Source organism: Mustelus asterias, chromosome 26 (genome assembly GCF_964213995.1).
Source record: "Mustelus asterias chromosome 26, sMusAst1.hap1.1, whole genome shotgun sequence".
Lineage (NCBI taxonomy): Eukaryota > Metazoa > Chordata > Chondrichthyes > Carcharhiniformes > Triakidae > Mustelus > Mustelus asterias.
The window spans coordinates 31,815,088-31,938,630 of NC_135826.1; the positions used below are offsets into that span (position 1 = coordinate 31,815,088).

General features: G+C 41.9%; 3 protein-coding genes and 1 pseudogene across 5 annotated transcripts; 2 read left to right on the top strand and 2 right to left on the bottom strand.

The window, feature by feature from the left end:
* Positions 1–33,269: 33,269 nt before the first annotated feature.
* On the bottom strand, positions 33,270–57,576 carry mob3a (MOB kinase activator 3A). The gene is made up of 4 exons (XM_078198400.1): positions 57,508–57,576; positions 40,554–41,109; positions 38,451–38,653; positions 33,270–34,607 (listed from the first exon to the last, which is right to left on the bottom strand). Exons 2-4 carry the CDS (start codon positions 40,969–40,971, stop codon positions 34,578–34,580), a joined length of 651 nt encoding a protein of 216 aa, XP_078054526.1. The 5' UTR covers positions 40,972–41,109; positions 57,508–57,576; the 3' UTR covers positions 33,270–34,577.
* Positions 57,577–60,763: 3,187 nt separating this feature from the next.
* fzr1a (fizzy/cell division cycle 20 related 1a) lies at positions 60,764–111,884 on the bottom strand. 3 transcript variants are annotated; one of them, XR_013495543.1, is made up of 15 exons: positions 111,642–111,884; positions 106,799–106,900; positions 98,995–99,120; positions 93,362–93,425; positions 87,565–87,692; positions 87,022–87,104; positions 84,711–84,894; positions 80,566–80,631; positions 79,186–79,288; positions 74,605–74,789; positions 73,197–73,430; positions 72,398–72,502; positions 70,256–70,348; positions 67,450–67,657; positions 60,764–62,487 (listed from the first exon to the last, which is right to left on the bottom strand). XR_013495543.1 is itself a non-coding variant. In XM_078198402.1 (14 exons), exons 2-14 carry the CDS (start codon positions 106,865–106,867, stop codon positions 67,616–67,618), a joined length of 1,482 nt encoding a protein of 493 aa, XP_078054528.1. In that variant the 5' UTR covers positions 106,868–106,900; positions 111,642–111,884; the 3' UTR covers positions 65,228–67,615. The 3 variants fall into 3 exon arrangements, 2 of the variants coding, with proteins under 2 accessions (XP_078054528.1, XP_078054529.1); XM_078198402.1 differs by lacking the exon at positions 60,764–62,487 and having other exon boundaries at positions 65,228–67,657; XM_078198403.1 differs by lacking the exon at positions 60,764–62,487 and having other exon boundaries at positions 65,228–67,657; positions 111,637–111,766.
* LOC144479742 (dynamin-like GTPase OPA1, mitochondrial pseudogene) lies at positions 95,761–97,462 on the top strand (annotated as a pseudogene).
* A 55-nt stretch (positions 111,885–111,939) lies between the features above and the next one.
* Positions 111,940–117,732, top strand: LOC144479743 (uncharacterized). The gene is made up of 2 exons (XM_078198776.1): positions 111,940–112,368; positions 116,152–117,732. Exons 1-2 carry the CDS (start codon positions 112,207–112,209, stop codon positions 117,265–117,267), a joined length of 1,278 nt encoding a protein of 425 aa, XP_078054902.1. The 5' UTR covers positions 111,940–112,206; the 3' UTR covers positions 117,268–117,732.
* The last annotated feature ends 5,811 nt before the right edge of the window (positions 117,733–123,543 follow it).

The window sequence follows — 123,543 nt, forward strand, 5'->3', positions numbered from 1 at the left end:
GCAAGTTTTTTACACGGAGGATAGTGCTGCCTGGGGAGGTGGTGGGAGCAGGTACAATAGCGACATTTAAGGGGCAACTAGACGAATACATGAATAGGATGGGAATGGAGGGATACGGACTCCGTAAGTGCATACGGTTTTAGTGTAGGCAGGCATCATGATCGGCGCAGGCTTGGAGGGCCGAAGGGCCTGTTCCTGTGCTGTAATTTTATTTGTTCTTTGACATTTTTGGAACTGTCATTAACTGCAAATGGTAAAAGCAAAAACGTTTATGCTTTGATTGGACACAGAGGGAACTCATGGCTCTCACAGTCAATGTTGTGTGTGCAATCAGCATGAACCCTCACTTCACTTGCCCTTGCTTTACCTGCGCATCACTTCAATCATACTGGCAGGAAAAAAGCTACACAGGTGGAAACCAGCTGAGTGTGGCAACTCTGCATGTAGTCAATAGTCAACAAAATGCCTCAGAACACGGATGGGCCGCATGTGACTCCCCGGCCACAGGTTGCTCACCACTGCGCTCCAGAGATTTAAATACACAGGTTGGAACTTTACGGCTGTTCACACCGGTGGGATCTTCTAGTCCCGCTGACGGTGTACCCCCGCCGTGGGTTTCCCGGTGGTGAGGGGTGCATTCAACAGAAAGCCCCATTGACAAGGGCGGGACCAGAAGATCCCACTGTCGGCCAATGATGGGCCGTCTCCCATGAACCATGTGGCAGGTTGTGTGGGAAATCCCGCCCACAATCTAGATTAACATTCCAATGCAGTTTGCTAGCTCGGTGCTATGTGTCCAACCAGACTTTAAGCTGAGGCCACTTCTGTCCTTCCAGGCTATAGTAAAAGATCCCATTGCACTATGCGAAGAGCAGGGGAGTTCTGGTTGGTGTTCTGGCCCAAGTTGTTCCCTCAATTAACATCACTAAAATAATACCAGATTATCTAGTCATTTACACTATGCTTCTTTTGAGAATTTACTGTGCACAATTTGGATCGCCTTGCTTCCTATATTACAGCAGTTTTCTGCACTTTTATAAGCACTTCGCTGGCAGTGAAACACTTTGGAATGTCCTGATGTCTCAACAGACGTTATATAAACACAACATCGTTCTCTCTTTCTTCAGTGCATTTTTCACTTCAGTTTGTATCTCGAATGTAACATGGAAAGAATTACAAAGCAGCTTATTTATGATCGATGACGTTTGGCTTGTTGAATAAATGTCTATTTCAATCAGTCTGTTTATTTGACTTTTCTCTGTGTCTGTTCGAAGTGTTTTCGCTGAGTTCTTGGAATGTGGAATATTTTACCATAACTGGCAATTAAGGCAGCACTATAATATGATTTAAAAAAAATATTGGAAAGATATTTAGAAAGGAAATATGAAGGAGGATTCAATGAAAGAGTAAGAAGATGGATTTTGTATAGACAGCTCTATCAAAATAGCACTGACGAGGACATGGTGGCCTTCTTCATGTTATAATTTCAGGAATAAAGTTAACGCATGTTTTTTATGTGCTCTCTTCTATTCTCGGTTTACCCTCCCAAGCCCAAGATCTTTTATTTGATTTGATTTCATAGAATCCCTACAGTGCAGAAGGAGGCCATTTGGCCCATTGATTCTGCACCGACCACAATACCACCCAGGCCCTATCCCCGTAACCCCACATATTTTCCCCGCTAATCCCCCTGACACTCAGGGGCAATTTAGCATGGCCAATCAACCTAACCCCCGCACATCTTTGGAGTGTGGGAGGAAATAAGAGCACCCGGAGGAAACCCATGCAGACATGGGCAGAACGTGCAGGCCTCCGCACAGACAGTGACCCGAGGCCAGAATTGAACCTGGGTCCGTGGCGTTGCAAGGAAGCAGTGCTAACCACTGTGCCACCGTGCCACCATGATTTATTATTGTCATGTGTATTGGGATGCAGTGAAAACTGTTGTTTCTTGCACGCTATACAGACAAAACATACGTTCATAGAGCTAGGGGGGAGAGAAAGGAGAGAGTGCAGAATATAGTGTTGCAGTCACAGATAGTGTGTTGAGAAAGATCAGCTTAATATATGGTAGGCCCATTCAAAAGTCTGGTGGGTAGCAGGGAAGAAGCTGTTAGTATGTGTTCTCAGACTTTTGTATCTTTTTCCTGACAGAAGAAGGCGAAAGAGAGTATGTCCCAGGTGGAGGGCTCCTTGATTATGCTGGCTGCTTTTCCAAGGCAGCAGGAAGTGTAGGCAGAGTCAATGGATGGGAGACTGGTTTTCATGATGGACTGGGCTACGTTATCAACACTTTGTATTTTCTTGCAGTCTTGACCAGAGCAGAAGCCATACCAAGCCATGATACATCTGGAAAGGGTGCTTTCTATGGTGTAAAAACTGGTGAGAGGTGTAGCGGACATACTGAATTTCCTTAGCCTCCTCAGAAAGTTGGTGGGCTTTCTTAACTATAACCTCAGCTTGGAAGGGCTAGGACAGGTTGTTGGTGATCTGGGCACCTAGAAACTTTGAAGCTCTCGACCATTTCTACTTCATTGCCATTGATATCGACAGGGGCATGTTCTCCATTACACTTCCTGAAGGTGATGACTATCTCCTTCATTTTACTGACATCGAGGGAGAGATTATTGTTGTCTCACTATTTCACTAGATTCTCTATCTCTTGGATTTTTTTTCTCTCTCTTGCCCAAACACCCTGTGTGTGGTTCCTGCATCTCCTATCTGAGGCGCACAGAGTAGAATAGTCATTCTGCAGCATGATGAGAAGACAATGTGATTGTATTAACATCAATAATAGCACAGAGCTGACTACATAGCAACATCACCTAAGTAGGACTATGATAAAGCGATGGTCATGTTGCTGAACTAGAAATAGAAAGAAGGTGAGTTTACATTTCTCTATGGCAGTTTTACTGCAATTACAGAGTTGAGACTTTGGGTGGCATTTTCGGGCCCTGCTGAAGGTAAATGGACTTTTAGCTGGGCTGCAGTGGGTCCCGCCACAAAGGGGCTGGAAAATCCCAGCCTTTAACTTCTGTTTTTCTCTCAAAAACCTGGAATAAAAAAAGTTGGTGGGCGTGATCTTATTGCCCATTCATGCCACGCTCCCACTGCAACGAAGACGGAGACTTTGGTGACAAACCAAATCTCCATTCTCTGCAGCAGGATGGGAAAATCCTGCTGGCATGAACGGTTGGACGATTCCGGTTGTGTCATTTAAATGGATGCTGCTGAATTGTTGCAAAAATCCAAACGTCCTTTACGGAGGGAAACTTGTCATCCTTACCAAGTCTGGCCTGTATGTGACTACAGTTCCACTTGACAGTAACTTTCTTCTGACTGCCTAAATCAGTGGTCCGGCAAACTTCCCAGTGGACCAAGAAGAAGGCCTTCCACTCAGGGCAACTGGGGATAGGTGATAATTGTCAATCTTGCCATGAAGACCTTCATCCTGAGGGTAGGGCAAAGGAAAATTGACCTTCAATTGTCAAGACAATGAATAAAGATTACTTGGCTCAGGTACTGCAGGTAGAGGGGGAAACTGTGAGTAGAAAGTTCAGACAAAATTAGGGTTATAATTAACCAGTGACTTTTGGCTCTTTCATTATTGCAGGTAAGTCTAACTAGCATGACTGCTTAACTGACCCAAGGGTTAACTCCATGTGTGGAAATAGGATAGCAAGAGCATGACAAGAAATATAAGATCAAGGCCAGAAGACACAAAATGAGAACTGGGTAATAGCAAAATACCACAGATGCTGGAAATCTGAAATAAAAACAGGAAATGCTGGATAAGCTCAGCAGATCTGACAGCATCTGTGGAGAGAGAAACACAGAAGGATAATATGGACTTGAAACATTTCACTTTCCACAGATGCTGCCAGATCTGCTGAGTTTATCCAACATTTTCTGTTTTTATTTTATGTAAGAACTGGGTTAGTGGAAGTGGAACTCAGGAGAGTGTTGAGCTAACATGCTACAGACCAAATCTAAGCCCCACAGCTTTGAGAGTGCGGTAGTAATGCAGGTCCCATCACGGTTTTTATACTGGGGGCTTTTCTTTGATGAAATGTTGAATAGTCTACACTATTACCACAGTGATATTGTCATCTTAGTACAAAAAGAAACAGAAATTCCCCTTCTGCCAGAGCTGGTTTCCAATCTGACTTGTGTAAAAACCAACATCAACACCGCAGACTATTTTCCTGACCTCAGCTCTCAGGAAAAACACGTTGCCTGGCAACAAAGGTTTGGAAAAAATGGAGGAGAAGGCCTTTGAGGCCAGATCTCCATCCCCCATGTTATGATCCAGGATCATATACCAGGGACTCCTCCAGAAGGATGGATCTGGGTCCATATCTGAAAATGGACACAGGACACAAGTTCCCAGAGAATTTAGATGGGAGGGGACACACCTGAATCCCTTATCTACCTTCCCTGTGCTTTTGCTGGAAGGAAATTCATTTCTGGCATGCCTGGGGTAACTGGCAGTGAGTGTTCCGTGTGGGATTTCCTCTATTTGGAGTTTGAGGGGATCAGACAGCAAGGTAAGGGAAAGGACAGGTTTTCTGATAAATCATAGAACATTCATCAAGTTATCTCTCATCAAACTGCAACTGGTCACAACCTCCAGTCCTTTAATTGTGAATAGGCTGAATCACTGCATCTTGAACTATGTCTTTCAATGAGTACATTTCTCAGCAGCTTCCTGATTAGTGTAGAGGTTAGTATCCCTGCCTGTCACACGGGAGATCGGGGTTCACCTCCCCAACGGGGAGCTGCCAAATTCCGTGACAGTGTGACGGCAGTGTCTGCTTTAGGCGCCAGAGTGTGGCGACTCGGGGATTTTCACAGTAACTTCATTGCAGTGTTACTATAAGCCTACTTGTGACTAATAAATAAATAAACACATTTTATGCTTCAGAGAACCAAAAGTAGGATCTTTGTGATATTAGTGAATGTACCACGACTTTATAAGAATCCTTCACTTTCTGCTGTAGTGGTGGCATTGTCCTATTTATTTAAAATTATTTAACTACCCCCAAGCATGTAGAAACATGTTAAACATTAATTCATAGCTCCAACAGTCATTTAAAATGTAACGTTTCTTCATGTATTTCGCAGCTGTAACCAATATCATCAACTCTGACCATTTGCAAAAACAGGTCAGATTTCACATGTATGCTGACAATATCTAGCTCTACCTCACCATTACCACTTTCGATCCCTCCACTGACTGATTTGTTACACTGCTTGTCGGACATCCAGTATAAGATGCTGAAAAGCTCCAATCTTGCCCGCGACTGGGATTCTCCGGTGCCGCTGCAGTGAATGAAGTTTTGGCTGAGCACCAAGTTCACCATTCTCCTTGGCAGGAGATGGGACGGGTACGGATTGGATCGGCGAATCCCACCTAGAAACTCCTTCTAATTAAATATGGGGAAAGCCAAAACCATTGTCTTGGAATCCTGCCACAAGTCTGTTCCTGGGCTACCATTCCATCCTCCTCCCTGATAACTGTTCAAGTCTATCCACACTTTAATAGCTGAATTTGATGCTGACTCTTCTAAATATTCTATCCTACCTGCACTTCCTCCTCCATCTGTATGCTTAGAATGAGCCTAATGACAATTTCCAACTTAAACTGTTCGAAAACTTTAAAACGGTGGAACGCCTTACCGCCCTGAATATTTTTTCTTCCTCCTGCATTATTCTGGATTTTAATAGCCATTTAATCATTACTTTCTGATTAATATTGCCTTCTCTTTTACTTTATTAAGCTTGGTGTTGTCCTGCAGTAAGGGCTTTCGTTTCTCAACTTTTAAAATAAATTCCACTGAGACTCTTTCATAACATGGAACAGTTTTAAAGGGCAGCAAAATTATGATGACCTACAAAACATCATTTCAAAACACCTCTTTACTGGAAAAACCTACAGGGATCTCAGCTCTCACAGAACACACCTTTGGCAGCCAGTGTGGGTTGCTCTGTTTGCGTTATGCAAGCCACAAATTCCTGGTGATGGTTCAAAGCGAATTCTGCATAGCAAACGGTGCATTTATGGTTCTGATTTCATGCTGAATGTAATAAATCTGCCTGTTAGTAGACCATTTCTTCGTCCAAAACAAATGCTTTCAATTTGAACTCGCTGTGTAAATGTTTCCAGGCAGTTTTCGTAGTAAAGAAGGGACTATATTATACAAGATGTTTCTAGCATTCCAACTTCAAGTCGTGATGTACGAAATAACAGCCCGAGGAATTGCTGGGTAAAATAATGTCAAGTTGATATGCCCAAAGTTATTAGTGCATAAGGTGGGCAACAACATGCAACAAGGAAGGGATATGACATGAGCTGTGAATCACTGCAAATTGCTCGATGATTTATGCTGCTCCGTCTTTAACCTTGCAAAAACAGGAATTCGCCGTCAACCTTTCTGCTAGCGGCCAAAATATTGTTGGATTTACACCATAAGTATTAACTAATCACACTGTATCAATCTAGGATTGTGATTCACATCACAATGACCTTACTGGTGATATTTTATGGTCCATGTGTACCACTCAACGTTAGCAATGTAGAAAAGTACAACTTGAAATTGTGGAATCTGACCCCTGCAGTTAGTAGCTAGTTTTACATTTTTATTTTACTTTTCTGTTTCTTTGTCTGGGCTGTCTTTATCCTATTTCCTTATTGCTTTTCCTGTGTCTGATTTGACCTTCATTCTGCCTATTCTGTCATAGAAATCATAGAAACCCCACAGTGCAGAAAGAGGCCATTTGGCCCATCGAGTCTGCACTGACCACAATCCCACCCAGGCCTTACCCCCATATCCCTACATATTTTACCTGCTAATCCCTCTGATCTACGCATCTCAGGACACTAAGGGGCAATTTTAGCATGGCCAATCAACCTAACCCACACATCTTTGGACTGTGGGAGGAAACCGGAGCACCTGGAAGAAACCCATGCAGACACGAGGAGAATGTGCAAACTCCACACAGACAATGACCCAAGCCGGGAATTGAACCCAGGCGCCTGAAGCTGTGAAGCAGCAGTGCTAACCACTGTGCTACCATGCCACCCATTTGCTGTGTTTCTTTCTCCACCCTTTAAGTTAATCGGTTAAAGAGGGTTACCAGCAGACATGGCGTCCAGGAGGTCTCAGATGCTGGGCGGAGTCAGTTCTGGTGAAAAAAACTGGCGGGGAAATCTCCAGCTCCACTGGCCAGTTTTCTCTCCGGCTCTTGTCCCTTTCACTGCATGGTTTGCACTGTCACTCTGGCGAGACGGAGACCTGGGTCACTGAGATCAGGTCACCCCGATCATTGAAACAAAAATTAATCTGCCCCCACCTCCACCACGGAGATATCTGCCTCCCCTCCCCCCTCTCCCCTCCCTCACACCTCTCCCCTCCCCGGCATCCCCATCTCCTCCCCTAATCAATACCAGCACTGCCTCACCATCCACCACCCCCGATCATCGGTGCCATCCCTATTGCTTTCTGTGTCTGCTCCCCCCCACCGCAAATAGATGTGTCCCTGCACATGAGGTTTTCCCCCTCGGGCCAGTCTCTGGCACTGCTCCTGGCACAGATTGGCACTGCCAAATGTCGATGGTAGTCATGATGTGGAGATGCCGGCGTTGGACTGGGGTAAACACAGTAAGAAGTCTCACAACACCAGGTTAAAGTCCAACAGGTTTATTTGGTAGCAAAAGCCACAAGCTTTCGGAGCGGTGCTCCTTCGTGAGGTGAGTGTTGGACTTTAACCTGGTGTTGTTAAACTTCTTACTGCCAAATGTGCCAGGGGGTGATGCAAGGGGGCAGTGACAGGGGGCATTACCAGGGGTCATTACCTGCCCATGTCCCTCTCCCCTGGGGAATGGGTTCACATCTGAGTGAACCTGTTGTAAACCTTGCCGAATCAGCGAGGTACAAAAATCTCACGGGGTTGGGGGGGAAAATCTGGCAAGCGGGGTGGTTAATTAGATTTAAATTTATTTAAATGCATTGAAATCAGGTTATCACCTATTATTGGCTAGAGTCTGATTACGTCGCCGGTGAGGGACAGCGAAACTCAGAGATCGCAACCTCACTGGTGAAATTCGTGAATTCCGGGTTTCACCAGACCCTGAGCCCCAGCTGATGATCTCTCGGATGGAGAGTAGTACGGGCTCAAGATCCTGCCCACTCTGTTGACATTGGTGCAGTTGCACCATTATCAAGTTACAGGTGCAGCAACATGGTGTATGAAGATAAAATGACCGGCAGGCCCAGGTGAACCATTGCTCATTGTGAGACCTCCCCTAATTTCTTGGCCAATATCAAATAATGTATGTCCTCTGCAACAGCTGGCTCCTTGCCTTACAGTTCTCCTGGTTCAGTTATTTACAAACCTATTTGTGCTGCAAGTTTTTTAAAGTAAATTTAGTGGAGCAAAGTATAAGTCAATAATGAACTAACGTTGGATGAGTTCCAAATGACAGGAAATACCTCATGACCATGTGCTGAGAACAGAAATGTTTACCTCACTCCTTTTGCAATCTTCTGGCACAGTTATCAAGATAGACGAGACAGATGATGAAATATTGATTTAACATTTCAATGCAAACACTGAATATAATAGAGAACCCGATGATGTTTATGAACAGGGAAAATAAATTTTATAACAAGTTCCACCAGTAAAAGAATTAAGTACTGACAAAAATCTGAGGGGGTTTAACAGTTCAGGAGTTAACTTGCCCGGTGGCGCAGTTAGCACTGCTGCCTCACTGCACCAGGGACTTGGGTTCAATTCCACAGCCTTGGGTGTGACTCAGAGTGGAGTTTGTACCTTCTCCCCGTATCTGCGCGTGTCTCCTTCAGGTGCTACAGTTACCTCCCAAAGTCCAAGGATGTGCGGGTTAGGTGGATTGGCCAGGCTAAATTGCTCCTTAATATCCCAAAATGTGTAGGTTAGATGGATTAGCTGTGGTAAATGTGTGGGGTTGTGGAGATAGGGTGGGAGAGAGGGGCTGGATATGCTACTCTGTCAGAGAGTTGGTACAGACTTGCTGGGCCGAATGGCCTCCTTCTGCACTGCACGGACTCTTCTATAGTCTGTAGAGTCAAGGGTATCTCTTGGTTTATCAGATATTTTTGCATTCTTGGCAGTGATGGCTAATATATAAAAAAACATTATCAAGAACTCTGACTCTCCCTTTCCCATCTCTGATTTCTCAGGCCTCCAATTCTCTCCCCCTCCTGGGACTGGTCCTCCTCCCAGCAAAACTGACAGAATCAGCTGTAAGCAATTGGACAAATTTGAAATCAGCCTTCTTTGAACAAGGAAGTGATTTGCTGCTGGCCAGAATTTCATTGGTCTAGTATTCCATGTCATGAGTAGGGGTTAGCGACATTTACAGCACTTTGGGCACATGCAGGGAAACACGATTTTTACAGTGAAAGTGAGCTGTCTACTTCAGGTTAGTGGGATGGGCAGGGCGGTAAGGTTGGAAAGTTGCTGTAGGTCCATAGTCTCCTGGTAAATATAATTTTCATAGCACAGCAATGACCTTTCGCCACTGGAGTGGGGTAGGTGTGGTAAGGAAGCTGGTCATTTAAGTTTGGAACTTCCTCCCCCCTTTGCTCATCCCCCATCTCACCAAAGCCTTTAGCAACCCCTTGTGTCCTACATTTCTGACACACAAATGACATGAATTGCACTGAATCTTGTAAGTTGGCCTTCATTGCAAAAGGAATTGAGTAAAGACATAGGGATGTTTCACTGCAATTGTACAGGGTGTTGGTGAAGCTACACCTGGAGTATTGTGTACAGTTTTGGTGTCCTTATCTGAGGAAGGATGTCCTTGCTATAGAGGGAATACAGCGAAGGTTTACCAGGCTGATTCCTGGGATGGCAGATCTCTCATATGAGGAGAGACTAAGGCGGTTAGGATTGTATTCATTGGAGTTTAGGAGAGTGAAGGAGATCTAATAGAAATGTATAAAATTCTAACAGGATTAGGGAGGGCAGATTCAGAAAGAATGTGTCTGATGATGGGGGAGTCTAAAACCAGGAGTCATAGTTTGAGGATAAGGGGTAAACCTTTTAGCACTGAGGTGAGGAGAAATTTCTTCACCCAGAGGGTGGTGAATCTGTAGAATTCACTACCACAGAAAGCAGTTGAGGCCAAAACATTGTCTGATTTCAAGAATAAATTAGATATAGGTCTTGGGGCTAAAGGGATCAAGGGACATGGGCAGAAGCGGGGATCAGGATATTGAATTTAATGATTAGCCATGATCATAATGAATGGCGAAGCAGGCTTGAAGGCCCAAGTGACCTACTCCTGTTTTGATTTTCTATGTTTTTATGTTTCTATATCCATAGTTTTGTATGTCATCATAACATGCTTCGTCATATGTATGTGAGCATATGGACCTGCCCCTAATGTCATTGGAAAATTTACCCATCAAGGATGTGGCAATACCTCGTCCAACCCATAATCGAACACTACCCATCTATGTGTATGGCACTTTCACAATAGAAATGGAGAGGAGATCACAGTACACGTGTGAGAACACGATTATGATTCATATTCAAAATTATGGCATCAATGCTGCCCCAGGCAGTGACATGATTCTGGTCTGCTCCCTTCACTTTTACTCCTGCCCTTTGGCACGTATCCTCTGACATCAGCAAGCGGTCGCAAAACGTAAGGGATCCACAGGACCAGTCGGAAATTAAAAACTTTTCCCTTATCCGCCTGCCTCCAGAATATCATTTCTATCCCCTACTCCCTATCGCACCTAACACAGGTTCAGCTATTCCTGCACAAACACAAGCACTGGGATTGCATTTTCAGTTTTTAGTGGCCAGAATCCCCAAGCATGTCGGAGGAGGCAGTAAAAATCAGGCCTGGTTTGACTCTTACTTGCTGCTAGGGTAGAAATGGCAATTACTAGGAGATGTAGGTTTAAGGTAAAAGGGGGAAAACTTAAAGGAGATGTGAGAGGCAAGTCTTTTACAGAGAGGGTGGTAAGTGTCTGGAATGCTTTGCCAGAGGAGCAGATACAATAGAAACATAGAAAATAGAAACAGGAATAGGCCTTTTGGCCCTTCAAGCCTGCCCCGCCATTCGTTTTGATCATGGCTGATCATCGAATTCAATATCCCGATGCCCCCCTTCCTCCCATCTCTCTTAATCCCTTTAGCCACAAGAGCTATAGCTCCAGTAGCAATATTTAAGAGGCATCATGACAGAAATAAAGGGATACAGACCACGTAGAGGCAAAAGCTCTTTGGTTTAGAAATGCAACATGTGTCAGCGCAGGCTTGGTGGGTTGAAGGGCCTGTTCCTGCGTTCTACTGTTCTTTGTTCTTTCTTTGTTCTCATTAGTGTTGCCAATTGGATGGAATTCTTGGGATCTGGCCAAATTTCATATGATCATGTGATGGATGTGTTATACCTGATTATGTGATTATGTAATCAAGTGACACATACCCACAATTTGGATATGCTATTGCATTTCGCATAGAGGTGGGTCATCTGTAATTAGGAGTCCATGTTTGAGAATTTATATTAGCAGATGTCACGCATAAAAACCAGGAGGCTGCTGACTGCTTGAGGAATTGTGTTAGATCAGGACTGTGTCACAAACCAAACCAAACCAAATGAAAGTCGATTTGGTTTTATGATCTAGCCATGAGATTTAATGGACACTATGCGGCTGCTTATGTTTAAATCTTGCTGAAAATCCTGCAGCTTTAAGTTATCTAGATGTTGAAAAATGTGCATTCCTCATGGATGGCTGGGAGTGTTATCAGGTGTTAGTCTGGGAGTGACTACCTCTAAGAAATTACCTCAACTCTTCTGAGTGTTTACTCCATCAATGATGTCGCAGGTCTGAATATTTCAGGCTGTCATATCTGATGTAATTTCTGTACAAGAGCCAGTCAGGTTCAACTGTGTCTTTGGATTATTTATTGACATTCTCAAAGGTCTGGATCTCAAGTAATTTGGTCTTGCTGAACAGAGGCATCTAACAGAGTGCTAAGAGACTGGACATGGATAGATAAAAGCTCACATATGAAGTTTTAAGTTATAGCTATGAGTCCATGTTCCCTGTCACTAAGAGGGTTGACAAAGTGCCATGGTCTTTGTTGTTTTCATATTTGAAAAGGATGAGAAACAACAAACTCTGTAGCAATCAACTGAAATCTATATTACGAGGGGAGACGGTAGCTTGAAGATATTGTCAGTGGACTAGTGACCATGACAATGCTCTGGGGACCCAGGTTCAAATCCCACCACAGCAGATGGTGAATTCAATAAAAATGATGATCATGAAACAATAATCAATTGTTGTAAAAACCCATCTGGTTCACTTTGGGGAATATCCTTACTTGGTCTGGCCTACATGTGACTCCCGATCCAATGCCCTATGAAATGACCTAGCAAGCAGGGCAGTTAGGAATGGGCAATAAATGCTGGCCCAGCCAGATGGGTTTCAGTCAAGGGTATCCCTCCAAGGGCACAAAGGAAAGTATAGCTTCCGGGGAGAAGCGCATGCCCGGTCAGTGCAAGGAGCAGTTGCCTGTGGGAGCCCTATGTGGGTTTCCAGTTATGTGTGGTGGGGAGAGAGGAGTGAACAATAATGGGGGAACTTGCAGGGGGATGTTCGGTTTGATTTGATTTGATTTATTAATGTCACATGTATTAGTATGCAGTGAAAAGTATTGTTTCTTGTGCGCTATACAGACAAAGCATATTGTACATAAAGTAGGAAAGGAGAGAGTACAGAATGTAGTGTTACAGTCATAGCTAGGGTGTAGAGAAAGATCAACTTAATATGAGGTGGATCCATTCAAACGTCTGATGGCAGCAGGGAAGAAGCTGGTGGTATGTGACCTCAAACTTTTCTTTTTCCTGATCGAAGAAGGTGGAAGAGAGTATGTCCGGGGTGCATGGGGTTCTTGATTATGCTGGCTGCTTTTCCAAGACAGTGGGAAGTGTAGACAGTGTCAATGGATGGGAGGCTGGTTTGAGTGATGGACTGGGCTTTGTTCATGACTCTTTGTAGTTTTTTGCAGTCTTGGACAGAGTAGGAGCCGTACCAAGCTGTGATACAACCAGAAAGGATGCTTTCTATGGCACATCTGTAAAAGTTGGTGAGAGTCGTAGCAGATATGTCAAATTTGGGGGGTGAACGCCGGTGGTACATCCGCGGTGGTGGGGGCAACTGCCAATGATTGTGCTGGGGTGAGGAGGAGTGCCCGATACCTCTGTGGTCAGGGGAAATATCCATTTCAGTGCTGATTGGGGTGCCGTTTAAAGATGGCCCCCCGATCTCTGTGGAGTATGTTGGAATAGGTCACCTGAAGAAGGCTAGTGAAAAAGGTTGGATCCCATGGGATAAAGGGGGAGGTGGCTAGATGGGTGGAGAACTGGCTTGGTCATAGAAGACAGAGGGTGGTAGTGGAAGGGTCTTTTTCCGGCTGGAGGCCTGTGACTAGTGGTGTACCGCAGGGCTCTGTATTGGGACCTCTGCTGTTTGTGATTTATATAAATGATCTGGAAGAAGGAGTAACTGGGGTGATCAGTAAGTTTGCGGACGACACAAAACTGGCAGGACTTGCAGATAGTGAGGAACATTGTCAGAGGCTACAGAAGGATATAGATAGGCTGGAAATTTGGGCAAGGAAATGGCAGATGGAGTTCAATCCTGATAAATGCGAAGTGATGCATTTTGGTGGGAATAATGTAGGGAGGAGCTACACGATAAATGGAAGAACCATAAAGGGTGTAGAGTCGCAGAGGGACCTGGGTGTGCAAGTCCACAGATCTTTGAAGGTGACGTCACAGGTGGAGAAGGTGGTGAAGAAGGCATATGGCATGCTTGCCTTTATAGGACGGGGCATAGAGTATAAAAGTTGGGGTCTGATGTTGCAGATGTATAGAACGTTGGTTCGGCCGCATTTGGAATACTGCGTCCAGTTCTGGTCGCCACACTACCAGAAGGACGTGGAGGCTTTGGAGAGAGTACAGAGGAGGTTTACCAGGATGTTGCCTGGTATGGAGGGGCTTGGTTATGAGGAGAGATTGGGGAAACTGGGGTTGTTCTCCTTGGAAAGACGGAGGATGAAGGGAGACTTAATAGAGGTGTATAAAATTATGAAAGGCATAGATAGGGTGAACGGTGGGAAGCTTTTCCCCGGGTCGGTGGTGACGTTCACGAGGGGTCATAGGTTCAAGGTGAAGGGGGGGAGGTTTAACACAGATATCAGAAGGACATATTTCACACAGAGGGTCGTGGGGGCCTGGAATGTGTTGCCGGGCAAGGTGGTGGAGGCGGACACACTGGGAACGTTTAAGACTTATCTAGACAGCTATATGACCGGAGTGGGAATGGAGGGATACAAAAGAGTGGTCTAGTTTGGACCAGGGAGCGGCGCGGGCTAATTGTTCCTTGTTTCTCGTTTCAAGGCTTCATTCTATGATCATCTTGCTGGTGCCAGTACAGAGCGAGACTGCGGATAGTTGGGAACCTGTCTCGGGGGCAGGGAATTCATATGGTGTTCGTGGAAGTGGAAATGACTAGGGTTGGGAAGCATTTTCCGATCAGGGCCATTGTGATCTCCTGGACTCGTTTAGATCGCCTCAGGGGGTCGGAGAGGAATTTCCCAGATTCTTTTTCCCCATATTGGCCCTGGGGTTTTCACTCTGGGTTTTCCCCTCTCCCTGGAGATCACATGGTCTGGAATGGGGGGGTGGGGGTGAGTTAATAGGTTGTGATGAACAAAGCATCGTAGCTGTGAGGGACAGCTCGGTGGATAGGATATTGGTATGTAGATAGGCTGGAAAATTGGGCGGGGATCCTGGATTCAGGATTCAATCCTGGACCGGGGAGCGGCGCGGGCTTGGAGGGCCGAAGGGCCTGTTCCTGTGCTGTGTTGTTCTTTGTTCTTGTTCTTTGAAGGGGCTTGGAGCTCCGAAAGCTTGCGTGGCTTTTGCTACCAAATAAACCTGTTGGACTTTAACCTGGTGTTGTTAAACTTCTTACTGTGCCTTCTTCCATGCAAGACATGCGGGTGCTTTTGAGATTAATCATGTATTTGTACATCTTAGTCCTGCCAGTGGGTGTCCTGTCCCAGCTTTCTTCAGTGTATACTGGCGATTGGCCATTGGAATGTACGTACACCTCTGCCTGCAGCTATAGCTGTGTGGGAAGTGAGCACAGTGTGGACTTGTTCAGCCTGAGCTTCCTTTGATCCGTCCATACATCAATTAGCTCATAGTGGGGATTTCCATTGGAAAACCCATGAGTGCCAGTAACAGTGCTTGGGGAAAAATGATTGCTGGAAAGCCTCATGTCAGCGCAAGGGCTGGCCAAAAGTATCAGTCTAAAAATACCTTACAAATACTTTGCATGTGTAACATTGTGCACTTTTAAATGTTCTACCTGACCTCTCCATCCTTAACATCCCGAGGTGAGGCAGTGATGTAGTGGTATTGTCACGGGACTAGTAATCCCGAGACACAGGGCAAGACCCACTGCAAGATTTGGGGGCCTGGGGTCAAATCCCACCACATCAGATGGTGAAATTTGGATTCAATAAAAATCTGGAATTAAAAGTCTAACAATGACCATGAAACCATTGTTGATTGTTGTAAAAATCCATCTGGTCACTAGTATCTTTTAGGGAAGGAGATCTGCCATCCTTATCCGGTCTGGCCTACATGTGACTCCAGGGCCACAGCAGTGTGGTTGACGCTCAAATGCCCTCTGAAATATTAAAGTATATTTATTAGTGTCACAAGTAGGCTTGCATTAACACTGCAATGAAGTTACTGTGAAAATCCCCTAGTCGCCACATTCCGGCACCTGTTCGGGTACACTCAGGGAGAATTTAGCATGGCCAATGCACCGAACCAGCATGTCTTTTTGGACTGTGGGAGGAGACTGGAGCATCCGGAGGAAACCCATGCAGACATGGGAAGAACATGCAGACTCCGCACAGGCACTGACCCAAGACGGTAATCAACCCATGTCCCTGGCACTGTGAGCCAGCAGTGTTAACCACTGTGCCACCGTGCTGCCCAATATGGGTACACCCACTGGCAGAACTAAGAAATGGAGGGCAGCTAGGTTTGGGCATTTATGGGATGTGCGTAGTCAGTGGTGCCCACATCCCATAAATGAAAAAGAACCTTGGACACCTAAATATCAATATCAATCTTGGTCCAGTGGTGTATAAAATTAGACAGGGTGTAAAATGGACTAGGTGGATTAGATTAAAACTGGGGCTATAGTTTGGTTGATATTATTTGCTCCAAAGTTGCGTCCCTGCTCCAGTGGGGAACTGCTGCCTGCTCCCCCATTCTCAACATTAATTTCAATGGTGCACTAATCAGGCAGAGGGCAGTCATTCCAATTTACTCTTTCTCCTACAGCTGGACTAAATACAACCTAAAGCTATCCCCCATACCTCCTCACATAGATGATACAACACATGTTTAGTGATTAATGCCTAACAAACCAAGATTAAGATTTTTAAAAATTTTAAATTATATTTAAAAAGGACTAGACAAAAGGGGCAGAAAAAATGGCCGCCTACGGTCGCCTGATTTATTTCTTGGATTGGAACCACTCCCCTGTCAAGAGGGAACCAAAGAACATTCCAGATTGATGTGAGTCGATGCCCTTCAAAGGGGTATTACCCAATTTGAATGGGTCATTCTAAAACAAAGATACTGACTGTGGCAAACCCTTAGAGGTGTTAATCATTAAACACAGGATGTGTGGTCAATATGAACACCACATTATTTGGAAAAGACCTTGAATCTGTGAAAAGTCACATGGAGACACCCATGGTTTCTATAGAGATTGTGATGTCTGTTCTCTTTAAGATATCACAGCAGAAGAAGAATCACTTGGCTTGAGGGACCAATGGGAACTGAGAGTAAGTGATCACCCCAGAGGGCGGAATCCTCTCTTGCAGAATCATCTAGATCCAGAATTTAGAAGCCATGCAGTAAACATGTAAAGTCTAGAGCTTTGCTCCAGGCAGCCATGGACTGAAGTCCCCTATACTTGATTTCTCTTTATCAATAAATCCCTTTTGTCCTGAACAAAGTCTTAAGTGCCTTGACATCACCCGAGGGCTGCCATACTGTTACAGTTTCTTTATCTGTTTAAAAGATCAGCTTAGACCTGTCCGCAGACAGTTCCAGCAAAGCCAGCAAAAGCATTAGTTTGACCAGTCTGTGAGCCAGACTCAGAAAAAAACTGCATCAGGCTGCCAGAATATGTAACCTGTATAGTTTAAAGTTTGCCTGAGAACAAACGCCCGAGCTATTCGACGACAAGAAATCTCACAACAGAAAAGCCAAATGAATTCCAAAAATGGAACAAAACAACTTTGCACTGATTTGGTTGCTGCAATGGTATACTTATAGGCCAGGATTCTCTCAGTCTGCTGTGCTGTTCGAGCAGTGCAGCGGGCCTGGAGACACCAGCAGGGGGCCTGTAGCGAGGTTCAGCCAGTCGCAATCGGCGCGGAGCTGATTATCATGTTGAAATGAGGATTTCAATATGATTAGTGGGCCTGAGACGATATTCTCCGGGCCCACTAGTGTCTCCCCCGCGCCCCCCCCCCGCCCCCATTGCCAGGAGTGGTTCGCTCCAGCGGCGTTTATGACTCCTCACCACTAATGGGGAACAGGCGCCATGACCCCCTCTGGAGGGAACAGAAGCCGTTGAGGCCATCTGGGAGGTCAGGGTAAGGAGGGTGCCCCTTGGGCAGTGCCAGCCTGGCACCCTGGCACTGCCCAAGGGGCAAACTAGCACTGCCCACTGGGCGGCATTGCCCACTGGGCACCTTGTAGTGCCAAGGGGCTGCAGCCAGGGTGCAAACTACTGAGAGCAAGGCCTATTGGGGTGATCAGTGGGGGGGGGGTCTTGCTGCCACTCTGCACTAGGACCGGTGGGAAAGGGTGGGAGGAGGGTGATCAGGCTGGCCATTGGGGTGGGGGGGATGTAGTCAGGGCTGTCGAGGAGGTGATCGGGACTGGTCATTGGGGTGGGGGGGTTCGAGACTGAAGGGGTGGGGGTCAGGGCTGGTCATCAGGGTGAGGAGGGGGGGGTTTGGAACTCTGTGGGGGATGGGGTTGGCCAGGTGGGATGCGGGGAGATCAGGGCTGGCCAGCGGGTGGGGTGGGACATAGGGATTGGCCCGGGGTGGTCAGGTGGGCTAGTGATCGGGGGGTGGGGGGGGTCGGGAAGGCCAGCGATCAGAGGCCTGTTATCGGGAGGCTGGCAATGGGGGGGGGGGGGGGGGGGGGCGTGGCTTGCAATGGGAGGGCCACTGCGCTGATCTCCGCTCTGACAGATCGGCGCATGCGCAGTGGCCCGCTCAGCACTATGCTGCCAGCCTCATGGGCAGGAATAGGCTTGCCAGAGTGAATGACCCTGAGGCGCTTTGCATTTCTCAGAGTGTCAAAGATTTGTTCTGGTAAGTACGCCCAAAAAACGGGCGGAAAATCTCCCGCTTTCCCATTTGTTGGTCACATAGATTTTTTGGGGGAGAATCCTGGCCATAATTTTAAACACTTAAGAATGTAATAACAAGAAAGGGCTATTCGTGGCACTCCATCTTCCAGGCCCTGTTTAATTTAGTTCTAGCTTCGGGGCTTGAGGAATTGCTGGCTGATAATTTATTGTCTTAAAGGGCAGTATAAAATTACCACAGCTAAAGGTGATTGAAATACTTACAACCAACCAAGATATAGCAGGAGTGGTCATCCCACACTATAAAAAAGTAATGGATAGTTGAAAGGGCCGTGGAAGGTTTCAGTATGAGCATTTTTCACCACTCTCAGCAAGTTCCAGAACAAGAGCTGACACATCTCAGCTCTCACAGACAAATCATTTGTGGTTAGTTTTCTGCGCCACCTCCCTAAACCACAATACTTGTTCCAACTGAGGGAAGTTAAAAATCCCAAACATGTCAGTTAGAAATTGCAACAACTAATTTGTCTTCCTCATCTGCTCAGGTTAAAAGTTCCCCACCCACCAGCTTTGTCTTGTCAACTGATCTCAGCCCCAGGGCCCAGTGCAACCTTAGAACAATGCACAGAAGGACAAGGATCTTGTGTTGTTTAAAAAATGTTGTAAACTGGACTGTGCAACTACAGTCCAATTCAGTTCTGATACCCAGCACAGTTTGGCAATTTCTTTACGCAAACAGGAAATTGAATGTACAAACTGATTTGGTTGAGTTTCTCACCACAATTGTCAACATAACTAATGGGCGGAATTTTACTGGCACGTCTGCCCGAGGTTCGTACGATCCAGCCCGAGGCCAACAGACAGTGACGTTCTCCCGAGCCTCTCCCACTCCTGGGATCGGGACAGGCGTGCCGGTAAAATTCTGGACAATGTATCAGCTCCCTCACAGAGCAAAGTAGCTGAGAGCTTTGAATTCATTGCAATCCATCAGTGGTGGACAATATTGGAGCGCAGAAAATTGGACAAAAATAATGAACTGCAGGCCTGTTTCCCATCTAACAAAAAAAACTATGTTGCTTTTTAAAAAGTCATTTAGTTGGACAGTTTTGTGAAGAAAAAGTTGTAAAAGGATAATAGAAAATTGAGGTGAATTGGTCTAGATATAGCAAAGGTCCTGAAAGCTGAATGGATTTATTTAGTGCTGTATTTTCTGCAAAGCTGTAGCATTTGAAGGAAATTCAGTGTGTGTGTGACAAAAAAGCCTTTCTGATCACAGCAGTATCTGCTATTTGCTTCCAATGCTCCAACCATGGCAAGTACGTAAGAAATCCTGCAATTAAATCATGTTGCCAAATTCCAGCAAAAAATTAAGGTGAGAGACATTGCCTCTCTTTCTTCACCCATGCAGCAGATCACTGATTTTGGTATTGTATTTCTGCTGTCACAATTGCTGCATTGGGGTTGACAGAGAGAATATCTTCTTAGTTCACCTCAAAGAGGGCAGGGGTTGGTGGTATTTCTGTGTTCCTTATCAGAGAGAGGAAAAAGCAATAGGAGTTCCCAGCCCTGATCACTAACACAGATTCCCTGCTGAATAGCAGATCGTGTGTGTGTGTATATTGTATATATATATGTATATAATATGTCTGGGTCAAAATCCTGGAACTCACTCCCTGCCTGTGCCTTCACCACACAGTCTGCAGCGGTTCAAGAAAGTGGCTGAGCGCCACCTTCTCAAGGATGTGTAACCGGGACGGCACTGTGGCATGATGGTTAGCACTGCTGCCTCACAGTGCCCGGGTTCAAATCTGGCCTCGGATCACTGTCTGTGTGGAGTTTACACGTTCTCCCCGTGTCTGTGTGGGTTTCCTCCCAGTGCTCTGGTTTCCCCCTACACTCCAAAGATTTGCGGGCTAGGTTGATTGGCCATGCTAAATTGCCCCTTAGTCTCAGGGAGGCTGGCAGAGTAAATACGTGGGGTTATGGGGATAAGGCCTGGGTGAGATTGTTGTCAGTGCAAACTTGATGGGCCGAATGGCCTCCTTCTGCATTATAGGGATTCTATGATTCTATTCTAGGATAAAACTGTCCTTAAGTGACATTCATATAGCATAAAAGAATTAAAGAAAGTCAGGTGAGGCAGGATTGAACTTGACTGGAATGGTGTGCCAACAATCTCTGTTTAGGCTTTGATAAGAAATATATCCAGCAAGAGTAATGGAACCATGGAGTTGTAGCCTGGCAAGGAGACAATTCAGGAGAAAATTCAGGTGTGGTTATGCCACTCGTCTGCATTACTATAGGGGAGGGGTTAAATGAAGGAACTCAAAATCAGGAATTGGGATTTGTCAGGTTCCTGCTGAAGACGGTCCACTAATATGCTCTCAATAGCAGATAGGAAAAGACAAGAAAATGCAGGTCTTGACAGCGATGCCCATATCCTGAAAATGATAGATTAAAAAAGACAATAATGTCAGTGTATTTGATATTGATTCAGATGAGCTGACATGCTCCGCTCCCTTTTCTGGATCTGGATCCTCAACCTGGTATCGGTTACCACTCTGAAGCATGAGCGATGCTTCAGTGCATACGAGCAACACATCATGTTTTGGGTGACAATTAAAACAAATCTGTGCCTGGAGTAGCAGCTGTTTAGCACGAAGGCTGTTGAGATCCTATTGCTTCTGACTGCGGCTTAGGCAGGTGAAGGTTGGCAGGTGTTACAGCTCATTGTGTGATGTGGGGCCTGGCAGGATTGTGGGTATTGTTATAATAACTGTGAAACACTGAATGGAAACATTTTTTGTTGGAGCTTAGCAAATCCTTTAAGAAGTGAATTACAGTAATAAAGCTTTCTATAAAAATAAAATTACCATTCCTTGCCAGGTGCTAGGCATTCATACAACAAGGGAGCAGGGGGTCACATAGGAGTCAGTTCCAATAACATAATGAAAAAAGGTTTGATTCTACAGGTTGGTCTTAAAGTGTGAAGGTTATTTACTGTTCCTGAATATGTCAGGCTCCCCGTTACTGGTTGCTAATCAGTGACCCCTGACGGACGTTGCAGGTGAACATCTTACGAAGATTGAATTTGATGCGATTGTGATGGTCGTCTGCAGTCAGGTAGTCAACCCATTGGGCGGAATTTTCCCCCCCAAAATTCTAAGTATCACCAAAGTCTGAAAACCGGAGTTTCACACCGGTGGAGGTGAGGGGTGGGGGGAGGGGGGGGGGGGGGGGGGGGGGGGGGGGTGGGGGGAGGGGAGGGGGGGGGGGTGGGGGGAGGGGAGGGGGGGTGGGTGGGGGGAGGGGAGGGTGGGTGGGGGGAGGGGAGGGTGGGTGGTGAGAGCCTAAGCTCACTTGCGAAGCCGGCTGCAGACTGCTAGCTATGAGCCCTGACCTCCCATATATTATGTACAAGTCTACACAGTATATGGAAGATTTGACAACCTCCCCCTCCCACTCCAACCCCCCTATGGAACCTCCCCCCCAATCGTCAACCCCCCCATGGATGCCCCGCCAATCGCTGGCCTTCTTATCACTACCGATCCCCCCAGTCTCTGCCCCCCTGATCACCGGTCTCCCGATCGCCGGTCACCTGATCGCCAGCTCGACACCCGATCACCAGCCCCAGCACCAGCCCCCACCCTCCGATGCAGAGTTCCCACCCCCATCAGGCTCTGCCTGAATAGGCCCTGCCCCTTAAACCCCATGCTCTTGACACTGCCTGGTGCCCGCTAGGCAGTGTCAAGGTGCCAGGACGGCACTGCCAAGCTGGCACTGCCCAAGGGGCACTGTCCACCTTTGCCCTGACCACCGGGGTTTCAATGGCTCCGGTCCCACTGGTGAGATCATCACATCTTATCGGTAGTGATAAGAAGGCCCTTGAATACCTGATATAAAATCACCTCAGATACTTCCTTTCCAGGTTGAAGAATCCAAGAGAACCTGCTCCTCTTCCCTTAGCCATGGAATCCTTTACATTCACCTGAGCCAGCAGACAGGGGATTGCAGTTTAATATTTAACTGCAGACTCAGCACCTCTGGCAGTACTGGACTGAAGCATTGGCTACGATCAAGGGCAGAATTTTCCATTCTCCAGACAGGCGGGTGGGAAAGTTGGTGTGTTGAAAGTTGATAGCCATTGGGCGGCAGAGTGGGTGAATATGCTCAATTTTCTACTTTTCAGCTTATGAATTGCACATCAGTGAGGATCTCGGTGAATTTAGTAGTGGGGTTGGGGGGAACGTTGTCCTCCCCGCCATTACCTTATGGAGTCTAAGGCCCTTGCACCTAACCTTAACCCAGACGCACATTTACTCATTGCAGACCAGTAACTCTTGAGTCCTTGTGACCACAGCTCATACTGGAGAAGCTGGCAGATGTGAGCAACCAGGATATAGGAAGATTCCTCCGGCACTGCCTTTTGGTCATCTCTAGATAAGGGCACTGCCAGCAATATACCAATGGTCAGGCCAGTGCTCGCTGTTGCACTGGTCCATGTTCATCAGCCTCTTGACCTTATGGAGGCTCCTCAGGCCCTTGTTCATGATGGCCCTGTGCCAACCAATCATGGGCCCTCCATCTCCTCATCTGGATGTGAACCATTACCAAGGCAGGGTTGCCTGCAGTCTGCATCATCGATGCCTCAGTGGATGTGTGAATGAATTGAATACATTTAGTGAGTGTGTTCTTTACAAGTTTCTCTCCATCTCAAAGTCAGCACACAAGTGTAAGCCCTTCGCCTGGTCTCTGGCCAGACATGGGATCCCAACCCCTTCCAAGTAAAGAATATCCTGTAAAACCAGAAATGGGTGTTCCTCCCGCTCATACATTACAAAGAACAAGAACAAAGAACAAAGAACAATACAGCACAGGAACAGGCCCTTCGGCCCTCCAAGCCCATGCCGCTCCATGACCATTCTTTTGTATCACTCCGTTCATATGGCTATCTAGATAAGTCTTAAACGTTCCCAGTGTGTCCGCCTCCACCACCTTGCCTGGCAGCGCATTCCAGGCCCCCACCACCCTCTGTGTAAAATATGTCCTTCTGATATCTGTGTTAAACCTCCCCCCCTTCACCTTGAACCTATGACCCCTCGTGAACGTCACCACCGACGTGTATAACCAGGGTGGCGCGAGCTCTGTGTATGAAGCCCCATGCGGACACTTTTCCACTTGTCTCCACTACACTCGAGACTCTAGCGAGACCAATGCCTCAGCAGCACAGAAGCACTAACCACATGATTCTTCGTCAGCCATGATCATTTACCTGGGAACATGGAGGTTCAGAGACGTGAGTTGGCTGCCATGCCCTTGGAGGCATCCACTTCCTCCCTCTCTTCATCCTTGTCTCTGATTGTGGCCAGTGGCACAGAATGAACGGTAGCTCCAGGTCTTGCTGGGATCTCAATGTTCAATGTTATGAGAGTCCCATGAGACAGGAACAAACCTGCTGCCATGTGGGCTTCATCATAAAGAGGAGAACACAACTGAACATCTTTGACATCCTGTTACCTGGGATGGCAGGTCTGTCATATGAGGAGAGACTAAGTCGGTTAGGATTACATTCACTGGAGTTTAGAAGAGTGAGAGGGGATCTCATAGAAACTTAGAAAATTCTACCAGGGTTAGACAGGGTAGACTGAGAAAGAATGTTCCAATGGTGGGGGAGTCCAGAACTAGGGGGTCATAGTTTCAGGATAAGGGATAAACCTTTTAGAAGTGAGGTGAGGAGCAATTTCTTCACCCAGAGGGTGGTGAATGTGTGGAATTCACTACCACAGAATGTAATTGAGGCCAAAACATTGTCTGATTTCAAGGAGAAATTAGATATAGCTCTTGGGGCTAAAGGGATCAAGGGATATGGGGGAAGGGGGATCAGGATATTGAATTTGATGATCAACCATGATCATAATGAATGGTGGAGCAGGCTCGAAGGGCTGAATGGCCTACTCCTGCTTCTAGTTTCTATGTTTCTACCTCATAATCATGAGGATGTCCCTTTAGTCAGCCACTCGCTGAACTCGAACTCCACCCACGTGGAAAGATCCTCCTCCCACCTCGAGGGATCTTGCTGACTGACTAACTGTGTGGTCAAGGTCAGTTTGAGAAAAATAGTGAGCAACACCTTTCAAACTCGCTCCACCAGCTTCTACCCTCCCCCTGTCTCCCACCAATGATTCCCCAGAGGCCCATCCAATATCACCATTCCTCTCCCTTCTGTCACCCTTGAGCCTTCCCCCATTACCCTGGACACTATCACAATCCAATTTCAATCCATTCCTCCTCTCAGAGCCGACACCTATTACCATCGCCATGCCCACCCTGACCCTGTACCCTCCTGTTATCCGAGCCACCTGCCTTGTCCCCCTCCTTGAGCTAACCAATAACACCTTCACCTACCAGACTCTCACCCTGGACTACTGCATCTCGCAGTCCCCCCTCTGACTGTGGCTATTCCCTCTTATCACCAATGCCCTGAGTGTACGCAGGACCCCATCATCGACACCACCGACCCCACCTTCTAAGACTCTCTGCACACCCCACCTCTCCACCCACCCCTCCAGACATTCTCCCCTCCCTTCCTCAGACATGTTCCCCAATGTTCCCCCATAAGCTTGCCTCCCCTGTCCAGCCTTCACTCCACCCTCCCACCCTCGCCCCCACCCCCTTCCAGCCTTCATCCCTGGTCCAGCCTTGTTTTTTTTTTTTGCTTCTGGCGCTCAAGTGAAGTTATGCAAGGTTCCCGAGAAAGCCACATCTATGTGGATATTAAAGTCCTGGAAGGGATGCAGCTCATCAGGCGCCCGCCACTCCTATACAGTCGTAAAACTGAAGGTTTTAAATTGTTATTGGCAGGGAACTTAACTTGAGAGCGAACTTGATTCCTTTTAATGAGCATGTATGAGAAGCTAACACATTCAAATGGAGTTCCCAACATCGTTCGTCGGGAAGTCATTTATCCCGTGTCGGGAAACAGATCTTTTGCTTCCCAGCAAACGATGTGCCCCACCCATCATGATTCCTGCTGCTGTTGGGAATGGGAAGTTCCACCTTATGTATTTAAGTTTTAAAGTGGGGCGTGATGGCAAACCTTCTGACTTTGAGAAAAGACACTGACCAAGATCTACCAAGACTCCCAAACTTCTTTCAACTGAATACAAGAGATACAAATGTAATCTGCTGGGAGGTTTTTTTGCCAGTTTTTAAATGCATTTCTTGATCAAATTAAAATTACAATGTCAGCATGAAGTGCATGCAATATTTACTATATAAATGTAAACTTCTGACCACATTAAGCATGAACATTATAGCCTAATGTGATACTGTCTGTCTGTAAGTCAAGCTAGAGTTACAAAAGTTCACTTATACCAATTAAGCCATGTACAAATTAAATAGCATCACTCCCATTCGTGCAAAATTCAGTTGCAAAATAACTAGAGGAATCCATTATACCTGGGTTCAGGTGGTTAGTTGATATTTAAAAATCATTGGTGATTCATGATTGGGGCGGCACAGTGGCACAGTGGTTAGCACTGCTGCCTCACAGTGCCAGGGACCCGGGTTTGATTCTGGCCTCAAATCATTGTCTGTGTGGAGCTTGTACATTCTCCCCCTGTCTGCGTGGGTTTCCTTCGGGTGCTTCGGTTTCCTCCCACAGTCCAAAGATGTGCGGGTTAGGTTGATTGGCCATGCTAAATTGCCGCTTAGTGTCAGGGGAACTAGTAGGGTAAATATGTGGGATAACAGGGATAGGGATTGTTGTCGGTGCAGGTTTGTTGGGCTGAATGGCCTCCTTCTGCACTGTAGGGATTCTATGATTAAGCATGATCAAGGAAATACTTATGAGTAAGGGTTGGATCTGCTGTTCCATCCTATATGCTGACTGCATTCACTTCCAACTGCCAATTTGTCTCCCACGATGCGAACTACAGAAATATTTAATGCAAAAGAACTGTTAAGGGGTCTTTACCAATTCATGTACCATTCTCCCCCTTATACTTCATCATGGTGTGCCTATATTCATGGCCAGCTAAGTCTCAAAAATAAAAGTTGGAACTGTGGAAATGCACAGTTTTAACTTTAATCATTTACTTTGCTGTAATGAGGGCTTTAGTCTGATGACAGGTTTATAGACTGACATTTACGATGCCAAACAAAAGTGACGGCAAGAGAACTGCACATCTATTGCCAGCTGCACTGACCAAAGACCAAAGGAACATTAGGCTGAGGATGAAAGGCTCCTGATCAGAGGAACAGAGCTGGAAGCTGGAGTTTCATAGGAAATATGGTACATATTTAGAAATTGAGAACCTCTAATACTGGGAAAACATTTCTGCCGGTACAATGAAACAAGAATTAATTTTAACTATCCAATATATTTGGAGGAGGCAGTGGCGTAGTGGTGTTGTTGCTGGACAAGTAATCCAGAGACCCAGGGTAATGCTCTGGGGACCCAGGGTTGAATCCCACCATGGCAGATGGTGGAACTTGAATTTCAATAAAATTCTGGAATTAAATGTCTAATGCTGACCATGAAACCATTGTCATTTGTTGTAAAAACCCAACTGGTTCACTAATGTCCTTTAGGGAAGGAAACCTATCTGGTCTGGCCTGCATGTGACTTCAGATAGAATCACTACAGTACAGAAGGAGTCTGCACCAACCACAATTCCACCCAGGCCCTACTCGCGTAACTCCACACATTTATCCTGCTAATCCCCCTGACACTAGGGTCAATTTAGCATGGTCAATCCACCTAACCCACACATCTTTGGATTGTGGGAGGAAACTGGAGCACCCGGAAGAAACCCAGGCAGACACAGGGAGAATATGCAAACTCCACACAGACATTGACTGAGGCTGGAATTGAACCTGGGTCCCTGGCGCTGTGAGGAAGCAGTGCCAACCACTGAGCCACCGTGCCGCCACAGCAATATGGTTGACTTTTAATGCCCCCAGGGATGGGCAATAAATGGTGGCCCAGCTAACGAAGCCTACATCCCATGAATGTATTTTTAAAAACTGTTTAATTAATAAAAATGTTCATTGTAGCTTCTCCACAGAGCTGATGGCATCTTCAGGCTCAATTTATCACCTTTCAGAGCAGCATTTGCAATGTAAATCATGTAGTCAAGTCTAGATCGTACCAATTTATCTCTGAATTGTTGAGGTTTAGAAGTACTGTGATGGATGTGACAGAGCCAAATCAGTGTTAGCCAAGGTTTAAATTGATAACCATCTTTAAACAACCATCAGGTGCCAGTGATCTATCAATAGTCTGCCAGATAAGATGAAAATCCTGATTATAGAATGGGAACATTTCACTTGGCAATGAATAAATGTGTGCATTTTATTATCTCATTAAAATCAACCTCAGTAATACAGCAGTTTGGAACCTTATATTACGTTAGCACATTTTTCTCCTTTGTTTATAAATTAAGAGTTCACCAACTGATTTAAAACTGCTTAGGCCTGAAAAAAATCCTTGAGACTTGTTCAGTTTTCGAAGCATAGGAGAGCATCACTAATCCAAACTTTGCTGATCCGTAGCTCAGTAATTACGGATCAGGCCAAAGCACATTCCATGCCTGGCTTGAACTTGTGTCAACAGCTGAAATGGGTGAACAGCATTGTGCACTACCACAAAAATATGTGAAGGAATCTGTGCAAAGAAATGCAGCCACAAAAGAGTTATGAAAGTCCACCAATAATAAATAAATGGCAGCAGAGAAATGCTATCTGAAAAATTATGTTTTATACATGGAAGAAACACTGCATGACACTGCTCATCTATAGTGTGTTCAGACGCTACCGTTTTGGATTAGCATAGTTCTGTTGTAACAGGTCTAAACAACTAGTCTTCCAGATGTTGATGGTTCGAGCAGTGAATTTGGCTGCTTGTTAAAAACAAGTAACCTAAAAAATGAAAGCTAGGGATAACGTGGAGTTTTTTTTTGGCAGTGTTTTTCTATTTTCTCCTCATTGTCAGAATGCCCTTGCACTACAAGGGGAGGGCTTCATTTTACCAGCCGTTTTGGGAACGGACCAGGATGCAGGAACGCTGGCAAAATGGTGCTGAGAGGAAACAGGTGATGCGCCTGTTGTCTTCCCACTGTCATGACATTTTGCCAGTGGTGGGAAAAATGGCAACTCACACAGCCCAATTGAACCACTAAGTGGTCAATTCAGTGTCTCTTCTCACCTCACTGGCATATTATCAGTGGTTGAGGGGGCTCTCCACCTTGGTGGTCTCCCAGCAGGTTCCTTTTTGGGTACTCTTCGGACCAGGGAGGGGCCACCATCAACAATGGCCACCTCGACGGCAACAATGCTGTCTGCCCTGCGTGATCCTTCCCAAGACCATCCTGGCTGACCCCGGAGTCTCCTGCCCCACACTGAGCTGACTTTTAGGATGCATAGTCTCATCCTGCAGCAGTGGTGCTGCTGGTTCTTTGATTAGGCAGGCAGCTGTTGGCAACAGACTACCATCCTTAAAAGGGACAGTAGTCCTAGCAGCAGCCACTTCATTGGATGTTGCCTTAAAATGGGGCCCTGGGACCCGCTGAGGTAAAGTTGCTCCCCCCAATTCTTTTGTCCCTGGCAGAGGTCACCTACATAAAATTCGGCCCAGAGTTGATGTGTTTTGCTTCATATCGCTGAAGTCTTGGAGGGTAAATCCAGAGTTAGGTTCTGAACTGACTGGAGTGAAGTCGATCATACTAGAACTCTTTGGACACCAGATCTCATGGTCATGAGCATATGCCATATTTTCACTATCTAAGGTAATGAGACTCCTCCATGGTAGTAGTTAATTTTCAGTGTTGGAGATGTTGCTGCCCAGTAATTACCAATTTTCACATCATTAAAAGGGTAGTGACAATTTTTAATTACTTGAGCTAAATATCTGGGGTGAGGTTAGTTTGTGTTGATTGCGCAAATTCAGAAACTTCATGACATTCGATGCATGTCATTAGTGAGGTAGCCAGTGAAATTCCATTTTAACACGAATAGTAAAACATTGCAGTGAAAACTAAAAATAGACAAAAGGTGTAGCTTATCACTTACGGGGTGGGAAGATGTGAAAGATGCAGGAGTGTATTTTCATCTACAGTAAATGCCAGTGCCTAAGGGTGAAATGTGCTAGGAGAGGGGCTGGGGGGGTGGGGGGGGGGGGGGGGGGGGGGTGGGTGTTGGTGGCAGAGAGTTCAAGAAACTGATCGTGATCTATTAACCAGAGACTAGAGATCAGGACCCTGTTGATGGGTCCCCTGGGGGACCTCTGACATGTCCCCCATCACGACCCCCACTGCAGCCCATCCCTGTGCACCCCCTCCCCCCTACCGTTGCATAGCCAACCCCTGCACACATCATCCCCATCGCTGCGCCCCCCCCTTGCCTACCTGTCAGAGCCCCACCCCCACTTAGGCCACACCATCACTCCTGCTAAACCTCCTTGGCACTGCCCCCAGCACACTGATGCCCAACCAGGCACTGCCAGGGTACCAGATGGGCACTCAAGCTGGCACTGCCCAGTCATCCCCCGACCACCCCTGGGCTTCAATGGCTCCAATCCCCCTAGCGTGGCCATGGCGTCTGGTCTCTGCTATTGTAAGAAGTCTCACAACACCAGGTTAAAGTCCAACAGGTTTATTTGGTAGCAAATACCATAAGCTTTCGGAGCAATGCTCCTTCGTCAGATGGAGTGGTCTCTGTTCTCAAACAGGGCACAGACACAGAAATCAAATTACAGAACACTGATTAGAATGCAAATCTCTACAGCCAGCCAGGTCTTAAATGTACAGACAATGTGGGGGGAGACAATCTGGTACCCTGGCAGTGCCTGGTTGGGCATCAGTGTGCTGGGGGCAGTGCCAAGGAGGTTTAGCAGGAGTGATGGTGTGGCCTAAGTGGGGGTGGGGCTCTGACAGGTAGGCAATGGGGGGGCGCAGCGATGGGGATGATGTGTGCAGGGGTTGGCTATGCAACGGTAGGGGGGAGGGGGTGCACAGGGATGGGCTGCAGTGGGGGTCGTGATGGGGGACATGTCAGAGGTCCCCCAGGGGACCCATCAACAGGGTCCTGATCTCTAGTCTCTGGTTAATAGATCACGTCTCCACGTCTCTGCTATTGCACAGCAGTTGTGATTCTCGCTGGCAAAGGTGGATGGGGGGAGAAGCATCCGGGAGTGCAAAAGCAGCTATCCCTGACTCCCTAATCATATGGAAATGAAGGCAATCATCTGCTAACAGGCTTTGCGCTCTTTCTGGGCATGAAGCCATTCTCGCCAGCAAAACAGGCCCAGGAAGATACCAAACCGATTCATGGATTTGTCCCTTGGCAATCTATCTTCCCAGCTTGGTGAGCCAGTAAGATAGCACCCTGGATCTTTGATTTGCATAGATTGGAAATTTCAATGTTTAATATGTTTTATAACATGAAATAAATATGAAATCTTGTAGATGTTATAGGGAAAAACAGATTGGTATTCTGCAAGGATAAATTCAAATGGGCTAAAGGGCAAATAACTGCTTCATCATCCAGCGCATTTCATGTGCCACCTGCTGGAAAAATAAGAAAGTACAACAGAATGCTGGATTGATAAGTTCTTTTTAAAGCGAAAGGGGCGAAACCACAAAGAGAATCACAGAATGTGACAATTTTGAAACAGGCCACTTGGCTTACTGAGGCAATGATAGATTTATTTTTCTTTGTGAGTCCTCTGGTTTTATCCCATTGTCCTTCTTGTTTCCATACAAGTTGTCCCACAGTAAGCAACACATTGATAAATTGCATTTTCTGTTTATGGATTTGAAGGCTTTTCTCCTGTTCTTTGAATTAGTTAATCCAACAGGGTTGCAGACAGCTAATGAGAACAAGGGTCTAATCTTTATCACCACCTGTTAGAAACGTAATGGTAGAGCAATGAAAACTGTAATATAGCACTTAAACACCTAATTTCTACCATAAATTATATCTTGACAATTTAGTAGCATTGAAATGGAGTCCCTTATTAATCCACGAAAATCAGGATCTCACAATGTCAATACAACTTTGTTGCAATTTTTTTACCAATGAGTTGAGTAAGTTAGCGAGATCTTGGTGTCCTTGTGCATCAGTCACTGAAAGCACACAGGTACAGCAGGCAGTAAAGAAGGAAAATGGTATGTATGTAGGCCTTTATAGCGAGAGGATGTGATTTTAGGAATAGGGATGTTTTATTGCAATTGCATAGGACATTGGTGAGGCCATACCTGGAGTATTGTGTGCAGTTTTGGTGTCCTTATCTGAGGAAGGGTGTCCTTGCAATAGAGGGAGTACAGCGAAGGTTTACCAGGCTGAATCCTGATGAGTTAGAGGGGATCTCATAGAAACTTATAAAATTCTAACAGGGTTAGACAGGGTAGATTCGGAAAGAATGGTGGGGGAGTCCAGAATAGAATCCCTACAGTACAGGCCCATCAAGTCTGCACCAACCACAAACCCACCCAGACCCCATCCCTACAACCCCATGCATTTACCCTAGCCAGTCTCCTTGACACTAAGAGCCAGTTTAGCATGGCCAATCCACCTAACCCGCACATCTTTGGACTGTGGGATGAAACCGGAGCACCCGGTGGAAACCCACTCAGACACGAAGGGAACATTCAAACTCCACACAGTGACCCAAGCTGGGAATCAAATCTGGGTCCCTGGCGCTGTGAGACAGCAGTGCTAACCACTGTGCCACCATGCCGTCCATAAGCTGTAAACCTTTTAGAACTGAGGTGAGGAGAAATTTCTTCACCCAGAGAGTGGTGAATCTGTGGAATTCACTACCACAGAAAGCAGTTGAAGCCAAAATGTTGTCTGATTTCAAGGAGAAATCAGATATAACTCTTGGGGCTAAAGGGATCAAGGGATATTGGGGAAGGAGGGATATTGAATTTTATGATTAGCCACGATCATAATGAATGGCAGAATAGGGTTGAAGAGCAGAATGGCCTACTCCTGCTTCTAGTTTCTATGTTTCTAGCTCTGCTGATTGTTTAAAGTTTATTTATTAGTGTCACAAGTTGGCTTATATTAACACTGCAATGAAGTTACTGTGAAAATCCTCTAGTCACCACACTCTGGCGCCTGTTCAGGTGCACGGAGGGAGAATTGAGCATGGCCAATGCACCTAACCAGCACTTCTTTCGGACTGTGGGAGGAAACTGGAGCACCCAGAGGAAACCCATACAGGCATGAGAAGAATGTGCAGACTCCACACAGATAGTGACCCAAGCCAGGAATTGAACCCTGATCCCTGGCAGTGAGGCAGCAGTGCTAACCACTGTGCAATGTGTAATGCAGACTGGTACTTGGTATTGAGTAATTTAGCCAGTGATACTTAAAGGGATCATTGGAGGCTGTTCAGCATCAAAGTACCATTAGCATTCCTCCATTTCCTGTACAAATTGCACTCCCCTGCCCAGATCTGGCCCTCCTGCAGATTCACTGTTTCTACCATCCTTGACTTAGCAACTGCGGTTCCACGCTTCCGATTGGTGACCTGCTTTCAGCATTCATTTAGCTCTGGTAGCTCATCCATTGTATTTAAACAAAGCCCATTTTGGATTTGGGGTTCCGACCACTTCATAAGTTAGTCAATGCAAGGAGTTATATAAGACACAGTGCTCCTGGAACTACAAGGGATACCAAAGCAGAAATGGTTTAAATGATCACATATATTGAACATAAGAACATAAGATTCCTATAAATGTATAAACCAAAAATTATCTTATACTTTGGTTTGGAGGAAATGTAGTTTATTGGAATGGTCCCTGGCTATTAACACAAAGCTGGTGAAAGCCTGGTGATCCTAACAGGTCTAAATAATCATCATAAAATGAATATTCTATGGTGCACTCATCCTCACAAAAGGAGTTCATTTTTCCAGGTTCAATTAAGAACAATTGCAAAAACCATCCCTTTAGAGAATATGCAACGGTAAGAATGAGGAAGGAAAAGTCAAGATGAGAATGTTTTAATAACATTGCACATTAATCTTATAAGCAAACAAACAATCTCAAAGAATTAAGTGCAAAGAAAATGATACAAATAATCCAGACAGTAAGAGATTAAAGCACATCATGTAATGTACAAAACCAAATAGATAAAATAAAAGATATAAAATATAACAAATTTAAAAAGAACTTCCTTACACCACAGATGTCCCCAGAAATTATTGAAAACTACATTGTATTATAGCATTCATGAACACTAAAGCTTTAAACAAGAAATACCAGTAAAAAAGTATATTATTCATTTTTAAATAGTTTTTTAAAAATCCACATTTTTTTCTGTTCAGTTGGAAGAACCAAATAAACAAATATTATATGTACCACATCAGGACTAAATTTACAGATTTCATTGTCCGTGAGCTAGCATTGCTGATTGTACTGTGAGAGTGTACCAAGGTAAGTCAATTCTTTTATCAAAAACTTTTGGGATTCCTGCTTTAAACCAATTATTCAGGAAATCCACAATAGTGAAATTTGTGAGGAATATTGCAAATTGCCTTTACAAAGGGTTTCTGGCACCAGCCAGACCTTGTTATCAGATCAGCAATATTTACGGTGCAAGTAAATATGGTGAAATATTAATTTCTGAAGGCATGGAAAAAAACATGCCTTATCTTGCCTCATCTCTCATACATTCAAATGCACTTTACTCATAATTAACTGCAAATATATCAATAAATCTTTATATCAAGCAAAATAATTATTATAGAAAAGTTATAATTCTGTTTGTTCCCCCCCCCCCCACACACAGCTACAGAATTATGTAACTTAAGAGTAGTTATAAAATCTAAACAATTAACTACTCCAGGTAGGTGCATCAATGCCATTTGGAATTTGCTGCAAACATTACAGTTCTGTGCGTGAATAGAAAATTCCATGTCAGGCAATTTTATCTTTCACATTTTGACATCAGTAAATAATTATTTGAAACAGGATAGAGTTTTTCTTTCAAGTGGATTTTTTTTTTGTATTAAGAGAATCCATTTCAATAACAATGTGGATGAAACAGCTTCTTCCATAACTGGTCAGGAGTTCCTTTTCAATGGCACATTTGCATAGTCATCTCCTTCTGTTAAAGAAACAGACAAAACAGTACATTAGTGGATGATGATGCTCTTGAAACATTTATGTAGACTTGTTGGAACACGTAACACTTTCCAGAGACAGGAGATGAGTCAAAGATTGCATCTTTTAAGGGAATAATATCCAAAAGCAAAGGAAGAGTCAGGGCTATGGGGAGAGAGTGATCAGTATGATTAGTTTTGGTTTGCCCTAGCAAACAGCTGGGACAGCCATAATAGGGATGAATGCCCTATAAACATCCATGGTTCTTTAGTAAAACAAAGATAAGATGTAGATTTTCAAAATTATTTGAGAACAGCATGAAACGCTTTTTCTGATTTGTGCTTCGAAACCACGTCAGAACAAAACCAAACAATTTTCAAGTGGGAATTTCCAGAGCTTTTGTTGACATTAATGGAAACTACTAACACACCCAGGAATTCTAGGTTTCTTTTTGCCACCTGATTTACTACAACGGCCTCAGCGTGCAAATTACCTGTAAAGGTGAAGTAGCAAAAGTCAAATCAATCAGAATATTTTCATAACAAAAATCTTTACCCAGGATTGCAAGGCTAAAGTATAATTTTCTTTTTGTAACACTAGTAATTGCCACTTCAAAAATATCCTGTGTCTCCAGAATAATAAGTCAAAATATAACCGAATGGTTTGCATTAATGTTTCTTCTCTTTCCCTATAAGCCAATTATACATTTAACCCAGCCTTCTTGGGAGCTGACATTGACTTTTGGAATGCATGATGATGCAAACACTTGTTAATTTTCAGAAACAGAAATGATCAGCTCAATTGGCTAGAGCACGGTGCTTAATAACACCGATGACGTGGGCTTCATCTGCATAGTGGCTGAGGTCATTCTTGAGTCCTGCCTCTTCTCCTATCCGCATTGTGATAACATGGCACAGGGATTTGTGGAGAACCATGATAATCTGTCCTTGGACAATGAGGACGTTACACGAAGAGAGAGAGAATTTGCTGAAAGGAGGTAGCTTTTTTGCAGACTGCAAGTAGATTTCACAGACCTACCAACTATCAATGAACAGGCAAAAGTTTCTCAAGGACAACTTGAGAGATCATCCTTTTCTGGACTTCAAACTCTAGAAGATGTCTGACCTGGTAGTTTGACTAGCAGATTGTAACTGCACTTCATAACTGGCTAATATAAGGCTCTAGAGTTTTAGTTTAAAGTTTATTTATTATTGTCACAAGTAGGCTTACATTAACACTGCAATGAAGTTACTGCGAAAATCCCCTAGTCGCCACACTCTGGCGCCCGTCCGGGTACATTGAGGGAGAATTTAGCATGGCCAATGCACCTAACCAGCATGTCTTTCGGACTCTAGGAGGAAACCGAAGCACCCGGACGAAACTCATGCAGGCACGGGGAGAACGTGCAAACTCCACACAGACAGTGACCCAAGCCAGGAATCAAACCCGGGTCCCTGGTGCTGTGAGGCAGCAGTGCTAACCACAGTGCCACCGTGCCGCCCCATGTATAATCATGTTAACAATAATATTTGGGTCACATAAACACAAGTGAAAACATCTGAACAGCTGGAAATTGTCTTGATAATGTAATAATTATATGGTAAAATTGCCACAAAATTATCCACAGTGCCTTCTGGTTGATAGGACTGTTACCACAATGGCTGTTAAAGAAGAGAACAGGAACAGAAGTACACAGGTAGAAAGGCTTAAAAACAGTGAATCAAAGTCAAATCCAGTTATAACCAAAAGAAATCAGGTGACAAAAAACACAGCCTGATACACTTTTTATCTTAAAGTCCACAACCGGCAAACAAGTGATGACACAAAGTGATCGGACAATAAGGGCTTATATTCAGTAACACTTAACAGAGCTTGGACAAGGATTACTTTAATCCACTGACTTAATGCTGAGTGACCATCTCACTGCTGGAACTTTAATTAACAAATTTTCATCATGTGGTCTATGAAACGTTCCCAGAGAAAAACAGAATTAGGCCTAGCCATCAATTTACCATCAACAAAATTTCTATTTAGCTGACTAGATAAATTTGTCATTTGGGATCTAGACAAAGAATGTAAGGAGTTATACGTATTGAAAATGTAATCAATTCCATTGCTAATTCAGTTCCTATAGAATTGTCATTTGCTATCTGACACCAGTGGAACCTCTAGTACAAAATATTACTAGTAAATTATGGCAAGATATATCTTTACCAGAAAGTATCATTTCTAACCTGAAAGTCAAATGTAACTTTGTGCTACCCTTTTGTTTGAGATACTGATCCATCTGCTGCAAATTCCAAGCATGTCCTTAATTTAAAACAGAATGATGGCTGTTGCTAATGTAATTTTTGAAGGCTCCACTTGCTGGATTCATAGTTATTAAACGTAGTTTTCAAATTATTGGGAGGTCTAATAAAAGATGAATGATGGACATGTTTACTTCATCTGGTTTGATGCTACATCAACTTAATGCTTCAAAGCAATTAAGTGAACAGGTTTGCAAGCAGGCAAAACCTCGAGAGGTTAGCAGCCTGCCCTTGCCCCAATTGAGGCCCAAGTGGCAAATAATTGGCCACAAAGGGCCATTTCCCGACAATACTTCTTTTGATTGTACATGGGTCTACACAGAATCTCAGGACATAAACAGACTATGCTGTCAAACTGCTCCATGCTGGTGTTTATACTCCATACAAGCCTCCGCATAACCCCACTTCAATTAATCCTATCATATAATCTTCTGTTTGTTTCTTCCTGTGTTTATCCGGCTTCCTCTTGAATGCATTTACCTCAACTACTCCTTATGGTAATGAGTTCTTTATTCTTGTGACTCTATGGGTAAAGAAATCCACCACCCGCCCCCCACCGACTTTCCTCCTGGAGTTATTAGTAACTAACTTATATTTATTGTTCCATGAATATGATGAGATTCTGTTTATCTGACTGGTGAGTTATTGTGTTGCAATGAGACCGGAAGCTGTTGACATTTGACCCGAGTGTGGCATCAAAGAGCCCTAGCAAAAGTGGAGTCCGACTAGGAGTTCAAACTTCTTTAAATGTTGAACAGCAATTTGTACTCTCATAGCACCTTTAACATAATAAAGCGTCCCGAGACATTTCGTGCAAGTGTTATCAAATAAATTTTGGGCAGCACGGTGACACAGTGGTTAACACTGCTGCCTCACAGCACCAGGGAACCCCCCCAGATTCAATTCCGGCCTTGGGTCACTGTCTGTGTGGAATTTGCACTTTCTCCCCGTGTCTGCGTGAACTTCCCCCAGGTGCTCCGGTTTCCTCCCACAGTCCAAAGATGTGCAGGTTAGGTTGATTGGCCATGCTAAGTTCTCCCTAGTGTCAGGGGGATTAGCAGGGTAAATGTGCAGGGAATAGGGCCTCGGTGGGATTGTGGTCGGTACAGACTCGATGGGCCGAATGGCCTCCTTCTGTGCTGTAGGGGTGCTATGAAAATTTGACACTGAGCCACGTAAGGATACATTATATCTGGTGCTTCACTAATGCAACCTTAATAAGTGCAGACAAAAACTCCATATGTTTAGACACTCGGTAGTTTAAACACCAGCCTAACCAAAAATGTTTAAACCTGTACATATATAAAGACATATCAAAAAATATAAACATTATGCTTAATTAATCAATTCAACTTCAGCTTCCTGCCAGCCTGCATAACATAGTCCCATTCTCCACAGGCATCATTGTATTACTCTCCCAATAAACTGCATCACACTGCATTTTTTTTTTAAAGTGGCTAACAGACCAGAAAGCACTGTTTTGTACAGAACCCTGTCAAACAAACTGTATTGGTAAATTTAGTAGTAAAGGAACATACCAGGGGTACTAATTCTTTGTTGTCTATTAAATTGAACTCCGTAACAAAGTAGTAAAAATGTTTGTAACAAGTATTAACGTGCGCTTCTGCACCCATAAAGCTGATCCGATCAAAGTGGTGTATGTACACATGGACAAAAACACGGAAAAGGCGAGAAAGTATCTTCTTGCAAACTTGCAGGAAATTCTTAGGAAAGGGGGTGCCTGAGAGAAAAGGAAAATATATAAATTAACGTTCTTGCTAGAGTTAAATGGTGTCAATAGCACAACATTTCTAGACAGTATAGACAGGAACTTTACAGTACATTTGAAGTTCATGGTGCAATTTGTGTATTTAGTGAATAAAGATTGGAAATAAAATTTGAAAACCTGCACTTCTTAGAGTAAATTTGCTTGTGCTACTCTGAAACAGGCCAATCTCTCACATCACATAAAACCGAACATTTGAGTCTTGCAGGATTCAAACCTTCAGATTTGAGGAGCATTTTGTTTTTAAAATGGGTAACAGCATAAATCCAACTTTGACAGAGTATTGGAAATCTGGAACTCCCTCCCCCCAAAAGGTTGTTGACATTAGGTCCATTAAAATTTGCAAAACCAGGATTGACAGATTGGACTCAAAACATTAACTTTGTTTCTCTCTCCACAGATACTGCCAGACCTGCTAAATAGATTTTTGTTAGGCAAGAATATTGAAGAGTACATAACCAAAATGGATAAATGGAATCAAGATACAGATCAGCCATGATCTAACTGAATGGTGGAAGAGGCCTGAGGCTGAGTGGCCTGCTCTTGTTTCCATGTTGACTGCTAATAGAGCTACTGTGCACTTTCAACAGTTTATGGTCTGCAAACTATTTACTGCAGCAGATTAACTTCTCCTTGTGTCTGCGTGGGTTTCCTCCGGGTGCTCCGGTTTCCTCCCACAGTCCAAAGATGTGCGGGTTAGGTTGATTGGCCGTGCTAAAATTGCCCCTTAGAGTCCTGAGATGCGTAGGTTAGAGGGATTACCGGGTAAATATGTAGGGATATGGGGGTAGGGCCTGGGTGGGATTGTGGTCGGTGCAGACTTGATGGGCCAAATGGCCTCTTTCTACACTGTAGGGGTTCTATGATTATATTCCAGTCTGATGAATACAAAGACAATAAAGTGGACCAAACTGTTTGGTCATACAGAGAAGCTGACTTGTCTAAAATTACATTGGATTAAACAGAAGGACACAGCAACCAAGAGATCAATATTGAAATGATGACAAATCGACCAATGTAAAAGTCATGGTGGCACAGTGGTTAGCACTGCTGCCTCAGAGCACCAGGGACCTGGTTTGATTCTGACCTTGGGTGACTGTCTGTGTGGAGCTTGCATGTTCTTCCCGTGTCTGCATGGGCTTCCTCCAGATGTTCCGGTTTCCTCCGGGTGCTCTAGTTCCCTCCCACAGTCCAAAGATGTGCAGGTTAGGTGGATTAGCCATGGTAAATGCATAGGGCTATGGGTATAGGGTGAGGCGGTTGGGCCTGGGTAAGGTCCCTGGGTGCTCTGGTTTCCTCCCCCAGTCCAAAGATGTGTGGGTTAGATTGATTGGCCATGGTAAATTGACCCTTAGTGTCACGGGGATTAACAGAGTAAATACATGGAGTTACGGGGATAGGGCCTGGGTGGGATTGTTGTCAGAGCAGGCAAGATGGACTGAATGGCCTCCTTCTGCACTGTAGGGATTCTATGATTATTCTTCTATGAAGACGCTCTTTCGGAGTCAGTGCAGATTCGATGAGCTCAGTTGCCTCTTTTTGCACTGTAGGGATTCTATGGTCCTATGTAAAATATTCTATCATCAGAAACTATTCCATCAATTCACATGTAACGGGTATTCTGTACAGCTGTACCGTCAATTTATATTTGAATGGAATCAATGATTTTACCAAAGTGATTATGTCGCTTGATTATCTGTCATTTACAAATTCTATACAAAAAAGTCATTTCTTTTGTCCTGTTGATACAGTTGTGGCTTAGTGAAATGGGCAAAATGACATTTTCCCAGGGAAAACAGACAAAGAATAAATGAAAGGCAAAATTGAATGACAACATTTAATTGTTTCAACTCACCAATATTGGTTGGAAATATGTTTTCATTATTCACTTGGGTTTCAATCCAATCCATAAGGAGACTCATATATTGTGGCGCTGGCAGTGCAGTAGGTTTTTTGTATTTATTCTCATCTTGCCATCTATATTCATATCGGGGTCCTCCTGACATGATAGGGCATGTGCTATTAGTACAAAATTCTGATACAGTTCCATAAATCAGATTAATGCGGTTGAAAAAATCTACCACGTGCACAGCTACCCAGTCATTGAGATCCTCATTTGAAGGGAGCTGTACAGCCAATTTCAAATCTAGACCAGCATTTAGTGATGCTTGTGCCCTTTTATGCAATTCAAACCTCTGAGTGCCTGGCTCAAATTTGCGTTTGGGGCGAAAAGTCTTGTCTTTGTTGAACACCTGTTTCAAGGCCACAGCCATATTTAAATCTCTGCAATGGTCTGTGAAAAGCAGCAAGAACGACAAGTCTTCACAGTAAATGGCTGGCGCTCCAGACAATTTATGTTGCTTGCTAAAATGTGTGTTGTAAAGTTGCTTGTATTCAACAAGTCTTCAATTCTGTGAAAAACATGGAAAAGAAAACTTGAGTCATACGATAATTTACTATCATCGTACAATTTTACATTGTTATTTACAAAACTGATCTATCCCAGTAAATAACACTTCAAGAATTTAGTTTGTAGTATTCCAAGTTGGTCTTAATTTTTCAAACCCTCCTATGGGCCCGATATAGGACATACAAATCATACTGAAGCACTTACCCTTATTATTAGGCAGTTGATATCAAGTTTAAAAATGATTTACTTTAAAAGAGTGATGAAGCTACTTCTAAATAAACCAAAGTAAAAAGAAATTAGCACTTGTTTCATTTTCACCTTCTAAATTTGAACAAAAGCAAACAAGTAGAACACTGCACCTTCAAAAGGAATTAAAGGGGATTTTTATCTTTACTGTTGGTACTTCCCATATGCTTTTAAGTTGGAGCATAACATTGCATGTTATGAATACATGCATGACAAATTACTTGAGAAGACAGGAAAAATTAAGTTGCTACACTGAACAAAGAACAATACAGCACAGGAACAGGCCCTTCAGCCCTCCAAGCCCGCGCCGCTCCCTGGTCCAAACTAGACCATTCTTCTGCATCCCTCCATTCCCACTCCATTCAGGTGGCTATCCAGATAAGTCTTAACCGTTCCCAGTGTGTCCGCCTCCACAACCTTGCCCGGCAGCGCATTCCAGGCCCCCACCACCCTCTGTGTAAAATACGTCCTTCTGATATCCGTGTTAAACCTCCCCCCCCCACCTCACCCTGAACCTATGACCCCTCGTGAACGTCACCACCGACCTGGGAAAAAGCTTCCCACCGTTCACCCTATCTATGCCTTTCATAATTTTATACACCTCTATTAGGTCACCCCTCATCCTCCGTCTTTCCAGTGAGAACAACCCCAGTTTACCCAATCTCTCCTCATAACTAAGCCCTTCCATACCAGGCAACATCCTGGTAAACCTCCTCTGCACTCTCTCTAAAGCCTCCACGTCCTTCTGGTAGTGTGGCGACCAGAACTGGGCGCAGTATTCCAAATGCGGCCGAACCAACGTTCTATACAACAGCAACATCAGACCCCAACTTTTATACTCTATGCCCCGTCCTATAAAGGCAAGCATGCCATATGCCTTATTCACTACCTTCTCCACCTGTGACATCACCTTCAAGGATCTGTGGACTTGCACACCCAGGTCCCTCTGCGTATCTACACCCTTTATGGTTCTGCCATTTATCGTATAGCTCCCCCCATGTTAGTTCTACCAAAATGCATCACTTTGCATTTATCTGGATTGAACTCCATCGGCCATTTCTTTGCCCAAATTTCCAGCCTATCTATATCCTTCTGTAGCCTCTGACAATGTTCCTCACTATCTGCAAGTCCAGCCATTTTCGTGTCGTCCGCAAACTTACTGATCACCCCAGTTACACCTTCTTCCAGATCGTTTATATAAATCACAAACAGCAGAGGTCCCAATACAGAGCCCTGCGGAACACCACTAGTCACAGGCATCCAGCCGGAAAAAGAACCTTCCACTACCACCCTCTGTCTTCTGTGACCAAGCCAGTTCTCCACCCATCTCGCCACTTCCCCCTTTATCCCATGAGATCCAACCTTTTGCACCAACCTACCATGAGGGACTTTGTCAAACGCTTTACTAAAGTCCATATAGACGACATCCACGGCCCTTCCCTCGTCAACCATTCCAGTCACTTCTTCAAAAAACTCCACCAGGTTAGTGAGGCAAGACCTCCCTCTCACAAAATCATGCTATCGTTAATGAGTTTATTCCTTTCTAAATGAGCATACATCCTATCTCTAAGAATCCTCTCCAACAACTTCCCTACCACGGACGTCAAGCTCACCGGCCTATAATTTCCCGGGTTATCCTTCCTACCCTTCTTAAATAACGGGACCACATTAGCTATCCTCCAATCCTCTGGGACCTCACCTGTGTCCAGTGACGAGACAAAGATTTGCGTCAGAGGCCCAGCGATTTCATCTCTCGTCTCCCTGAGCAGTCTTGGATAGATTCCATCAAGCCCTGGGGACTTGTCAGTCTTTATATTCCCTAAAAAACCTAACACCTCCTCCCTTGTAATGGAGATTTTCTCTAACGGGTCAACACTCCCCTCCGAGACACTCCCAGTCAGCACATCCCTCTCCTTTGTGAATACCGACGCAAAGTATTCATTTAGGATCTCCCCTACTTCTTTGGGCTCTAAGCATAATTCCCCACTTTTGTCCGAGAGGTCCGATGTTTTCCCTGACAACCCTTTTGCTCCTAACGTATGAATAAAATCCCTTGGGATTCTCCTTAATCCTGTCTGCCAAGGACATTTCGTGACCCCTTTTTGCTCTTCTAATTCCTCGTTTGAGTTCTTTCCTACTTTCTTTGTATTCCTCCAGAGCTCCCTCCGTTTTTAGCTGCCTGGACCGAACGTACGCCACTCTTTTCTTTATGACCAATCGCTCAATTTCCCTGGTTATCCACGGTTCTCGAATCCTACCTTTCCTATCCTTCTTTTTTACAGGCACTGGACTGTTGATTTTCCTTTTCTTTTCTCTTCTTTAACCCCATCTCTTCTGAATACAACGAGTTGCATTCATGGAATCCCTTGAGTGCAGAAGGAGGCCATTCGGCCCATCAAGCCTGCACTGACAACAATCCCACCCAGGCCCTATCCCCGTAACTCCACGTATTTACCCTGCTAATCCCCTTGATATTAATGGTCAATTTAGCATGGCCATTCAACCTAACCTCCACATCTTTGGAGTGTGGGAGGAAACCGGAGTACCCTGGAGGAAACGCACGCAGACACGGAGAACGTGTAAACTCCACACACTCAGCCGAGACCGGAATTGAATCCGTGTCCCTGGTGCTGTGTGGCAGCAATGCTAACCACTGTGCCACCGTGCTGCCCCAGAAATATTTAATGGTTCCACCCGGTTTCGAACGAGGGACCTTCGGCGTGTTAGAGGAACATGATAACCACCACACTACAGAAACAACTATAACCACTACAGTACAGAAACAACTATAACCACTACACTATAGAAACAACTTGGGCTAAAGTTCAGCTAACAAGCCAAGCTGAATTTATACAAGACATTAGGTCTCAGTCTGAGGTGAGCAATTTACGATACCCAATTCTCCTTATACAAGAGTAAGGAGATTGTATTGAACTTGTATAAGCCACTGGTTAGGTTGCTTTTGGAGTACTGCATCCAGTTCTGGGTGCTATACTTGAGGAAGGATCTGAAGGCATTGGAGAGAAAACAGAGGAGATTCACAAGAATGACTCCAGGAATAAGCTGTAGCTATAAGGTTAGATTATTCAGGCTGGGACTGTTTTCCTTGGAGAAAAGAAGATTGAGGGGAGACTTGATAAACTGCAAACATTCTTTTAGTTGAGATATTTCTGAATGTGCTTCCATAAGAAACAGTTTGCCTGCATTTTGTGCCTTTTTATTTTCAGCATATTAATTTTCAAAAAATTTCCACTAAATCATAAGCAAATTTTAAGGGTTTCACAAGGGTTACATGGCTCCAAATCTGAATCCATTGCAAAGTTCTGACCTGATGTTTTTTAAACCTTATCTTACGTTCAAACCAGTAGTCAACTTGTTCCTGACTGTCAATAACTTTTATCGGAATATCTCGGTTTTTGGCTAACATCAAAGAACTCGATTACAACATTCTAGAGGTAACAAATAGTAAAAAGGTAAAGCTGCCATAGTTCCAGACGACCATAGCCTGTTCCCCACTTTGAAGGGGAGAGCTGACTGGTGGCGATTTTAACTTGAGGATCACCACACCTCAGGCGAGGGGCAAGGCTGAGAAGACAGAGAGCCTTCATGAATAACCTCAGCTGGTACGGAAATTGAACACATGTTGGCAATGCTCTGCATCACAAACCAGCCGTTCAGCCAACTGAGCTGACTCCCTGACCACAAATAGTATTCTCACATTGGAAATGATACAAGCACCTACCTTTCTATGCCAATAAGTCACTTCCAGCATTGCCAAGTTTATTTCAACCAGTCAAATTTAATTTGAAAATTACTTCTTCATCCTTAGCACCTTCCTGAAGATTAATTATATACTTCTTTATGTTTCTAAGTAAAATCTGTAATCATTTAAATTAAAAAGATCTAGCAAACAGTTCATTCACGATACGGCTGTTTTTGTTAATAGTTTTCCTGGTTCCTTTATTTATACAGTCCAGATTTTCTTACCTCATGAGATGAGTATTGTGGAGAGTGAAGGCATGGAGAACCCACGTCTCATTTTAACACATTATTCTGGGGAAGTTAGGGAAATTCCCAGTTGGACTGTTTCCAAGAAGTGCTCAATTTCTTTTAAAAAGTTTACACTTCCTCATTTATTTGTTGCTAGTACAAAATACCCAGCCCAATCGCCAAGAGGAAATAGCACTTGAGTAACTGAACGCTTCGATTTACTGAATTATTTTAGAGTTGGGCTACATTAAAGAATGCTTTAATCTGAAGCTAGTTTAAACAACCAAATATTTTATCTTGATCTACAAGCAAAAATATCAAGAATCTTGCCATATTTAGCCACCTGCTTGGCTGAGGTACTGCTATGGGTTTTAGAGTCACACATGGACGACCACACAAGCTCGTAGAGACATCAATTTAATAGCGTCCCTCAGGGGTCAGTGCAAGCACCTTCTAAATCTGTATATTAATGATCTAGCTATGACCAGATCATAGAATCCTTACAGTGCAGAAGGAGGCCATTCAACTCATCGAACCTGCACCAACAACAATCCCATTCAGGCCTATCCCCTTAACCCCACACATTTATCCTGCTGGCTCTCCTGACACTAAGGAGCAATTTAGCATGGCCAATCAACCTAACCCACACATCTTTGGAAATTGTGGCAATCACGCCCTAGAAACCACACTAATGATACAAAACGTACAGCTGAGCAATGTTTGAAATGGCATCTTCAACCAAGAACCACAAAGACTGTGCACTATGTAAATTGCTAGTATCTCTCGTGAACTCATCCCGAATGGTCAACTTCTTAAATATGATGCTCGCTCTATTTATTTGGATATGATCCTCTACAAGAAAAATCTACTGAAAACTGCAGAGAAAGCTGATTCCAATTTGGAAGCACCCCTGGGGAAGCAAATGTCACTAACATACATTCATGCATGCTGCTATTCAGTTGTGGAATATTACACTCTCCATACACTAAGATGGTGGAGACTCATTAAGGCTGAGTTAAATTCTTGATGAGCAAGAGAGTCAAAGATTATCAAGGGTATACAGGAAAACAGAGTTGAGGCCACAATCAAATCAGTCATGGTCTTATCAAATGGTGGAGCAGGCTCAAACAGCTGAAGGCCTACTCCTGCTTCTAATTCTTCTGTTCTTGCAGGTTACTATGTACCTTGTTGGGGTCAGTTAGCTCAGTTCGATGGATGGCTGGTTTGTGATGCAGAGCAACGCCAAAAGCACAGGTTCAATTCCCATATCGGCTGAGGCTACTCGTGAAGGCCTGCCTTCTCAACCTTGCCTCTCACCTGAGGTGTGGTGGTCCTCAGGTTAAATCACCACCAGTCAGCTCTCCCACTCAAAAGGGGATAGCAGCCTATGGCCATCTGGGACTATGGCAATTTTATGTACCTTGTGTTAGACATACACACTGCTCCCGTAGTTGCCAGTTTTTGCAGGGACAAATACAAACCATGTCATTATTTCAACAATCTGGTGACCTACACACTTTGCATGTTGATACTGACAATGCTTTAAGATGACTGGAATAAAATGCTGAGTCTTTATGTTAAATAAATAAATCTTAACACAGAAAGGGCACTAGAGTGGAGGGGTTTTCTTTAAAATACCAATAAACTTTTCATGAATCATAAAAGAATTGGGGATTCCCCAGCTTTTGTAAAACATTGGCTTTCACTTCACACCCAATACAAGAAGTTTCCAATCTGAGCATCACAGAACCATGGAATTTCTATGGTGCAGAAGGTGTGTCTGCATCGGCTCTCCAATCAAGCATCATAACTTGGTGCCATTCCCCTGCCTTTTTCCCCGTTACTCTGCACATTGTTTCTATTCAAGTAATCATCTAATGCCCAATTGAATGCCTCGATTGAATCTGCCTCCACCACATTTCCGGACAGTGCATTCCAGGCCTGAACCAATTGTGTGAAAAAGATTTTTCCTTACATCACATCTGCTTCTTTCACAAATCACTTTATATCCGTGTCCTCTTGTTCTTGATCCTTTTCTGAGCTGGAACAGTTTCTCCCCATCTACTCTGTGTAGCCCCCTCATGATTTTGAACATTTCTATCAAATTTCCTCTTAGCCTTCTTCTCTCCAAGGAGAATAGTCCCAACTTCTCCAATCTATCTGAAAAAGTGAAGTTTCTCATCCCTGGGACCATTCTTCTAAACCTTTTCTACACTCTCTACAATGTGTTCACATCCTTCCTATAGTGTGGAGCCCAAAACTTTACATGGTATTCCAGCTGAGGTCTAACTAGTGTCTTGTATTTCAAGTTCAGCATAATTTCCTTGCTCTTGTATATTATAAAGCCCAGAATATTACATCCTTTATTAACTGCTGTCTCTACCTGTTCTGCCACCTTCAATGATCTCAGCACATATACACCCAGGTCCCTCTGCTCTTGCATATCCTTAAGAATTTTACCCCTTATTTTATATTGTCTCTCCATGTCCTACCAAAATGCATCACTTCACACTTCTCTGCATTGAACTTCCTCGGCCACCTTTCTGCCCACTCCACCAACTTGCCTATGTCTGTTTGAAGTTCGACATTGTCCTCTTCACAGTTTACAATAATTCCAATTTTTGTGTCATCTGTAAACTTTGAAATCATCCCCTGCACACCAAGATCTGGATCATTAATAAATCATTAATTTATAAAAGTAAGGGTCCCAATAATGTCCCCTGGGGAACACCACTACAAACCTTCCTCCAGTCCAAAAAATATCGATTGACCGTTAATCTCGGCCTTCTATTATTCAGCCAATTTTATATCCATGTTGCTACTGTCTCTTTTATTCCATGAGCTATAACTTTTCTTCCAAGTCTGTTGTGTGGGAACATAATCACACTGACTGCCTCAAACTGTGGTAAAGTACTTTCATCAAACACCAGCCAAGGGAGATTACAAAAACTACAAAGGTAATCTTAACCAGATGGTTTTCTTTCTCTATGGTTACAAAGTAACATTCAGCGGGTCAAAGGTGCATGTGTGGCATTTCAGAGATTGCTGTAGCAGGGAAAAAATAAAACCAGAGGGTGTGGGAAGAGGAAATATCATTTAAGATATATCATTATTGTACATATGCATATATAAGATAAGAAAACTATCTCCTTCAGGGTATAAAGATGTAAAGAAAGCGGGAGGAATGCTGGGCGCAAAGATCAGCTTAGGCTTACTTGGGTCAGATTTCCCTTCAGCTTTCCTTTAGTAAAGTAATATCACTAAGGATAGATCCAGCCCTACACCACTGCATTTCAAACAGAAATTGCACCATTCCTCCGGTGTTGCGATATCTACATTCGCGATTTCAATCCAAATACCCACGGTTAGTTTTAAACCAGAGATAGGCATTAGAAAGAAGGTACTTGCATTTATGCAGTGCCTTCCACAACCTCAGCATGTCCAAAATCACTTTACAGCCAATTAAATTGTTTTAAGAGTGTAATCACTGTTGTAGTTTAGTCAGTGCATATAGGGACAAACTGTGTAAAATCAGCAGTGGGAGCAAAAACTGAAGTCAGGATTGAGAGTTAATATTTAACTGTCAGTGCAGGAAGAGAGAAGCAGGTAAAAATGTGTTAAATTAATTAGAGAGCAACTATTTGTGCATTCTAACTAAATGAAGGCTAAAACTTTAGTGGAGATACAGCTTTTATAATGTTGATCGTCAAGCAATTGTTTGGCAGGAAGGTGGAAAATAAGAAACATAGAAAATAGAAGTGGGGGAGGCCATTCGGCCCTTTGAGCCTGCTCCGTCATTCATTTTGATCATGATATCTTAATCCCGTCTTAGTCTGTTAGTCTGAATGGGGAGGAATTTGTAAAATGCGTAAAGGAAGGTTCTTTGGAACAATATGTAGATAGGCCGACTAGAGAGGGGGCTATACTGGACCTAGTACTGGGGAATGAGCCCAGTCAGGTCTTCAAAGTTTCGGTAGGGGAACATGTGGCAAATAGTGACCACAATTCTGTTAGCTTTAGGATAATGATGGAAAAGGATGAGTGGTGTCCCAAGGGTAAGGTGTTGGATTGGGGGAAGGCTAACTTTAGTGGGATTAGGCAGAAATTGGCAGCTGTTGATTGGGAGAGGCTGTTTGAGGGTAAATCCACATCTGGCACGTGGGAGTCTTTTAAGGAACAGTTGTTAGGGTTGCAGGATAGGCATGTGCCTGTAAAAAAGGATAGGAAAGGTAGGATTCGAGAACCGTGGATAACCAGGGAAATTGAGGGATTGGTCATAAAGAAAAGAGAGATGTACGTTAGGTCCAGGCAGCTAAAAACGGAGGGAGTTCTGGAGGAATACAAAGAAAGTAGGAAAGAACTCAAACGAGGAATTAGAAGGGCAAAAAGGGTCACGGAATGTCCTTGGCAGACAGGATTAAGGAGAATCCCAAGGCATTTTATTCATACGTTAGGAACAAAAGGGTTGTCAGGGAAAAAATCGGACCTCTCAGGGACAAAAGTGGGGAATTATGCTTAGAGCCCAAAGAAGTAGGGGAGATCCTAAATGAATACTTTGCGTCGGTATTCACAAAAGAGAGGGATATGTTGACTGGGAGTGTCTCGGAGGGGAGTGTTGACCCGTTAGAGAAAATCTCCATTACAAGGGAGGTAGTGTTAGGTTTTTTAGGGAATATAAAGACTGACAAATCCCCAGGGCCTGATGGAATCTATCCAAGGCTGCTCAGGGAGACGAGAGATGAAATCGCTGGGCCTCTGACGCAAATCTTTGTCTCGTCACTGGACACAGGTGAGGTCCCAGAGGATTGGAGGATAGCTAATGTGGTCCCATTATTTAAGAAGAGTAGAAAGGATAACCCGGGAAATTATAGGCCGGTGAGCTTGATGTCCGTGGTAGGGAAGTTGTTGGAGAGGATTCTTAGAGATAAGATGTATGCGCATTTAGAAAGGAATAAACTCATTAACGATAGTCAGCATGGTTTTGTGAGAGGGAGGTCATGCCTCACTAACCTGGTGGAGTTTTCTGAAGAAGTGACTAGAATGGTTGACGAGGGAAGGGCCGTGGATGTCGTCTATATGGACTTTAGTAAAGCGTTTGACAAAGTCCCTCATGGTAGGTTGGTGCAAAAGGTTGGATCTCATGGGATAAAGGGGAAGGTGGCTAGATGGGGAGAGTTGGCTTGGTCACAGAAGACAGAGGGTGGTAGTGGAAGGTTCTTTTTCCGGCTGGATGCCTGTGACTAGTGGTGTTCCGCAGGGCTCTGTATTGGGACCTCTGCTGTTTGTGATTTATATAAACGATCTGGAAGAAGGTGTAACTGGGGTGATCAGTAAGTTTGCGGACGACACGAAAATGGCTGGACTTGCAGATAGTGAGGAACATTGTCAGAGGCTACAGAAGGAGGGGGGGGGGGGGGAGGGAGAGAGAGAGAGAGAGAGAGAGAGAGAGAGAGAGGTTTAACATGGATATCAGAAGGACGCATTTTACACAGAGGGTGGTTGGGGCCTGGAATGCGCTGCCGGGCAAGGTGGTGGAGGCGGACACACTGGGAACGTTTAAGACTTATCTAGATAGCCACATGAACGGTGTGGGAATGGAGGGATACAAAAGAATGGTCTAGTTTGGACCAGGGAGCGGCGCGGTCTTGGAGGGCCGAAGGGCCTGTTCCTGTGCTGTATTGTTCTTCGTTTGTCTTCCCCCCCCCCCCCCCCCATATCCCCTGATCCCTTTAACCGCAAAAGCTATATCTAATTTCTTCTTGAAATCACACATTTTCGCCTCAACTACTTTCTGTGGTGGTGAATTCCACAGTTTTACCACACTCCAGGTGAAGAAATATCTCCTCATCTCAGTCCTAAAAGATTTACCCAAATTATGACTCCTAGGTCTGGACTTCCCCACCATCCGGAACATTCTTTCTGAATCTACCCTGTCCAATCCTGTCAGAATTTTATAAGTTTCTACGAGATCCCCTTTCACTCTTCTAAACTCCAATTAATATAATCCTAACCAATTTAGTCTCTCCTCATATGACAGATCTGCCATCCCAAGAATCAGCCTGATAAACCGTCGCTGCAGTCCCTCAATAGCAAGAACATCCTTCCTCAGATAAGGAAACCAAAATGTACACAATGTTAATTTTAAAGATAGACTGCAATCTTAATGACAGACTGCCTTAAACAGGAATATAAATGATACGTGAACTGGACCATGTTGGAGAATTGAGTTAATGATCAACTATAATAGCCCTAATGAACTATAGTAACCGAGGGGATTGATTGACCAGGAGGTTGAGAAACAAAGAAAGAATAAACTGGAATACAAACAAGTTGTGTTCCACTCTAGATTTCTGGCTATCAAGTGGAATGCAAGGGCAGGCTGGCCAGAACAGACATCAATCATGGGTAATTAATGAACTTTAGTGCAGAGTATAGATGCTTTTACATCATCATAAGTTGGAATTGTATCTCATAAGAGAGTTAGGAGGAATTGACAGTCCAAAGATCTGTCTATGCATAAAATATCAGTTGGTGATAAGCAACCAGTGTTTTAAAAGGGGGCAAGTTACTGGGCTAAGTGAGATAGCAAGAGTGAAAGAAAACTGAATTGCTAAATCTTTGTGTTGTATGGACTGATCATCTGTGCAAAACAAATATTCTGTTCCCTACACTCATGACTTGTGCTTACTTGATTTCATGTTGCTATGGACCATAGAAGGAGATGGACTGATCATAGGCAAAAATATTTTGTTCCAACTCTATGCAACTCCTAATTTGTCCTGTAGATCATGGGTTAGAAGGACTCAGTTCACTCAACAAATCAATACTGAACGCACAATAAACTTGGATACTTTACAGTACCTGAACATTAAAAAGAACTTCCTTGCAACTTGCTACAACATTGTGGTAATACTGCAGTAAAAACGTCACAAAAGGTGGTCAATAACCTCTTACAGACATCATGGCTCTAATATATGCTGGAAATCTCCCAGTGTAAACAGCAGACAATGTCACTTCCAAGTTTCAAAAAGCATAAACAATATTTAAATGAACCAGGGAATAAAGTCAAGGATAGAGCTTGTCAATAATCAAAACAAGTTTACAAACATAATCACCTGATCCTTAGGTTAATGTCCCTGGTCTTTTATCAAAATTAGTGTTATAACACTAAGTAGTTGATTTATAAGCCTCTCTACCTGCTCATCTAATTTTCTTCTTTACTTTCTGAAAGGCAGCCACTCATGCTGAGGTATAGGCAACTCAAGAGCTCTGGTATCTTGACAAAATGGACACTGTTTTTGAGCCAAAATGGAAGGCAAAATCTGTCTTTACCCAACATCATACATGTGCATTTTCCAGCCAAAGTCTGGAGAGGGACCCAAACTGTTTTTATCCCCTTCCATGCGCAGGTACCCAGAAATCAAGTGCTTGCTCCTAACCACCCAACTGCTACAGCTTTATAATAAAACATTGCTGTGATTTTGATTTCTCTGCTGACAACAACCTCTGAGTATGCACAAGAACACAAAAGATGGGAGCAGGAGTATATCATACAGTTTGTGGAACCCGCTTCATCATTCAATACAATCATGACTGACTTTGGCTTTCAACTCCAATTTTTAACCCATTCCCCATACTGCTTGAGATTCTGAGACCAAAAATCTGTCTACCGCAGCCTTAAATATATTCAGCAGTGGAGGATCCACAACTCCCTAGGGCAGAGAATTCCAAAGATTCATAACCCATTGAGCAAAGACATTTCTCCTCATTTAAGTTCTAAACAAGAGCCCTCTCATCCTGAGGCTATGCCCTGTGCTTTAGATTCCAGTAAGAAGTCTCACAACACCAGGTTAAAGTCCAACAGGTTTATTTGGTAGCAAATACCATAAGCTTTCGGAGCAGAGACTTCTTACCATGTTCACCCCAGTCCAACGCCGACATCTCCACATCATGACTACTTTAGATTCCATACACAGTGAAGACAACCTGTGTCTACCCTTTCAAGCCCCTTCAGAATCTTGTATGCATATGTGCATTTAAAAGCAGAAATCCAGAAGTTTCTGTCAGTGACTCTGTGCTTCCCCAGTGGGCATGCTGCTGTAGACTGCAATCAATTAAAAATCATTGAACTAAGGAGAACGTCAGCTCAGTGTCAGAGTAAAAGCCCTTGAAAAGTTACATGCAGCTGAGTTTTTAATGGCATATCTAGTGTGTAAATGCTGCTAAGGAATCTCAATGGTCTTGAAAGAGTAATCTTATATGTGCTGAATTTCAAATTTCTCCATTATGGTCAAAAAATTCCATATATTTCAAAAAAAGTCTGTTTGTGGTATTTTAGCTTCTACCTTAATCCCATATGTATTTCACTACCTGTAAAATTTTAAAATTATAAGCAAAAGGGTTTCAGTGGTTTTCACTTCCTAATTTGCTGTCCGAGAATACAACAAAATGATTGGCTGCTCACCCAGCTTGATGATATCATTTCTGACCATGAAATTTAGCTGTTATTTCTGCACCACAATTCAGCAATTCTCATGAACATTAAAGTTCAATGTAGATTGAGAGAACAAAACTAAAACAGGTAATGACTAGTGTTATTTTTAAAGATCCTCAATGATAACAAATTTAGATGTTGTGCTTTAGAAGCTAAATAAATAAGCCTGTCTTCTTACAACCCTAAACAGCAGAACAAAGAACAGTACAGCAGAGGAACAGGCCCTTCAGCCTAACCAAGCCTGCATCAACACAAACTAAAGACCCTTTGTCTCTATGCGGTCCATATCCCTCTATTCCCTGCCTATCCACATATCTGTCAAGATGCCTCTTAAATGTTGCTATTGTATCTGCTTCTCTGGCAGCACATTCCAGGTACTTACCACCTCTTTGTAAAAAACATACCTCTCATCTTTAAACTTTCCCCCTTTTACCTTAAACCTACATCCCCTAGTAATTAACATTTCTACCCTGGGATCTACACAGAACCTTCAGATGTGCAACAGTATACTATTTCTCCATAGTCAATTATTCATTTTATCATGTATGCCAAGAAAAGGGGTAATGGTAGAGAAAATGAGAGCTCACTGCACAAATTTCCTACAGTATTAAGGAACATCTCTTAAACTTCAGAAGGTTTAACATTTTTGGTCAGACATTTTAGCTGTCAACAGTCTGTGGTTATGACACCTCTTGCCTTTAACACATCAAAAAATGTCATTATTTGTCTATATTTCTAATTACTTTTTTTTCCAAAGGAAGTAGCCATGTACTATGTATGGGCTTCTAATCTAAATCACCCAATTTATTGTGGGGCATTTTGGAATACACTGCCTGTCTGATTGACCTAAAACAAAATAGCACATTAACAGCTACTGCTCTGTATTTGGCTTCTAGAAATTGGCAAGTCATCCTATTTAAATAATTTCAGTTAATATATTTACCGGTCCTTTAGCTAAACTAGCTATTGAATTACTTACACACCCACATTGCACAAACTTCTTCAGCATTTAAAATTGTATTCATCAGAGTTTAGAAGAGAGGGGATCCCATAGAAATTGATAAAATCCTAATAGGATTAGACAGGGTGGATTCAGAAAGAACGTTCCCGATAGTGAGGGAGTCCAGACTAGGGGGTCACAGTTTGAGGATGGGGGCTAAATCTTTTAGGACTGAGGTGAGGAGATTTTTTTTCACCCCGAGAATGGTGAATATGTGGAATTCACTACAACATGAAATGAGTTGAGGCCAAAACATTGACTGGTTTCAAGAAGACATAGTTCTTGGGGCTAAAGGGATAAAGTGGGGGGGTGGGGGGGGGGGGGGCGGGTTATGAATGGAGAGCAGGCTCGAAGGGCCAAATGGCCTCCGCTTGTTTCTAAATCTGTAATGAGGCAAAAAAAAGTAAAAAGGCAGCAGGATTGGATGGTGCAGTGAGTTCATAATTGGTCTTTCACTTCTGGGACCCAGGTTTAAAGTAAACCCAGACTCCTGCAAAGAAGATATTCTCAATTGGCTGTGTAAATGCATTCAGTTACAATAAACACTCGGGTGACAAAACAATTAACTTGATGATAATAAGCTTTTCTATTACTGTAAACAGAAAATATTTTGAGAGTTTACCCTTAAAACATAAAAGTAGGGGAAAAGAGCGCCAATCAGCCAATTCATGTAAAATACCCACTTAAACAGTTTTCATTCATTTCTGTCTCATCATCAGCCCTCTGCTTGCTTTTAACCAGAAAAATGTTTTAAGACAGTCTTGGTTATTTTGGTTCAGTACATAAAGCTTCTCTGTATCTCGTGGGGTTTTAAAAACTAGGATCAATCCTTTTTAATAGATACAGATTTTGCCTCTCAAAGCAGAGCACTCATTTAGATCCATTGAAGACCATTTTATTTTCCTTCCAAACTTCTGTACCACGTATTATTGTGAATTTTCTGTGGGGGCTGATCAGAATAAGTCAGAGATTAGTACATGACGACACAATCTATTTTCTCCTGCTGGTTAAGTCAAAGCCACAAGGTCCATCTAGCTGGCGTAAACAGATGTGTGGTCGGTGGGGATGTAATTCATAGAAACCTAGAAATTAGAAGCAGGAGTAGGCCATTCGGCCCTTTGAACCTGATCATGGCTGATCTTCAAGTTCAATACCCTGATCTCACTTTCCCCCCATCCCTTGATCCCTTTAGTCCCAAGAGCTATATCTAATTTCTTCTCAAAATCACACAACATTTTGCCCTCAACTACTTTCTGCACCAGTGAATTCCACAGACTCACCACTCTCTGTGACCAGACAGCCTCAATTCAGGCAAACCAGTTCATTTGTAGATGACAGCTACTTAGTAAAATCTCTGCCTCGTAGTTAGGAGAAACAGCAGGAGATAATCGGTTCATTTTTTTTCCCTTAAAAAAATAATGGTTTCCCATCCATAACTATGGTGTCTGCACCCCAGACATACTCTCTTCCATCGGGAATAGATACAAAAGTCTGAGATCACGTAACAACCGACTCAAGAATAGCTTCTTCCTTGCTGCCATTAGACTTTTGAATGGACCTATCAGAACAGCGCTAGAGAGTGGCGACTAGGGGATTTTCACAGTAACTTCATTGCAGTGTTAATATAAGCCTGCTTGTGACACTAATAAATAAACTTTAAACTTAACCATATATTGAGTTGACCTTTCACTAGCTGTGACTGTAACACTATATTCTGCATCCTCTCCTTTCCTTATCACCTTTGTACTCTATGAATGGTATGCTTTTGTCTGTGCAGCACATGAGAAATAATACTTTTAACTGTATCCCAATACATGGATGGACTTCAACCCAGATAAATGTGTAGTGGTCCATTTTGGTAGGTCAAATGGGATGAAGGAGCACAATATAAAGGCAAAGACTCTTAGTACTGTACAGGATGTGACAATAATATGTCAAATCAAATGAAAGATGTTGTGCAATCTCAGGATGGAGGAAGGAATTTTGCTGGTGTGGCCCCGAGCAGCTTGGTGTGGAGTTCAGTGCCTCAGACAGGCAGTGTATGTGTTTGGGTGACAGGACTCAACCTGGGTGGCACAGTGTTAGCACTGCTGCCTCACAGTGCCAGGTTTGATTCCCGGTTTGGGTCACTGTCTGTGCTGAGTCTACACATTCTCCCCGTGGGTTTCCTCCGGGTGCTCCGGTTTCCTCCCACAGTCCGAAAGACGTGCTGGTTAGGGTGCATTGGCCGTGCTAAAATTCTCCTTCAGCGTACCCAAACAGGCGCCGGTGTGTGGCGACTGGGGGATTTTCACAGTAACTTCATTGCAGTATTAATGTAAGGCTACTGCTTGTGACACTAATTTTAAAAAAAACTTGTCCTCAGTCGGCGGAGGGTGGGGCGCTGCAGGTAGACGGAGCGGGACCCGTTACTGCCTCACTGAACCTTCCCATCCGTCAGAAAGCCGCAATCGTTCACTAATTAAAGATTAATTAAAGATGCCCATCACCGCCCAGTTCCCCAGCCGAGCGGCCCAGTGCCAGCCGGCCCCTCCCGCCCAAAGTAAGTCACCCTCACACAACCTCCTCCCATTAGGTATAAAGCTTCCACTGCTCCCTCCCCGCCCGACAACACTCCCACTCTGATTCCCTCTCCCTTCCCTTCCCCTCACTCCCCTCCCTTCACTCACCCTCCCGCAGCTTCGCCGCTGCTTCTTCAGCCGCCCCGAGCGCTCTCTCTCTGCGCCCCCCGCCACTGCGCATGAGCACCCCGCCGCTGCCGCGCTGCCCGTCGGGAGTTGTAGTTCCCCCCCCAAAAAAACCCTGAAGCTCAGCCAGGACAATATAGCCCCCAACCCAACCCCAGGGGATGAGAAGGGAAAGGGGCATGTCTGCACTGTGCAAGCTCAACAGATAACAATGCTGGGATTGTCCACTCTGCAACCTGCCCTTGACTTTTGCAAAGGGGGGGGGGCTATGGAATGCATGACCGGCGCAAGTGATGGCAGCAAAGATTTAATGGGTTGGATCAGCAGTTAAGTTTAAAGTTTATTTATTTGTGTCACAAGTAGGTTTACATTAACACTGCAATGAAGCGATTGTGAAAATTCCCTGGTCGCCACACTCTGGCACCTGTTCGGGTACACTGAGTGAGAATTTAGCATGGCCGATGCACCTAACCAGCACATCTTTCGGACTGAGGGAGGAAACCAGAGCACCCGGAGGAAACCCACTCAGACACAGGGAAGAACGTGCAGAGTCCACACAGACAGTGATCCAAGGTGGGAATTGAACCCGGGTCCCTGGTGCATTGAAGCAGTGCTAACCATTGTGCCACCGTGCTATCCAATTAGAAGGATAATGTTTTTAAATATTGCATTTACACAGCCATTCATGACCACAGGCTGTCCCAAAGCATTTTACAACCAATGATGTACCTTTTGAAACAAAAACAAAAAATGCTGGAAAATCCCAGCAGTCTGACAGCGTCTGTGGAGAGACAATGGAGATAATGTTTCGAATCTGGAAGACCCTTCGTCAGGTCTTTATTGAAATGTGATCGCGATTACAGTGTAGGAAATATAACTAAATTGGGCACAGCAAGCTCCCACAAAGAGCAAAGTGATTTTGAACATTTTTTGGTGATATTGATTGAAGGATATCAGCCAAAGCATCAGGGATAACTCCCCCGCTTTTGTTCCAAACTGTGCCCTGGGATCTTTTACATCCTTCCGTGACGGCAGATGAGGCCTTTGTTTATCCATCTCATCCAATTACTGCACTTTCTCAGTAATGCACTAGTGTCAGCCTATATTTTTGTACCGGAGTCCTAAAGTGGGATTTTAGCCTGCAACTCAGAACAGAGAAAGGATGTGGGATTAGGAATAATAAATATTTATTAGGTTGAATGGCTTGTTTTTTTTTATTTCTAGCCATGAGTCACATATTCTAATTACACTTTCCTGCTTGCTCTCAAGCAACTATTTTTTTGAACTGAAAAACAAATCACTAATTCAGCAGGGGTTTGTGATGGAGAAGTATAAAAGCAGCGGTGTTTACTTGCAGGGGCCCTGTGGAAAAGTTCAGTTTGGATACAACAGATTTTCCTATACGACAATTCTAAATACTACTTAATCTGTTTCAAATCACGCACATACGATCATGAAATGACATGTTTACAATAGGCAGTAGGAGAATAGTTGGCAGAATTATCAGGCATTGGCCACTACCATTCCGTAGGTGTCCTTACAATGCAGCTCTGGGGCCTATGTAATTGTATCTATTGTATGATCCTAATGAGGTTCTTGAATTGCACATTTTGGCAACTATGTAAAGATATTTTCCTAAATTCGCACATGAGCTCAATCCTTTGTCATTAAGGTGAAGATAATTTGTTTTACCTTGTCACCTAAGCCATGCCACTAGCATCCTTCCTACTTATCACTAAGTCCCCATAAATGTTTCATTTTTCCCCATCTTCTGCATCCCAATCACATCTATTATCTGCTGCATGTTCAGGCATTTAACCGTACAATACAACTGAAGCAAATCAGTTACTAATTGCCCAATACTGAATCACCAATACCTGAAAAACAGGTAAAGAAATTAAGTAAAATTAAGGAAATTATGTAAAGAAATCACTAACATTTTGCCAAACCAAGCATGTTTGGCAATGATCAATTGGTGATATTAACTTAAACATCTATTAACTAGAAGCTGCATTTTAGGATAGTTTAAAAAATCTGGTCAGGGAGTGAGGCACAACAATCCTCCCCTCAACATTAGTTGCAATCAGTTTGAGAAATTACTAGACAAAAATGTTGTATTTATGTATTTTTTTAATGTGGCAAAACAAGTTGAAATTCACAATAACTCTTACTCTGTTCTTTTATATACCCGTATATGAACTTCAGCTTGATTTATAACTGATCCCATTAATATATATTAGCCAACCTTTGAGGAAAACTCTCCAGCCTCCCATCCATTGATTCTGTCTACACTTCCCACTGCCTCGGCAAAGCAGCCGGCATAATTAAGGACCCCACACACATTGGACATGCTCTCTTCCACCTTCTTCCTTCGGGAAAATGATACAAAAGTTTGAGGTCACGTACCAACCGACTCAAGAACAGCTTCTTCCCTGCTGCTGTCAGACTTTTGAATGGACTTACTTTGCATTAAGTTGATCTTTCTCTACACCCTAGCTATGACTGTAACACTACATTCTGCACTCTCTCGTTTCCTTCTCTATGAACGGTATGCTTTGTCTGTAGAGTGTGCAAGAAACAATACTTTTCACTGTATACTAACACGTGACAATAATAAATCAAATCAAATCAAATCAAGGCAATCCCGCAAGTCAGTATTGATGAGAGTGAAGGATGTTGAATGCTGCTGGGAGCTGGAGCAGGGCTTGGACTGCAAGATAGTGAGCTATCATTGTAAAAAGACAACGTAAAGCTTACCAATACTGGTAACCTACATGGTTTCAGCCAGTTAATTTTGCAAACCAAAGGCAGGAATTTCAGTCTAGTGATGAACTTCCATTTGAATAGAAAATTAATAAATGGCGAGGTAACCTGCTTGATGTTGGTTGAGAAAACTCCATGCTCTTTGTTAAATACTGTCATCAGATCTTTTATATTCACCCAAGGTAGCAAATAAGAATGCTGTTCTTCAAATAAATATAGTACCAATCACACCATATCCCTATTTTCACCAAATAAATGAATGGCAACTTAGGTTTATGATCAAGTTCACATTGGGCTTTAGAAACCACAACCTTCGCAGGCGCTATCAACTGAACTAAGCTAAGTGAAATTGTACCTCAACAATTGTTATTTCTTGCCAAATTAAGCATGGTGGCTTCTAACAGTCTTGCCAAAAAAATCCAGTGAATTTATGATGCTGCTATTTCTTTGGACAAATGGTACTGCAATCTAGTGAGACAATTCAAACATATTTTATTTAAATCAAAGTAGTCAAACATGGCAAATGTGAAAAATTCTTTTTAATTTACAATCCTGAAATGTGCAAGAGGATGAAAATATTCATGATCGAAAATGGCTGCCACAACGGAAATGCATGTGTTTTGGAAGTTCTGATGTAAGCAAATATTACAAGCTTACAGCAACATCCTGTTTCATCTGGTGGTGTCAGTTTTTTGGTGAATTAGGCCAGTGGAGACAAGAAAAATGTTCTTCACACTTAAGTAAGCTGACTTTTTTAATCGACTTTTCCCGTCATTTGACCTCATGTCCTCAGTAAAGTCCTCATCCTGCATATAGTGTTATTTACCTGGATTAACCAAAATTGAATGGTTGGGGTAGGAAAGACACCCAATTTGAAATTGGCAGAACTTGAGAAGAAAATTCAGTTCACTTAGTCAGCCTGTGCTGAGTGCATATGGTGTCTATTACAGAAAAATGACATCTGTCTGTTTTGTGCCAATTGCTGGTTCCAACTTGCAGCTTTTAAAGAGTAATTTGGTTGATTGTCTCAAATAGGCATATATACAAAAAACTAGCAATCAGTTCACTTAAGCGAGTAGTAATTAAAGGTAATCAGACGAGTGGAAAATATCTCTTCTTTTAATGCTTTGTAGTGTAACATTTAAGTATAATACTGTGCTATGGTCTTATGGTGAGTTTTAGTTGTGCAGATTTAGATTATAAAGCAATAAGGTTGAATGTACTTTACTGTTGCTGCATAGCATTTCGTCATGAGAGAGCAGATTGCATGGTATGTTTTGTGACAATACTGTGCCTTTATGAAATGTATTTGTGTCATGTTTCTTGTAAGGGGACTGTTTTATACTTCAGCTTTGTTTACGGGGCCGATTGTCTATAACAGGCAGTCCACATGTTGAGAATGCAGAAGAATAATTGCCCCTAATTATTGGGGTGTTTGTTTTAATCTGAGTTAATGCAGTTTTGTTATTTTTTTGGGTTTTCCCCGGGGTTTCAGAGTAGGGTTCAATTAGGTTGATTGACATGTGTGTGTCATGTGCCTATGGGAGGAGCTAGGTTTAGAGAGAGAAAAGCAGGCAGTTGCTGTTTGAATTTGAAAAGCGCAGTTCTTTTTCTCTCTGCGCTCTGGAAATTGAAGTTTGGCACCTGCCAGAGTTCTGCTGTTTGAAGACAGGTCTTTCTCTGGAGACTGTTATCTGGGAGCCAGAAGACAGGTGTCTCTCTGTATCTCTGTCCAGAGGACTCTATAGGCTGGAGGATTTGATTTGATTTATTAGTGTCACATGTATTAGTATAGAGTGTATTGTTTCTTGCATGCTATATAGTCAAAGCATACCATTCATAGAGAGGGGAAGGAGAGTGTGCAGAATGTATTGTTACAGTCATACCTAGGGTTTAGAGAAAGGTCAACTTAATGCTAGGTAAGTCCATTCAAAAGTCTGACAGTAGCAGGAAAGAAGCTGTTCTTGAGTTGGTTGGTACATGACCTCAGACTTTTGTATCTTTTTCCTGACGGAAGGCGGCGGAAGAGAGTATGTCCGGGATGCATGAGGTCCTTAATTATGCTGGCTGCTTTTCTGAGGCAGTGGGAAGTGTAGACAGAATCAAACCAGTCAGAGGCTGGTTTGCATGATGGACTGGCTTCATTCATGACCCTCTGTAGTTTCTTGCGGTCTTGGGCAGAGCAGGAGCAATATCAAGCTGTGATACAACCAGAAAATATGCTTTCAATGGTACACCTGAAGAGGAGTTTACACCTATGAGGATATTACTTAAATTAGAACTAATAGAGAAAGCTAGCAGTTAAGAATTATACCTTGTCATGTTTACTTATTTCAACCAGTAAAAGTTATTCTAATTCTTTGTTAAACAGTATTGTTAAATAAACTTGTTTTTAAAAATAAAAGCTTCTTAGTGGGTCAATAGAATCACATCTGGAGCGAAACACCTTATGCTCTCACAATGCCAAAATCAAAAAAAGCTCGGGTTTAATCTAACTTCACAACATACCTTGGAGTTTCTGATCTAGTTCCCAACATTTGTCAGACAATTTAACTTAAACTCAAGGCTCTATGACCTCCCTACCTCCGTCCCAAATGCTGGCATCTCTAAATCACCTTAAATGAAATAAACAAAAAAACCTTTAGCCTTTTAACTTAAAAGGGTAAGTATACTGAGGGGGCTGATTAGCTCTGTTGGCAAGAGGGTGGTGCAGAATAACATCGACAGTTCAAGTTCAAACCTCATACCAGACAATTTTTGGGCATGCCTCACCTTGCCCCATAGTTATATCATAGCACAAGTCATTAGCAATCTTCAGACAACAAGGACATTACATAGAGAGAAGAAACGTTCACCCTACTGTCCTGGAACATTCCTTTTTGCCGAAAAGAAAGCCATAGAAGTATCATTTTCAGCCTGAATTCTGAGATTCTACATGAAAGCTACTTTGCTTTACTGAAAAACCCTCATGTAAAGTAGCACAAAAAACTACTTGCATGCAATCTGGAATTACAACACGGCAATCAATACTTTCCAATGTTGTCTGTGAATAAATCACACTTTATGCTGATACTCCATAGTAATTATATTGCCCAAATGTGAGTATAATAGATACCAGATTTCATAAAATTACTTCCTCTTCTTAAGGTTCCCAGAGATGAAAAAGAAAAATGACTGCTGTCCAACAGTTGCGGAATAGAATGGTGCGGTAGGGTGGCTAGCACTGCTACCTCAGTGCCAAGGACCTGGGTTCAATTCTGAGCTTGGGTCACTGTCTGCGCGGAGTCTGCACATTCTCCCCGTGTCTGCATGGGTTTCCTCTGGGTGCTCCGATTTCTCCCACAAGTCCAAAAGATGTGCTGGTTAGGTGTTTTGGCTATGCTGAACTCTTCCTCGGTGTACCCGAACAGGCGCCAGAGTGTGGCAACAAGCAAATTTTCACAGTAACTTCATCGTAGTGTTAATTAAGCCTACTTGTGACACGAGTAAATAAACTTTAAAAATGGATTAAACCTTATTCGCATCTGATCTTGGTCAGGTTATTTGGGGGGTGGCGGGGAAATGAGGAGGAAGCCTTTGACTATAGGCATTGAATCTAAGAAAAACAAATCAGTGGATGCAACATCTTGCACATCTGCAAATGATTTGTTGCAAAACCAAAATAAAGCATCTGTCACATGATAAATGAAAGCAAGAGACACTTTTCTTTAAAGTTATTTCACTCCACATCAACGTTAATGGAGCTACAATCTGCTCCTCTTAATTTAAAGTTGGTTAATCCATTAGGGGGACAGTCGTCTCGAGTTAAATCACTCTTTCGCATTTCTACCGTACACTTATTTTTCTAAACATCTAAATATAACCCAGCAGAATGATACACAATATTATGGTCTTTTAGCATGGTTAAAACATTTCATATTATTTAGAATGGTACTGATATTTGTTTGCATTTGTTGGCTATAAAGGTAATGTTGTTGCTTCAAACAAAAAAAAAATCAAAGTAGTATTATTCCTCAGCCATAAAATGTGACTATCATACTTTTATTAAGGGTTACTTTGACATTTTCCTTCAGGGCAACAGATTAGAATTGGATTTATAATGTTCAGTCTCTCCTCTAAAAAAAATGCAACAGTTAAGTCAATATAGGTCTTAAATGGGTACTTAGATTAAAAGCTACTGTTTAAAACAGGGAATGGAGTTATGAATGCTACACTTTGTCTCTTAAAAAATGTGTATGACAACACTGGTCCAATTCGGTAGTTTGCGTTTGGATTTTCACATCATGAACTTGAATAGACCCATTCGTGGTTACACTGCATTAAGTGGTTCTTCTCCCTGACTTTCCCATTGATTTTCCTTCGATAGCTGTAGGATGCATATTGCTTCTGCTGTGCAAAATCTCACTGTTCTAAGAACCTGCCATCCAAGTGAGTGCTTCTGACTTTTGAAGAAAATATGGTCATACCCATTGCATTCCCACAATAACTTTTGTTTTAAAATTAATCTGTAACTAGACCAGATAGTCATATAATTAAGTTTAAGTTTATTTATTTATTCATTCTTCCAAGTAGGCTTACATTAACACTGCAATGAAGTTACTGTGAAAATTCCCTATTGCCACATTCTGGCACCTGTTTGGGTACACTGAGGGAGAATTTAGCACGGCCAATGTATCTAACCAGCACGTCTTTCAGACCATGGGAGGAAACCGGAGAACCCGGAGGAAGCCCATGCAGACATGGGGAGAACGTGCGGACTCCGCACAGACAGTGACCCAAGCCAGGAATCGAACAAAGGTCCCTGACCCTGTGAGGCAGCAGTGCTAACCACTGTGTCATCGTGATGCCCGTGATTACTGGCACACTGCCTTTACCCTGAAAATAACTCTAAACAATTGCTACGCAGAGCTTTATTCTTTCAATAAAACAAATCACTAAAAGGTTTTCTTTATGTTTAATGCCTCTTGGGTTTTGTTTTTAAATAGCTGAATAATTTTTATCATACGTATATACTAATATCCAATACGTTAAACAGATTTTTATAACACCTCACAAATGAATACATATATTTGAATACATAGCTTGTTATTAACTCTTGGATATTCTGCACATAAAATAATTTGGCAAATAGCAACAGATATTGGGACTCTAGTTAGATGGCAAGGGCAGTATTATAAGAGCATTTATATATAGCACACAAAATTGCTCTGTTCTCACTATATACCACACATCTACAGCAGTTTTATATACCATTGCAAATCCAGCATGTCAGCTAGGAGACAACATGCTTTGAGACAATTATGACATGTAGCACTGAAATTCTGCAATGCTCTTATTAAGTAGTCATCCCATTTTAAACAGCATTTCTCCCAAAAAGATGGCTTCTGTAATTTATGAAATGGGAACAAAACTTAAAAATAAAAGTCCATCATCATCTGTCAAGATAAAATCACTACACCATAACTGATACCAGGTACCAGAAGGTGGTCAAAATCAGGGAAATGACAATAAAAAAGGGAAGGGTAGGGAGCATTGTTCATCTCTATGTTCATCAACACCTCTAATGTTTCAGAAGTCAGATGTAATGTAATACTCCCTCTACATTGCCTCAAATAGGTGAAAATCCAAATTGAGAAGAACTTCTTCAACCAAATGTACACCACCATCTATTCTGATAAACAGCAAGTGCTTTCCAGGAGTTTTCTAAATTATAAACAGCTTTAAGCTGTACAGGCATGACTACTGAAAACAAAATCAATACCCACACATTTAGTTGGCTCAAATCAAAAAAGTTTAGTTTAGTTAGGGCATCATGATCAGCATGGGCTTGGAGGTCTGTTCCTATGCTGTATTTTTCTTTGTTCTTTGACACACGTTTCATGTTGTCAAAGGTAGATTTGAACACAGGAGGTAAACACATTATTTTCCATTACTCATTCTAAAACCTGGCCTTCTCTTAGTCTAACAAAGCAAGGAAAATAATGAAAATGTTTCTCTGCAGGGCCCATCTAAATTTACAATTCATAATGAATGCAGAGGTCTTGAATGTTTGTCAAGGACCTGAATGAAGTATTATAGAAATATTTTTGTGAAGCTAATTCACAATAGGTGGTAAATAGATTTGGACTTTCCTAGTTTTAGTTAGAACACATGACTTGTAGGATCACTGTGCAATTCTAGTTTTGAAATGCGTGAAAATACTTTTGTATCTACAAACTTGCAGACTTATGTTATCCTGGTTGTTATGTGTGTGTTATCCTGGGTGCAATTATTATAGACTTCAAGTCACATTGTGAAACACCACTTTTACCATTGAACAGCTTTACTCGCTTCAGTTGGGGGTCAGAACGTTCATTCACAAATACAAACAACTTGAAAAGGCACTCACTCACTATTACAGAACACTGAAAGCAGTTTTACAGCTCAACAAAAGACCACAGATGGTATAAAATAACAGAAACAGGCATACAAAATATAAGTCTTAGTAATGATTGCCACTAAAAGGTTAAAAAATTCAAGTGCTTTTCCCATCCATATTTGTACAGTTTGAGCAAAAAGTATTTTCAGCATTATAAGCAGCAAGACATTTTAATTTCTCCAATACATTTTGGGCTTCATTGGATTTTTACATCTAGTATTAGAATTTTAGCCAATTCATAATTTGAATTAAAATAAGGTAACTATTTTATGCAGTTCAACATGATGTTAACCTACCGAAGCCAAACAGTCCAACAACAAAATACTTAATGGAAGTAATCTTCCTGATTAATATTTTGAAAATCCTTGTAATAGTTACAAAATATATATATATATATGTATATAGGCACACAGGAAAGCCTATTATTCAAGGTTTCTTTTCAAACATTATGCTCATTTCCATAATCAAGCTTTGTTTAGCATTCTCACTGCATTTCTACAGAACTTTATATTCAATGTACATTTTCCAATACGAACAGAAAAATATTTACAGGTAGCACAAAATAAAATGTGCATCACATATTGCTTGGCATCTGCATTTTGATCTGACAGTGTAAAGTAGCTGGTTTTTTATATAAACTGTACAAGAAAATTAGAATATCCGCACTTAACTAGACCTTAATTCAAAACCTTTGGCAGTCTTTTCAAACACTTCTTTGTAAACAAACATAATTGAAAACATACTTTTAAAAATTCAAGCTGTTTGGAATGAGCAGCAAATTCCTTCAAAGTGTCTTCGTTCTAAGATCCATCCAAATGAAAAAATCAATACCAGCATGATGAAACAGTTTCTTGTATATTTATGGGATAGTTGGCATTTTCCCTACTTAACACACCATTTCTTCAATCATCATCGTATCCTTGTAAAGAGATTCAGCACAGATATAGATTCCTGTAAATTAATTCAAAAGAAAATGTCAAGTTTTCAATTCACGGGCTTTACCCCCCCATCCAAACATTTTATTTATCTCACATTTATTATTGCTTCACTGGCCCAATATTTGGTATTCCTTGTACGATATGTTTTTTTTGTGTAGATCAACTGTCACTCGTATATGAAGTATTTGTTTAATGTGAAGCATTCAGAACCATATCTTCCTTACTTACACACGCAGACACACAATCCATTTTAGTACAAGAACATTTATAGGTTCAGCAGACGATGTCATTGCCAGTATCCAAAGCACCTGGACAACCAGTTAGTTTAATTAGCAGGCATGATTTGACAACATGAGCCAGCTTGTATTTGTCCACAAGGCTGTTTATCATCCTGAAGACCCCAAAGACGAAGATTTGTGGCACAGTCCCTGTGCAGTTTGAAAGCAGTTGAGAAATACCAAACTATGACGTGGGCTACTTGATTTGATTGTATGTAAAACATCAGAGATAAAGTGGCGATTTATAGAAGAGGCTCTCAACAATATTGTTTCCAAAGCAAAGTGTCATAAAATTCCACGCAATACAAGTATCTTGTCTGCATAAAAAGTTATAAAATTAAACATTTTTATTTTACTTACTTAACATAATCCTTTCCATCATCAGCTAGTGCAGCATGACCCTGTTGATGTTCCTGTGCTACTACTTCCCCTCTCAACACTTGGGGAGGGTGTCAGTGAGGGATGTGCATTGCAAGCCAGTCCTCACCACGTGGAAGCTGCTTCAACAATATCTTGTGTACATAAGCCTAGTTTGAAGCAACATTGCTGTTGCGGGGAAAGGAAGCAGTCTCAATCCAGTGAGTGGAGCCTTTGGAAATGGCATGTGAACAGCGATGGCTCCTTTTCTCCTTCCCCCATCCCCATCCTCATTGCAAATCCCTTAAAATCTCATCCACCCAGAGTTGAGAAGCCCAGACTTATAGGAGTGTCTACTGCCCACTCTTCATGCTATTAAGTTGACAAGGAAACATCAAAAGTCAATCAAAAAAAGTTGACCAGATTGAGAACCTTGAAGAGAGTTCTGCTAATAGTGATAAAACAAATTGGATTGAATTGGTAACATGACATTTGTCATTGTGCATTTACCAATTGCGATGGAGTTATGCTGCAAGGGACCTGTAACCAAACAAGTGGACCAGATCACAAGATGCCTGATACATGCCTTATAGTAGCATACAGTTCAGTAACCACCAGCTTAGTGTGGAAAGCAAGCCCAAATGGGAGAGCGTTATTACTCAAACAAAAAACAAAGAGCATTGGGAATATGAGCATAAAGTGGAGGCCTTTGTTTTGCAGGCAAATCTGACATGATTTGTAATTAAGTATTTTAAGTCTGAAGTAGATGGTTTTTGTCGATTAGTGATTGGTTGAGGGAGACACCAAGCAAAAAGGATGAGCATCACATTTTAAGAATGATCACATTTATGAAAAGTTCACAAAAGGTACCAGCACTGTGCACATGAAAAATAGAGGACATTGTTTTTGTAGTACTTTAAAATGCTACCTCAAACTCTGTCATAAGTTTTATGCTATCAGTCAGAATGAAAAAAAACTAGCTTGATTTACGCCACCTGGTTTCCATAGGACGGTGCACTTTATCCAGGCATACCAAACATAGGTGCCAGAAAGCACAAAGGATTATGGATTTTAGAATTTTCACAATGTCACAAAAGCATTTGTTAAGCATCCTCAAATGAACTGTTGTGGGATTGTATTGATTATTTGTTAATTGGCCTCTGTAAACAAAGTGTAATTGGCTTTCCAGACATTTCACCAAGATTTTCTTGTACCTCTGACCAGAGGTAGTCAAGACTGACATGGATAAATAATGGTTCAAGGTGACTATGTGCGACGTTGATGAGAATGGTATATAATATGCTGGTTTTGGTTGGCTGTTGATTGATGTGAACCAGCTGATGTCAGGGCAGTAGTCTTGACCCCATCTGACTGAGCAGATGGTGTCATATCATCTATTGTCTTGTATCAGGTTGTGGTCATTACAAGACACCCAACTTTGTAACCGTCTTTGTCAGATTGCAAGTAACCCCCACTTGAATGGCACCTATTTATAAACCCCAATGTAGAGAACTGGGTTTCACTTGGTGACTTATCGCAATCTGGAATGATAAGTGGATAAGAAGCAAATGCAATTAAGATGCCACTATGGACGTAAGTATTATACTCCCCAGTCACAAAGCAAGGCAGATGATCTTTCCTAGTCTCTACAAATATTGCATCACAACTGGTTGATGGCGGTTTAACAGATTGGTACAATATCATAATCTGCTCTTCTTGCATCTCTCCTCTGACTCTGTAGGGGGAAGTGTAGCTCTGCTAGACCTTAAAACTGTCCAACGAATTAAGGAACCAATAAAGGGGCAGAACTGTAGGAACAAAATATGCTCTAATAGTAAATTCCAATGTTGCAATAAACCAGCAACTCCTACACAGCATGGCTCTATAATGAATCAAATATAAGATCCACAGATTCTCCAATTAGAATCACTGATTCACAGAACATTTTATCAGCACAGCTACCTAGAATATCATACCTTAGTTGAACGAGTTTTACTAAAAACATTCCAGAATCGGAGTGTTTCGTCTCCAGCTCCAGTTACTATGGCTTCGCCATCTGGTGACATTGCCTGGAGATAAGAATAGAAAATACAATTCAGTGCATTCACATTGTTTTATTAGAACTGTACATTGCTTTTGTAGCTTTAAAAGAAAAAAAACTTTTCCACAAAATCTGCTTTTGCTTTCTAATCATTTAATTCCTTTCCTAACAGGGAAAGGGCTGATGGGAGACTCATTTAACTAATCACTGTTCAAATGAGAAGTCTGGTGAGACAGGACACTTGCCTTCCTAAAGAAAATCTACATTTACCCATCTGTCGTGATTCATAAAAATATATACTAGTGAATCATAAAAACCCTACAGTGCAGAAGGAGGCCATTCAGCCCATCGAGTCTGCACCAACCACAATCCCACCCAGGCCCTACCCCCATATCCCTACATATTTTACCCGCTAATCCCTCTAACCTACGCATCCCAGGACACTAAGGGGCAATTTTAGCATGGCCAATCAACGTAACCTGCACATCTTTGGATTGTGGGAGGAAACCGGAGCACCCAGAGGAAACCCACGCAGACACGAGGAGAATGTGCAAGCTCCACACAGACAGTGACCCAAGCCGGGAATCGAACCCAGGTCCCTGGAGCGGTGAAGCAGCAGTGCTAGCCACTGTGCTACGGTGCCGCCCCTAGTGTAAACTCTCTTATATTTTGAGGCTATTGTACAAATAGTATTTGTGAGAGAAACACAGGAAAACAAAGTTTTTTTAAAATCACAACTCTGAAAGTGGCTCCTTCTCCAGCAGATGTAGTGACAGGTCAGTATCGGCTGGAGCCCGGCCTCCCTAAAACAGTTTCCTCTATTGCAGTTCAGCAAGTTGAGGTTGATTATTTGATCTTAGATTCCAATATCTTTGTCTTGTGAGAGTTGTGCTAGTCTAGTTTAGTGCAGGGCACTCCCCAGTATACAGACCAGCAAGCCCAAGCTACAATGTTTAGGACTGTAAGGCCATTCATGCACCTGTTGGTTTCCTAGACTGCAGGTCAGAATTGCTGGGTGCAGAGACATGGCCAAAGTAAGTGCTGGCCACAGTACAACTATCTGGTAATGGAAAGGTGAAATCTATAGAGTTTATGTAGTTTGTGGTAGAAGCGATTTGCGGCAAATTAAATGTATGATTTATAGCAGACCGTCTTGCATTTTGCCATAAGTGGTAATGTTTCAGATCTGGTTCCAGACCTCCTCTCTTTACTCCCTGCTTCACTAAAGTCAGCCTAGATCTCCAGGCCTTTTGCGGAATCCTTGGTTCTGCTGGTAAGCATGGTGCATAGCATGGAGATGCATACGGAGCCGGTTGGGGAGTGGAGGAAAAGTTCCAGGGGATTAGCACAAGTATTGCATATTTCTTGGAGGTAGTGCTACAATTGGAGATAGCTTTATACTCTTTGCTGGAAGAAGTGACATTTCTTCAAGGCATTTCTTTTCTTGGTTCAAAGCCTCGGGCATACAATTTCCCTAAATTCAAGTTCAATATTCTAGGACTGAAAGGATGAAGTTGATTTGTGGTGAAAAAGGAATCTGTTTTAGGGAGGAAGGGCTCCAGTCTTCGTTGGCCTGTCGATACGTTCTCTGGCAAAAGAACTACTTTCATAGTGGCCATATATCTTTACCAAAGCCGCTCACATGCTGGCCTAGATTAAAGTAGTTGGTGCTGAGCCTGTAGGGTTAATTCGTTGATGTTCGCAATATCGAACCCAATGTTACATTGACTGACATACCCTAAACTGCCCTTGCAGATCTTTGTCCTGCTGAAGCCATGTCTGTATTATTGCATGCAAACTAACTGACATTACTGAGCAGAGATTAAATTCATGAGATACAATTAACAACAGATTTTTTGTCAACAATAGTTCCAAATTAACATCTTAAAACTATCATTTGAAGGCTGCTTATGCTTAATGTCAACATTAGCAAAACAGAGTAATCTTGCAAGATTAGGCAATCAGCCTTGTAGGTTTTTAGCATTAAACATGTGTAGATTATAGAGCCAAAAATGTTTCAACTCCAATCCTTACATTATACAAAATGTGAATATGAAAATCATAATGAGTAACTCACCAAGTATAGCACTCTGTATGAATGTCCAGTCAGTTTGGCTACTTGTGTTAATGATGGATACTTCCACACAAGGATTTGATTTTGTGAATATCCATGAGTACTCACCTACAAATAATAAGAACTGTTTTAGTGGTACAATTGCAAAAAGGTACGTAAAACCTCAGAGGTACCACGTAAAATGTGCGAAATAAAAAAGGTTAATCAATTGTGCTCCAGTCATTATTACTGTAACATGTTGTTTTTACACAGCTGCACCAAAATTTTCCAATGCTACAATGTAATTTCTACATGTATGCTGCAGTTCCATTAGTGCCCAATCCCAACAAAGTCTTTTTCTCAACCACTGTAAAATCTGCAAAACCTTTTACCCATTACTGTCTCCCCAGTTATGTATTCATGATGAAAACACAATGATTTACTTACTAAGTTAATTCTTTGTAATTTCTACTGAGCCAAGAAAACAATATTAAAACAATTCCCCCCCCAAAAATTAAATACACTAAACTCAGATAAAATGTAATTTTACTCATTCTCAGAATATGCCCATCACTGGCATGGCCAGCATTAATTGCCACCCTTGGATTTGGCAAACTAAATGATTAGTTAGGCAAGATTGCCGTCAAGGTTAACCACACTGGTTTGTGATTTGAGTCACAGATAAGCCGGAGCAGGTAAGGGTGGCAAACTTTCTTCTCTAAAAGGATATTTGTAAACTTCTTGTGTTTAAGACAGTTCAATAGCTTAGCTTTGACCGACACCAAATGCACTGAAAGAAACAAATGAATTACTTTGTACTTACCAGTTCATTTGCATGTTTGGACCAGGCAAGGTTGCACACCTGGGAACCTGTATCAATGCACTGCAAAGGCTGAGACGTAAGAGTATTCCAGAAACGGATGCACCGGTCAGCAGTTCCACCACCTGATGCAAGGAGGCCATGCTGATGGGGGGACCAGGCAATAGCTTTCACCGCTGCAAGATGTTCTGTATACTGCTGCACTGGCCCAGAACTGGAGTTGTTCCACACCAGAAGCTAAACAATTATACAAGTTAAATGCAAAATAATCAGATTTTGTAATATGAAGTACAACCTGTTTTGTCTTTAAATAATCCATGAATCCTAAAATTTACGTGAATCAAGGTACAATAGACTTCCAGAAATCACATTCCACTTACTTCCATCCACCACCTCCCACCCCTGCCAAGAATAGAAAGAATTTTAGTCACTATTCTTCACTAATACCAGGAGTTTGTAGATTGATGGACTAACTCAGTATCCTAAGCAGCATGCAACGGACATTTAATAAAGCTGATCAAATCACTTCAGATGAACTGAAGATATGGAAATTGGACCCCCATTAATAAGAGTGTCGCACAACATTTCAATTAACATAAACTGGGTTCGTTCAGCGCTAGAAAATAAATCCACCTACGTGGAGACTATAATGTTTTTAAATTATTCTGCTCAATCAGCAAACCAAATGGTTTGATCATTCCCAAATGGTATCATTGCTGTGGACACACACATCTACCTGTACTTGATTGCACAGCAATGGCACAGGCCATTAGTTTATAAAATCTTAAGTTCAACTGACAGTTTTTTTTTAAGTAAGGAAGTGCAAGCCCAGGTAATGCTAACTATATTCAAAAAGTGAACATGCAGACAGTACAAATCTAATTTCCACCAATGCTACTCAAAATAGGCTGTTTCTATGGGGAAACCCTAGCTTATTCTTGCCACTTTGTCTTAGCCATGCAGTTGTGAATGGCAAACAGCTGCTAAAGGGATATTGGTGGACAGAACACCACATTAAAGCACATACTGGGACTTTAAATGCTAACTTCCATATCTACAAGTCTTCCTCTGTACCCATTTTGTTCCATATTCCTTTTCAATGTACTTTCTCAACGGTTCAAATTGCGTTTTAGTACCTCATTCCAATGGCAGATACTCATGTAAGAGCTGCAAAAGTGAATGCGGTCAACTAGTGCTCTTAGAAAGATCATAGCCAGATCACAGCCAAGGCTGTTCTAGTTCATGAGTTCTTTTTATATTGGAATTACTTGATAGGGATCAGGAATGGGAGGCCCATTTCAGCTCCTGGAACAAAAGAGCATCAAACTCAACTGTAAATTCCCTATGGCAACTACAGCCGAGATCAGCTGATTCAGTTTTCATAATGTTCGTTATTTACAGATTCTATTACCTTGTTATCATTTCCTCCAGAGGCCAGAAGCTGGTGATCTGTCGACCATTTCAAACCACAAACTTCCTGTCTGTGTCCCTGAAGTCGCCGCTCTGATTGCAACGGTGGGGTACGGATATCTCTCTGAAGAATAAGACGGTCCCTACTTCCTGATGACAGCTGATCAGCATTCCATGCAAGGGCCCCTATGACCAAAAATCAAACTTAAATGTAAACTGCTTGCTGTGCTGAAAATGAACATAACCACTGACATGTCGATTTTATTTTACAGAAAGCTGCTTCAATTTGAGTTGGTTGGGAGCCAATTTGTTTGCTGAGATCAGTCTACTGAAAGGAATAAACAAAATTCTTTCATTTCTACCAAAGTTTAATCCTGCATACACAACATGGAATAGCATGTTTATCTGTAATGTCTTTAAAAGTCCACTTTTGTGTCAAATGTTTTCCCATTTGGAAGTGGATCAGTTTTGTGAATATTTTATTTCAGCTTCCAATATCTTAGACTTGTAGATTTTGTGAAGTTGCAAATAAAAAGACAGACATAGCAACTGTACTGGGACACCTCGCATTAGTTGGTACTGCTATGAATATACTTTAAATAAAACTGGACACAGAGAACAAATGAGAGGTATTTCTGTCAAAGACAAGAATCTCTCAGTATATACAGCCATAACTGTCAAAGCTGAGGTGAGAATGTAGAAGAAGTTGGTGCCAGAGAGAAAACTAATTGAAGATGGTGGAGGGTACTGGAGGACATGCAGATGTTACAGAGAAAGAAAGAGCTGAAAACCTAAAGACATTAAGACAGTGCCAAGAATTATTAATTTGAGGCATCAGGGTACTGGAAGGTATGTGGATAAAAGGGGATACAGGTGGGAAGCAAGGAGAATTTGGTACAGCACAGGATATGACTAACTGACATTTGTACAAACTACAATTTAAGTAGGGTGGAAGATGGAAGGCTAACAAGGGGAGCATTGAAGTAATCTGAAGAGATGATAAAGACACAAATGAAGATGTCAACAGTGAATGGGCTGAAGTAGGAGCATAAATAGTCTTTGTGATAGAAGCTCATTGAGTTGGAAACTCAGTTTGAATTAGATAGGGCACCAATGGTGAAAAAACATTTGACTCACCCTGGAGTAATGCCCAAGGAGTTAAATGTGAGGGACGAAAATGTGTGCTGGTGCTAAAGATAATTATTCTTGTTTTGCCAATATTTAAAAGGAGGAATTTTAAACAAGGAAGTGGTCATATTAGGGTTAGGGTAAACTTATGGCATGCACAAGGGTGCACTGGAAATTCTGGCTACTTATGGAAATGGCCTTTCTACCATGAACATAGGAGGGGAGCAAAAAGAGAGAGCCTGAATTGTTGGTGTTGTTTACTAGTGTAGTACCGAAGGTGTTCCTTGTTAAGGCAAGAAATGGTCTGCTTGTTCAAGTGAACATTAAGGATCCTATGGTGCTATTCAAATGATCATGGAGTTTTCCAGTTACACTCAAAAATCACCACCAAAAACTGATCATATGATGATTTATCTGACCGGTTTGTAAACTGGTTTCCATATTTACCTACTTGTTACAGGATTTCAAAAATGATTCATTATACAAAGTGCTTCAAGATACAGGATGAATAGGAACAAACAAAAAAAGACAAAGTGCATTAATAACGCCAGGTTTTATAACATGATTATCTTTGGACTGTCTTCATTTAAGAAAAAAATTAGTAGAGACATCATTTGCTGAGTTCTGCCTGACAACAAGCCTGTGCACACCTTGGTTACCATGGACACTCGGTGGGGGAGTGGGGTGGGGGTGCAGGTGGCGGCCGCAAGACTTACTGAATCATAGAAATCATAGAAACCCTACAGTGCAGAAGGAGGCCATTCGGCCCATCGAGTCTGCACCGACCACAATCCCACCCAGGCCCTACCCCTACATATTTTACCCGCTAATCCCTCTAACCTACGCATCCCAGGACACTAAGGGGCAATTTAACATGGCCAATCAACCTAACCCGCACATCTTTGGACTGTGGGAGGAAACCGGAGCACCCGGAGGAAACCCACGCAGACACGAGGAGAATGTACAAACTCCACACAGACAGTGACCCGAGCCGGGAATCGAACCCGGGACCCTGGAGCTGTGAAGCAGCAGTGCTAACCACTGTGCTACCGTGCCGTCCAAGTGCCATATTTCATACCTGAACACAAATACTAAGGCAGCTGTCTTGCCTTGTGTGGACAGGCTCCCAGGCAGACTGAGAAAAAATAACCCTGGACCTGAAGAGAGAGAGAGAGAGGGAAAGAGACAGACACACACACACACACACACAAAGGCTGCAGCTTATGCAGTCAAAAGAGGAGAGTGCTGCCGTACTGTGAACTGCCTGGTAGAATACAGGGGAATTTTTATACTCTGGTCAAAGAAGGAACACTTGCAGTGATTTAAGGACACTGGAAGATTCGTCCTGGTGAGGTTCAGAGAAGGAATCACCAGAATTACTTACTGCTGAAAGTTGTCGATTCAGGAATTCTCTGAAAATGATGGGAAGTTTCTTTTGATGGTCATAGTCAGAGTCGTACAGCGTAAAAAATACCTTTCAGACAATTGATTCTGCACCGACAATAACTACAATTAAAGGTGTGCTAATTCCATTTTCTTGCACTTGTCTCATATCCTTGAATGTTATATTTCAAGTGCTCATCAAATACTTGTTAAAGTTTGTAAGGTTTCCAGCCTTGACTACCTTCCCAGGCTGTGCATTCCAGATTTCCAGCACCCCGAGTGATTTTTTCCCCTCAAATCCCCTCTGAGTCTCCTGCCCCTTACCCTAAAACTATGCTCCCGCGTGATTGAGCCCAACCAAGGGGAACAGGTGTGCCCTACTCACCCTGTTCATGCCCCTCAACATTATACACCTCAATCATGCACACACCCCCTCCCCCCATCTTCTCTGCTCTAAAACAAACAATCCAAGTCTATCCAGTCTCTCCTTATAGCCTAACTTCATTGCAGCGTTAATGTAAGCCTTACTTGTGACTAATAAATAAACTTAACTCAAATGCTCCATCGCAGGCAGCATCCTGATGAACCTCTCTGACCCCCTATAATGCTATCACATTCTTCTTATAATGAGGTGACTAGGACTGCACAGAGTACTCCAGCTGTGGCCTAACCAACACTCTGTACATTCCAACATTACCTCCTTGTTCTTGAACTCTTTTTCATGACTGATAAAAGCAAGTATCCCATATGTCTTCTTAACTATCCTATTCATGTGTTCTGCTGATTTCAGGGATCTGGGAATAAGTGCCCAAGATCTATCTGTTCCTTTGAGCTTTCCAGCATCCTGCCATTTATTAAATACTCCCTCGCCTTGTTTCTTCTTCCAAAGTGCATCAGCTTGCACTTATCAGAGTTAAATACCATCTGCCACTGCTCTGCCCACCTAACCAACCCATCCATATCCTCCTGTCCCTACAATCATCTTCTTCACTATTAACCATCCTACCAATCTTGGTGTCGGCTTCAAACTTGCTTAACCCCCCACATTTTCATCTATATAATTTATGTATATAGCAAACAATAAGAGTATCAGTACTGATCCTTGTGGTACATCACTGGACACTGGTCTCCAGTCACTCGAACAGCCTTGTACCACCATCTTTTATGTTCTATTACTAAGCCAGTTTCTGATCCCATCTCGCCAAGTTTCCCTGAATTCCATGTGCTTCCATGTCATGGGACATTGCAAATCAGCAAAACAGGGAGAAGTGAATCCAGTGGAAGCTGGGAATGACTACGGGCTGTTTCCTATAAAGACTGTAATCCTGTGGAGTGTGTGCTGTAAAGTATATATGCAATGTGAGGTTATTGGTTGTGTTATGTTAACAAAGGTGATCATTTCTGTAGCTTAGAGTAATAGTTGCCCTCTAGGAAATACTTAGTCGATGCTTATTTTAGTTCTTTACCGTAGAAATCCCAAAACTTAAATCTCGTCATGCAATTTCTTCATGTCGGTCACTAGAAATGTAAATATCCTTTAACAAGTTATTGGTCTGTATTGGGATCGTAATGTGTAAACAAATGGAAGTGAGAAGAAAATAAATGAGAGGCAATGGCGGGGGTGGGGTGGCAGGTAGAGATGAAATAACAACCTCGGCCATGCATCATTTAAATAAAATTCCTGCCTCTAAGTTATGAAAAAATTGAAATGAACAGTAATAATTTATCAAAAATTGAAAAATAATCTTCATCCTCCATACAACCATTTTATTAATTCTGAAGTGTTGCATTCTAAATGTAATAGTGAGAGCATTCCAGTTATGCCAGTGTCTTATGCTGAAAAGGGCTAACAAGAGTCCTTTTGGGGCTTATGAAAATTTGAAGGATACACAAGTTGGCTGCAAAATCAAATGCTTTACTCAAAATGTTGTCTCTGTTCCTTCATATTCTTTATTCTAATTATTTATTGGTTATATGAACATGTTTGTGCTCCACAAAGTTGTAGCAGGATTCAAAATTCTAGCTTAAAGATGCTTTTGGCAAATCCATGAAATTCAACCCAACAACTTACCCACTCGAGCGGAGTGCCCTTCAAGTGTGGATAATTTCTTCCCTGCAGCTGTATCCCAGATCTGAACATATCCTTTGTGCGTCCCAACAGCTACCAAATTTCCCTAGAGTAAATCAAATAATTATGATTCCAAAATCTTTTTCAGTTACCACTTGTAAATGATAACCATTATTGTTACTAATAAAGGTTGAAAATTAAGCCAATACATTATATTTAAAAAAAACGTATTTTTACTGAAAATGATAACTTTGTATTATTATAGCAATTAAAATGCCCATTTGAAAGTTTTCTTTCTGACATATAGCCTCAGTATTGTTAGTATAAAAACAAAATTAGCTACCTTAGACCTACATCATACTTGAAACTAAAAGATCCACCTCCTACCACCAGGAATAAATCAAGGATTTACCTCCAAAGGTACGGGAGATAGCAATGTTTATGATGGAAATATTTTACTTTTACAAGAGAATGGCATAATCAGTAAATTTCTCAATGTTTGTTAACGGTAAAACATCTTGGGAATGCAGATGCAGCAATCAGTTTTTATGAAGTTCATTAAGTTTTATAAGGATTATCAATCTGTCCATGAGACAATGAATACTATACTGAACAGTAAACAAGAATTTATCTAGCATGGATTTCTGTTGACTGCTAAGATTAATGCAGTCCATGGAATACCAATTAAGATCTGCTACACATTCTGGGATCACTTCCACTTTCTAAATTCAATTTCCTTCCAATTATCTTAGCAAAACAATCTTTCTTATTCTTCGAAGCGTGTAAAGAACAAACTTGCATTTGTATTGTGCCTTTCATAACAGCCAATCAAGTGTAGTCAATGTTGTAATGTAGAGAGACATGGTAGCTAATTTGTGCAGAACAAGATCACACAAATACCAGTGGAACAACTGACCAGGCAATGTGTTTTTGTTCTCTGATTGAAATGTAAGCATTGGTCAGACACCAGGAGAACAACTTGATCCTTTTGTAAAAGCACCACTAGTTCTTCAACAAAAACAGGGCAGGTGCAACCTCAGTTTTATGCCTCCTCCAACTGCGTAGCACTTCCTCAGTGCAGCACTGAAATATTAGCCTATAATGCGCTCTCTTAAGTGGGCTTTGAACTCAATAAATTTTGTATCAGAAGGATGCTACGAAGATTGATAAATTTTCCTTTTGTAAATTACAAATTCATACCAACCGTATAGGAATACCAAAATTAACATTAAAATACGTTGGTTAATAGAAACAAGATTTATTTTGCTTGTTGCGACGTATACTCAAACAGTGATTAAGAATAAACATAACCAGATGAAAAGCGATCTTCTTAAACATGACTAAAGTGTAGCTCTATTTTCACATCAAAAGAATGATATTTACTCTCTCTGACCAGCCAACCGATGTAACAGAATCTCCATCTATAGAAAGGTCACACAGTCTGATCACCTAAAAGAAAGAAAGTCATTAATTAGGGTACATGTTTTAAATATATGTATACAAGTAGGGCATCCACATTTTCTTAAAGCTGTACTGAAAGCAAAAATTGGATAAAAGAATTTGAACTTATTCCAAGAAAATAGTCAAAGGCTCATTGGCATTTTATTACAATGATCTTCCTAATGTCTGATTTAATACACAAAATAAGATGGAAATGGCATTCTTAAATGACATATTTCACACTAACTTTACGTTAATGCACTGAATTGGCTTTGCATATTTTAAAATCTTAAAAGATTTTAATTGCATGGGTTTTGATTGACTCATTAGTACTGTCAGCTGTACAGGCCAAATATTTTTCCCTTCAGCTTCCACACATTTCAGTTTTTTTTGTTTCCCAAAATAGTGCGAAGCTATAGATTATACTTCTAAAGTTTTAATTCAGCTAATGTTTTTATCTTTTCTAAAATGCAAAAAAGTTATTTTATTTCAAGAGATGTTTTGTTTTCAAAGATGACAGAATGATTTAATACCTGTTTTTACTCATTTGTTTTCTATGAACTTCAATAGTTGTTTTGTTCCTCATTGCAATTTCTGTTTATTGAATCCCTAGTGCTGAAGGAGGCCATTTGACCCATCAAGTCTGTACCGATTCTGACAGAGTATCTTACCCAGACCCTCTCCCCCGCCTGGTCTCCCTAACCCCACATATCTACCATGTCTAATCCATCCAACCTACAAGTCTTGAGATACTCAGGGACATTTTTTACTATCATGGCCAATCCACCTAATCTGCACATCTTTGGACTGTGGGTGGAAACTGGAGCACCCAGAGGAAACCCATGCAATCATGGGGAAAATGTGCAAACTCCACACAGTCACCCAAGGCCAGAACGGAATCTGGGGTCCATGGCACTGTGAGGCCCCAGCAGTGCTAACCATTGTGCCACCCTTGTTTAATTCATCATTTAATAACAAGCTCTAATTGTCTCCTGTTCATCCTGTGTTGTGCTGATAATTAGAACAGCCTCTTATTAACTTATTTTCAGTTAGAAAATGTGAATTTCTTAATTAGAGAGAGCACACGTGCAATTACTGACAAAAATTGTTCCTAAATGACATCCGCTTGGTATCTCCAAGGATATCTTTCTTTTGACATATTCAATGGTTATTGATGCATTTTCTTCAAAACTGGTATTTTGAAAGATTGTATTCCAGCAAGAACTTTTAATAAAGACTTGCCAATTTTTGTGTCTGCAAATCAACTATCCTTACAACTGTCTTGTTTATGGTTTATCATCTTTGGTCATAGAATCCGTAGACCCCGCAATTAGGTAAAAAGATTAACAATCTTGAGGTTCAGAAGACATTTATAAAATAAACTAAACATAATTTTTATGCTTTGTGATCAAGGTTACTTGTGATTTAAATATTGTGACTAAATATTTCATCCTTGGAAATATTTATGTGGCCTACTTTTGGTTTCTCAAGCTCTATTTTAAAATAAACAGCTGAAAAAATGATGAATAGGACATTGTTTCATTCATTCTCTAGACATTAAAAGTATAAGCGCATGAGATGATAGTTCATTAGTACTTAGCTGAATATTCTTATTCAGGAAAGATTATAACACCACGAAGCTAAAAACGCAGCAGCTCTAATGTGGGAAAACATCCCAAGGTGCTTCACAGACAAAAAACTATAGGAGACAATATTTGGAGTTCCTGGTCAAAGAGGTAGGTTTCAAGCAGCCTTTTAAAGGAGGAAAATATTGGAGAGGCAAGATATTTTGGGGAGGAATTGCAGAGCTTAGGATCTAGGTAGTTTGAAGGCATTTCTGCCAATCTCGATGCAAAGGAAGTGGGGAGTTCACAAGAGGCCAGTTGGAAGAACGCAGAGAGCTGAGTGTTGTAGAGCTGGAGGTGGTTCGAGGCAGTTCATGTGGGGGGGGGGGGGGGGGGGGGGGGGGGGAGAATTTCAGATTTGACATTGATGAACCAAAAGAGAGGTGCGAGGAGTTATTTGTTACAGACACAGTGGCACTTACTTCATTTACAATGTAAAGCATCCTCTACACACCCGAGTCTTGAACATTCTAGAGTAGCTATGTGATGGGCAAAAATCCTAGGGATCTTTGCAATATGTTGCAAAATATACAATGGAGCAGTCACTTAACAAATCACCATCCCACGTGTCTATATAGAGAAGTGTATTAAATTAAAGCTTTTGTCATGTTCTTTGAAAAAATATGTTGCTGAAATAGTACTGCAGTCACATGAAAACTGCCTGAGAAACAGTGAAAAAAATTATGCCACTACTTAGTAGGATTATTTCATTAAATTTTTACTCAACTTCAGGAATGCCTCATTGGCTTGGCACTCAACTCCTCCCTAATTCCTGGACTCATTCCTGATTGCTGAACTCATGCCAAGACTCGGCCCTCTCCCGTAATCCCGAACAAGCTTCCTAATTCTGTTTTCCTTTCTGCATCAACCACAGAACCCATCTCCTGTCTTGCCAGTCCCTCCCAAGATCCAGAGCTGCTTGGAAAGACAGCAGAGTTCCTCAGCTTTAACCTTCTGGCTTTAGGCCCCAACTTTCTTTAACCTAGGTCCTGGTTCCCATTTTTTAACTCCCTATCCCACATGTCCAGCTTGCTTCAGTGGCTCCTTAATGCTAGGAAGCTATCACTCATGATCCAGTACAGCTGTGACTATCCATTCAGTCCTGTTTGTACACATTTGAATCTCAGACTTTGGTTTACAACTGCTATGATATTGCAATGGCCACAGTGTTGCACAATTTGATAGGACTGAGCAACAGTCACCAACAGCAGCATGGCTCAGAGATCAGCTCAATGTATGAATCTAATCACATGTATAAACAACTTCAAAAATGAAGGGTAATAATAGAACATAGAACAGTACAGCACAGAACAGGCCCTTCGGCCCACGATGTTGTGCCGAGCTTTGTCTGAAACCCAGATCAAACTATTTCCTCCCTATCATCCCGAAGTACTCCATGTGCCTATCCAATAGTTTCTTAAATGTTCCTAAAGTTTCTGACTCCACTATCCCTGCAGGCAGTCCATTCCACACCCCAACCACTCTGAGTAAAAAACCTACCTCGGACATCCTTCCTATATCTCCCACCATGAACCCTATAGTTATGCCCCCTAGTTATCGCTCCATTCACCCGAGGAAATAGTCTTTGAACGTTCACTCTATCTATTCCCCTCATCATCTTATAAACCTCTATCAAGTCTCCTCTCAATCTCCTCCGCTCCAAAGAGAAAAGCCCAAGTTCCCTCAACCTTTCCTCATAAGACCTACCCTCCAAACCAGGCAGCATCCTGGTAAATCTCCTTTGCACTCTTTCCAGTGTCTCCACATCCTTCTTGTAGTGAGGTGACCAGAACTGCCCACAATATTCCAAATGTGGTCTCACCAAGGTCCTGTACAGTTGCAGCATAACCCCACGGCTCTTAAACTCAAACCCCCTGTTAATGAATGCCAACACACTATAATGTACCAACCCAAACAGGGACATGATACTTGACCCTTTTCTTTTAAAATTTGAGATGTTACTTAGACAATTGCAAAAGTAGCAAAATGTTTCAAAAGTAACAAAGTAATGAAATCAACTACCAAGGCTGTTTACCAGAAAGAGCCAACATCTGGAGCAGAAGTTTTTTGTTCTTTTTCTAAACATAAGCTGCTACTCTGATGCAGCATCAGAACCTCACAGATCACGGTTACTAATGTTTACCAATAACAAACAAAACCAGGAGACACTATTCATCAAATGATTTCTCTAGAACATTGAACAGGTTCAATATCATGAGGCGGTGAAGAATGTGGAATAAAAATGATTGTTGTAATCCCTGATTAACATAATCTAAACTGAAAAGATTGAATTGTTATTGGTAAAATAAAGTGAATTGACTTTTTCATCACTGACATAGGTCACTGAAATCTGCATTTAAGGATAAGCCATGCAATAACTGCATTGTTCATACAATAAGGGTGGGTAGAGAGACAGAGCACCAGAAACAGGAAGGGAAAGAGACTGTAAGCTAAAAGGTTCACCTGGCTAGTACAAGCACTCCAAAGGTACACACAAGTGCCAAGTCCAACACTTAACACATTTAGGGAAGACCAGTCCACTAGGTTTAAGTAAAAGTCATCCTGAAGTTCAGGTGCATCAAGAACTTTAAATGGGATCTTCGAGATTTTGCGAGTAGGCTTTCTTGGTGACCGCAACAACTTTTGGCTGTTCAAGACAGAAATGACAAAATTAAATGCCAAACCAAATAGCAGCATGTACTTTTTTAAAATTTGACAATGGTTAATATGATCATGCACCATGCTATCACTGGTTGCATTCTGCTCAGTTTAGGAAAGTGGAACATTATTTGGCACTGCATTGTTATAATTTTCTTGTGACCATTCATAACTGAGTATTGTAAACATCCAAAGTGTCTCAGATTCAAGTTTAGATTATGCACGGGGAATATATTTAGATGCATTTTTGGCTGTTTCTTAGGTGAAAAAAAGATCCAAATATATGTGACTATGTCCCATGCATCAAGACTGCTTGAAGATGTATGTTCAAGATGCTTGAAATACATCAGGCAGCAATCTGGCTCAGAAAATATGCAGGAGAGCCAAGCAGCTCTCTCAGCTGGCTGCTGACCCTCCTGCACATGTTAATGAGGTGTTTAAGGACCCATGTCAAACTCAGTAAGAAAATTGAGCAAAGTACACATATGCAGAGCATGGATATGCTCCACTCAGGTTTTGTGTGTCGTTCGGCAACCTAAAACATGGTCCATAAAAAGATCATTGGAGATAACCAATACAAAAAAGTTTTTTTTCTTATTTGATTTATTAACATAGTGAAAAGTATTGTTTCTTGCGTGCTATACAGACAAAGCATACCGTTCATAGAGATGGAAATGAGAAAGTGCAGAATGCAGTGTTACAGTCATAGGTAGGGTGAAGAGAAAGATCAACTTAATGTAAGTTAAGTCCATTCAAAAGTCTGACAGCAGCAGGGAAGAAGCTGTTCTCGAGTCGGTTGGTACGTGACCTCAGGCTTTTGTATCTTTTTCCCGAAGGAAGAAGGTGGAAGAGAGAATATCCGGGGTGCGTGGGGTCCTTAGTTATGCTGGCTGCTTTGTTGAGGCAGCGGGAAGTGTAGACAGAGTCAATGGATGGGAGGCTGGTTTGCGTGATGGATTGGGCTACATTCATGACCTTTTGTAGTTCCTTTAGGTCTTCAGCAGAGCAGGAACCATACCAAGCTGTGATACAACCAGAAAGAATGCTTTGTATGGTGCATCTGTAAAAGTTGGTGAGAGTCGTAATTGACATGCCAAATTTCCCTTAGTCTTCTGAGAAAGTAGAGATGTTGGTGGGCTTTCTTAACTATAGTGTCGGCATGGGGGTACCAGGACAGGTTGTTGGTGATCTGGACACCTAAAAACTTGAAGCTCTTGACCCTTTCTACTTTGTCCCCGTTGCTGTAGACAGGGGCATGTTCTCCTTTACGCTTTCTGAAGTCGATGAAGATCTCCTTCATTTTGTTAACATTGAGGGAGAGATTATTGTTGCTGCACCAGTTCACCAGATTCTCTATCTCATTCCTGTACTCTGTCTCGTCATTGTTTGAGATCTGACCCACTACGGTGGTGTCGCCAGCAAACTTGTAAATCTTAACTTGTAAAATCTTGTAAATTTTAACCTAGCTCACTGCAGAACTCCACCAAACTACTCCAAGCTGACGCCAACTTGTGCTCACACCAGCACCTCCCAACCTCCCGTATGGCTGCACTGCCCCCAGCAGTTCCTGGTGTTAAGTTTGGTCAAGTGCAGTTCAAAAAAGGTCACAAAACTGTCCTGCAAATCAGACAAATCAATAACGAATTGTTGACTTAAGTCATATCTAAAGGACTGCAGTATTTGAAGTTCCAGATTGAAGGACAGCCAACAAAAGAATACAATAAAGAATTGGTACAAACCACATGGACAGTTCAGAGTCAATATATATTCTGCAGTTTAATGTACCAATGTTTATATTTAGATATTAACTGAACAGGGAGTTTAGTAATTCCAAAACAGATTAAAAAGTGTCAAGAAAAAACAATTTGGATAATGAATATCATGTCCCTAGCATTCGGATTCCAATATATTAGCTACCTATATTGACCTTCAGAAGATATAGTCATTTCCACAAAGGTTGGAAATTTAAAAAGAGGGAACTCTGCGTGAACTTTCAGTAGCCAGATTTCGAATTACATAGAGGTACACAATTTCAACATTCAAATTACGAGAAATGTATTAGTATTACACCATTAGAACTCCCAATACATAATGGCATGATGAGATATAAGGTTACCTTTTATTGCTAACAGGAGATAAGGAGTAAGGTGAAATGTCGTTTCCATCATCAGGACTTGCACGCTTAGCGCTGAGTGAGTACTAAAAAATAAAATCAATACAACATATTAACATTGGTTAAAGATGTTAACACCAATTTTCTTTTACAATTCCAAATGGGGAACACAACAGTGGTTTAATATAATCTTTGGTAAGATAAGAGAATAAAGCTCTTAAAGATCTGGATTTTCAATAAATATTGAGCTTTAATTTTCAGTGATGCTGTACGGCCAACATTAATAGAACGATCAGTCCATAGAATCATAAATGTAATTGTAGTGAACATCAATAGTATTTCCATTTACTTTACAGAAGTAGCAGGGAGCCAAGTGTCTAATGAAAACGAGGAACCCAAAGTAATTATTAAAGTACCGGAGAAGAAATTAATAGGACCAAAAGTCAACAAGTCGCCTGGAGACTTATCGTTACCCTCAAGTAAAACTTGGAGGCAGGCAGGTAAATAGGTTAAACTGTTCCTTTCTCAGTGATGAGAAGTTCATACCTTGAATAAACTTTTCTTTTCGGGCGTTGAAGGCTGTAATCTTCGATCTTCAGTTTGAGGGTCTTGAACTTTTTCAATCCCTGCTCCAAGCAGCTCATTTTTAAGTAATGCAGAATAAGCAAGTCCATCTGTCACACACAAAATAGGGCAGACGAAAACAGAGAAATAGGATTTAAAAAGTAGGTACAAGTAGGACGCAGTTTTCATTTGCACTATTTGAACAGTTATAATACTGGTCACCTTTTATCCTGCTCCATTTTACAAAAAGGTTTAAAGAACTTTAAAATGAGAAAGGCAAGCAGTGTGGTTTACCAATGTTATAATTCGAGTTGCATGCAGTGCCTCCTAGTGTAGTAACATTTATTAGTTGCAACTGATTAATTGTCAGTTGACAGCACAACAACAGTGAAAGGCAGGCGTTTTCTGTTCTATTAAACCACATGACTTGAAATAACATGCACTCAACTGACTGAAATTGGGGAGTACAACACTTTGCTTAACTGTATTGTCAGATGTAGTAAGAAAGTTTCACCAGCCACTTTTCAAACACAAAATTTTGGCATCAAGTTTACCCTTGATCTATGGCTAACTGAAATATGTGCACGACACAGTAAAAATTGACCAGTTTAATCCACTGATAATTTAAGATCACAAAATCACAAGAGCCAGGCAAGACTTTACAGCTTTAAAAAGGTGGACCTTCTGTGGCTTTGCCTACAAAATGTCAATACACAGCACATTTCCCTCAAAGTACATTTCAACAATTGGCCTAGCGCCAATGATACCTACATCCTGTAAATAGAACATAGAACAGAACAGTACAGGAACAGGCTCTTCGGCCCACAATGTTGGGCTGAACATGATGCCAAATTCAACTAATCCCCTCTGCCTGCCTCAAGTGCATATTCCTCTATTCCTCACATATTCATGTCCTTATGTAAAAGCCCCTGAAACACACTATGGTATCTGCCTCCATCGCCACCCCTGGCAGCACATTCCAGACACCTACCACTTAGTAAAAAAAACTTGCCCCTCTCATCTCCTTTGAACTATCCCCCTCTCACCTTAAGCGCATGCCCCCTAGTATTAGACATTTCAACTCTGGGAAAAAGATTCTGTCAACTCTATCTATGCTCCTCATAATTTTATAGACTTTATCAGGTATCCCCTCAGCTTCCACTGCTCCAGAGAAAACAACCCCAGTTTGTCCAGCCTCTCCTTTTAGCTCATACACTCTAAACCAGGCAGCACTCTGGTAAACCTCTTCTGCACTCTCTCCAAAATCTCCCCATCCTTCCTGTAATGTGGCGACCAGAATAAAACCTTTCAAATCAAGGTTTCACATACAGATTTCATTTTCAAAGTTTCTTCATTTCTATATTGACCCAGGAGGATTTTTAAATTGAATACTGAGCACACTGTAGTTGTCATAACATTTATAATATCCCTAACTACACCCAATATTGAGTACACCTTTCAGTATTATACAAGAGGCCTGTTTTAGTGCCTTGCAACGTGTGTGAATTGTTAAAATAATTAGGATTTTGCAAAAGTAATGCCATTTGAATATAAATTTGGATTTTCACCTCACTATCCTACAGGGTATGATTTTAATTTTTTTTCATGGGGTGTGGGTGTTGTAGTCCATTCCTCATTGCCCTCGAGTAGGTGGTAATGAGCCACATTTATGAACCATAGCAGTCCATATGGCAACAGCTTGGTAAAACTGAGTGGGTCTGGAGTTACATGTAGGTCAGACCAGCTAAGGACAGCAGATTTCCTTCCCTAAAGGAGATTAGTGTATCAAGGGTAAACTTGTGTTTTTAATGACGATTGATGACAGTTTCATGGTTATCATTACTAAAACTAGCTTCATTAGTTATTTGAATTAATTCAATGAATTTAAATTCCACCATGGCATTTGAACCCATGGCCCCAGACCTTTAGCCTAGACTCTGGATTACTAGCCCAATGACAACACTACACCACCATCTCAGTACAGTGAAGACATATAGGGTCAGAGGTTTACAGCATGGATACAAGCCTTTCGGCCCAACTTGTCCATGCTGTCTTTTTTTTAAAAACCCCTAAGCTAGTCCCAATTGCCCGCATTTGGCCCATATCCCTCGAGACCCATCTTACCCATGTGACTGTCGAAATGCTTTTTAAAAGACAAAATTGTACCCGCCTCTACTACTACCTCTGGCAGCTTGTTCCAGATGCTCACCACCCTGTGTGTGAAGAAATTGCCCCACTGGACACTTTTGTATCTCTCCCCTCTCACCTTAAACCTATCCCCTCTAGTTTGAGGCTCCACTACCTTTGGGAAAAAATATTGACTATCTAACTGATCTATGCCCCTCATTATTTTATAGACCTCTATAAGATCACCCCTCAGCCTTCTATGCTTCAGAGAAAAAAATCCCAGTCTATCCAGCCTCTCCTTATAACTCAAACCATCAAGTCCGGGTAGCATCCTAGTAAATCTCTTCTGCACTCTTTCTAGTTTAATAATATTCTTTCTATAATAGGGTGACCAGAACTGTACACAGTGTGGCCTTACCAATGTCTTGTACAACTTCAACAATACATCCCAACTCCTGTATTCAATATTCTGACCAACGAAACTAAGCATGCTGAATGCCTTCTTCACCACTCTGTCCACCTATGACTCCACTTTCAAGGAGCAATGAACATGTACCCCTAGATCTCTTTGTTCTGTAACCCTCCCCAATACCCGACCATTAACTGAGTAAGTCCTGCCGTGGTTCAATCTACCAAAATGCATCACCTTGCATTTATCTAAATTAAATGCCATTCATCAACCCACTAGCCCAATTGATCAAGATCCCGTTGCAATCAGATAGAAGTTTCTTCACTGTCCACTATGCCACCAATCTTGGTGTCATCTGCAAACTTACTAACCATGCCCCCTATATTCTCATCCAAATCATTAATATAAATGACAAATAACAGTAGACCCAGCACTGATCCCTGAGGCACACCGCTGGTCACAGACCTCCAGTTTGAAAGACAACCGTCTACAACCACCCTCTGGCTTCTGTCATCAAACCAATTTTGTATCCATTTAGATACCTCACCCGAGATCCCGTGAGATGTAACCTTATGCAACCACCTACCATGCAATACCTTGTCAAAGGCCTTGCTAAAGTCCATGTAGACAACATCAACTGCACTGCCCTCATCTACCTTCTTGGTTACCCCTTCAAAAAACTCAATCAAATTTGTCAGAAACGATTTTCCACTCACAAAGCCATGCTGACTGTCCCTAATCAGTCATCGCATCTCTAAATGCCTGTAGATCCTGTCTCTCAAAATATCTTCTAACAACTTACCCACCACAGATGTGAGGCTCACTGGCCTGTAGTTCCCAGACTTTTCCCAGCAGCCCTTTTTGAACAAAGGCACAACATTTGCCACCCTCCAATCTTCAGGCACCTCACTCGTGACTATCGATGATTCAAATATCTCTGCTAGGGGACCCGCAATTTCCTCCCTAGCCTCCCACAATGTCCTGGGATACACTTCATCAGGTCCCGGGGATTTATCTACCTTGATGCGCTTTACGGCTTCCAGCATCTCCTTCTCTGTAATATGTACACTCCTCAAGACATCACTATTTATTTCCCCAAGTTCCCTAACATCCATGTTTTTCTCAACAGTAAATACTGATGAGAAATATTCATTTAGGATCTCATCCATCTCTTGTGGATTCGCACATAGATGACCTTGTTGATCCTTAAGAGACCCTACTCTCTCCTTGTTACTCTTTTGCCCTTTATGTATTTGTAGAAGCTCTTTGGATTCTCCTTTGCCTTATCTGCCAAAACAATCTTGTGTCCCCTTTTTGCCCTTCTGATTTCTCTCTTAACTCTACTCCTACATCCCCTATACTCTTCAAGGGATTCACTTGATCCCAGCTGCCTATGCATATCATAGCTTCTACACAATAAAATAGAAAATGATTTTTAAAAATTGCATTAGTGAATGTGGTTTTCTTTTCCCCTCCAAATAAATTCAACACAGCACATTTCCATCAGAGTGCATTAGTACTGCAGTTGGTATGAAGATTAGAAGCTCCATATAGTGGTAGAAGACGGTATGACTGGCCATATCTCAAGACTCATACGTGAACCTCACATTCTGTGGTCCAACGCAGCAGGGTGGTTTTGTACCCAAAGCCGACAAACTGCAGGGAGTGTCATTAAAGTCCACTTTAACATATCAACTAGAGAATAGTAACAGAATGATAGGCAGCAGGTCAATAGAAAAGCATTTATATTGGGCACACCTTATTAACAGTAAAAACAGTATCAAAAAAAACAATGCCCATCTTATAACTAAAGACAATAACCAATCTGGGTCAGCAGGTTCTAGATACATGTATCTGTGAACAAGAACATGTGAATATCCAGGTTCTTGCCTGTACCAGGATTTGGTTGCCAGGAGTATTATTCTCACATCTGGTATCTTCATAAAGACTCAGACTAATGCATGCCGATTGGCTAATGATCTAGGTTTTTGGATCTTTTCTAATCATTCCTATCCTCTCATAAAAACACAAGAAATAAGAGAAGTAGGCTATATGACTTGAGTCAAGTCCACCATTCAATAAAATTATGGTGATCTTCCAACTTAATACCATCTTCCTACATAATCCCCATATCTCTTGATTTCCTTAATATCCAACAATCTGGAACAGTTATTAGCCAGGGCATTGAAAAATACACCGGCTCTTCGCATGGGATCCTGTACAGCCATCTGAGGACAGAGATGTTGTGATTAAATGCTCCAAAATGGAAGGTCAATGGTGCAGCATTATTTCTGTTGTGTTGGAATGTCAGCCAGCCTAAATTATGAACCTGGAACAATTTGGTTTGGGGGCAATAGTTCTTATATCTCTCAGCTGAGGTTGTTAGCTAACCCACTCAACTACTACTGTTAACTCATATCTGTTTAATTTTTTTTTTCTTTTTCAAATATGCAACCATTTCTTTTTTAAAGTCCATTATGAATTCTGCCTCCTCCCAATATTTCTCAACAACCCGTGATATACATTGTTTGATAACTACACCCTCTTGGGGATGATGAGCCTGTTTTATTTAAATCCCAAGTTTAAGATGTTACAATTTAATATCTTATGCATCTCGCATTTCAAACATTGAAAAATAACAAAGATTGAATGTTTTGCAAGAGTGGAGAGCACAAAGACGCAGTGAAAAACTTCTAATACAATATGTAGAAATTAAAGACACATTTGCCTTTATTTTTATGATTAAAAAGGATTGTAATCCACTATTTGGTAAATAGTGAGACTCTTCCCTCCCAAGGACCTGGGTGTATTTTGTTTGTATTTAGTACCATTTACTGAAGTTGGTGAAGGAACAATGGAGGTAAACTTGGGTCATCTATGTTAATGTGAACTGTTAAGATTTTGGTCTCTCTAACTACCCAGAAAAGTGAATGATGATCTCCTCGAAGTGCAAGGTGAAGGGCGGAGAATGAAGAGGGAAGATGACGAATAGACAGAGGCAATACTACTCCACTCCCATTCCTATAATTACCTTTAAAAAATTATTTGCCCTACTTTCCAAACCCAACTGTGAAATAAATTAATTTCCACACTATTCAATTTTTTAAACCTTTGTTCCAATTTTCCTTACAGCTGAACATAACTGGAAAAACTACCTTTTCTGAATGTGCAATAATTGTAAACTTAAGTTTACTGGACTTGCATAAGACATAATTAAAATAACTAGAACAGTATGTACTGAACCTTTGCCATTGTCAGAGGTTGCATCTTTTGCTTTTCTGTTTTGACTGGGGGATTTTTCATTTTCCTAGAAGAGACAAAAACCAATATACATGTTTAATATATGTATTCAATGGTCAATCAACGCAGGTCATTTATGCAGCACCATCTTAGAAATGGTCAACAAATCTATTTATGAATGGTGATATTTGCAGGTTGTGTTTTCTCTGCTACAGGCCAATAATCTCAGTTTCCTGGCTGCTGGTCTAATCATAAAAAAAATCTTGAAAAGTAATAATTGCTCTTTAAAACAAAAAATTTGGTTCATCAATTAAGACAATGATCATCAATTATTTCAAAGAATTTGAAAAAATCTGCTAAGTTAATTTAAGAAATAAAAATCACCATAACAAGATTCAAGTCACATTTTATATTAGATGGTTTAATAGATGTCAAACAGTTTATTTTGCTAATATCCAAGTTGCATTTTGGCTCTGAAAAAAAACTAGAAATTTCAGCTTCGGATTTTGAGAATATTTTTCAAGAGGACAGAACCATATAGCACTTCTCAAAGAAAAAAAAACACCCACAATTCAAGGATTAATCAAATATTAGATCTTATGGCACCAACTTACATTTATATAGCACCTTAAATGCAACAAAATAGCCCAAGGCACTTCATGTGACACTAGACTGCATAGAGATATTGGGGCCAATAGCTTAGTCAGAAAGTAGTCTTCAATAGGATTAAAGAGTGGAAGATAAGTTTATGGAGAGAATTAAAGAACTTATGGCCTTGGCAGAAGTGATTAAAGGTCAGAATTGGAGGTGCTCTGCTTGGTACAGCAAAAGTATCTTAGCTCATGTGTAGGTTATCAGAATGCAAAATATACAGATCTCAGACTTGGCATAATTTTATACCCTAATAAGATAGGATCTACTTGCAACAATCTCCGAGTTTTTAAAGATATGAGACATTTGCAACTTAGTAACTGCTAATGTCATCTCATCTCATCAGATGACTATTTAATTGGTTTATTAAACAACGGTATTAATATATAAACATTGCCTCTAGCGTGTATTTCATCAGCCACATTATCATCATAGAAATCATAGAAACCCTACAGTGCAGAAGGAGGCCATTCGGCCCATCGAGTCTGCACCGACCACAATCCCACCCAGGCCCTACCCCCACATATTTTACCCACTAATCCCTCTAACCTATGCATCCCAGGACTCTAAGGGGCAATTTTTTTTTTTTAACCTGGCCAATCAACCTAACCTGCACATCTTTGGACTGTGGGAGGAAACCGGAGCACCCGGAGGAAACCCACGCAGTCACGAGGAGAATGTGCAAACTCCACACAGACAGTGACCCGAGCCGGGAATTGAACCTGGGACCCTGGAGCTGTGAAGCAGCAGTGCTAACCACTGTGCTACCGTGCCGCCCATTATGCTACAAATATAAAACTATCATATGGAAATAACAAGTCACTTAATACCCCAAACTTACAAGCATTTTTAAACTGCACAAAAATTAAACCTTGATTAAGCCAAGGACCATTCCTTTATACTTAATTATATTTTGCAGCCTGAACAAAAGATACATTGTACATTATATAGTGTACACGACTTCTGTCCTTACTATTTGCAATTACCTCAGATGATCTGCTGCGTTACATAAAGTCTCATTGAAACAAAAAACAAAAGGCAATTGTTGTAGCAGAAATTCCACTATGAAAAGTTTCTGGAATACTTGTTAAAAAATGTGGGCTAATAATCTCAGCAACACAAGAGCTATGAGGCCCATCTACAGTTTGGGACACCTACTTGTTCAGACAATCGTGCACACAAACTACACTGCACATGACCTTTTACCTTATTCATAAATATTTAAGGATCAACATAATGTGACCACAGCAAAAAACACTTCTAAGCACAAGCAAATTTCCACGCTAAGAATCCATCTTTTAAAACAGGCTGATCGCTGAACATTTCAACTATGTCCTTGTTCATTTCCCCAATCTGTCCACTATCACCCAGGGCCAATTTTACCAAAACTTCGCACCCAAAATCGCGGTAAAGTTGGGCGTCAGGCCTATACCGCGACCTGCACCCGATTCAGAGCAGATCACGGCTTTACCAACACCCGATTCGGGTACGGCTCTGGCCCGCGCCCGAATCGGGCAGCCCAACAATTTAAATGCATTAGCATGCATTTAAATCGACTGAATGAGCCGCGCACTCAACTCTACCACCAAATCCCACTTTATCATCTTCTGGTCCGTTCTGGACCCGTGCTGTAAGCGACCTGCAGAATAAAAGTCCGAAGTGGATTTCTATTCTGCAGGGGAACCTCCGAAGCCCATCCTCCTCGACCATCCTTCGCGGACCCCCCCGCTAACCACCCCCGCAGATAATGAATGGTACTGGTCGATCTTCCTGGTGTTATCAGCACTGTAACATCAGGAATGGCTGCCGACACCAAGGATATAATTTTTAGCATAAGCAAGGCTTACATGCAGAACCCTAATGCCATTATCCTTTGTATCCAAGATGGTTCAGTAGATGCTGAACGCAGTATTGTAAATGACTGGGTGAGCCAGATGGACCCACAACGCAGAAGGACCATCTTTGTGTTGACCAAAGTGGATCTAGCTGAGAAAAACCTAGCCAGTCCAAGTCGGATTCAACAAATTGTGGACGGCAAGTTGTTTCCAATAAAGGCTTTGGGTTACTTTGCAGTTGTTACCGGTAGAGGCAACACCAATGAAGGTATTGATTCCATAAAAGATTATGAAGGAGAGTTCTTTCAGAGTTCAAAATTGTTGAAGACAGGGATGCTGAAAGGACATAAAGTGGCAACTAAGAACTTGAGCCTAGCAGTTTCAGACTGTTTCTGGAAGATGGTGCGCGAGTCTGTGGAACAACAGGCTGATGCATTTAAAGCTACTCGCTTCAACCTTGAAACTGAATGGAAGAACAACTATCCTCGGCTGAGGGAACTCGACAGGAATGAACTATACGAGAAGGCAAAGAATGAAATTCTGGATGAAGTGATCAGCTTAAGTCAGGTTACTCCAAAACACTGGGAAGAGATTCTACAAAGGAAACTGTGGGAAAGAGTCTCTACACATGTGACAGAGAATATTTACCTTCCTGCTGCCCAGTCTGTGAATTCAGGCACATTCAATACCACAGTGGACATCAAGCTCAAGCAGTGGACTGACAAACAGTTGCCTCACAAAGCAGTACAGGGTTGCTTGGGGAACCTTGGAGGATGAATTTGCTCGATTTATGTCAGAGCACAAAGGGAAGGACCATGATTATATCTTTGACAAACTAAAACATGCTGTTAAAGATGAAAGTATAAAATGTCACAGATGGGATGAGCAGGCTGAAGACAGTCTGAGAGTCATCCAGCACAATGCTTTAGAAGATCGTTCCATATCTGACAAACAGCAGTGGGATGCAGCTATCCATTTCCTGGAAGAAACCTTGCAAACCCGTCTTCGAGATACTGAATCTGTAATTCGTGATATGGTGGGGCCAGATTGGCAAGAAAGGTGGTTCTACTGGAAATCACGGTCTCCAGAACAGCATATTCGAAATGAAACCAAAACCGAACTGAAACGGCTGCTAAAAATCAATGAGGAACATACAGCTTATCTTGCTAACGATGAAGTTACAACAGTTCGTAAAAACCTGGAGGCCAAAAATGTAGATGTGGACACCATTCTGATTAAAGGTACTTGGCACCAAGTTTACCAAAAACACTTCCTAAAGAAATCGTTGAACCATTGTAATCTTTGCAGAAGAGGTTTCCACTATTACCAAAGGCATTTTGTAGATTCTGAGCTTGAATGCAATAACGTTATCCTGTTCTGGCGCATTCAGCGAACGCTAACTATTACAGCAAACACACTCTGCCAACAGCTAACAAATACTGAAGTGAGACGCCTCGAAAAGAATGTGAAAGTAGTGGAGGATTTTGCTGAAGACAATGCTAAAAAAATTCAACTGTTGACAGGAAGGTGAGTTCAACTAGCAGAGGACCTCAAAAGGGTTCGTGAAATTCAACCGAAGTTAGAAGTATTCATTGAAGCTCTTCATCAAGAAAAATAACACTGTCTCTCGTCACACACTGCCATACATGCCTCCTTCCTCCCCCCCTCTCTGCTGTTTTTTTCTTTGACGCCCGGGCGCGCTGCTTCTGATTTCTTTTTGAACTGCGCATGCGCAGTTCAGAGCTCCGATCAATCCGGCAGCGCTAAGCCCCGCCCACTGCACGGGTTGGACTGGAGCCGGCAAAAAGCGTATGGGGGCACTGGAAAGAGGATTCCAGGCTCGGGTCTGTATTACAACCAGATTTGGCACTTAGACTCAAAATGGTAAAATCAGGCCCTCAGTGTCCATTTCTCCTCTGGATCCTTTCCCACAAAGGATTGAAGTTTTAACTTCCTGACTGCGCCAAATAGAGAAGAATGCTAAGAAAATGATAGCCATTCATTGGCACACCTGCTGCAAGCATTGGTTTAGCATTGCTCTTCCCCTAGGCAAGGGTAGAAAAATTGAGATTTGCAGTATGAACAACAATGTCTCTTCTCCTCCTCCCACACAACTGAAGAGTTTGATGGCATGGGCTCCCACACAAATGGAACTATTTGAAGGGCTGATGGAATGGGGAGAGGGATCATGCTACATGAATGCACTTTCTTCCAGTAAATGTACATTTCATGTAGTGAAACCCATCTCTTTCTACATCCCCTCACCAGGACATATTTTGTTCATGCGACAGGGGTCCCCCACATAGTTGCTTCTCTCCAGGAGGGGCTGACGCTATTTAAGTGCAATCAAGCACTTAACTGGCCGGTGTTAGACCTCCCACACAATCAAGGCTCCAATAGGGCAGAAATCTCACCCCCAAGAGTTGTTGACCAGAGGTCAGCAGTCTCCATTGCCAGCGGTGCCACCAGGAGCAGTGCCTGCTGCTTTTAACTCTCTGAAGCCTTCACCAGTGACCATTGCTGGGTTCCTAGAGACAGATGAATGGGGCAGGATGGGGGTTATGCACACGTGAGATTAAATGCAAGGGCAGATTGTGCCCAGTGCCAGGTTTCTCACTCAGTCACCAAATGCCTGTAAACATTATGAGTCATTACAAAGTTATAGGCAAACGTGATAAGAGTTTGCCATGCAAATTCCATCCACTACCTGGGAAATGAAATAAGGTGGTAAATAACATACAAATTCTGGCAATTCACCCCAAATTTAGTTAGTCTACCTGCATTCAAAAGAAAGGTCCAGGCACTGCAGTACATGCTACTTCGCTAAATGATTATTTTTAATCCAAATAACCTACAGAAACCTGAAATTCCATTTGAATCCATATTACATATCAGTGAGTGGCAAGTTAAGGATTAGATGATGCTTTGTTACTTCACAAAATATTGTTGGCAGTGTAGTCATGGCAAGTAGAATATAACTAACTTAATTTGTCACCCCAAACATTATATGGGCTATGCTGAAGAATATGGGTCCTCTTTAAAGCAAACTTTTAAAGCAAGCATTTAAGGTCATTTTAATTTAATTCTGAATGTCTGAATAGTTTCCCCCCAAAATGCCTACATCACTAAATGTTTTCAACAACAACATACATTAATTCTGTGAAAGTTTATACTCCAGTTTGCTGCTGCTCTTGAAGGAATAAACCGGTCTCCACTTTTGCTTGGCGATGACACTGGTGAATTTGAAGGCGTTAATGTTCTTCTAACTTCTGATATCTGAACAAAATCCAGAAATGGAGAATGGTGTTAAATTAACATTAAAAATACAAAATCTGTAATAAAGTTAGAGCACAGCAGTATTAACCTATTCCATAGGTTCCATAACCTATTCCATAGGTCTGATCTTGCAGCATTAGTTTCTATTAGGATTCTTGAGTTTCAGTTTAGAAATAAAAACAACTGCAATACTAGACATCTGAAGTAAAAGAGTGCAAGAGAGATTAGTTTGATACATTTTCCTTGTACTATGAACTTCAGCTACTGCATTTTATAAATGTTTGAGAGAGCTTTTGGTGAGCAAAGAGTTTGTTGGGTTGGGTTCTAATGGAAGATGACAGCTTACATCCATTACGTTAGAAACTGAGCTCCCAGTCATTCGAAGCTTTTGAGAAAATGGGCCCCGCATTTAAATCACAAAGTAATACAGCGCGGAAAAGCTGCTTCGGCCCATCAAGTGTGCACCCACAGTAATTCCCTCTAAGATTGTACTCATCCGATTTTCCAGCACTTGGCCCATATCCTTGAATATGATGATGCTTCAAGTGCTCATCCAAATATTATAAGGTTTCCAGCCTCTACTACCTCCCAGGCAATGCATTCCAGATTCCCACCACCCTTTGAAGTGAAAAATAATTTTCTCAAAACCCTTCTGAATCTCCTGCCCTTTATGCTAAAACCATGTCCTCTCACGATTGACACTCCCCAACCATTATGGAAGTAGGATCATTGATGAAGCAGCTGAAGATGGTTGGGTCTATGACATTACCTGGAGCAACTCCTGCATTTATGTCCTGGAACTGAGACGATTGACCTCCAACAATGACAACCATCTTCCAACCAGCAGAGAGTTCCACCTTTCCCAATACAGTTTTGCTAGGGCTCCTTGATGCCACACTCGGTCAAATGTTGCCTTGATGTCAAGGGCAGTTCCTCTCACCTCACCCTTGTAGTTTTTTATTCATTCATTCATTGGACATGGGCATTGCTGGCTGGCCAGCATTTATTGCCTATCCCTAGTTGCCTTTTAGAAGGTGGTGGTGAGCTGCCTTCTTGAATCGCTGCAGTTCAGTTGTTTTGTACATGTTTGAACAAAGGTTGTACTGAGGTTAGAAGCTGAGTGACTCTAGTGGAACCTAAACTGAGCTTCAGTGGCCAAGTTCTGCTAAGCATGTGCCGCTTGATAGCACAGTTGTTGACCCCTTCCGTCACTTTACTGTTCGCGAGAAGACTGATCAGGTGGTAATTGGTCAAGTTGGATTTATCCTGCTTTGTGTACACAGAACATACCTAGCAAATTTCCACATTGCCAAGTAAATGCCAGTGTTATAGCTGTACTTGAACAGCTTGCCTAGGGGCACAGCAAGTTCTGGAGCACAAGTACTATTGCTGGAATATTGTCAGGGCCCACAGCGTTGCAGTTTCCAGTATCTTTGGCTGTTTCTTGGTATATGTGGCCTGAATCAAATTGACCACAAGACTGGCACCTGTGCTGCTGGGGACCTCAGGAGGAGGCCGAGATGGATCATCCACTTGGCACTTCTGGCTGGATTGTTGCAAACGCTTCAGCCTTATCTTGTGCATTGATGTACAATTTAACAATAAAAGACAGGAAAAAGATTATTTGAAATGACTCAGCTGTGTGCATTGTATTACTAAACTGTGATTGTAATTGTATTACCAAAGAATAATTTGGACTCTAACCCACCTGCATGACTTAGACTTTGAAACTTATAGTTTAGGATGTAGCTATTATGTATTGACGGTGCATTGATCATATTGAAGGTGTTATGACTGGCGTGAGTCAATTGCTTTCACCAAAGATGGGTAAAATAAATCCTGGCTACTGGAGCTAAAGAGGAATAAAAATAGCTCACTGAAATAATCCAACATTCAGTTGTGCAGGTTCACAGAAGAAAGAAAATTGAAAGTAAAAAAGACAGAGAAAGAAGTTAGCCCAGATCAGAACTAGCGTCGATCTCTGTCCAAGCTATGATAGTAAAGGCTATGTGTAAATTGTAAACTACTGCCTACTAGTTAAGTGTTGTTTTATTATTCAATAAATCCTCATGCGTTACACCGAAATTACGTCTGCCAACTTCCCGTCTCATCAAGAAATCGAATAAACATTCAAGTAACTCACAAGGTCTTGAAAATATATAATAGGCCAAAATTCGTTGAGGAAAGAGGTTCATATTTCACCTGTATTAACAGAAAAAGGGCCTTGTACACAAAAAATGAAGTATCTCTTCTTCCCATTCTTGCAGATACTGACTGACAGGTCTTACTCCATGTGTTATCATATATCCAAACTGATCTCCTACAAGGCATAAATAATCAGATCACTGTTCAAATACATATCAAAAGTATGACGAAATTATTTTTAATGATGATTTGATGGACTCAGGATTTCTACTCATGATATTTCTTTGGAAAGATTTGTGTGCTCCTTTTGCAGATGACATGATGTTGCTGCCGCTCACCTCTGATGAGGTTCACTTTACTTAACATCTTGAAAAAAGATTTTGCCGTTGTGATATGCTGGCAGATCCCCCTAGCCGCAGTATTCTGCCTTCATATAGCTCAAGAAGAAAGTTCAAGGTATTTTTTGGAAAATAAAAGTTATTTGTCTCATTATTGATTTATATTGGTTCATGGATCCTCAATAGATGCCAACTTCTGCCTGGTCACAGTCCATCAGGATGGGTGCACACTTCTTAACTTAAAGGGTGCAAGTCAAATTGTCAACCTGACTCCCAAATGCTCCATTTACTATGTATCCACTTTAATTGATTCCTCGGCTGTAACAAACAGATTAAATTTAATACAATTTTATGATAACATAGACAACTGAAGTGAAAATCTCTACTCTTGTTCATATTCCAATCTCTTTTACATCGGTCCTATTCATCATTCTGATGTAGTTCCAATGATAGAGTTCATTGTTTACCCAAAGAACAAGTCCAGGACTCCACATCACAAGTACAAGTGCCCTGTGTTTCTCTATTTTTCATTTTATAGATATATCAAAAGTTCTTTGACAGAGTCTCCATAATATTTCCTGTGAAAATTAAGGATCAGTCAAGAGAACTTCTTCAATTTTCAAACTTCAGTTGAGCAGTGGTCAAATGGTCAAGTATTTCTTAGTCACTTTACCATCAAATTTCAATGCTAGCACTTTGCTATACCAACTATTAAGTTTTTCATTAATACTTTTAGCTATTTTTACTAAATTTATTAAGGTCATAATAAACTGTCAAAAATGCTGTGATCGAACACAATTTTGCTTATATTAAGCTGTGGCATAAAGTAGTTCTAAGTACTTTTAAAAAAAGGTTTATGCACATCATTTATAGATAAAGCCAGCTTTACTTTGAATTAACATATACATAACTAGATGTGTAGGTTAGAGCGATTAGCAGGCTAAATATGTGGGGTTGCGGGAGTGGGGCCTGGGTGGGATTGTTGTCGGTGTAGATTCGATGGGCCGGGTGGCCTCTTTCTGCACTGTAGGGATTCAATAGATTCTTATCCATTCTGACTTTTTACCTTAGACTTGAACTTAACGTCTTGTGCGGATTTTTCTCAGATGCTGTTGGAAAGCTAGGTACAATGTATTGTAGAGTTTTTCACCGTCTACTTGGGTTGCGACCACTTCAAACCAAGGACGTTGGTCAAGAAGGATCCTTCCCTTTCTAAAGCTCTCTGCTGTTTGCAATGCTGCGTAGATATTCCTCAGGTTTACTACTGAACGTTCCACTATTTTCCACAATGTTTGGAAGAGTAATGGGTCCATCGTTGCTGTCACCCCTCCAACACTTTTATTAATTTGTGCCACCACAGCAGCATGTTTTCAGTCCACTAGATCCTCCCTTCATACCGCACATCTCTGGGAACTTAGTTGATTTTTGAACCCTTTTAGCCTTCTTAGAACATTGATGTTATTCATACCAAAATCATTAATTTTGCTTTGATCATCTCTGGTTGGGGATATTACTTGTCGTCCCTTGTGAATAAAGAGAAGGTAAAAGAAGTATATTTGATTAATTTAAATTTATTGGCTACCTATTTCAATTGAAATCATGCACACGCAAACATCTCTCTGTTTCTATTCCTTTTTTATATTGCTGCGTAATTTGAGCCGCTGAAACAGAGGAGCGGTAGGCCATTCAGCCCTACCAGCTTGATCTTCACCTCAGCTTGATTTTTCTTCATTTGATCCATTGTCCTTGGTATCTACTGCCTAATATATATATATCTGTGACCTTGGCGTGTCAATTGATTCAACAATCATGGGCTGTAGTGATTAAGTGACTGGAGTAGTAATCCAGAGAACAGATTTTCAAATATCCCTTCATTCTCATCTTGAGAATTCGGAGTTAGATTTTTTTTGAAACATCTGGAAATTTGCAGTCTCAAGGTGACCATGAAGTTCTCTGACTGGTTTGCTGGTATCCTCAAGGAAAGAAAGCGCCACCAGGTCTGACCAATATGTGACTCCAGTTTTGCACTAACAGGTTGACACATCTTTAAGGGATTCATGAAGAAGGCCCACTTCAGGGCAACTAGAGATGGACAATGAATGTCAACTTTACCAGTGATGCTCACAGCCCACAAGTAACCTTTTTTCTACAAAATCACGAGATAGAGTAAAATTACGAGAAATAGGAAGGGTCGAGAGCTTCAAGTTTTTAGGTGTCCAGATCACCAACAATCTGCCCTGGTCCCCCCATGCCAACAGTATAGTTAAGAAAGCCCATCAACGTCTCTACTTTCTCAGAAGACGAAGGAAATTTGGCATGTCAGCTATGACCCTCTCCAACTTTTACAGATACAACCAGAAAGAATGCTTTCAATGGTATATCACAGCTTGCTATGGCTCCTGCTCTGCCCAAGACTGCAAGAAACTACAAAAGATCATGAATGTAGCCCAGTCCATCACACAAGCCAGGCTCCCATCCATTGACACTGTCTACACTTCCCACTGTCTCGCAAAAGCAGCCAGCATAATTAAGGACCCCATGCACCCTGGACATTCTCTCTTCCACATTCTTTTGTCCGGAAAAAGATACAAAAGTCTGAGGTCACGTACCAACCGACTCGAGGACAGATTCTTCCCTGCTGCCATCAGACTTTTGAATGGACCTACCTCACATTAAGTTGACCTGTCTCTACACCCTAGCTATGACTGTAACACTACATTCTGCACTCTCTCTTCTCCTCTAGAATGGTATGCTTCATCTGTATAACATGCAAGAAACAATACTTTTCACTGTATACTAATACATGTGACAATAAGTCAAATCAAAACTTCAATTTTTTGACTTTGGGAAACGTGCTTCCTAACTACACTCCTGAATGGCCTAGCTCTAATTTTAAGATTGTGCTTCCTTGTTCCATTGCCCCAGTATTTCCATCCAACCTTGATTTTAAAATTCTTATCCTTTGCTTTCAAATTCCTCCATAGCGTTGCATCTCCCTCTAACTTTTTTCAGTGCTGCAACCCACTAAAATCGCTGTGCTCCTCTAATCCTGGGCTCATGAACTTTGATTTCAGCGGCCATCCCTTTAGCTGCCGGGGCCAATAAAGTCTAGAATCTCCTCCTTAAGCCTCTGCATCTCCAGTTCTCTCTCCGCTTTTAAGACACTGCTTAAAATCTACCTCTTCAACCAAGTTTTTGGTTTTCTGTCCAAATAACCCCAAGTGAGGCTCCGAGTCAATTTTGTAAAGTGTCCTTGGACATTGGTAAGGCCACACTTGGAATACTGTGTGCAATTCTAGTCACCCTATTATAGAAAGGATATTATTAAACTAGAAAGAGTGCAGAAAAGATTTATTAGGATGCTACTGGGACTTGATGGATTGAGTTATAAGGAGAGGCTGAATAGACTGGGACTTTTTTCTCTGGAGCGTAGGAGGCCTTATAGAGGTCTATAAAATAATGAGGGGCATGTAGATAGTCAATAACTTTTCCCAAAGGTAGGGGAGTCTAAAACTAGAGGGTATAGGTTTAAGGTGAGAGGGGAGAGATACAAAAGTGTCCAGAGGGGCATTTTTTTTCACACAGAGGGTGGTGAGTGTCTGGAACAAGCTGCCAGAGGTCGTAGTAGAGGCAGGTACAATTTTATCTTTTAAAAATGATTTAGATAGTTACATGGGTACGATGGGTAAAGAGGGATATGGGCCAAATGTGGGCAATTGGGATTAGCTTAGGGGCTTTAAAAAAAAAGGGTGACATGGACAAGTTGGGCCGAATGGCCTGTTTCCATGCTGTAAACCTCTATGACTCTATCTATGACTCTATGTTACTATGTTAGGGACAGTAAGAGTTTTACCAACGCTAGGTTGGAGTCCAACAGGTTTATTTGGTAGCAAATGCCATTAGCTACCAAATAAACCTGTCGGACTTTAACCTGGTGTTGTTAAAACTCTAACTGTGTTTACCCCAGTCCAACGTCGGCATCTCCACACTATGTTAAAGACACATGGCCAATGGTGGAGTCATGAAAATTGGATGAGCAAGAGGCCAGAATTGTGGAATTGGATCAACAAGTGGCTAGAATTGGAGAGCAGAGATCTTGCAGGGTCTGTACGGCTATATCTTGTTGGGGATAGGGAGGAATGAGGCTGTGGTGGGAGTTGTGGATATTTTAAAATGAAGCTGCTGCCAGATAGGGAACTCCGTGTAGGTCGGTGAGCAGTGACAGCAGCAGCTTGCATTTATATACTGCCTTTTAAGACTTATCTAGATAGCCACATGAACGGAGTGGGAATGGAGGGATACAAAAGAATGGTCTAGTTTGGACCAGGGAGCGGCGCGGGCTTGGAGGGCCGAAGGGCCTGTTCCTGTGCTGTATTGTTCTTTTTGATACAGTAAAATATTCCAAAGTGCTTCACACAAGTGTTAGCAAACAAAATATTTTTTCACAGAATTGATGGGTGTAATGTCCTAACTATGTTAGGGGTTGTGGGTCTTAAACAAAAAGACCCAAAAAGTCCGAAGATGTGCGGGTTAGGTTGATTGGCCATGCTAAAAATTGCCCCTTAGTGTCCTGAGATGCGTAGGTTAGAGGGATGAGTGGGTAAAATATGTAGGGATATGGGGTAGGGCCTGGGTGGGATTGTGGTCGGTGCAGACTCGATGGGCCGAATGGCCTCTTTCTGCGCTGTAAGGTTCTATGATTCTATAACTAAAATAAGGGCAATGCCAAGTGCGGTTGACAGTTTTGAGTTTGTGTCAATACACATCTAAAAAATAATTTCCACCTATGTAATATTGATCATCAATTCAACGCGTTCATCAAGATTTTAGCAAAGTGCAACGGCCGACGTGAAATTATCATACGATGTTAACTTGAAATGTGAGAAACACTCAATAGTATGAATTTTGTCTTGCAAAGCTCAGGTTGTATTTGGAGTGAGCATTTTGATTGAGAACAAAAAAAGCTGAGTGCATGATGAAGTTAGACACCAGGATTCCACATTTCCTGATTCAACTTGAGATGACAACACCAGAGGTTGATGAACTGGAGGCTGGACATTTGGAGGTGCTGAGGTTCAGGACAGCCGCGGTTTCACTGACATTTTACTGGATGAAATGTTGGTACACCCAGAAAGACACAGCAAGCCAGAGAAAAGTAAATCAAACTAAAACACTAAATGAAACTTAGCACTTACACAAGGGACCATGTTTTCATTCTGTACATTAATTTGTCGTAAAAGTCGTCGTTCATAGTCCTGATCCATAGTTAAGCGGGTTGAACTTTAGTGAGGCTTAATCTGGAGTCAGTTCCAAAACCAGGAAAGAAAGAAACAACATTGAAGTGTAAACATTAATACGCTGTGCAACTTTCACATTGGTAGTAGCTATGATAAATATACAATACAAAACAATTCATTAATTGGAATACAAATAAATTACTTGCAGGACATTTTGAATCAGAACATTGACACACTACACTTTTGGAACTGGTGGTACAGAATGAGCTTGATTGTTCATCTGATATGATATTAGTGTATCTGGAGGAAAGGGATTCTGGTAACACCTGAAAGCCAATGTCCAAGATTCCAACCTATAATGCAAATGTTTCCATAAAGAAACAAATTTTTAAAAGTGTCTTCATGTTTTTGAAGAGAGATCTTATTATGACAGCATCAAGCTAATCACGTTAATATCAATAACTTGCACTTATATTTTTGCTCGAATGTATAAAGCTTTCAAAACCACTGCCCAGAGGGACAGTATGGTGGAGTAAAACTAAATAGGAATTGATAGGGTTACAAACATTGCGCCATGAAGGAGAGATTAGGGTATGAACATATGAATTAGAAGGAATAGGTTGAAAAGATGGACTTGGAAAAAGCTTTTTCTTTTAAAAAAGGAAAAATTAGATGTTCCACATGGTCAAAGTTGGAAGTACAAGAGGCGATACATGGAATTTAGAAGTGTTCATCATCTAATCAATATCAGGAAAGGTTGGCATTGGGGAACAATGCTTTACATAATTGCGATTTTAGCACTTTGTCAGGAGTGTGATGAAAGCTTAAGCTTGATTTTTCAGAATAGTGCAAAAAAAAAAGAACTTTGGTTTGGCATTACCAACCCCACTAATTATGATTATCACAAAATGTGAGGTTTAGTAGTAGAAAAAAAGCGTAATTCATAATTTATTTCACACTTCACCACACAAGGTTCCTGAATTGATTTGAATAGAATAGCACTCAACACACTTGTTAAACCTAAAAGATAAAGCAGTACTATCAACTCTCACTTCATCCAAGGTTGAAAGCCAGAAGAATCTCCTTCACTGCTGCATTCAGCCCAGGAGGTTTCATCATTCAGATGAGATCAAAATGTTAAATCGCTGCTGTTTAGGTGGACATAGAAGATTCCATCACACCATGTGAGCACAGGGAAGTTCTCCTGGCATTCTGGCTACCATTTATGCTTCAAACACCATTAATGTCTTAGGTTTCATCACTGAGAGTCTACTTTTTTTAAACTGGTGGTCGAATCTGCTTAGATGCAAACAGCAACAACACTTACAAAAACAAATTTAGGGGCTGGAAAATGCTTTGGTCCCATAGATGTCGCCCACTAATTAAATCCTGAATATTGTAAGCTTGTATAATTAACAAATCAGTACAAACTCACGACGTGAAGATAATTTTATACATCCAAAACTCTGCAGGACCACCCTGGTCATGTCCCACTCTTTCCACACACAACAATAAACTACCAAGTTTTCAAAGCCCTAACCCACATCACGTTATTCTATTTGTGCAATTTTCTCTTCCACTAATCTGAACCTGCGCCCTCCAGTCCTCTCTTGCGATTAATCTTGCCCATGTCTGCTTTAGAAGACCCAAAGCTTCAGTTTTTTCAGCGTCTGCTTGGGGTGGCACGGTGGCTAGCACTGCTGCATCACAGCTCCAGGGACCTGGGTTTGGTTCCTGGCTTGGGTCACTGTGTGTGTGGAGTTTGCACGTTCTCCCCATGTCTGCGTGGGTTTCCTCCGGGTGCTCCGGTTTCCTTCCGCAGTCCAAAGATGTGCAGGTTAGGTGCATTGGCCATGCTAAATTGCCTCTTAGTTTAGAGGGTTATATTTAGATTGGCAGGTTAAATATATGGGGTTACTGGGATAGGGCCTAGGTAGATTGTTGTCGATGCAGACTCGATGGGCTGAATGGCCTCTTATGGTTTCTATGATTCTATGCTTGAACATCTTCCAAAAACACTATGCCTTACTCCCTACGTTCAAGAGACCCCTAAAAGCAAACCACTTCATCCCATGTAATAAGTATTCTTAAAAAGTTTAACTTCACAAAAAACAATATATAAAACATTGTTTTGTTCTTCTCACACCATGCATTTTACAAATTCAAATGGACAGCAAGATTTGCCTCATTTATGAAAATGACTAGTATAAATCAGTATTATGGTATCCCATCTATGAAGATAAGAAAGTAAACATTCTCTGCAACAAAATCCATTCTCCTGCATATAAATATTTACGCAAAAAGTTAAGTAGCTTGCAATTTTTAGAAATTACATGCTGATAACATTTTGTTCATGCATTTGTCATAAGATGTATTGAACAGACACAGAAAATATACAATTGGGAACAACTGGAAGGTAACAATGAGCAAATATAACAAAGTAGGCTGTTCTGAACTCCAGGAAAGTATTTTCATGCTGAACTGACTGATTACATAACACCAAATGTAGTTGAAAAGGTAGAAGGTAACAATCAGACTGAAGAAAGGACTGGAATAAGGCATGGTCACATTACAGAGAGATGGTAGGTGGTATTCTCAGTAAGAAGTTTAACAACACCAGGTTAAAGTCCAACAGGTTTATTTGGTAGCAAAAGCCACACAAGCTTTCGGCGCTCTCAGCCCCTTCTTCAGGTGAGTGGGAATTCTGTTCACAAACAGAGCTTATAAAAAAGGAGTATTCTTGCCAGATAACGTCTACCATGACAATTCATTTCACCTTGTTTAGAACAGTAAAACCAGAGGACATGGTCTGCATTTGAAGGAAGACAAATTCAAAACTAATTTGCAGAAATAATATTTCAATGAGAAAGTGATTAATCTATGGAACAGGTTGCCCAGCGATATAGTGGAAGACATTAGTATTAACTCACTGAAATGCACAGATAGATTTCTGACATTTTGGGATGCAACTCATGAATGAGTTGAGCCATGACGTGTGGCAAGTGTAATTTGCTTAGGAGGAATAAATGACTTTAACCTATGATTCCTAATGCAGGGGTTCCTTCACATCATGCCTGCTATAGATCAGTCAAGAGATTGATTGCTAGGATTATTTAGCTCCATTATCATGGCACTATGCAACTGCCAGGATGGTAGAAGACAAAAGTATGTGAACCTTGGTCTTTCTATCTCTACCCATTCTGATGTTTGCAACTGAAAAGCCCTGATGCTGGCAACTGTCACTTGTAGTGAAAGCAATTTCCTCCTTTAAGACACTTGTTGAAACCCATCGCTTTGGCCAAGATTTTGGCTATTCGACCCAATATCTCCTTCAGTGGCTCGGTGTCATATTTTGCTTTACAATGGTCTTGTGAAGCACCTTGGGATGTGTTATTATACTTGTATAGTCCTTTTAATGCAAGTTTCCTATTGGCACAGAATTCTGTCTATTTGATGACGATGGGCATTGAAGGATTGTTAACTTTAGTTCATCCGTTCTCTCCAGATGCTGCCTGATACGCTTCCGGCGCTTTCTTTTTCATTTACCGACATTTGCAGTTTTGTTTTTCATTCATGAAAAGGTAGTATAGCAGTATGGGAAAAAAACAATGGAACTAATAGAAGAGCAAATATATACCCTGGATCATAGGATCCCCACAATACAGAGGAGGCCATTCGGTCCATCAAGCTTGCATCGACCACAATCCCACCCAAGCTCTATTCCTGTAACCCCACACATTTACCCTAATTCCCCTGACACTAGGGTTAATTTAGCACAGCCAATCAACCTAACCCGCACATTTTTGGACTGTGGGAGGGAAACCAGAGCAAACCCACGCAGACACAGAGAATGTGCAAACTCCACACAGACAGTGACCAGAGGTCAGAATTGAACCTGGGTCCCTGGCACTGAGGTAGCAGTGCTAACCACTGCGCCACCCATCTAAACCAATACAAGGGCATTAGCCAGTCAGTGATCTCAGTACTGTCTGTAGAAAATGTATGTGCACAAATTGACTGCTGCATGTGTACATAACAAGCTATAGTATTTCAAAATTAGTATTTCACCTTAGTTGTGAAAGGGGTTGGGCCATCATATTTCTGATACATTCAAATGAAATCGAGACAACTTTTGATAAATAGACTGGGTACAGACTGAGAAGCATTGTCCACAGCAGTGATTAGCACTGCTGCCTCACAGTGCCAGGGACCTGGGTTCAATTATAGCCTTGGGTCACTGTGTGTGGAGCTTGCATGTTCGCCCCTGTCTGTGTGGGTTTCCTCCAGGTGCTCCAGTTTCCTCCCACAGTCAAAGAATATGCAAGTTAGATGGATTGGCTATGCTAGATGTGTAGGTTAGGGGGATTAGCAGGGTAATTCATAGAATTGCAACAGTGCAGAAGAGGTTACAAGAAAGGACCTGGGTGGGATGCTCTTTCAGAGAGTCGGTGCAGGCTAGATGGGCCAAATGGCCTCCTTCTGCACTGTAGGGATTCTATGACACAGAAAATGCAACTTTGCATCTGCAGTGAAGCCACGTTATCAAAATATAATTAACAGCAATCCCAAATCCTACTCCAAGCGGTTCAAAAGGAGGACTCGAGGCAGCAGGATCTGGGTTGAACAAACCCAAAAGAGCGCAGACGGTGAAGAAACTCATGCTCAGCAGTCCAGTGTACGGGGTGTGGGTGTTTGACCATCAACGCCTCCCCACAGTGAAGGCACCAAGCTGGGCACGGGGACGCCAGCAGTAAGCACAGCACACACAGTGTAAGAGAGAGAGAGAGAAGACTTACTCTACCTGCAATGTCGGACTGTCCAACGGAGAAACCTCGACCAAAACAAAGGGGGCTTCTGGATGAAGAATCGCCCTCACATACTAGCCCGTGCCACGGCTTCTCTCAGCTCAAGTATCCAGACCTTTTCTTCCCCCCCCCCCACTCACCCTAACCCAGCCCTGGGGCTCCGCGACTCCTCGAGCTGTTCAGCCCACAGACAACATGGCAGCCGCACTTCCGGCGCCGGAGCGACCGTTACCCATTGTGACGTCACTGAGATTCAAACCGCCGCCGGAAGTGCGGCCGTTGCCATGGCAACGCGGGGCGGGGGGGTCACCATGGTTACCTCATCACCCTAAACGAAGCGGGTTTAAGATCGAATAAACTTTCCAACGCCCCGGTCATATATATATATATATTTTTTTTTTGTTCCTAAATCTAAAGAGGCAGGTTTGGTGCCGGGAGTCCGGTTCCAGTTGCTGGTGGTGGGTGTGTGTTTCGGCCCCAGGCCCCAAGCGGCGGCGGGGGGGGTGAAGCTGAGGACCCCCCCCCCACCACCCACCACCACCACTTCCCAGGTCAGTCAACATGGCGGAGGAGACGGTGCTGCCAATGATGTTCCTACTCCTGTTTCTCTTCATGAAACGCCGCGCCGACTACGAGAGTGCGGGCGTGGAGAGGAGGAACGACGCGCAGAGGAGGCTGAGATTGAGGCAGTATTTCCAGCAGCGCCAGAGGAAAATGATCTTGGTAAATGGGAGAGAGGGAAAGGGAAATTAGAGAAAACAACAACAACAACAAACGTGCGCGGGTCACACAAAAGGCAAAAAACTTTCACTCGTCTTTGGCCCCCTAACTCCTGAAAGCAGTGGGTCTCCAATGAACAGGAGAAGAACCACTCAAAGCTTGTTCTTGCTCCCTTATCTTGTTCACCCATAGCTGGAGTTTGTAATCCCATTCAGAACCACAATATAAAAGCGAGTGACTTGGCGGGTGGACGGACGCGTTTTCCTTTTTGTTTTGGATCCAGTTACTTAAGAAAGGGGAGTCTCAAATTAGACCATCGATACGATTTAAATAGCGTCAGGTATGAAACACATGGCGACCTATTTTTGAAATACTCCACAATCGTGACTGATATTGAGATGGGCTTTATTAGCTGATCCTAATCAGGTTAGGATTCTTTTTAAGCAGCGGGGTGGTTAGAACATTGGAGTAGCTGACCAGAAAGTGATGGAAGCAAGCACTGCAACAGCTCCCGAATAGGAAAAAGATAAATATTGGATGAGATGTAAGTAAAAGATGCGAAGGAAAGATAGGGGAATGGCACCATGTATGTGTTTCTTTCAGAAAACTGGAATCGGTGTAATGGACCACATAACCTCCTTCTGTACTATAAAATTCAAACCTTCTTTCACAAATATCTGCTCTCCCCCCCCCCCCACCCAGATGTAAAATGTATTGTTTAAATTATTCAGAAACTGGATGGACTGTGGAGGGAGAATAAGTACATAGAGCAACTAGGCTACTCGATTAAGATTAGATCAAGTTTCATTTTCTATGTGCTGATTGGAAGGGTCCTGTTAAATTAAAGTTGGCATATAGGAGCGTGCTTCTTACATTTATTTCAGTTATTTTTGTTGTTCTGTGAGCTATTGTCAGGCTAGAATGTAGAGAACTTAGTGGTGCAGTCAGCTGTAATCTGGAAGTAACTGGTTCTGACATTGGGTGTTTTTTTCATCTCAAAGTTTTAGATGTAAAGTTTCTTCTGAATTTTAGCAGACTACATATGAATACAAAAGCTGAAGAATAACTTAGTTTTCCAACCCCTATTACCAGACAAAAAGTGATTTGATACAGCTATTACCATTTAGGTGTCACAGTGTAGCTTTAAATTAACAACTGAACTGTCAATCTTTCTGTTTATGATTTTCAAAAGTTGAAAAACTAATTATGCATTAAGAAATTATCGAACTTTAAAAGCTAAGCAAAATTGCAGAGGCTTTATTAAACCAGTTTGTATGCCAATCCAGTTTGATTTTTCCCTCTAACCATATTTGAGTGTTGATTGAAACCTCCATATTTACATTTGGGATGGAGTTTGTGCCTGTAAGAAATTAACTTTCATACCAAAGTTTAATCCCCTTAATTGTAAATTTCTGGGTGGAAACAGTAGTGGGAACTTGTGTATGGAGTCAGTAGAGATAGGCGAGGTGATGAATGAATACTTTTCTTCAGTGTTCACCAAGGAGAGGGGCCATGTTTTTGAGGAAGAGAAGGTGTTACAGGCTAATAGGCTGGAGGAAATAGATGTTCGGAGGGAGGATGTCTTGGCAGTTTTGAATAAACTGAAGGTCGATAAGTCCCCTGGGCCTGATGAAATGTATCCTAGGATTCTTTGGGAGGCAAGGGATGAGATTGCAGAGCCTTTGGCGTTGATCTTTGGGTCCTCGCTGTCCACGGGGATGGTGCCAGAGGACTGGAGAATGGCGAATGTTGTTCCTCTGTTTAAGAAAGGGAATAGAAATGACCCTGGTAATTATAGACCGGTTAGTCTTACTTCGGTGGTTGGTAAATTGATGGAAAAGGTCCTTAGGGATGGGATTTACGACCATTTAGAAAGATGCGGATTAATCCGAGATAGTCAGCACGGATTCGTGAAGGGCAAGTCGTGCCTCACAAATTTGATAGAATTTTTTGAGGAGGTAACTAAGTGTGTTGATGAAGGTAGGGCAGTTGATGTCATATACATGGATTTTAGTAAGGCGTTTGATAAGGTCCCCCATGGTCGGCTTATGATGAAAGTGAGGAGGTGTGGGATAGAGGGAAAGTTGGCCGATTGGATAGGTAACTGGCTGTCTGATCGAAGACAGAGGGTGGTGGTCGATGGAAAATTTTCGGATTGGAGGCAGGTTGCTAGCGGTGTGCCGCAGGGATCAGTGCTTGGTCCTCTGCTCTTTGTGATTTTTATTAATGACTTAGAGGAGGGGGCTGAAGGGTGGATCAGTAAACTTGCTGATGACACCAAGATTGGTGGAGTAGTGGATGAGGTGGAGGGCTGTTGTAGGCTGCAAAGAGACATAGATAGGATGCAAAGCTGGGCTGAAAAATGGCAAATGGAGTTTAACCCTGATAAATGTGAGGTGATTCATTTTGGTAGGACAAATTTAAATGTGGATTACAGGGTCAAAGGTAGGGTTCTGAAGACTGTGGAGGAACAGAGAGATCTTGGGGTCCATATCCACAGATCTCTAAAGGTTGCCAGTCAAGTGGATAGAGCTGTGAAGAAGGCCTATAGTGTGTTAGCTTTTATTAACAGGGGGTTGGAGTTTAAGAGCCGTGGGGTTATGCTGCAACTGTACAGGACCTTGGTGAGACCACATTTGGAATATTGTGTGCAGTTCTGGTCACCTCACTATAAGAAGGATGTGGAAGCGCTGGAAAGAGTGCAGAGGAGATTTACCAGGATGCTGCCTGGTTTGGAGGGTAGGTCATATGAGGAAAGGTTGAGGGAGCTAGGGCTGTTCTCTCTGGAGCGGAGGAGGCTGAGGGGAGACTTAATAGAGGTGTATAAAATGATGAAGGGGATAGATAGAGTGAACGTTCAAAGACTATTTCCTCGGGTGGATGGAGCTATTACAAGGGGGCATAACTATAGGGTTCGTGGTGGGAGATACAGGACGGATATCAGAGGTAGGTTCTTTACGCAGAGAGTGGTTGGGGTGTGGAATGGACTGCCTGCAGTGATGGTGGAGTCAGACACTTTAGAAACATTTAAGCGGTTATTGGATAGGCACATGGAGCACACCAGGATGATAGGGAGTGGGATAGCTTGATCTTGGTTTCAGATAAAGCTCGGCACAACATCGTGTGCCGAAGGGCCTGTTCTGTGCTGTACTGTTCTATGTTCTATGTTCTAAATGAATGGAGTTCAAGTTTACCCTTGGTTGAGTTTAAGAAAAAACAAATTCTATCACATTCAATTGCAAGCTGGTTAAAAAACCTTTTTAAAAGTTGTATACATCTTCAAGTTCTGCAATGTTTTCTTGAAAGATAAATCTTGTTGATAGGTCCAAATTACAATTTTTCATTTCATGATTCTTTATATTAATAACTTTTTAAACAAAATCTTCAAAATGTGGACAAATGCCTTCAATGAACACACTCTAAACTGTATAGCTTTATTGCATTGTGCACTTAAAATTGTTTTAAATTAGCTCAAGTTGTCCCCCTGGGTCTAATGACCTCATTGTCAGTGATTTAAAGTAAAAGTTATTTATTTTTAGTTATCATGTTAACAAAGTATCCATCCAAGAGGAAATTTTAACTTCGATTTGTGTTACCATATCTAAAGTGTGTCTTTATTTTTTAATACCTGTGCAATGTTCATACACTATGATCGCAGCATGCCTCAGCAGGAAAATGTTGTCAAAGTATATGGCTTTTGTACTATAACCATTAAATAAAAAAATCTTGCAGTATTGCTGAATATTTAAGGAGTATAATTACAACAATATTTTTCTTTGTTTGTAGATGGTGATGGCACGTGGAGGTAGTAGGTGTAACTGTCGGACAAGAATCTGGTGTAAGCCACGAAGTTCAGACTGGTGGGAACGTGTGGTTATGAAGGACTTTCAGCCAAATGATTGGCTGGAAAATTTCAGAATGTCTAAGGAAACATTTTTCCATATCTGTAGCCAGCTGAAACCTATGGTTTCTCGTCGAAATACTCACCTTCGTCCTGCGCTGCCCCTGGAAAAAAGAGTTGCCGTAGCATTTTGGCGACTTGCTACTAATGTGGAATATAGAACTATTAGTCATTTGTTTGGGATAGGCCGATCAACTGTTTGTAAATGTGTAAGAGAAGTATGCCATGCTATTGTGTCTCTCTTAAAGCCTCTGTATCTTAGGATGCCTTCCAATCAAGAATTTGAAACAATAGCCCAAATGTTTGTTCAGAAGTGGGATTTTCCCCAATGTGTTGGTGCCATTGATAGCTGCCACATACCCATCATTGCCCCTCCACAATATCACAAAGATTACCTAAACAAAAAGGGATGGCATTCAGTTGTGTTACAAGGTGTAGTTGATGACACTGGGAATTTCTGGGATGTCTGTACTGGATTTTCTGGGAGTTCTCTTGATACAAAAAATCTGAGGAGTTCTGATCTATGGAGAATGGCTATTGAAGGAAGGTTGTTCCCTGATTGCTCAAAAAATATTCTGAGAACACCAATGAAATACCTACTAATAGGCAGCTCTTCGTATCCGCTACAGGAATGGCTCCTGAAGCCGTACTCTGAAACAGCAAAACTATCACAGCATCAACTGGTGTTTAACTACAGGTTAAGCCAAGCTCACACTGTGATAGATGATGCATTTGGACGACTCAAAGCACGTTGGCAATGTCTTCTCAAGAGGAATGACTGTAGCCTTGAACTGATCCCAACAATGATCACTGCCTGTTGTATTCTTCACAATATCTGTGAAAAACATAATGATGGTTTTAATAATGACTGGCTGGGTGTTCTTGGACAGGAGGAATTTCCTCAGCCAAACCAAATAGTGTCAGATAGAACAGTTGATAGGCAAGCTGAAGAAATTCGCCAAGTATTGTCTACCTACTTTATGGGTCTTAAGGAAAGCTAGATGTTAGCCTTTCAGTTTTAGGTTATGACAGTAGCATTTATAGAAACTGTAAATAATGTATGATTTTTCAACATGATTTTAATCACTGACTAGGAATGTCTTGATATAGTATACTGATATAGTGTAGCAATAAAACACTTATTGTCTCCTTTCTTTTGTAATAATGGTAAAGCCTATTGCATTTGTTACTGTACTAATGCACATTGCAATAAGTTGGTTAAACTTGCAGCAGCTGAAACCTGAACAGCAGCTGAGATTCACCCTTAAGAATGTATTTTGTTTGTGTGCTCAATTCAAGGAGTTCCAATTTCAGTCAAGCGTAGTTTAACAACATCTCTCTGATATTTGTAATTATGCTTTGTGCAAAGTTCTTTAACCAGAAACTTAAAGATTAGAAAATCAAAAAAGCATGTGAATTTTTGGTGAGGATAAAATGAAAAATACAAACTGCATGAATAAACTACCAAAGAAAAAAATGCACAAAACAGATTAGTGAATTTAGTACATAAAATTAAAAACTTTAAAAGCAATTATTAAAGAAAGGTTTAAAAAAATACACTGGAAAGGTAAGAACAAAGTTAGTTTCAGGAAATGTTAAGAATAGGGTTTGCTTTACTTAAACCACCACATTCCAAACTACAACATAAGATCCTGAGGAGTCTTGATGGTGGATGTGGAGAATATGTTTCCCCTTGTGGGAGAATGTAGAACTAGGGACCATCAACCTTTCTTCATACTCCAATGACTATGAACTATGGACGTAGTCCAATGGATTATGAAGAAAGGTTGAACAAACTTGGATTGTTTTCATTGGAGCATCAGAGGATGAGGAGGGGGGGGGGACCTGATAGAGGTTTACAAGATTATGACAGGCTTGGATAGAGTGGATAGTCAGAGTATTTTTCCCAGGATCGAAGGGTCAATTACTTGGGGGCATAGGTTGAGAGTGAGAGAGGGAAAGTTTAAAAGAGATGTAAGGGGCAAGTTTTTCACACAAAGGGTGGTGAATTCCTGGAACATGCTGCTGGAGGAGATGGTGGAAGCAGATTCTATAACAACGTTCAAGAGGCATCTGGATAGATACATGGATCGGCAGGGAATAGAGGGATATGGACCACGTAGAGGCAAGAAAAGGTTAGAGAGGCATCTGTGTTAACACAGACCTGGTGGGCTGAAGGGTCTGTTACTTTGTTGTACTGTTCTTTGTTCTAGGGATCGCTGTTTAAGAAGCAGGGATCACCCATTTAAAATGGAAATGAGGCATTTTTCTTTCTTGGAGGGTTGTGAAACTTTGGAACTCTGAAAGCAGATTCTTTGAATGTTGTTAAGGCATAGATGGATAGATTGGTAAGCAAAGGGGAGACGATGGGGGAGGCAATATAAAATAAAGGGTACTGTTGCGAGGTTTTCTGGAGCTTTGGTATCGTCAAAACTTCAGCCAATACAAAGACTCACGAAAGCCAGTGTCCCGGTTTAAAGTATCTTTATTAACCAATGATCGATGGGAGAATGAACATTGGATTTGTTCAATGCATCACTACAAAATATGGCTTTTAGCATTCCAATACCACTAACGTCACAATGCACAGATTGATCAGTTATACATTTTTCATATCAAATTTTCTTGCCTTCCGTTAGTTATGATCAAATCATCTTCAATATAAATCAATCATTGATAACACGTGTCACATACTTTAGCCAATTGCATTCTACCTTCCGACATCATGGGATTTCATTGGTCCATAGAATCCGGATGCTTCCTTTATTGATGATGCTTCTTCCTCTGTTGTAACCCCTGACACTTAGCTACAAAGATAAAAGTTAAGGTTCCCACCAACTCCTGCTACGTCACTGGCCAAATGAGACAGATGTACATTCTCACATCTGAGAATGTGTAGAAAAATTCTATTCATAAGCAGCGCTGAGAACCTTACTGCTCGCAACTTTCACTGATAAGAACTTGCACATTCTGAGGTTTCATTGTTTCCAAAGGATGTGGTTCTCTCTGCTGAGGCTTCATCCCATCACCTCTTGCAGCAGCCTGTTCTTGGCTAAAGTGCACAATTACTTTTATAAAATACAGTTAATACATTTAAAATATCAGAATACATGTTTAAATCAGAAATGCTTGTTCAAATCTCATTCTTATATGCCTTTATGCAGGCATTTTCCCTGTTAAACTGTTAAGTCTGATCTGAGGCCATTTCACTTAGTGTCAGTGGTTTGATTAGTGCCTTAAATCCCTAATTTAAAATTTCTCTAACCTACTAGGATTTTCTCTCCAACAGGTACAATTCTAAAGGAAGCTCTGGATCAGAAAGACTCAGATGCACATATATATCATGAACAGGTGCAGAAAATAATCCAGGCTAACAGAAGTTGGCCTTTATATTTCAAGAACTGGAATATAAGGATGCAGAAGTTATGCTGCAGCATTACAAAACCCCACTTGGAGTATGTGAACAGATCTGGGCACCACACTTTAGGAAGGAGATATTGGCCTTCGAGTGCAGCATAGCTTTACAAGACTGATACCTGGATTTCAGCAGTTTAATTATGAGGAGAGATTTTACAAATTTGACCTTTTTTCTCAGAATTTAGAAGGTTAAGGTGTGATTTGATTGAAGTCTTCAAGACGTTAACAGGAAAAGGCAGTAGATAAAAAATTATTTCCACTGGTTGGAGATTCTAGAAATAGGGGACAAATGACTAAAAATTAGGGCCAGACCATTCAGGAGTGATGTTAGGAAGCACTTCTACGCAAAAAGGGTGATGGAGGTTTGGAACTCTTAGAGAAATGGCAGTTGATATCTTTAAATCTGAGATAGAAAACTTTTTGTTAAGCAAGGGTGCGCCTCTACTTTCTCAGAAGACTAAGGAAATTTGGCATGTTAGCTACGACTCTCACCAACTTTTACAGATGCACCATAAAAAGCATTCTTTCTGGTTGTATCACAGCTTGGTATAGCTCCTGCTCTGCCCAAGACCGCCAGGAACTACAAAAGGTCATGAATGTAGTCCAATCCATCACGCAAACCAGCCTCCCATCCATTGACTCTGTCTACACTTCCCACTGCCTCGGCAAAGCAGCCAGCATAATTAAGGATGCCACGCACCCTGGACATTCTCTCTTCCACCTTCTTCCATCGGGAAAAAGATACAAAAGTCTGAGGTCATGTACTAACCGACACAAGAACAGCTTCTTCCCTGCTGCTGTCAGACTTTTGAATGGACTTACCTAGCATTAAGTTGATCTTTCTCTACACCCTAGGTACGACTGTAACACTACATTCTGCACTCTCTCGTTTCTTTCTCTATGAATGGCATGCTTTGTATAGCACGCAAGAAACAATACTTTTCACTGTAAAACGTGACAATAAATCAAATCAAAATCAAATCAAATCAAAGGTATTAAGGGATATGGGCCAAAGGCAGGTATGTGGAGTCAGGCCACAGATCAGCCATGATCTCATTGAATGGGGGAGCGGGCTCAATGGGCTGAATGGTCTACTCATGTTCCTAGATGCACAAATCATTGACGGTAGCAGGGCAGATTGAAAATGTGGTTATAACCGGGATCATGGACTTTATAAATTGAGGCAAAGCTTACATAAGCAAGGAAGTTACGATGAGCATTTATAAAACTCTGGTTTGGTCTCCAGGCACAGTAAGAAGTCTCACAACACCAGGTTAAAGTCCAACAGGTTTATTTGGTAGCAAAAGCCACTAGCTTTCGGAGCGCTGCTCCTTCGTCAGGTAAGTGGGAGTTCTCTTCACAGAACTCCCACTTACCTGACGAAGGAGCAGTGCTCTGAAAGTTAGTGGCTTTTGCTACCAAGTAAACCTGTTGGGCTTTAACCTGGTGTTGTGAGACTTCTTACTGTGTTTACCCCAGTCCAAAGCCGGCATCTCCACAACTTGGTCTCTAGGCACATTTGCTGGAATTTTACCGCCTTGCCCGCCTGAGGCTCGTAAGATCCCGCCCAAAGCCAATGGAGAATGCCGTTCTGCGAGCCTTGCTCACCCCAATTCTGGGGCGGGCATGCTGGTAAAATTCCGGCCACTCTGTCCAATTCTGGGCACCATAGGAAGGAAGTGAAAGCTTTAGAGAGATTGTAGAAAAGGTTTACAAGAATGGTTCCAGGGATGAGGGTTCAGTTACATAGCTAGATTGGAGCAACTGGAATTATGGGGAACCTGCAGGTGGTGGTATTCCTATGCACTTGCTGCCCTTAGTGGTTGCAGGTTTGGAAGGTGCTGTTGCAGGAGCTGTCAGGAGATGCAGTGCACCTTGTAGCTATTATACACTCCTGCCATTATATCAGAGACTGAATGTGTATGTTGGTAGATGGGATGCCAATCAAGTGGGCTGTTTAATCCTGGATTGTGTCAAACTAATTGATTTTGTTGGATGCACTCATCAAAGCAAATGGAAAGTATTCCATCACACTGCCTACTTGTGCCTTGTCGATGGCGGACAGGCTTTGGGGTGTCAGAAGACGAGTTACTCGTTGCAGAATTCCCAAGCTCTGATCTGCCCTTGAAGCCAAATTATTTAAATGGCTGATCTAGTTCTGTATCTGGTCAATGGTAATGCACAGGATGTTGATAGAGAGGTCTCCAGTGATGGTAATGCCTAGACAGAATAAATAGAGAGAAACTGTTTCTTCTGCCGAAGGGTCAAGAACCAGGGGATGCAGATTCAGAGTGAGTATCAAAAGACCCAAAGGCGATATAGGAAAAGGTTTTTCATGCAGCAAGTGGCTGAGATCCTAAATGCACTGAGTGTGGTGGAGACAGATTCAATTGTGTCTTCCAAAAAGGAATTGGATAAACACTTGAAGGTAAAACATGTGCAAGGTTATGGAGAAAGAGCAAAGGAGTGGGACACGCTGAATTTTACTTGCAGGGAGCCTGCGTGGACTGAATAGGATGATTTGTTTACTTCTGTCTCTTAGCCATTCTATGAGCATTGGCCGTCTCATTATAGAAAGTGGACATGGAAAAGGTAAAAGTAAGATCCGGTAGAATGATAAATTGCAAGCTGTAATTATGCAAATAAGCTCAAAAGTTGATGTTTTCTCTTTGGACATGGTGCAAGGAATTAGAAGTTTTCAAAACATTGAAAGCTATTGAGAGAGTGAGTAATGAAAGATTGTTTCCAATGGTTGGAATGTCTAATAAAAGAGAGACGTCGGATTATCACTAGAAGTATCAGGGGAATTGGGCATGATTTCTTTTCAGGTGAAAATATATTAGCACGTGATCAGTGACTTACAGCAGAAGAAATAACACAATTTAGATGAAAAAAATATAGAAGTATATAGTGAAGGGACAGGAAAAGTGATTAATTTGATTAAATTAAGATGCAATGTAATGCAAAGTATAATGTTCATAAAGACATTGAATATAGCAGTATCAATAAATTAAACTGGAATAGTTGTAATAAGGAAGACAAAGATCACATATCAGACTGACAAATGTTTTTATCATTTGCAGGAGTGCAACAGAAAGGGTGCTAAATCTTTGTGTGTAAACAAACTGAATTTTGGCAGGCTGTTCATTACAGCTGTGTTTGATTTCCTTGTGGCATCCGTGTATCCTTTCTAATAGGAGCCACTGGATAATGTGTAAGAGCAAGCAATCTGTCAGATTGTTTTCTCTTTCTTAATCCAGCTGCACTGAAGCGCCCTCACTGTAGCATTTACATCCCAGATGTCAACATTGCTCAGCAATATACATTTCAATCTGGCCACATGATGTGTGTAGATCACCAACCACTAAGTAAATCTCTCACTGTGGGATTTACTGTAAATATTGTAAAGTACCTTTTGTTCTGTTGCTGTTATCTTTGGCCACTATTCTTTTGTTCAGTTGTAGCACACATGTCTCAATGTTTGAAGGCCACAGCTTCATATTGTATTCTAGTGATTAAGTTTATAATCCAGTGTGATAATTCACTGCAGTGAAGGAATGTTAATAGAGTTGTTGCATTGTTGGAGAGCACAGTCTTCTGATTTTGATTTGATTTATTATTGTCACATGTGTTAGTATACAGTGAAAAGTATTGTTTCTTGCATGCTATACAGGCAACACATACCGTTCATAGAGAAGGAAAGGAGAGAGTGCAGAATGTAGTGTTACAGTCATAGCTAGTGTGTAGAGAAAGATCAACTTAGTGCGAGGTAGGTCCATTCAAAAGTCTGATGGCAGCAGGAAAGAAGCTGTTCTTGAGTAGGTTGGTATGTGACCTCAGACTTTTGTATCTTTTTCCTG

What these genes read in the sequence shown, in the direction of transcription:
- mob3a (XM_078198400.1), bottom strand. Translation starts at nt 40,971, where the DNA reads ATGGCTGTGGCCTTGAAACAGGTGTTCAACAAAGACAAGACTTTTCGC. An exon ending in CATATTTCCAACCAATATTG is followed by an intron (nt 38,654 to 40,553) that starts GTGAGTTGAAAC and finishes CTTTTCTCTCAG; the next exon opens with GCACCCCCTTTCCTAAGAAT. An exon ending in ACAAAGAATTAGTACCCCTG is followed by an intron (nt 34,608 to 38,450) that starts GTATGTTCCTTT and finishes TTTCTTTAACAG; the next exon opens with AAGGAGATGACTATGCAAAT.
- fzr1a (XM_078198402.1), bottom strand. Translation starts at nt 106,867, where the DNA reads ATGGATCAGGACTATGAACGACGACTTTTACGACAAATTAATGTACAG. An exon ending in GGAGTGCTTGTACTAGCCAG is followed by an intron (nt 80,632 to 84,710) that starts GTGAACCTTTTA and finishes TCTTTCTTTTAG; the next exon opens with GTGATCAGACTGTGTGACCT. An exon ending in CGGTTGGCTGGTCAGAGAGA is followed by an intron (nt 79,289 to 80,565) that starts GTAAATATCATT and finishes GATTTACTCTAG; the next exon opens with GGAAATTTGGTAGCTGTTGG.
- LOC144479743 (XM_078198776.1), top strand. Translation starts at nt 112,207, where the DNA reads ATGGCGGAGGAGACGGTGCTGCCAATGATGTTCCTACTCCTGTTTCTC. An exon ending in GCCAGAGGAAAATGATCTTG is followed by an intron (nt 112,369 to 116,151) that starts GTAAATGGGAGA and finishes CTTTGTTTGTAG; the next exon opens with ATGGTGATGGCACGTGGAGG.